Source organism: Agelaius tricolor, unplaced genomic scaffold, assembly GCF_023055355.1.
Source record: "Agelaius tricolor isolate 1412-34295 unplaced genomic scaffold, bAgeTri1.0.p SCAF_2, whole genome shotgun sequence".
NCBI lineage: Eukaryota > Metazoa > Chordata > Aves > Passeriformes > Icteridae > Agelaius > Agelaius tricolor.
The window spans coordinates 50,084,740-50,228,918 of record NW_027269262.1 but is presented as its reverse complement, the minus strand read 5'-3'; the positions used below and the strand labels follow the sequence as shown (position 1 = coordinate 50,228,918).

At 42.9% G+C, this 144,179-nt stretch overlaps 1 protein-coding gene and 1 long non-coding RNA gene across 11 annotated transcripts; one reads left to right on the top strand and one right to left on the bottom strand.

Moving 5' to 3' along the window:
- Positions 1-23,534: 23,534 nt before the first annotated feature.
- KCTD1 (potassium channel tetramerization domain containing 1) lies at positions 23,535-125,533 on the top strand. Of its 10 annotated transcripts, none has more exons than XM_071418552.1 (8): positions 55,580-55,897; positions 56,589-56,737; positions 56,978-57,190; positions 57,348-59,288; positions 91,109-91,287; positions 118,525-118,669; positions 121,521-121,826; positions 124,550-125,533. In XM_071418552.1, exons 1-8 carry the CDS (start codon positions 55,894-55,896, stop codon positions 124,706-124,708), a joined length of 3,096 nt encoding a protein of 1,031 aa, XP_071274653.1. In that variant the 5' UTR covers positions 55,580-55,893; the 3' UTR covers positions 124,709-125,533. The 10 variants fall into 10 exon arrangements, with proteins under 10 accessions (XP_071274703.1, XP_071274653.1, XP_071274643.1 ...); XM_071418547.1 differs by lacking the exon at positions 55,580-55,897 and adding an exon at positions 56,416-56,509; XM_071418542.1 differs by lacking the exon at positions 55,580-55,897 and having other exon boundaries at positions 56,126-56,737.
- On the bottom strand, positions 44,476-54,717 carry LOC139585728 (uncharacterized). Its single transcript, XR_011677263.1, has 3 exons — positions 52,215-54,717; positions 49,042-49,175; positions 44,476-46,537 (listed from the first exon to the last, which is right to left on the bottom strand). It is a non-coding gene; the product is annotated as an uncharacterized lncRNA (long non-coding RNA).
- Positions 125,534-144,179: the final 18,646 nt, after the last annotated feature.

Genomic DNA, 144,179 nt, shown 5'->3' with positions numbered 1-144,179 from the left:
CTTTTGTATAAAGCTGGAGTTTTGCTTGGAAAAATCTGTGCCACAGAATTTTAGCAATGGTCGGAGATAAATTTCAGTAACCATGAATTAGATCTTGAGAAATTATGAGATTAGTGCAAAAATTATAGAAATGTTTTTGAATAAATGCTCTTTTTTGTTTTCATATTTGTCCTTTTTTTCTCTTTAACAGCATTGAGCTATTTGCTTTGCATGATGAACTGTCAAAGCACTGTGCAAATTGCAAGGAGAAAACTCCCACCAGAAAATTCTGTACCTTTTTGTAAAAATATTTCAGCCATGCATTTATTTGTCTTTTCAGTGTGTAAAATACACTTAGTCTTCACCTTAAAATGGTAGTCTTGTCTCTGTTAATTTCCTTTCAGATGGGACTTTGTGGCTGGGAACTTTTAATTCCTCTCTTCAGCCACTTTTTTACTGTTACAATAAATCTTTTGATCAGAAGCTAGAGCACTGGAGCTGGATGAGAGTGTATGCAAATTCAGTCAAAGCCTTTGCCCAGTTGATTCAATCTTCCTTTTAATCCCCATGATGATCTGCAGTAATGGATAAAAATTATGAGCAGGAGAAAGAAGGGAAAAAAACAAACCAACCCTCAGGAAGCAATTTTGATTGCTGTGAGGAAGCACTGGAGGCTCTTAGCCCCAGGGAACTCTCCCCAGTTCACTGGAGGCTTTCAGATACCATGGTGATGGGGGACCTCATGAATAACTAGGTAGATAAATGGTAAGTGCTTTTGATCTCTGCTAGCCTGCATTTCATTCTGTCAGCTGGAGAAGAGGCTATTCAAATCTGTCGGCTGTAGGAGGTCAGCCAGGAGAGAGAAAATGTCTTCATTACAGCCTTCTGTTCAGCCAGGCCTCCCAGCTGACCTCGGTGCCCAGGCTTGTCAGTCAGATGAGGCAAATTTTCCAACCGAGGGAAGACGTTGCTGCGCCAGATTTTTATCCCTGGATAAGAGCTTGAGCTCGGAGGCAGCAGCATAAGTCCAAGGAAGAGTTAGCTTGCATTTTGACATCTCCCCCAAAACTGCCAGGGGATTCATGGGAACCTTCTCCTGGTGGAGTGTGTATGGGGAACCTGAACTCATTTTCCTCAGCACTTTTTCAGTGCCACTGGGGTAGGAGGCTCTGAAGGCAGGGGCAAACAGAACCACTATAGAAGACAGAGTAGCTCTGTCATTAGAAATGCCTCAATATTTATTACATTTTCTGCCCTGAATCTTCTCATTCAGTGAGTCTCCTCTCACAGGTCTGACATAAATCTCAGGCACAGGAGCTGGAGTTCTCTTTATCTTCCATTCCAGGCTGAAAGTGAATGTCTCATGTTTAAAGATCCCACCTATTTTTGTGGCAATACCCAGGAAGGAAACCAGGTGCAGAGCCCTGTCTAATGGAGAAGGAAGATCTCAGCTATTCAGGATGGAGAAGGAGGTCACATTTTTGCAAGATGCATAAAAATTGAAATAGGAATTCCAATCCCATTATTTGGTAATGGGATTTGTAAACCTCATGTTCACAGCTGAGATAAACAATATATGCTTCCCGAATCCCTCTTGGAAGAAGAACTCCTTGCAGCATAGCTAAATTACACAGTAAGTTATCATTTACAAAGAACAAAAATAGGAAAAGGAGCCAGTGAAATTAATTTATGTCTAAAGGATTTTTCACTTTTTGGATTGAAGGGTAGGGAAACAGTCTCCTCTAAAACCACACTTGTAATGGAGATGATTTTACTGTGTTAGATCATTTCCAGAAAACACTATAAAAAATGTTCCTTTTACTCAAGCTAGCCAGGTTTTAATAGTATCAAAGCAAAATATAGTCTGCTATTAGCATGAAATAACATTAGCATAAATAGAAAAGAGTAAGGACACTTGAAAAAAGTTCTACATAAATGGCCTGCTCATTTCACTAGACACTACTGTAGCTGAGAAACTGTGAAATTTCCATAATAATCGAGTGCAGAGAAAAACAAACAATTTTATTGATAGGGAAATTACATCCTGTTGCTGAATATAAAACTACAGCTCTGTTCAATGGCCCTTTAACAGCATTGAAAGTATATATTAATTTGTAAGTGTAAATGAAATGTAAACAAAATATTCAGTTCAGTATGGCCACAGAGACCTCCTGATAGTATTTCAGGGCAGGAACCCAGGAGACATATATTTGGATTCCATATCCTAGACTCCATATCCTAGAGCTAGTGGCATCTGATACCTTTGTGGAAAAGATTTACGCAGCTGCTGTGTGGTGACATACTTGTGACAAAAAGCACCACACCAACTGGCCTGTGAAACATTACTGGCCTTGGGGGAGAAGAGCTCCTTTGGGCTTTTTCCTTGCTTTGTTTTCAAAAGAGGATCCTTCCATACTTTGCAGCAATAATCCCAGATACTGCAGTTGGAAGTTACACTGCTGCGGTGTTAGGACTGCTGCAGAGAGCTTACCTGTGCAACAGGACTCTTCCCAAGGGAAGCAAAGTGCTTCTATTATGTGGAGAGCAGTAAGGAGAGCAGCTATGGAAAGGGAGTCCAGCTGGGAGGGACCACACCAGCTGTCACCACACAGACTCAGAGCTGGCGGCCAGGGGATGGGGCTCTGGCTGTCCCAGCAGCCCCTGGCTCCTTCAGGGCTGGACATGTGTGGTGAAGGCAGCAGAGCTGCCTGGTTTTCTTAAGGAGCACCTTCCCAGATGAACTTCAGCAGCTGTCACCACGAAGCTTGGAAAACCCACAGGGAGTCAGGGGATTGTGGCACACAAGCTTGCTGGAGCCCCAGAGCTGCTGTGATCCCAGACCCTGACTTGCTGTGGTTCCAGCCAGGAACCTGCTGCCGAGCCAGGCTGGGACAGATGGGACCCCACCACCCATCCCAAGGCAGCAGCAGATTCCTTCCTTCTGCCTGTGCATGTGCCTAGGTGTCGGAACCCAGGACATCCCTCTGGCTTTCCTGAGCAGCCAAGACCCCTGCCAGGGGTCTCAGACACCCTGGCACAGAGCCCAAAACGCCTGTGGTTTTGACTATGACCCATGGAGCAAGTTACCAACCTTATATGAAGCTCTGCAGGCCACGACAGTTAAGCAGAATAATGGTGAATTTATTATGAGGTGAAAAAGTAGATTTTTGGGTTTCTAGAATGGGAGTTCAGGGGGCAAGATGGAGGGATCTGGGCATGTCCAGCCTTTCTCCTTCTTCTTCTTCTTCTTCTTCTTCTTCTTCTTGGCCTCCATCTTCTGCTGTGATGTTGGCACTTTTAGATTGGTTTAGAGTAGAAGCTCACTGTCTAACATAGGTGATCGGTGTTAGAAAGTAATTGTAAACATTGTATATGTAATTTTTAGTATAAAGACGTAACACTTCCCTGGGGGCAGGCAGAGTGCCTGGACTGTCTTGCTGAATGGACCTCAGCTGGACAGGAGAAAATATTTTCTAGATAAGGAACAATAAACAACCTTGAAACGGAGAACTGAAGAGTTCTGACTCCTTCTTCAAGTGCCGGGCTGGGAAAAGAGACTCTCTAACATTTCTTGGGGTCACTCTGACCAGCGAGAGGCCCTGAGACACCCAGATACTGAACATCTCTCTCCCCATTGCCTCCTACACCCACAAACACTGCTGCAAAGTAGGTCTGAAGAGCTTCCCAGTCAGCACAAGGGTGCTTTACATCCTCTGCGTGCTCTGCATGGCAGTGAGTGATTTCCCCCGGGGCAGCACAATGAAAGGAAAGGCCCTAAAATGATGCCTTTAGCTGCACCCCCGCCAGGCAGCCCCCACCGAGCCCAGCCTGGATGCCTTGTCCTCAAAACAGTGTTGGGGGAGAAAGGTTTGGGGGGGATGGGAGTGATTGTGTGGCTGCACAAAGCCCGTTGAACAGTTAATGCTTTAACCTTGCGTATAATTTATACAATAAACAAAGTCACATGTTTCTCTAATAATTTAGATGTAAGCAAATGTTGATTTATTCAGGAAGGCTACTGCCAGCAGCAAAGCCTGCAGCACTGAAATTTGAATTAAACTAGGACAGAAGCAGGCTAGTCTATAATAACATTTGTATAATTTTATTTTTGCCCTTGGCTCAGTTCATTTCCTTCTACAGTAGATGCATGAAATTGGTTCTTCAGCCACCTTTAGCTGATGTTCATTGATATCGGGGGTAGGCAGAGAAGCAAGAGAATGTAACCTTTTTAGACTTTGTGTTTGCAATCATAAGGCCATGAATTCTTAGGTCATTTATGACAATCATTTTCTTCTGTGCCTTTCCTTTCCCCAGTACTCTCTTACAGCTCCACGTCATCTGAAATGATGGGGCTTTTCCCCCCATTTTTTTCCCTGCATGGAGACTTCTAGAACAGAGCTTTCTAAACAGATGCAAATGTTGTGTTGTTTTTATTCTTTCATTCAGGCCTGAGGGCATGAAATTGGAGTTCTCTTACTCTGCTTTCAACATGAAGGAAGGGGACTGTATGATACTTCAAAAATGATGGTGAAAAAAATACACACTAGTACAGATCCCTGCAATGGATCCCTTGGCTTCTTTTCCAACTTTGTGTTTGAGGAGGAGAAAATAAGCTGGATAAGAGGGAAGATGCAGACCAGCACAAGGCAGTGGTTCTGTTAGGGGTTCCTGGTGGCAGTGAAAGTCCTGCTCCCAAGCCTCAGAAGCACAAGAACACAAAGATAAAATGTTTTGCTTTTGACCAGAACACCCACAATGGGTTTCCAAGTGAAGTCAGAGGATCCCTCTCTGCAAGTGAGCTCTTGTGTTCCCTTTCTGGCCATCACTGGGCACTAAGTGGGTGCTGTCCCACTGCAGAGAGAAGCCCAGTGTTATCTGCCTGCACACCCATAAATCCTCTGCAGTGCTGGGCTGCTATGCCCTGGAGACCCTGCTTGAAATGCTTCTAAAGTCACTGTTTCCAGCTGTGCTGAGCCAGGAAGGACACTCCTAGGCTGAAAAGACTTTATGGGCAAAGGAGTGAAAGAGGAGAGACTGGAGAAAGGGGAGAGGGGAGGGAGAGAGGAGCTAAGAACAGCACTGGCAGAAGAGTGATAACTTCTCTGTCTGGCAATGGCACAAAATCATCTTTTAACTGCAGCCAGGATGAGCAAGAATGTTGCACGGGATTGACTTATTTTTTCCAGACATACACCTGGCCAGGTGTAAAAGCTCACATGCCCATCACAAACCGAGGTAGTAGTGTTCTCATGCATAACACCCATGTATATGGTGATTTCACAGCTGTGGTTTTTGATAAGGAGTGACTTTCATTTTTGCAGTCCTCTCGGTTGCAAATAAAAGCTTCTTAACAGGAGTCAAAATTAAACCAAGTCCTGTGAGTCCAGGGCAGTTTCTGGGGCTCATGACCTGTCCATGCCCCAGCACACACATACCCTGAAACCTGTCAGTGGCACTTTCAAGACCAGCCCAATAAAAGTTTGAGCAGAAACAGCCACCTGATGTGTTTTAGTAGAGGGCTGTGGCTGACTGCCAGGATGAGAAATGCCAGCCTCAAGCTCCTCCACTGTAAAAGTAATATTCTCCCTCTCCTCACCACACAGTGACCACAAAAATGGTACCAGTCCATGCCCTGCTGAGTGACCTATTGCCTCACTGAAAACTGAACCAGGACAGTTTTCCAATCCTAAATCCTAGGAGTGTGTCACCTATGGATGTCTTGGATCTTATGGCCCCACGTGATCCATCTTGCACTGTCTCACCTAAAAAATAAGGGGCATGCCACATTCCCCTTCAAGCCATTATCCCCAGCTTTGGGCCACAGTGAAGGGAGCAGAGCCACCTCTGTGTGACTGCTGTGTCCCTTCAGTTCTGTCCATGGCAATACTCACAGACCTTGGTTCCAGCCCCCAAGCCTCTTCCTCTCCCCACCCACTGGTTACTGTAAGCAAGGGAAGGGCAAGCTGGGGGTATTTCCTTTGCCAAAGCACATGGGAAGCAGCAGCAGACCACAACACCACCGGCCACAGCCTCCCAGGCTGCTCTTTAGATACCACAGCCATGTGCCCCTGACCTGGGGCAAAGTTAAGTTTGAGCCCCTACTTCCCTTATTGTTAATTAAAACATTGGAGGAGATCCTCAGCTGGAGTAAATATTCATTGCTCCTGGCTTTTGCCCACTGGTTTCTGAAAGCACCCAGAAGTAGTCACATTTATGCTGTTAACACTGATCTTGGCTCACACTTCTGCGGTCAAATAAATAAATATCACTGCATCCCATTTAGCTCTGTTAATGCCACATTAAGAATGGCATGTGTTTTGACATAACCACCCCTTCCCACATTTCTTTTAAACACCATAAATGAAGCATTAAAACTCCCAATCCATCACAGTGACATCAGATCAGTGGACTGTGACTTTTATGACATCAGAACAATTGATTATATGACTCTTTTATGTGTAGCTTGCTATGCAACGACTGCTCTTCTCTCCATATATTACATCTTAACATCTCAGAAAAATCTCAAGAGATAAAAAGGAATCACTGTGAAGCAGTGAAGTACAGTAGTTACAGAATTGCCATAAAACTGTCATAAAAATTGTAGAAACAAAAATGCCTTTAAAGATGGCAATGTTCCATTATGGGTCCCTAGCTAATGGTCTGGAGTTGCCCTATGCATACCTTACCATATTTACTGCTTCTGGATATTTCTGTGCCTTTCTCCCAGAGGATCATATTGTTATAGAGACTTGCTGGTTTCCCTGCACACTTTAAGTCTCTTTACCCCATTATATCACCTCTAACAAGTCAAGTGATATTTGTACCAGGCAAAATTCAGGGTTTCTTTTCAAATAGCCCAAAAAAATGAATGAAAAAGAAGGAGAAGAAAAAAAAATCTGACAAGGAAAGAGAGGTATAACCTGTTTGCTGTTACAAGATTGCTGAAAAAAACCAGATATTCTGTAGTGCTTATAAAGGAAAGGTATTGTTATATACCTTAAAGGAAAGGTATTGTTAAAATTAGAATCCAGGTACAGAATAAGCAGCTTTCTCCTGCTGGGAGGTGACATGGAAAGCTCTGCCCAGAAGAAAGTCCTCCAACTGGATTTTTTACTGTAAACCCACATGTGCCTGGGCCCATGTGCTGTGCCATGTAGCTGTATGTTTTCTTGTGCTCTCCAGACTACCCACACAAAGCTGCTACCAGGAGCAATGAGCAAGACAGTGCTTCTCTTTCTCAGGTACAGATGTGAGATGTGGCTTCTGTTGCTCTGCGGGACAATAAGGCCCAATGGGCAAAAGCTAAATGATTTTTTTTTTTTAATTTTATCTTTTGTTGTAATTTCAAGGCAATTCAATGTAAACAGAAAGGTGCTACAGTCATAAGGATGGTGTAGGTCATAGCAGAAATAATGCCTTGGGGTCCTGAACGATGAGCTCTGGCAAACCCATCCCTGCTGCTGCAGATGTGCATGTTCCTGTCCCTCCTCTGAGCAGGGTCACAGGGTCACATCTTGTGCCAGTGCCCTCCCTGATCCATCTCCCTGTGCTTTCCTGGGAGTCCAGAATGGATGTGCACCATTGCTCCAGCACCCACAGGAGCCACAGACACACGGACAGGCGTCTGTCTCACTCCCTCTGCTCCTGTAAGGGGGGACTTCTGGCAGAGGATATGGGCCAGTGACCTGAGCAAGAGCTGCTGTCTCTTGAGCAACTGCAGCTGTTGCTGCTCCACATGTGAGCTATGGGCACCCATAGCTCCTTCCCAGGGTGTCTGCCTCACTACAACAGTACAGCAGCTTCAAGAAGCACCTTAACATCTTGAAAATACTTTGGGATCCTTACACAGAAGGCACTAGAGAAAATATATATTTGTAAAGTCTTGATGGGTAGACAGGTGTGCCAACACCCTCTAGTCACCCTCAGAAATGATGCAGTGGAAGAAAAGCAGGGCCTCTCCAGCTGTTTTTTTCCAGCCCCTCCAGCACACACACACATACACACACACACACACACACACAGATATACACACACCTGGGAGCTCCAAACCACAGCTGGACAGGACATTTGCTACAGGGAGTGAACACAGACTGTTGGCCCTCCAGTCAAAGCTGCCAAGCAAGGAAAGCTGCAGAGTTCAGCAGCCTAAAAACCAACCTCCCGGTATGGTGGCACCTCTGGGAACACCCTGGGAACACCCTGGTACTGTTGTGGGAGGGGAGCTTCACCAGACACTCCCAGCCTTGCTTGGTACTCACATGAATCAGGGACCTGGATAAATTTACTCCTGGATAAATTATGCCTTTTTTTCTTCTTCCTCTGTCCCTCCCAAACAGGCATATTGTGGGAGGCTGAGAGAAAATCTGAGCTATCTCAGATGATGAATGATTACTACTTATCCCTCTTTCAAGGATCTGCACTCTCTTTTACTGGGGTGAGAGGGGAAGAGATGTGTGGCTGGGACCTTTACAAGTGCCCTTAGTAGACGCCAGGGTGATTTCAAGGGCAGCTTATGGCAGAGGATATTGACAACAACAGAGCCCATCTTGAACACACACCCTTAACTCATTCTTAATTTATATGCAGACCAAGCAGCAACATTATTGTTCAGCTGGGGGCATATTTAATTGCTGAATGTTCTGCAGATGTCTTGCAGGCTGTATAGATAAAGGCATTTTAAGTTGCTGACTTATAACAGCACATCTTTCTTCTTTTGACATAAAAATTCCTACCTTCTTTGATGGATGTGGAATTTTTAAGACTGAAATCCTGTGCTAGTCCTTGAGAATATTTTAGCGAATGTTAAACTCCCTGACACTGCGTGGGAGCAGCTAAACCCTGATGCCTTTTCATTGGGGAAAAAAATCAGCTTCATTACTGTAAAAGCAGTGTTTTCCCATGACATGAAATTGAGGAAGGCCCATTATTGTTTCTTAAAGCCCAGCAGTGTGACACGCCAGGCTCTAGCCAGACACTGAAGCCATGGCAGTTTATTTAAGTGCAAGCAGCCTGCTCAGGGCTGAATAAGACATCCAAGGAGTCCAGAGCCCTGCCCTAAGGTGACTGTCACCCAAGGGCAGCTCTGCAAAGCATTGCTGGTGCCAAGGGTCCAGCACAGCTTCCCTCCTCCTCTGCAACACTGTGAGGTGCAAAGCAATTCAGGGGCAGCCCCTGACAAACTTAAAGCTCCTGTCTGTTGCGAGTTCCTAGCTTATACTTAAGGACTGAATACTGCATACCCTGTCTGGGTTTTGGGGTGCTTTTAAATCTCTCCCAACCTTCAAGACTAATCAGACTTACAAATGGTTGTCCCATATAAATTTTTTAATGACACCTATGATGTCCTTTCCAGCTTGTGCTGCACCAAGACACCTCCATCCCAGTGACATAGGTGTCTGACAATTTGTCAAGGAGATAGCCATAAATTCAGCAGAAAACCGGACTCCATTTAAAAAAAAAGAAAAAAAAAAACATAAAAGCTGGGAGGAGGCAACTTGATGTGGCATGGCTCCTGGCAATGAGGAAGCATGAGTGCATACTGAAGCTTAGAAATAGAAAGTGATGTCCTCATAAAAATATGGCTCTAGGCTGGTGTGCCACTAGAAATTCTTCTGTCAGTTTAGAATATTTAGCTCTAAGGGATCTCTACTTTCAAATGGATCTTTTGATGCAAAATAGGCTGCACAGACAGAGATAGTGTTGAAGAAGGGAGAGTTGCATTTGCTCCCAGTCATGCTTGGTAAACTGGAGATTTTTAGATAGGCTTTTTGATCCCAAAGTATTGAGAGGGCAGGTGGGTTACCTTACCAGTGCGTTAGGTCTCCGGGTCCTTCTAACTGAAAACTGTTACTGATACCAGGGCAGCCAAATAATAACTGAAAGCTTCAACACTGCTGGTTATCAGGGGAACCTCTTTAGCCTAATTTGAAAGCTCAAAGCTTCAGGCAACTGATTTTTTTTCGTTACAGGCTCTTTTGTGTGATGTTCCAATGCAGTATATCCAATCAATGATGCCATATCACGCATGGTACCGTCATGTGGATGTTTATTCCCCCTGTGTTTTGTATTTGACTTGTTAAACTGCAAGAAGAGTTCAGGGAACAAACGGGGGGGGGAAAAAAATAAAAAGCAAAGTCCTTGGCTCCCCTACTGCAGAAATTTTAAACTAGTGCATACACAAGCCTCAGCGCTCCAAGAGAAATGAAAAGAAGCGGAAAGTAAAAATATATACATATGTATACACATGAACAAAACATGAGCCATAGTCATGGCAATCTGGGCTCCAACGTGCCAAACAAAAGGGGTTATTCCTTCAAGCAATCTTTGTGTCATAAAATTTAGGACACGGCAAGGCTGGTTTATGATCACACTGTAGATTCCACTATAAAACTACACAGTTTCTGTACAGTAAATTCCACTGGATAATTAGAGCAGGCTGCTTTGGAAGATTTTAATATTGCATCTTCTAAAAAAGGGATGTTAAGGATAGTCTGGCTGGAGAGAAGGGGACAAGACTAATTATCAAGATACTTGTTCTTCCCTTCTTCTGTACTTCCTTTCACGACACGCACTTCATTATTTAGGTTCATTTGGGGAAATGACAAGAACTGTAAGGATTCTTTCTACACTGAGTTTTTTAACGTAAATAATAATGGTCCAGATCTTCAGATTAAATGAATCAGACTATTTCATTTACAGTGTGTCTGTGTAAATAATGTTAAATTGATTTTATTTATTGGGATGCCAAAAGTAAAAGTAAAAGCAGGCTCCATGATGAATGATTCATTTACAGAAGGTGCTGATGCCTTCTGAGGTTTTGGCCCAGAAGAGCAGGAGCAGCTTAAGGAAACTCTGCCGTTTCATAACCCTTTTGATTGAATTTCTTGTGAACTATTTCACTTTGGAACAAAGATCTCAGATCAACTAAAACCAGTGCATATATTAACTGCATTTTTTATTGTGTTTACAAAATTTTACTTTCAATCTGGTTTTCTTGCCCCTCTGTTCTGAAGCAAGCCACAAATCTGCATATCTGGTGCTGTAGTCCGTGGTCATTGAGACAACTATGAGACAGTCATTTTCTCATTGTCTTTTCACACAATCACTCTCAATTAAGAACTAATATTTGTGTCTCAATATCAGCAGCAATGGGACAAACAGGCAATCAAAAGTGTCAGGCATCCAGCAGAGATGCACTGAGCTGTTTTCTTAGACCAGGAGAAGAATCCCTGCTTTTATTGGTTTGATGGTGCTTAGCAATAGTGCTGATGGTGCTGATAACCTTGTGCTGTCATTGACACGAGCCAGGCATGAGGCTGTTCCATCCTGCAGGGCTGTATCCTGCATTTGCCATTACCCTGAAGTATTTACTAAGTAGCTGGATCTTACTTTCTTTTTTTTTTTCCATCCTAAAATCTAAAACCATATAACCACTATTTATACATTTCCATGAAAGCAAAGTGTTTGTGGACACACACTGGCCTGGAGTTCAACCAGGGCTGCTGTCCCTTTCCTGCATTAGCTCCCTGCCATGTGAATCTTCATGGTAAGTCTAAGATGATTTTGTTGATTCCTGGAAGATGCCATCAATGCAGTTGTGACAGCAAGGGATGAAGCAACACTTACACATTCACACTGGGCATATTAATCTCATTCACAAGGGAGGTGTTACCCAAATTTAAAGGTATTTCAGCTCAGTAAATGAATCACTGCTGGAGTCAGCTGGGTGTAATCAGATGAGACCTCTTTTCTCCCTTAAAGGCTTTGGTGTCAGAATAACAAATCAAACGGCAAATTGATCAAATTCATGCAAGAAGAGCAAAATTTTCCTTCTCTCACCTACCTGTCTTACTCTGTATCCACACAGTTCAGATCTGTTTGTCCACCTTTCAGATATTTTGTGTTCCTGTCAATTTTAAGCAGGAGTTAAGAAGGTAAACCTAAGGAGTAAATGACTGCCACTCAGGATACGCAGTTAAATAGTGAAAAACAGCACTCTCCAGCTAGGAAGCACAGCAGAAAAGCAAAGAAATGCATGATTAGGAAACAAGGTGAGCCTGCTAAGCTCTCAACCCAGTGAGGCAGAAACAATGGAAAGGCCCGCCCATGCCTGCAGGGCAACTGCAGTCCCCAGGAGTCCTGGAAATTGTGCCAGCACCTGCCAAAATGTGCCTGGGGTGGCACAACATCACCTACCTTTCAGAGTCCTCTGAAATCTGAAATGAAGCTCAGCAAACCAAAACTAAATACAACTGTGGGGTTTAGGTGTTTACCCTGTGAATGCGCAGGGTATAACCAGGCATTAGGAAATTGAAAAAAAAAATTAAAACAGACTCCAAAAAAAACCAAACAAAAACAAAAACAAAAACAAAAACAAAAAAAACCAAAAAAAAAAAACCAAAAAAAAACCACCAAAAAAAAAAAAAAAAAAAAAAAAAACAAAGAAAAAAAACCAAACACCAAACATGTAGGGAGGGACTGTGTTTATTTAAACATCTTAGCTAAGAGATGTATGAATCCAGGTGTGTTACAAACATTATGCTCAAATGATGTAGCAAGTGACATTAGAAGGAATGTTTTCCATGCAGGCAAAGGCAGACTGGTACAGAATTACCTGCAGAATTCAGCATGGCAAGGACAGCAACTATTTTACCTACTGACAGCTTATTTTGTATGACTGGCTAGGAAGTAGCATTTTTCTGAGATACCATGACCCAGACATTCTGGAAGCACCAGCATCCCCACAAGCAAGGGGGTTCCCTTTTGCTGCTGTTTATTTTCACTTTGGGCTGGAGGAATAAAACATGCATTTCTGTCAAGTCATACAGTAGCAAGTATGCTCAAATTAATGTCCATCCTAACAATAATGTCAAAAAGAACTCCTTTTTCCAAACAGCAAATTTTAATTGCCACCTTAATCAGTGCAATGACCAGTGCAGTATGGAGGGTTTAGGCCCCAGCTCATCATAGCATTTAAACATGTGCTAAGTATCATTGCACTTGTGCAAAGAGTGCAAAAGAATAAGCAGGGCTGAAGGGCAAAATAAAAGTCTTAAAAAACCAGTGAATGAACTTGCTGCTATTGCAGAATCATGGAATAGAATAATTTTGGTTGGAAAAGACCTTTAAGATCATTGAGTCCAACAAATTATGCAAGTCCACCACTAAACCCTAAGTGCCACATCTACACATGTCTTAAATACCTCCAGGGATGGTGATTCAACTGCTTCCCTGGACAACCTGCTCCAGTGTTTGGCAACCCTTTTGGTGAAGAAATTTTTCCTAATATCCAATCTAATCCTCCCTTGGTGCAACTTAAGATAAGGTCTCCCTTTTCGAATCACGTTTTCTCCAGACACCCCACTTCCCTCAGCTGTTCCTCACCGGAGTGGTGCTCTAAACTCTCCACCAGCTCCATTGCCCCTCTCTGCACACACTCCAGCAGCTCAATGTCTTGTAGTCAGGAGCCCAACACTGAGCACAACATTCAGGTATTGTGAGGAGTCTCTCTAAGGAGGATCCTATTGGCATTTCCATGCTAAAAAGAATCAGTAAAAAGCAATCAATTGTCACTACTCTGCAGAATCCAGCAAGTCAAATTTAGAAAACACCCTTTGAAAAGATGAGATAATCTCCAAATAGTGATCAGGAAACATGTCACCTCCCATCACTGGTGATCCCACTGTGTGCAGGGGTGGCTGCCATCTGCAGTCACCCAGGAGCACCCAGAGGCTGAGCTGGTGATGAGCACCTGGACCCCGAGAGAGCCTCCAGGCTGTCTGTGATCCAGCTCAGACATTTAGGACCATGGTGTTTACACATCTTCCTGCAATTCTCTCCACAGTCTGCTGAGCAGTCTTTTTGATTGTCCCATCTTTCTTTAAAAATATTTTTCGAAACTCAGTTGGAGAAAGCCATTCTGAGTAAAGCATTGATTGTATAGCTCATAATTTTAAAATTAGGAAATTGAGAGGTTTGTGCATAGCTTTGACTCTGCTGCTCACAGGTAGATATGTATGTGTTTATACACACATACAGATATACACAGAAGAGTATTCAGTATTCAGTATTACTATTCCTCTAAAGGAGTTCTCATAAGCCAAGAAATTTTAAAACCTGAAAAAAAATAACACAACATATTTGTTGCCAGTACTAAAGGTAATATGAAATTGCAGTATGCTTGTTTCCACAAACTTACACTTTGGATCTGTGATATGATCCCCACAGTAAAATTAATTTGAGATCAAGATAGAAATAAGAAGTACAAACCTGGGGTATTTAAATCTATAGGAACTTGGCTATTGAGTTCAGTTTGACAAGGAGTACTGTTGCCACGAAATTTTTTTTTTCTTGGGAAATTCAAGCCCCTGAAGTACCAAGTAACTGTCAAAAAAATCCAGAAGAGTGGTATGTGGTACACATCCATTTGTAGGTTCCTCATTCCCTGAAGTGCTGTGATTGAAAGCCAAACATTCATTACAAGAAAGTTCGCAACTTATATCTTTCACTTAGTAAAGTTTTGCTACTAAGTTAGTTAAAAAGACTGAAAACACATACACAAAAACAAATCCTGCAGCTGTATAGCTTAGACCATAGAGGAAAGTTGTATTAACTTTACTTGTGAAATAGATTGTGCCTTTGTGATCTTACAACATCATTTCTCACTGAAATCCGGCAAGCACGTAAATTCCTCTCACAAACAGATGTCATCCACACCAATATAGTATAGTTAAGATGATTTATTTGGATTTCCTTCAAGCTTTTGACAAGATCCTTTACTAAAAAAATCCTGTAAAAGCTGCACAGTAGAAAAGTAGTGTTGTTCTCTGTTGTAAAAAGCAAACTGGGAGACAGGAACTCCTGAGTGTTCATTGTATTTCCTTTGATCTATATGCCCTGTTCATAATACCCCTGACACTTATTCCTTCTGTGGCTTTGGGCGAGTCATATAATCTCTCTGCCTCGTTTTCCTATCTCGAGGGGTATTGCATGGATTAGTTAGTCAATGTTTGCAAAGCAGCTGAAATAGTATTCACTGGATTCTCCCACTTAGCTTCTTGGGAAGTCATGACCAATAAATTCTAAGGCATGCTACAGAAAATGAAAACCAGAAGAAAAATGAACCCAGTTTTGACTCCACAGACTCCACTTAGTTTAGTTCAACTTGTTCCTGGAAAGTCTGCATACACAAACTGTCTTTCCACAGCTATTAAAGGACCCCAGGACCTGCCCAGGTCCTTCAGTTTTTGGGTGTGGCTGCTGTTGAGACAGAAGGACAATGAATTGCTCCCAGAGGGGACACCAAAACCTCCCTCAAGGAGTGTTTGCACTAGTGAGCTGGCAGAGGAAAATAAACAGTGGGTGAGTGACACTTGCTGATACTCATTGTCCCATGCCATTGAAGAGGACTGTGAGAAGCCTGAGAGGAACTGAAAAGCTTTGGTGTATCCTGAATTTGGAGATGACTGATGATCAAATTAAATTTATCTTGGATGACTATAAGGGAACAAACGTTGGCAGTGTTTTCTCTGTGACCTCATAGCTTTTACTTTGATTTAAGTTTGGCTTCAATTTGCTGCACAGTCACAACCAGTACATTTTCATGTCTGAAAGAGAAATAACTGAGGATCACTCCTAGGCATCAGTGTGGGTTTAACTGACCACTGAGTTTAAAAGGCAAATTGAAAACAAAAGCTAAGAGAGAAATCAAAAGAGACAATGCCACAGCCAAGCCGTTGATAAGTGGCATCAAATTACCAGGCAAAGCCAAAGGAATATTTTCTCAGCATTTGTAATCCTTCCTGATCATTTTGGGAACTACTTTTCTCTGTTGGCTGATGTCATAAGAGTGAAGGTGGCTGCTGCATTAGCAGCATTTTCTCCTGCAAAAGAGAAGTTCAGAACACAGAGGGATAAGCCACCTTTGGCACTGTGGGTGCATCTGCAGTAAGTTGTTTTTCACTTTGGAGCAGCTCTCAGTGCACACAGGTAGTGTGATTGCAGGGAGAGGAGAAGGCAATCAGCTGCTGTGGCCAAGCCCTTCTCCTTTCCTTGCACCAGCAGCTATGCCAGCTACATCAAGCCACTGACTCCTTGCCAGCACTGTTTGCTTATATCTGTTAGGGGAGTGTTCCTAGCATAGATGTCACCTTGGCAGCAATGCTTTCCTGCTAATGTGCTCTTACTTTTGAGATCCCTCTTTTGTGCCACCTTCCTTGAATTGTCTCTGGATTTATATTTGGTGATCATCACATCCTTTCTCTTCTAGGAGCTCCCCTTTCCCCTGTACTCTCCATGGTTCTGTTGCTCACCAGAACGCTGAAGACTAGAAGAAATGCCACAAAAAACCCAGAGCAGTCTAGCAGGAGGGACTTCTCTCAACATCTGTCTTCTGCTGGTCTAGATGGAGCAAGGTTGCCTGGAGGTAGGTATGGCAGTATTGCCTTTGCATGAACTAGCACAGCAATTTTCATTGACTGTGGCATCAGAGGGAGAGTTTTGCCAGATGGACATTTTTCCCTGGCAGACATTTTCAGTCTCTGCCTTAGGAGATGTGACTGTGTTTATTTTCACAGGCAGTCAACTAAAATCCTCTTTAACTTGTAGGTCTCTTCATGCCCCTTTAGCAGCTGTGATAGGACCAGCAGGGCATGGATTAAAATATCGATGAGCTTCTGGTAAAGCCACTGGTTTTGACCAAGAAATTAACAAATATGGATTGTGATGAGGCCACAAGGCTCATATCCTTGACTGCTATCATTGCCCAAAAATATACTGTTGTCTATCACCGCCTACTATATACATTTACATTTTTCTTATATAAAAATAGCTACTGAGACATTAATAAAACATGAAAATTACCTTTATAACTGCAGCTGGGATATATACACTATATATGGAACCAAGAAGGAGACACACAGTACTTAACATTTAAGCAACTTCCCTACTTTGCATAAATTCATCCATCAAATATGGCCAGAGTAGCCCAGGTCCTGTAATTCTCTGCAAACCCAGAAAATTACAGTGATATAAAATCAGTATGTGAAAAACTGTTGCTTTTCAGGAAGTGGCTGGGAGAAAAGCATTATTGATTTAAAAGTGGATTTCTCCAAATTATTCTCCACTGCTTTCTACAGATTCCTGTTTCTACAAAGAAAGGAGATGCTAGCAACACCAGTTTTTCAAAGTTCATGTATAATGTTGAAGGCATAACATAATTTCTGCCACACATAAATATAAGATGAATAAGAACAAGTTTTTTGCTTTGGAAAGGGATTGTTTCAGACACTTGCTACTTCTTTAGCAGAAGGGTAGTGAGTATCTCCTTCAAATATCCTTATCCTTTTAAGATACACTTACTCTACAATGATTCTAGAAAACTAATCTTGTAACAAAATCTGCAGGTCACTCCTTACAAGCAGTATTTCTAAGTCTAAAGACTTGGAATACACTGTTTTTGGAGAATGGAATGAAGCAACAGCCGTGTTCACATTCTGTGATCTGCCCTTTTCTTTATCCAGATCCTTGAAAATCCCGGATCATAATACCCACTCCCGGATTTTGAATAGCCTCTTTGGGCTATTCAAAACATAGACACAAATCCAGATTTCCCAGCTTGAGTTTCTCTTGCAGCTGTATTGTGTATCACTCTGAAATATTTCCTCAGTTCAGTAGGATGGTATCTTGGGTAGAAATTCATACTTCAAATAATAATCTTCATGTATTTCCATATTATGCTGAATCACACATTTTCTGGAGGAGAGTGTTTAGAAACACATCTCTGTTGAAAGATAATGCTGTAACATCAATGTCAATTTTCTTTCTGAAATTTCAAGGTACACTTGAGTAACACTTCTGAGAATGGTAGTTTTAATGCTAAAAACCCACGAGGGAAGGTTGTTGGTGTGTTTTATTATTTAACAACACCAAAGACCTCTGCTCATTGTGTCTGTGTATATAGGTGTGCTCAGGGAATCATTTTTATAGGTAGGAATGCAGAGAGATTCTGACACCCAAAGGATGCACAGAGATACACTAACATAGATTTCTATGGTGCCCTGAAGGTACTTCCATTGTATTATAGGGCTTCTCATGAGCAGATCTGGCCCAGGCAATAGGACCATGAAGTAAAACTGGGTGTTTCTGGACTAGATGAACTGAGAATGAGGCAGATTATACTACCTGTAGAAACCATGTTTTCTGTTATAGGCTATTGAAATATGAAAAAGCAAAACAAGTTAATCAAATGCTTATTTGTCTCCTTACGATTTCCCTTCTCCCCCAACCTACACACACATACCCACAAAAGCACATTTTACCCACTTTTCCTCAGTGTAGTCTTTAATTAGAATGTGTTGAGCAGTTAAATTGGAACGATCTTAGAGCAATTTGTACAATCTCATGAGATACATTATCAGTTATGCCCTGAATTCTGCAGAGTCTCTCTGAACAGTGAGACCATCTGAGGCTCCTTCCATATTCAACCCTGCTGTATTTCACATGATCCAGCCCAGATAAGCTTACAATAACTCTTAAATAAGAGTATATTAATCCTTTTGCCAAAGACTAATTGACAAATTGACTAATCTGAAAAAAAAACCATCTGGCTTGCAGTGAGGGCTAGAGGTTTCTAATGTGCATTGGGGAAATCCAGTCAAAGACAGCAGGAGCAGAGGTGAACTCTGACTTGCCTCTGCCCTCACAAGTTGTTTAGAATGGGTCCTTTCTCACCTATTTTGCAGCAGAGACAGGTTTTCTGTACAGAAAAGTCTGACGGTAGGAAACAAAGTGTGGTACTATCCTCTTGTGCCCCCCAGAAAGCCTCTGCAACCACCAAGCAAGCAGAGGAGCTGCTTCTCAAGGGAAAGAATAACTGGGGAGGGAAGAGAGACGCAGAGAACACGAGAGAAATGAAGAGAATTTCCCAAAGTTAATTATAAATGCGTATGCACAAGGGAGGCAATGACACCAGGGTAGAGTTCACATTTTCAAACCTACGTGCTCAAAGGCAACACTCTAACCTTTTTAACCTATCCACAAGTGTCGTGATTTGCTAGAGGTTTTAGCACCTCTAGCCTCCATTGCTGGCAGAGGGATTTAGAAGCACTAAAGGTTTCCAAAAGACACTCACAAAACAGCCCCCAAAACCTGAAGAGAGGCTTTCTGTGAAACTACTCTGTGATCCCTTGATTAACCATCCAGACTGTAAGATTATCCATAGCTTCACAAGGGAGCAAGAAGAGTTTTGTATACTCCTTCTGTAAAAATTTATGTTTCTGGACAAGGGAGTTCACTTTGGGAGTTTTCATGATAAAATGATAAAACCAATGATAAAATTACAAAAAATTAGCCTCATGTCCCATTCTAGTGATACTATTTCACCTTAAAACAGTGACTCAAAAAGTCTGATGTTACTCTCTGGAGCTTGCAGACAACTGAAGGAGCTTGCAGCACAAGAGATTTTGGTGCTAGGATGCAGAGAGAGCCATCACCCCCTCTTAGAGTGACTGGCAGGCAGAACTGCTGTATCTGGTCATGACATGAGGCCAGAGCTAAGGGATCCACAAGGAAATCCACCATTCCTGTTTCTGTATGGATTTGCATTGCATAACACAGGGACAACCACATAACCAGGAAGTGTAGTGGGATGTAGAAGTAGCTTTGTTCAACTTGGTCTTGTTTAACCAGCAGCCAAAGGACATTAGTGCAAGCAGTACACAAGGACTATTGTAGAAATATGGCAGAAGCACTTGCTGCTGCTCAAGTTCAGTTCTCTTCCTATAGAAGATCCAACACCCTGGAATTCTCACAAATGCAGAAGTGATGTTGTTGCTTAGGCTACTTCACTGTTTGGTAGGGTTCACACTGTTCAATCCATTTCACGGCTAAATAACAAAATCTATTTCTTCAAATACTGCATCAAAATATTGCTGGTAATAAAGAAAAAGATACATTATTTTTAGCATTCCTTGGGGAAAACCAATCTGGAAAAGTGTGTTTATAAATCTCCCCCATTCAAATGCAATGCAAAATCCTTTTTATTTTTCTCAAAGGAAAAAAGACCCACTGACAAGATATCTAGCGCAGGCAACGGTTGCTAGCTTTATATTTCCACACTAAGTTGCTCTTCTCAGTATTTTTGAAACAAGACTGCAGCATACATGAAGTCCATGAACTGCAGGATGGAACTCTTAAGAGAAGGTCAAGCTGACAAGAGGGCTTTCCTGAGAAGAGCCAAAGTGCTTGTTTCCAGACAGGATTATAGCTAAATCAGAAATAATGCCCTTTAGCAAGTGGACACATATGATCTGCAGCCGTTGGAAAACCTGCCTGTTCAAAAGCTGCAATTTTCCAAACTGTTAACATTGACAATGATATGGAAAAACTACTGTAGTTTTCCAGAGGCTAATTGTGAACAGGTGATGATTTGAGGAAAAATTCAGAAGTCAAACACTGAGCTCAGTTTGAGCTCATTAAGGTTGTTATTCAGCATCAGTAAAATATTCATAATGCACAAACATGTTGTAGTTTTTATAAACCTGTTTAAAAAAAGATAACTCCAAGTAAAATGGAACAGAATTTGGTTTAATGTGTTCTCCTTTGTATGCAAATTACCTCCCAGGAGTTAATAAAGGTAAACACTGCTATCTTATTTAGATATATGTGGCAGCCCATATGGGTTATATTAATATCTTGTGAACACTACCAATGTCAAAATACATCCCTAGATCAGAGTTTGGCCTCATCAGTAGTAAACTCAGGCCTGAGTTTAGACAGTGAAGGCTGAGGATACTGCAAACTGTGAGAAGAATAACCAGAGCCAGGGTCTCTCTCCTCTTCCGGGGACTTACTATGGAAACGATTAATTTGCATGTGAAAAGAGATGCAGATAGTACTTCAGTGGAGCAGTTAATATCGACTTTGAGTAAATCTCCATTTTACTCATGTGCTCATATTTTGTATCCCCATGTAGAGGGAAGAACCATGCTGCAGTCCCATCTTGATATGATAGTGGGCAAACTGAGGCAGCAATATCTACCCAAAAGGCTTGCAGCTGCCCCTGTGGGCATTTACCCTAACCCACTTCAGCCCATGATTTTCTGTCTTGGAGACGAAAGTTTTACCAAATGAGCCTCCTTAAGGTAAAAAATAATATGATTTTTTACTTCATGAGAAAATATACCTTTTCTTATCTAGTGCTGACATCATTTGATAAACTCCTTGCTGCAGGTAAAATAACTATACAAGGATATTTTTCATATTTTTAAAGGATGCTATATTGCTATTTTTCTTCCCCTTTCACCATAATAGCCATTTGCTAGCTTGAAATTAAAGTTTGTTCCTTTACTGATTATTTTTCTCTGTATTATGCAGGTCGCTAATGAGTGCCAGGCTGCTGGCATGGCTTTATTTATTTATTAGAAAGAGAAGTGCAGTGAAGCATTTAAAAGTCACATATACAGGCCATATTTTTTTTTGTGTGTGTGTTGACACATTGTAATACAGAAATAAAGTTGGGTCATGACACAGGTATACTGGACTTTATGTAAGGTTTTATTTCATCTGGATGGAAAACTGAAATTTTTCTTTACTGTGAACTGACAAACCATGAGAACCTTTAAATTGTTGAACCAGCTTTAAGTACTTTAAAATCACTGCGCTCAAGCTGCCTAACATTAGTAAGGGTTGCAATGATCCTGTTTCGTACAAACCCAGCTGGGGAAGGGGCATATGGCTGAGGGGAGTTTTCCCTCTCGTGCGCTGCTAGTTTTTGGAAGAATATTAAAAATAGGATTTGAAGATGAAGCCACGTTTCTTGGGGCACGTAAGCGTGCGATTACTCTAGCTTTTCCTTTTAATTTCTGTCAGCCATTCCTGGTTAATTAACCTATTTGTTCTCGTTACAACAGAATGACAAAGCATTCGCAAATGGTGCGAGATTCCTCCATGGGAAGTCCTACCATGTTATTAGGCTTATCACTTAAAGAAAAGAGGAAAACCAAAAAGAATGCATTGGGTTGGATGCGTTTTTAAGCAAGAGAATTAGTCATTCCTTAGGCTGCAGCAGCTGCCGTAGGAGAAAAGACGATTGTTATATTTTGCATTACTTTCTCTAAAATACTAAAAACTTATCATTAACAGCTAATTGCAGATATTCTCTGGACAAGTCTGGTTCCATTCAGGGGCTTTACTGGGCAGCTTTGGCCTCGTAGCCTGGTCTTTCTCCTAAGAAATGTCAGTAAAGTCCCTGAATTAATGGACTGTGAAGTGCTTAGAAACATACCGTTTCACAAAAGTATACAGCGAGGATGTGACACTAATGGGAGGTGACCCGTGGGTTTATGACAAAATAGTCCACTCCAACAGGAACAACAACAAATTAATACAGCTTCTCTGCGCAGAGGCTTTGAACAAAGCAATACACAGTGGCGTGGGAGGCGAAGAAAGGTAGAATAAGGGAAAAGTGACCAAGAATAGGATTTGTAAATTATTCGTCTATTTATGGTTTCGTTGTCTTCAGGAGAAGGCAGCGGCAAACTGCAGGGTAAAGAAAATTAAAAAGGCAAGGCTCCATTGTAATTGGGTAATTGGAGAAGGAAAGTTAGTAGCGTTTGGAAAGATGTCACATGAACCTAAGTGGTAAATTCCAGGATTTGCTTACACGGATTTGTTTTATTTTAATTTTGCGGCTTAAAAAAAATAAATATAGATAGACACATATAGAAAAATTTTAAAAATGCAGTGCAACTCCTTCAATCTTTTTGCAATTCTGCATGGTTGAACATTTGAAATGAGTTTGTGTATCACCCCCAGGCATTGATTCAGACTCGACTGGGGCAAAGCAGACTCCATGTGCTTATTTTTATACACGTCATTTGGGAAGTTACATAGCCAAGGGAACAGAAAATGTGTTGCTCCACTGCCAAATTATCCCATATCCCTCGATCAAAACGGGAGGTGATCCTAATCAACAAGTTGTGCGACCTTAGTGCAATGGCAATGTCAGGTCAACTCGAGAAAGTGAAGAGACAGAGCTAAATACAAATAAAAAGAAAGAGAGAGACAGAAAGGAAGAAAGAAACAACCAACAATCCTTATAATTATCATCATCTGCTGCTTTTCCCTCTTCTGGCAAAGAAACACTCCATCCATTTGCAGAAATCGCCCGCGGAAACGTTACATCAAAACTAATCACAACGATTAAAATCAGCTTTTCTGTGCAAGAGGAGAGTAAAAAGCAAGTTGTAGGCTGAAATGAGACTGTTTTTTCCACCAAAAAAATCCGAAAAAATATACACGCGATATATATATATATATCTTTCTATATGCACGTTTCGAAGGAGATCAATTTTATGCCCGTGTGATCAGTTAATTTAATTTAACTTTTATTTCGGAGATTGATTCAGACTGGAGGTAGAGACATGAGCTAATTGTATCCTGATCCTTGCCTTGAGGGGTTTCAAAGCCCTGGAGCAACTATTCTCTGTATTTTGCTCTGTCTACCTTAGCCAAGCTATTGCATTTCTCTCTGGTGTAGCGAGGAGAGCAGACCGCTGCCGGGAGAGAGAAATATCGGAAGTGTGAGTTGTGGGGGGAAAGGGGAGAAAGAAGGGGGGAAAGAAAAAAAAAAAAAAAAAAAAAAAAAGGAAGGGGGGAGAGGAAAAAAAAAAAAAAAAAAAGGGACACTTTGGCGGCTCCGATGTTCCAGGTAAGGGCTGCTCGGGATTGTTGTTGTTTGCAGCGGAGGGTGCGGAGGGACTCGGGCGCCTCTCGCTTCCACGCATGTGCCGGGCGCTCGCACCCCGCGCGGGGACGCGGCGCGGCCGCCTCGCCCGCCGCGCTCCCCCGCGCAACCCGCGCCCCCGCGCAGCGCCGCGGGGAGGCGGGCGGCGAGCGGCGGGAGCGGGGAAGGAGGGGAGGACGGAAGGAGGGAGGGAGGGAGGGAGGGGGCCGCGCGGGGGGCGCCTCCTTTCCCCGCCGCTGCCATGGGGGGACTCGGGCGGCGGCGGCGGTGTGTGCGGGGCGGGGGGAGGGAGGGACGGTGGGGGCATGTGCTTAATTTAAACGTGAGTAGTGTTTCCGCGCTGGGGCTGCGCGCCTGGCATTGTTCTCGCCGGGCTGCAGGAGGGGGCCGCCATTGTGTGTGTGTGTGTGTGTGTGTCTGTGCGGGAGCGGGAGGCACCTTCCCCCGTGCCCGCGCCCCCTCCGGAGCCCCCCGCGGCGCCCTTTGTTGCCGGGGCGGCGGAGGGAAGGGCGGCCCCGCGGTTCTCCCTCCGCGCCGGGACCGCGGGTGTCCCCCGGGACCGACAGCGCTGCCCCGTCCCCTGTGTGCGACGCCGGCCCGGATGAGGGAGCCGGGTCCGCCGGCTAAAAAAAAAAAAAAAAAAAAAATTAAAAAAAAAAAAGAAAAAGGAAGAAGAAAGCAAGCCGCCCGCCGCCTGTTTCCAATCAGCGCGGTACAAGTTTATGTGAGCGCGCCCCGCGGGCACCGAGCGTGCTCGGACTGTTCGGGGGAATTAAAGATGGGCGAAACGCTTCCCTCTCTGGGCGGCGGGGGCTGCTGCTCCCCGGCCGCGAAGGGAAGGGGACGGAAGGGAAGGGAAGGGGCCGCTCCGCACCGCCCGGTGCCCGCAGGCAGCGCCCGGTGCGCGGGGGGGGCGCGGTGCGGGTGGTGGCTCCCGTAATTGTTGTTCCCGGTCACGAGCCCGGAGGAAAAGCTGGGCCTGGAACGCAACTTTCCAGCTTCAGCTGCCCCCGAGCTCCCGGGGGCCGTGGAAGGAAGGGGGCTGGGCGCTGCGGGCGTGGGGATGGAGAAACTCCGGTGTGACCGGGGAAGTTGGCTCCTTGCGCACGTCGAGTGCGGCGAGCAAAAAAAAACAAAAAACAAAAAAAAAAACAAAAAAAAAAAACCAAAAAGAAAGAAAGGAAAAAAAAAAAAAGGAAAAAAGAAAAAAAAAAGTGTCAGTTTAATAGTTGCGGGTGGGGTTCGGCAGCGCCCGCGGAAGGATGCTCGGCCCGCGGAAAGATGCAGGCCCCGCGGATCGGAGGCACTTGGCGAAACTTCCCTTTGCCTATTCAAAATGACTGCGGTGATTTTGGTGTATTAATTGCGCCCGAAGCACAACACAAAATGTTCTAGCACACGCTAGAGGTCCCTCTCAGAGCTGTCAGACGTGAGGGTGTTTTCAGGTTGGGTTGTTCTTCATTATTTATTTTTCCCGGCTTTAACTGTTTGAACAAAACCGGCTGTCCCTTCAAATGCCAGCGCAGCGTGCTTTGTTCAAATAAGGGTGAAGAAAGACTTGCGACTTAGTTGTTTGTGCCCAGGTTGTTTGGGCATCAGTTAATAAACTGCGCTCTTGAAAAAACGAACGTAAACGGTATTAATTTCATGCCGTGATTTATGAGTTTTGTTTGAAATAGCCTCACTGTTTGTTGTTGGGGCCAATTCCAAATTTTGTACTCGGTTTTTTCATGTGAATCCTGCCATGGAAGTAAACAGCGTAAAACTTGAATAAGGATGCCAGGCAATGGCTTGTGGTTTTTAAGAGAAACATGCAAGCAAGCAAAAAGCCAACTATTAGGATTATAAAGAGTCAATAAAGATGATGGAGGTGACTAAAAATCATTGATCCCGAGAAATTTCCATATCCAGACCATGTTAGAGAACTAATTAGTCCCCCCAATCTCCATGTATTACAACAATATTATCACCATTTTACGGATGGAGAAACTGAGAAATAAAAAGAAGGTCACTGACTTGCCTGAAGCCATATAGCAAATAAAAGATAGATCTGGAATCAGCTAGGACAGATTTAGATCTCTTGCTGATTTGCACTGCTGTAACCATTGATTTCAGTGGAATTCTTCTGGATTTAAGTCAAGTCTGGACCTTATGTGTTCCTCTGTCCCTTAGAAACACTGACTTAATGTAAATTCCATTTTGACCATGAGTGAATTAGATGTAAGATTTTAGGGGGAGTATTTGGTGTACATCCACTTTTGAAGACAAATTGCAGTGAAACTTTAGGACTCAGTTGGCTTTTGATTATTCTTCTTTTTTTTTTTCCTCACTAGAGTTTCATTTGTCACCTCAGTATAGTTCCCTGGTTGGGTTTTGATATTGTGGGTTTTTTTAAATGAACGATTTCCTCATGTCTAGTGCAGGTTTTTTTACTCAGGATTCTGAGAAGCATTTCTTACTACATGTCTCTGAATGAAACCTTCAGTTTTATGTTGGAACACCCTAAGAACACCCTAAGATTTTGCACGAGGAAAACTTCCATTCACTGCAGATCTCACTCAGGCAGAAATGAAAAATTGCATGAACGTTGTTTGCAAAAAACAGCCAGGCTTTCCCCTGCAGAGTGGAAAGGCTGCATGTAGAAGACTTGCTCACATAGGCTCTTTATTGGATTATGGTAAGTTTATGTATGGAGAAAATGCGATGTGAAGGGAAATATTCACTGATCATAACAAATGTTTGTACATTATTCAAAGTGGGGTCTCCCACTATTAACGAAATACCAAATCTGCCAGTCACAGTCAGAAAGCATTTCACATGAGCCTAGCTGGGAAGGAATGATAATTTCTGCTTTCTGTATTCCAACTACTTTAGAAATATTTTCAGGATGCCATAAAGCAGACACAGATGTACAGATTGTGGTTGTAGTACTTTACTCTTCATTTATTAATGTGTGCTGGTATATACAAACTGTCTCCACTGAAGCACAATACAAAGTTCCTGCCTTCATGTCATCAGATGAATTTAGGAAGGTGCTGGTACTTCAGGGAGCTGACATTCCCTCAAGTGTTGCTGACATCGCTGCAGTGAGGGTCTGACCTGACATCCCCCCCGCCATGTGTGGGGAAGCAGGCATAGAATTTGGGTGTAATTAAGAGTATTCCACCCCCCCCCCTGCTCCAATTTGAGCTTATATGTCTGAAATAGAAAGCATTTAGTTGGGAATTAGCTCCACAGAGTGCATATGGTTTGTTTAAGACCTTGTACTGGCTCTGTGGCTGAGCAGAGGTTTAACTGCCAGAGCTTTAGCCTCCTTTCTCATGTTCTGTGCAGTAAACTACTGTACCTCACTTGCAGAACGTGTTCAACTCTTCTCTTGTACCAGAGGAAAAATAATGTTGATCAGAAGCAAATTTTAGCAGAGATGCCTGCTGTTACTTATTTTGGATCCTTTTACGCTGTTGCAGCGGAGCCAAGTTGGATCTCCTTCCAGGAAATAAATTTAGTTAGTTGTTGGTTTTTTTCTGACAGAAACATAATTCTTACTCTAAATGGAATCTTTTCTGTTGGTCTGTGTTGCATTTATGTTTTCTTTTTACAGCCTGGGTAAAATTCATCTCTGGTATAGTGCCATTGACTTCTGTGTTGTTTCACAAAGCATTAATTTGTTTTTCTGTGTTAAAATACAGATTTCTGTTGTCCCGCTTTCCATAAAATACATTTTTTTTTTTAAAGAAAGAAGTTTGATTTTAGAAGGAGACAAATATAAAATGTAAATCTTCATTTTTATTTTGCCCACCTTTACTACTCGTGCAGGCAGAGATTTCTTCTCTTCTTTCTCTACTTCTTTGGTAAATTAGGTTATCTATGTATGTTTAGAGAATGTCTAGGCAGGAGATGGGAGAGTAGCTACTATCTTCCTAGCTGATAACACCTTCAAAAAAAAAAGTAGAAGTGAAAGCCATTAGCACATTCCATATTGATGATGTAAGCTGTAGCTTTAATAATCTTGGGTTCTCTAATGTGCATTTTAATCATGTTCTTAATCCAGTAATCAAATGAACAACATCCCATATCCAAATGAGCCAAAGCTGATGCTGTAGAAAGTTCAGTTGTAATCCCGTGTTTATGAAGTGAATGGCTCACCTGATAACCTCTTCCTGACAGCTCCTCATCTGGCTGCCTTCCCCCACTGGCGGTGGAAGTCAGGGTTTGATGTGGTTGGCAGCTTTGTGCAGACTTTGCAGGTGGTTTGTAGGGAGCCGAAGTCTGCAGGTGAGGGATGCAAAGTTTAGGAGTGCTTGCTGGGGCAAAGGACAACTCACCCTGACAAGTTATTTAGTGGCTTTTACTCAACTAGTCTTCCTTACCTGGTGCACTTATGGACAGGGGAAAGCCTTTAAAAAAACCCAAAACTGAAAAAACCACCTCTCAACAGCAGGGTTGCTCGAAGATGGTAGGAAAAGGAATTCTGTCTCACACAGGTTAATGGCTCTTTCTGCTTCTCATTCTCAGACAAGACCTTTACATCTGTGGTTGTTCCCCCTCAGCCAGCGTTTATGACTCAGTTCTGCCTCAGACCTCAGGTTCAGGATAGGCATCTATGGGTTTTCCCTTATTTTCCCTGGCATAGTTCGGGGTGATTTGCAGGACAGAGCCACAGGCATGTGCATCCCACTTCTGACTCTGTGATTGTGGTTGCCTCTGTCTAACAGGCTGCTGCTGTGGGAACAGAACTGCTGTACTGGGCTTTGTCAGACCTCACCTGTCAGCTTTTAGTTCTCACAGGTGATCTCTGAAGCCACATCATGATTGGATCGGGTAGAAATGATGGGAGGTTGGCTCAGGCAAAATATCTCCAGCAGACATGAGGAAATGTTAGTATTTCTGCATAAATCATGGGTGAAACCTAATCTATAGCACAATGTGAATCTCCAAGCATTCATCTTTGAGAAGAGTGAGCTTGAGCTGGAACCACGGCTAGAAGGCTGACTGGGGAATGGGCAGTCTGTCTTTTGAAAGGAGATTGGAAGAGGCTTGAATGTCCTTTTAGGAATGTGTAGTCTGCAAAGTGATATGAAAATTCCCTGTCAAGTCACACAGGTAGTGAATCCCAGAGAGGAGAGAAGTAGCTGTTCAAGCTAAATAACAATAAATGTGCATATAAACTGGGCAATTGTTTAGGCAATAGTTTCCCAGAACACTTTGGGATGCACTATCTAGAAGATGTAGCATTTAAAGTGAGACCTTAAATTTGGTAACACTCTGTTTTGTGCATGGCTTTAAAACCTGGGCTACTTGGAGAATATTTCCAAAAAGGTACCTCAGTGACCTTAGTTGTGACCAATAGGCTATGACTGACTAAGCTTTTTCATCAACATTTCTGTCAATGGGCCAAATAGTTTTTTTAAAGAATATACACATTTACATGTATGTGTGTGTGTGTATATAGATATATGTGTCAACAATCAATTTCCATACCTGAAAACCACTATTTATTTTGAATGTTCCTTAGGTAGAAAATTGAAAAACACCAAGTGACAGAAACATATTTTAAACACAGAATTTTTCACAGAAAAAAAAATCAATATCTATTTTTATAATCAGTGAAATTTTAGTATAAGTTTTGTCAATGGGAGAAATTTCTGATTTGCTCTTCACATAGGATCCTTAGTTTATTTTCATTCCAGCTGCAAAACTATTTCTATAGTTATTCAATTTTTCCTCATTAGACCTTTAATGCTTGCAGTTCTCCTATTATTTCTTTAGTGGCACTCACTTTATTTTTAGCACATTCTATAAGAGAGGAGATTCAGCAAAGAAACATGAGCAAAAAGCCCATTTTTCTTCTTCTCACTCTCTTACAAACTTTACTTCAAAACATCCTCTCCATCATCCAGTCACCCAGTCAACTTTCAGCACGCTAATTTGCTTGTCTGTAAATCCTGGTGGGGCAGGACCATCTCCCCTCCTGCAGCAGAGCACTGCAGGTATTCCACAATTAATAATATCTGCTGCCATCAGTGTTGCCAGGAGAGCAGGGAGAGGAGAGGGCAGGTGTTGAATATAACTCCGAATTACTGGTGGAAGCCAAGCCGGAGCAGCTGAAAGTTTGCTTCCTAAGAGCGCTTTGCCTTAAAACAGCTTTGTTTCCCTCCGTGAACTGTACTTGGCGCCGGCATTAGGTGGAAGAGATGCTTACGAGGTGAATACAGGTCCATCAGCATGATCACAGAGATGTCAAGGGAAGGAGGGAGGAGCGCCAGGTTCGCCAGGACCTAGGGAATGGAATGGAATGGAATGGAATGGAATGGAATGGAATGGAATGGAATGGAATGTGGGTCTCTAGCTAAAATACTTATGCCGGTCTCCCCAGGATGCTTTCTAAACAAGGCAAGACTCACCAAGAGGTTTAATGAAGTTGCCCTAACAGAGGATGATGGGCCGTTCAGCACAGGGGACCGGTGCTGAATAATTCACAGATCGTTATCATTTCTGCAGCCCATTATGTACCCATTACACCCAATCCTTTCTAAACACTAAAGAGAGATAATCCATGCGCCAAGGACCACTCACACAAGGTAAACACACACTCCTGGCTTGCCACTAACAGGCAGGTGTGACACCATTTATCTACAGCAGCCTGTTCTGCTCTAAGTGGGACGGCAGGAAAGGGGGTTGACAGGCTTAACATCTGTATGGGAGAGGGCCCAGAGTGATGGACAGCAGGGCAGCTGTCCCAGCCGGAGGCTGTAGGTGAAGGCATGGAAACCCTTACAGGAGAAAATGAGAAAAGAGCTGACTAAATGGGCAGAGGACAATTTACACCCTGGTTATCAAAGGGGGCTCACAGATGCAAGGAAGTTAGGGAGAGCCTTGAAGACTGGTGCAAGTCCAAGGGAGGAATTCAAACATAGTCAAAAGGGAGAGCAGGTAGGACTCCAGCCTGTGTGGACAAACAAAAGGCCAATGTGTTTATTCTAGGCATTCAAGAGATGAGGTCCAGGTGAAATCTTGCATGGATCTGCAGCTTGGCTCTGGAGAAGGGGGAAAGAAGCAGTGGAGTTCAAGATGGCTGCAGATGTGAGCTGAGAGACAAAATGAGAAAGTGCAAGCTTCCATATCCTCCAGCTTTTCCTTACAGTGGCCTCTGTGGTACAAAAATAGCTTGGGATTCCTGGAGGCAAAATGAGGACGTGGTTTTTGCTATTAGCAGAAAACTTTATTTCTGAGGCTTGGTAATGCTTTTTCAAGGAAGAGATATCCTGAGAAACCAGTAGGCAGGAGCATTCCTCTTTGGGAAGAACTCTGGTCAGGAATAAAACTGTTAGCTCTTTCTCAGGGAGAGAGGTGGTTCTTTCAGGGAAAACTGTGGCTTTGAAGAGGCATTTTCTTTAACTCAAAAATCTGTGTTTATTACTGGCTGCATACAGTCTTTCCTTTTTTCCTTAGTCTTCCTCAAGTACTTGCATCAATGTCCTGCAACTGAGAGTTCCACAGGTTGCTGAGAGATAAGCTGTGGAGTGATATCCTTATTCATTTATAAGCTAATGCCTTTTTTAATTCCATTAGGTGCCCTCTTGTTTTATGAAGGGCATCTGATTTCTCCTTCACACCATTCATTATTTTATATACCTCAATTCCATCATCTTTTACTGTTTTCCTTTCTAAATGAAATAGTTCTGGTTTTAATCTTTTTGTTTAGAAATACCCCCACATGTCTCTAATCTTTTTTGTTGCCTTTGGCTATCTAGTGTAGCTATCTATCACTCCCATCTTGCTTCTCACTGGATCTTTTAAAGCTAGTTCCAAAGTCATCAGTGTGAAAGAGACTGAAGAATGGTATTGTGGTTAAAGTACATTACCGAGACTCCAAATTTCTTCTTCCAGATCTCCTGCCCTATGACCTTAGACTAATCACTTGGCTGCAGAGTTTCACAGTTTCCCTTTTAGTTCCAGAAAATACAACAGGGAAATCTCAAGCAAAATATGTTAAGTGTTTCTCCATGTCTAGATGGAAATTATTATATATGCATGGCCATGTTAAATGTAATGGTTTTGGTTGTTTTTCCGCAAGGCAGCTGCATGTGTGTTGAAATTTGTAACTTCTCCCTAACTCTTTGATTGTATGGTGCTTGACTGTTTCCTATTTGTTACACTCCTCTGATATTAGGTTCCAAACATATTCAATTAAGTAATTTCTTTTTTGTTATTTTATGGTGAGCTTCATATGGAAAGTATGAGTTGCTAGCAATTTGGGCCAAACAGACATATGACTTTCATGTATCCTTGGGGATTTGGAAAGTCAGCACAGTTCTGACGAAAGTGAAAAACAGGATGAAATTCTGACTTTTTACATGTAGGACACAGCCTGTTCCTGGGAGACACAAGGTACACCCAACTCCCACTCATACTTCCCACATGTGGGATCTAGACCAAGGTATTGCTGGCTTGCCTCCAGTCTACACAAACTAATTACCCACAACCTGTCAAGGCTCTTACAAGGAGCATAAGACTCACCCATCTGGTTCCCTCCTCTGACGTTTACAGCAGGGCCTGGCTGTTACATATTTTTAGCACCTCTGTCACTCTCCAAAAGCCCACATCAGGTCTGGACACCTTATTGCCTGGGTGTGTCATTTGGTGCCTCATTTCTGGCACATAGGAGCCAGGAGCACTCTGGATGGGTGTACATGGGGCTGTCACAGCCCCACACTCCAAGGAATCTCCCCAGCACACACCTTCCCAAGTGTCATCACTCACTGCAAAAAGGTCATGTGTCAAGCAGTGGGAGGAGAGATCTATGAGGTGTCTGAACTATAAAACCTTTCTTTTGAAATCTTCTTGTGCTACAAAAGATGCTGGAAAAATACACTTTGATAGGATGCTATTCCAGCAAAATGACAAAGGCAAGCTGCTTTGACATTTGTAGCATAAAACTAAGGAAAACTACATTGTTTTTTATACTGCATTTTTTGTCTGCTTGTTTCCCCCCTAGCCCCATAGCTCCTTTTTTTTTTTTTTTTTTTTTTTTTTTTTGCCTTGATGTCCCTCTTTCCCTTTGTAAACATATAGTCAGCTCCTGCTTTCATGAATCCCCCAGACAGCACTGTCTGCTCCTTCCACTGGAGCTCAAGCCTCTGTACATGTTCCTATGGAAGCCCCAGGAAATTTGGTGCTCTTGTGGTCTCTGTGAAAAGAGACCAATCCTGGAAGACTCCTGATAACCCCATTCAGGTCGATAGGTTTGTTTGTGTGATTAAGGATAACACATAAGGATGCTCAAGGGTTTGAGACATCAAGAATATTTGCAGCTTTAAAAAAAGAAAAAGGTTGGTTTGGATTTTGGTGGGGTTTGGAGTGCTTTGTTTCCCTTATGCCTTATAGCTGGCATTTTGTCATAGCCTTCTGCTCACTAGCATTCCCATGACACACGAACATGCTCAAAAAAAACTTCCTGTGAGAAGTCAGTGGGCTTCATTAAATTTTCAAAGTTTAGAGCTGTGATCCTCTTTGCCCCTCTCCACGGGCGGCTGGCCCTGCCAGATTCTGATTGCTTATGTGAACATTTGATAAATCTCACTGTGGACTACATTTGCTCTTTCACCCAAACAGTCATCACACACATTTTCCTAACACTTTAAAATTATGCCTGCCAAACATTTTCTGATGTAAAGTTAAAAGCCATCTATTACTGAAGTGATTTTTCAGCCCTTGTGGGCATGTTTTTCTTTCTTCCTTTTTTTTTTTTTTTTCCTTCTTGTGTAGTTCAGATAGTTTCAAGCTCTTTTAAACAGGCTGCCAAGGGTCAGTTTCAAAAAAAAAAAATTCTTCTTTAGTTTTCTCCTAAAAAGTATGGTGGTGCTGTTGTTTTCTTTTATGCAACTCCTTTCAAAGCTGAATTCCAGTGAATGTAATGTTGTCTTACTGCCATGGCCACAGAGGACTTAATATAAAGCTGGAGATTGCTGCTTATTCTCTGTAAAGGTGTCAGTCCTGCAATTACATCAGGAAAGAGACTTCTCCTATTCATTTCAGTCAGCCACAGCCAAATAGGGCCCACTCCACCATGCTGAAGTCGATGACACTCTCTCTGAAGCTGGTGACACTCTCTCTGAAGTGGCCTCCACCATGTGCAGTGACATTTATGCCCTGCTGTGCTCCTGAGATGCCCAAACTGGCAATGATGGGGCTTGAAGGATGCACAGCTCCCCCCTGGCTTCCATGCTCACCCACAGGGAAGGGAACTGGAATGGAACTGGATCCAACTCATCCAGACTTGGAGCACTCCCAGGTTCCCCAGTCTAAGCTTGTCCTGTGTGGATTTGGTTGCATCTTTGCAGTCCAGTCATCTGGTGTCACTCATAGCCAGGCTCTACATGCAAACCATTTGTTCATAGTCAGAGCTTTGCCTGATCCTTCCCTAATTTTTCCTCCCTGTACAGATCATATTCCTCCAGTCAGTGAGTGAGCAGAAGGCAAGATGTCACTTCTTTCCTCCCTTTCCTCCCCTTCTCAGTGCTCCGGGCATTTTCCTTTAAATGCCTCTATTTTTCCTCTGGGTTCCAGAGCTGTGCATGGTTTTTGAAACTGATTAAAGCAGTTTGTCCTACCATGGCAGAGAGATGCTAAAACAAAGCATGTGTGTCTCTTGGTCTTAAACCAGGATTTTTCTTATTCTTTTTTCCCAGCTACTTGTTTAGCAAACATGGTTAAACAGGATCATTGTGTAAAAAAAAAACAAAGCAGCTCTTACCTTTCTAGAGACCACCAGCCTGATAACACACTCAGCTTTTTTCCAAAACCCTGCTAGTGCCCTTGAACTCACTGAAGCCTGCTCCAGCATCAAATGGTCTGACCAATCTGAATTCATCATTTCCCTTCAAAGCGCCTTGGCAGGACCTTCATTTGAAATCGTATTTGTTGCTTGTTTGTGTCACAACTGCACTTCATGCAATTTCTAGAAGTGTAGAGACTTGGGTCTGGGCCAGTCCTAAATAAAGAAGCTACTACACAATTACCCCCCGCCCCAGCCTGGTGAAAGACAGGAAATACAGAACATTCTATAAAGCCTGCTCGGGTGCAGATAGAAGCCTAATAACAATATAGCACTTAAACTGCACTGGTATTAAAATATAATCCTTTAAATTTTTTGCATTTGGAGGGAGGAGAGAGTTGGACAGAAGTGCAGAGAAGGAGTCAGAAGTGGAGGCATTACAATATTTACCCTCAACATGGAACTACTTAAGCTTACCATAATTGCATCACAGAAGGTATGCATACCCTGAAACCAAAAAGGAAGCAGGAAGGCTAGAAAAAACAAACACAGCATGATGAACCAAACAGGTAACCTTCAGGAAAAGGAAATCTAGCCCTGGCTAACCCAAAAGACAGGAACGTAAACTGGCAAGGGAAAATGAAGGAGAACTGAGAGGATATTTCAAATGTAAAGAGACACACTTCTACAAACAAATGAGAAATTAAAATATCTAAAACAGAATTAGTGAATTTGCTGGATCAAAGGGGCAGTTAAAAATTACAAGATACAATTGTAGAGACTACATTACATCCTCCCATCAGTCTTTACCAATTGAAAATGCAGTCAGTCTCTAGATATTCTATTTAATTACTGTAGATGGGTGCTTGTCAAACACTGAGGTATCAGAAGAGAAACTGCAGGATTGACATGCTAAAGTAACAAACCTCCCAGAGCAGATGGCATCAATCAAGACTGATAGCTGTTCACAAAATCATGCAAGTTCCCCTTACAAATAGGCTATTCTGCTATACCAAAGCAATAGAACATTGCATGTATTTTACTTTAAAATCAAGATCATCTCAACCAAATGAAAAAGAAAGAAATGTTGAAGTATATGTTAGCAAACTAAAAAATCTGCTTAATGCTAAGTATGGCTGATCCAGTAACAGTAAAACATGCCTTTTATAATTTCCTAAAAAAATCTTGACTTTCTCGTTGATTATGCAGAACCATTTAATATAAAGTTTTAGGAAATTTCAGAAAGTCTTTGATAATTTATTTCAGAAGATGTTGTTAAGAAAATCTAAATCATGAAGTGAGATGTGAAATTCTGCCCTAGATTGGTTTTACAAAACAAAGGAACTGTTTTAGGAATGAAAAATGCAATCCTGGCAAGGAAGCCAGTAGAATACTTTGATGAATTATCAGAACAATAAGGTGGGACATATAAATATAATAACATTGGGAAAATTATCTGGCCCCTTGGTCATCCAGGGAGAGATGACTCTGAAAAACTTGGGGACCCAAATAAACTGAGATGAAGAGAAAAGTGACATTAATTTTATTGCTTTGCCAACACTGTAAGTACCAAATACGAGAGGAAATATTTTGTGTTCTCTGAAAACACTCTCAGGTTATGAAAAAGCTCTTAAATCTCTTTCTTTGTCATGTAAGAGCAGAGCAGCAGTGGAAGGGCAGACCGGTGCTCAGTTCCCTGAAGGCAAAGCTGGAGAGGCTCCAGGCAGCACCAGAACCTGGAGGGCAGCGAGAGGGATTCCCTTAACACAGGCAGGCTCCTCACCCAAGTGAGCTGGTCTGGTCACCCTGCTGAGCAAGAGTTAAACACAGAATGGACCCAAAAGAGCTTGTTTGTTAGGAGAGGAGATGGAACGTATAAAGTAAAATATATGAAAGTAAATTATATAATCAATACAGTTGGGAAAATAAATTCAGTCTTTCATTTTGCTCCACCACAATATTAGGAATTCTTTTGTGTAGCAGTGTTAGTTTGTAAAAAAAAACAAACCCCAGTGTTATTCCTTGAAGACTCAGGTTTTTTTAATTCTTGGCTAGAACTGGCTGCAGCATCACTCCTGCCTATTTCCATGTTTATTTCCATGTTTACTTCCCTGCTTTGCATACTGAACCAGCTAGGGCAATGATCTCACAAATATCAGAAATGCAAAAGGAAACATAAAGCCAGAAAGTCTAGAGCTGATAAGAGGAATTATATTTTGATACTAAATGGAAACTCCATGGTGCAGGATGGAGTAGATGACCTTTAATGGTCCCTTCCAATCCAAACTATTCTATGATTTGAAGATTCTATAACTGACAGCAAATATCATTGAGCTCAGCATGGACTGGCACAGTGAGGTTCACCTGGGGCTGGTCCTCAGGAGAGAGACAGGAGAGAAGGCTCTTCAAAAATGGGACTTAGTGCCTTACAACAAAGATGTGATCCAGTTTTAAAGAGAATTGTACTGTAGCCATCACATTGTTTTCCAATAAAAATTACTAAATTTTGTAATCCAAAGGTTCCTTTCACTGCTCTTGTGCATTTTCCTTCCCTTACTCCTGCAGTGATCATGTTCTGCTGCAAAAAGTGTTCAGTATGTTATGAGTTATTTGACATTTTGTCAGTCCTGGAGTGGGCAAGAAAGAAATGGAGAGATGCTTGAATAAAGAGAAATCCTCATTTATAGAAATGAATAGGACATGATTAAAGCAGTGAATAAGTTCCTTTCATCTCACACCAAATACAGTGTTTGTGGGATGTTAGGATTATGAATTTCTTGTGAATCACTGAAGTTCAAAATACTCCTATCTGTAATTTTGCAGCTAGTGGCACTTCAGGGTCCAGGAGTCACCAGAGGAAATTACAGAGAGGGAAATAATTTAGAGAAGAAACTTATGACACAAATCACAGCAGAGAAATGGAATTTAGTTCCAACATACAGTACATGCTTTAGTCTGCAAGCTAAGAAATAATCATATGAAACCTCTCTGCCTAACCTGATCTACAAATAAAATCCATTTAATTCCTCCACCTTTCCCTGGCAAAGAGTAACATTACAGGTAAAATGGTAGATACCTTCAGGATGATATTACCAACACTGAATTTTTTTTGTTATCTAAAACAAAAGAAAACAAAACAAAAAAGAAAAAAAGAGATTGCATTTTGTTCTTCCTAATCAGTGTCCCCAGTGGATGCTTCTGATCTTCTCTAACAGGGTATTTCAGAAGAAGCTACATTTGAAAGCCCAGGATTTGACTTTTGTTTTTTATAACAGGACTGATAATTTTAGGTGCAAAGTTGCTAAGTTCTGAGAGCACTGAGATTCCAGGCTTTAGAGGCCACCAGAAAACACAAAGCATTCAATATCCAATGCCTTCCCACAAGCTCTCCTACAGAGACTCCTGGGCTAACACCTCTTGCTGTGTGTCCAGGAGAAGGGCAAGGAGGAAAGTGAAAAGTCACATTGCACAGTTTTCTGTTCACAAGCACAGACTGTGTAATCTCCACAGCTTGGTGCACATCTTTGTGTATTCTGGGATTACTGAATGTGGCATTCATATCTGCCAGTCACAAAATAGCAATTTGCAAGCTGCTCCAAGCATCCCTGCCTGTGCCAGGGTTTTGTGGAGATGGTCAGAACCTCACAGGATTAGACATGTTGGACAATAATTGCTATATTTAGCTATGCATAGGGAGTTCCCCTATTCCCTTGGTTATCTAGTACATTTGCAACTAGATGTAACACTGAATATTTTCAAGTGTTATCAATAACTTCTTCAATCCATAAACTGATCACAGAGTAGGGTAAAACTGGTTGCTGAATACAAAGCACAGCTACAGCAGAACAGCAGGAGTCACTGTCCTAAGGCAAAGAAATGAACACCAAGGTGTGTCCAGAAGTTAAAACAGAGCAGGTGGAACCTTCCCTAGCCACTCACAGGGAAGGATGTGGCTGCTCAGTGCACCATGCATTTGTGAATGGTGGGAAGATTATGAGCAGACAGTTAAACAAGGAGATGTATTTTTGTGTTCTGTTCTGAGGGAAATGAGAGAAACAAGTTCCCAAAAGACACAGAAAGTCAGCCACAGAAGTTGTGGGTTTGTTTTCACTGTGCTCAGAACTTTCTTTTGCTATGAGCAGATGACAGCAAAGTCATCGTAAAAATTATAATTATTTGAATAGAAAAACTCCAAATTAATATAATGTTAGTAATGATATTGGCCACCTATCCTGTTGCATTTTTTAACAGCAGATTTCAAAGTTTATAAAAAATAGGTGTTTTACTTTTGAACACATTTTCCAGAGAGGGTAACTGCTGCACAAAAGATGGAGTGACCTATCCAAATTCAGCCAGGAGGCAATTGGCCGAGTCAGGAATAGAAACCAGAGTGCCAGCCCAATGAGGAAGGCATCCTAAAACAAATTGAACCAAGCAGAAATGGGAACAATGTCCCCACATTTCAGCAGTGAGAAGTGCCAGCTGCCTTATTCACCATTTCTTTAAAATATTAGCACACGCTTTTTCTTTTTTTTTTTTTTTTTTTAAGATGAGCACTTAATTAATTACTGAGCTGGCTCTGCCATTCCTCTACAGAATGAAAACAAGCACTTAAACAAGTCTCTCCTGTCAACCCCACCCAACACCTACTCAGTTACAACAGATGGATGAGTGCCACAGACCAGATGTCAAAACGATCCCAAATTTGAGGCTGCACAAGAAGCTGTAGCATGCTGCAGAAAAGAACTGCTCCCCCAGTAATATCAATGAAATGCCAGGTTGCACTGATCCCTTTTAGAGGTGGTGTGCAAAGAACACAGACAGCAAAGGCTGTAGCTGCTGCCACAGCCTCCTGAAATCTTTCCATCTCTTTTAGATGTCTTGCCTAAATTTTGTTGTCTTCTGAAAGTGGGAAAGTTTGCTGGGAAAGGAGGTAGAAATACCTGGCTGGAGTCCAAGAGGGATGAGATGAGTGTCTCCTCTCCTTGGAACAGCTTTGAATACACCTGCTTTGTAGTAAATAGGGCTGCTTAGGAGGCTCCTGGCTGCCCTTGGACATCAGCCTTGAAGGATAGGTAATCTCTCTTCTGAGACACATAAAGTCTTCTCCTTAGAGATGAAGAGATTCAGATGTGGTGTGGACAGGGATGTATGTATGTGAAGAAGGTATGAAGCTTTGACATTTACAAAGGTGCCAGCTTCATTCAAATGGTTTATGTAACGTTGTATCCATTGACCACTTTAAGCCTGAAGCAGTGTCACCTCCTGGGCAAACCTGAGGGCCTTGAGGTTGGATGGACGGCCCAGAGTTACTGGGCTTACCAAGGAAATTGGTCACCCTCTGTGTCTGTAGCTTGGCATGATGTCCTGAGCCAGGAGAGCTCCCCTGGAACTGTGGAGCATCTGTAGTTGATACAGAAGAGTTCAGATGAGCTCCGGACGTGCCTTTGCAAGCCTAGTTTGAATTCTCCCAGAGCAACAACTCTTGCAAACAAAAACTTGTTCAGTGGGACTGGCACACTCATCCCAGAGACCTGCCATCCTCTCAGCAGTTCAGACAAGAAATATGTACAAAACAGTCATCTGACAAGAAAAGGTCTGTCAAAACTGAAGTTTTTTGCAGGAATTTTTCAGTTTTGATTAAATCATGAAGGGCAAAGCCTTGGGTAAACTGAGTGGACAAATGATCTAGAAGTACCAAAAGTCTGCTGATTTGAACAACTCCATAGGAGACCCTAAACACCTGGAACCTGTATGAGACAGAGGTCCACCCTTCAGACTGGAGAATGGTTTTCCTTTTGTCCTAATGGGGATTTGAAACCTCAAAAATATAATTTCCCAGATATGTACTTGTTTCTGTCACACTGTCCCTATGTTGGAAGAAGTATTTTGGATACAGGAAAGGGAATCCAGGGAGATCATGGATAACACTATTACTAATTTTAATTTTGAACCTCTGAGTGTCTCTATTTTTCAGAGTATTTAGCATTTTGCAGCATTCTGCCCCAGTTGCATGTAATGAGCGCTTAGCTCTTTCACAAATGAGGTCTCAAGTCATTACAGTCAGACACCCACAGCAAAAAAAGTAGAGGGTTTTTGTGCCCACTTTATTTGGTTTAAGTTGCTAGACCAGTACCCTAACACAGAAACTTTGCAGCAGAGCCAGGGATATAATCAAAGGATGTATCTTCAGCTCCAGGCAAATCTGAGACAAACTGTCGGACTACAGATGCCTATTCAATGAGTCGCATCCATCCTGGGCACTGAATGAGGCAAAGGCCCTGTAGAAAAAGGAGGATGTGATTAGATCATTAAGTGCAAAAGAAAATGTGGCAGTAGGAGAAGCAACATAGCTATGCTGGCTTTAAGCTAATTAGTGGGGAAACAGATTTATTTTAGCTGTGGCTGCATGGAAGGCTCTAGTGTTGGGTAACTTGTATTAATGTCACACCTCTAGTTTGCTGAGCAGACTTACCATATTCTCTTTGGTGCCCAAAAACTCTCAGCAGCATAAGAGAGTCAGGATCCCTTTTCAGATCAAAGCTCAATCATGTTTCTGCTGCCTTATCACATTCTCTTTATTTTCAGTACACGTGTGGGATCACACAAGGCAGGCATGGCCTGAAATACCAAGGCACTACATGTAAAATGGTGGCTGATTCTTGGCAGCAGAGTCAGGAAATCAACACATTTTTAATATTCTATAAGACCTTTGTTTTCCAACTCTAAAGAATAGAATCTATTCCAAAATCCCTGCCGTGTCTCTGTGCATGTCTACATTTTTGATATTATGTCCATAACGCACAAGGAGCTAATCCATGTTATTCATTAACTGACTCCAGAACAATGACATGTGAGTGCAAGTTCTTTGTGGATATTGGGCCTCATTACCGTGTTCCTCTTGGAGCAGTGACCTCACCATTTTGGCTTGTGTTGCATCAACACCATCTAACACTGTAGCAATCGAGGTACCAGGGGGTTATATACATGGTTATTGAATTCTGTGTGCTTTAGTGGAGGTTTTATATGTTGCATAATTTTGCAAGACAAAATTTTGCAGCTCTGATTCCCAAGATGGAAATCGGTTTCTGTCATCTAACCAAAATCAAGGAGGTGATGCCCACTTGTATCTTCACATCAGTGCAACTGTGCTAACAGTGATGAGTCTCTATCAGTACAATTGTTGGTCAAAATAAAATGAAAACTTCCCCATTAATTGGTCACATTATTAAAACTGTCAACAGACAAGTCCTGATATAATAAAGGAAGCCTAGTAACAGAGGACAGAAAGGGACATGGGAGATCTTCTAGAGTTCTGTAGTTGATATTTTGTACTAGTTGATTAGCAGATCACTAGAACTTCTTGGAATAAATATTTTCTTTGTGACATTTATGTTTGATAAAGTGTTGGAGAGAACAAGGAATAGTAAAGAAGAGCACCAAGCAACGCATATTGACTCTCTAGGTAATGATGATACCTAGGGGTCAGAGAAGAAGGGATGGTCTGAAAAAGAAAGGAGGAAGAAAAGACAATGGAAATGTGAGGCATAAGACAGCAATTGAGGAAGAATTACTTGACAGATGAAAAGTGCCAAATATGTGTATTTGGACTGCCCTGAGTTCCCAATGAAGCCCCCAAGTAAGGGTGCAAATCAGAGCTTGAAATGTTTTCTATCAATGCCCTTCCCACCCATAGTCTGTTGCCAGAGCCAGTTATCTACCCCTTATCAGCCAGCAGCCCTTCAGGAGCCCTCGCTAAAGGCAAAGGGAAGGAGCATCTGAGGCCATGGTTTCTGTGGCTCAGAAGACTGATTTCCCTTCATTTAAGGATTAATGTTTTTCACAGTTCTAAGGATGACTGCTCAAATGTTCTTAATCGTGTGTGTGCTTGCCTGATGGGAAATGTGCAAGAGCATTTGGGGACTGTGGCATTGGTACATGGCAAATGGCCATTAACAGAACAAACTCTGCCTCTGGCAAATTAACTTTGCCCAGAATTCTAGAGGGGTTTTTGTATTGGTGGTGGTGGTGGTAGTGGGTTTATTTTGAAGTGAATTTTTTTGATGAAATAAAGGAAATTGAGAATATAATTTCAGAAGTTTTGTGAGGATGGAGTCCTTCTTCCCTGACGTGTGCACTTATTTTTCAGTTCTACTTTCCCACTTCTGTTTGCCTAGGCATTGGCCTGCATCCTTTCATGTGTATTGCCTCTGATGTCTGACTCATTATGGCAACAGAAATGTTGATGCCAGACCCAGAAGCAGTACTTAAAAACCTGCAATTCTCTCTCCTTCAAGCTCAAAGCTAACCCAGTTTGTGGCAAATGAATGAAATGCAATCATCTGGCACCTTGTCCATGCATCAGTTTGGAAACATAGGACCTTTCTCCTCTGCCCTTCTGTGTCTTTTTCTATTTGACCAGGCTGCCATAAAGACCAGTAACTCTGGGGTGTGGAGTTTAATGGTTGGAAAATAAATAACTGGTTTAGTGCATTCTCTCTTGTGTTGCCAAGCCTCTCCTCTCACCTCCTAGTATGTTTCCCATTGTCTCACATCTAGGATTAAAGAGATTCCTGGATTTAAAAGGGGAAGAACAATCATCCTTTATGTTTGGGATGAAGAATACTTAGCCTTTATGTTTGAAGTGGAGGATAAATGGATAAGGCAGTAAGAGAAAGGAAAGGTAGAACAGGACTTGAAAATTATTGCATCCTGAAAACTCAAACCCAGAAGTTAAGTGACTACGCCCAAACACACTGTTTAAGAAATAACCCAGGTTTCATCACTTTCTTCATGCTTTGTTTTGGAACATCATGTCGTCATGAATCCCAGAGATTAGCAAGATCTGGGCACTGTTTTACCCAAACACCAGCAAGGACACGTGGCTGGCTGAAAGCAGATGGATTCCCCCACACATGGCTAGGGACAACAGTCCTGGCAGGACTGCAGTGCTTGTTGCCACCTCGAGTAGAGCATTACAATCGTTGGGCACCATGTGCCAAAGTGAGGGGCTGGAACCTCCTGAGGAGGCAGGCAGGGTTATAGAAAAATGAAGAAATTTAGAGAAAGAGGAGTAGAATCATCCTGTCTTTCCCACAGATATTACTGCTGTTTGTTCAGCTGTTTGTGTGGGCCCATAGGAACAAGAGAGCAGCCAGGGATTCTCCCAGACAAGTGTGGGAAGTCATCTATCATGAGATGTAATCACAGCTCAGAGAGGAAGGGGTTTTTCTTTTCTCCTGCTTTGAAGGTGACAGCCATGCAGTGTTTTATTTCCTCCTGTTTTCCTCCAGGATTGCAAAGGAGAAGAGATAAAGCAGAAGGAGGAGATTGTAGAAGGCATATTCAGTGTAGCTTCACATATCAGTTCAGTGTATTTTCTGCACCACTTTTCCCTGTCTTTCATCTTTCCAATCTCTCCTAGCAGAAATGTAGGAAACAGTTAAGGCAGATGGGTATGTGATTTTGTTCATTCCCAAAGGAAGAGCAGGTGGTGAGGGAAAGGGCATGGGAGAAAGCATGACATGATTTGGAGAGAGTGGAGGATGAATGAGGAGGGGAAGCATTGTCCAAGCTGGGACTGATGTGTAGCATTTCAGTTACCTGGATATGATGCACAAGGAAAAGGGGAAAAACTGAGGACTTAATCTTAGAAGAATAAGAAAGAAGAGTCCCAGGTCAAGAATAATTATCAGCCAGATTTACCAGCTCAAGACTGGACTGTTGACAGTGGCATCAAAATTAAATTTCTAGTTTATTTCAACTGGAGTGAACAAAGAGAAACTATTACATTTTGTACCCCTTTGAGAGTTGTGAAAATGGCAAATGAGAGAACCCTTGGTGTGCCTTAAAACAGAATTTTTCTTCACTTTCAGCCACCTTTGTGGCCAGGTGGTTCTGTCTAATGAAGGTAATTGCAAGATATGTGCTGCTTGGCACATATCTTGCAATCCATACCAGGAGTCCTTACCAGGTGTCCCAGGAGAAATCCTCACTTGCCTCTGCAGATACAGCGAATTTACTTAGGCTTCACCTGTGATTGCAGGAGCTTGTCTTGAGAGAAGGTTGCTGGAAGTTTTGAACAGAGCTGACCTGAGGCTCTAGCAACACAGAAGCTGCTGAGGGCAGCAGATTGCCTTGAGGAACAAATCAGCACTGGTCCCAAGTCTATGTCATCTGTGCCAGAGCCCTAGAAGATGAGACTTGGTCTTGCTGCTACCTTCACCAAGGGAGAGTCACTGCTGGGAGGGAAAAGAGGCAAATCCCACCTCTTGTCAGCCGTGGGATGAAGGGATGAAGGAAATCTGGTTCTGCAGCATCCTTTTATGCCTCAGTTACATGTCCTCTCCCTTTTCTGTGTCAAATATGCTCTTGCTCTGAACCTTGTCCACTCCTGCCCTTTACTAGGACAAGAGTTCAAATTTAGTTTTGCTGCTGAGAATAATTCACCTGTTTTGGATATAGAGCTCATGAATATGCCTGCATGTGCCAAAGGAACATCAGTGGATCAGGGCTACAGGAATGCTCCTACAGTGACACTTTCTATCCACTGTGTCTGCTGATGGGAAGAACTGCAGGCAACCAGACCATATCTTTCACTGTTAAATGCTCCTCTCAGCAAAATTTTGGAGAATTGTAGACAGTTTGACAATAGGATGGTGTTAGAGCTCTAAAGGCTTGGCTAGCTGCCAACAAATTTAGAGGGCACACAGGGATTGTTAGAGGAAAGCACAACCTGAGTGGGAGTAATTTCAGAACTATTTAATGTCCTTTTGTGTTTCAGCTCCAGCCCTCCACCTTTTCCTGTAGTTCATTGTTGTTCCATCTTGGTTAACCCAGCCCAACCCTGATATCCCCATATCAAATGTTCTCTGATACAGCAGTAGCAGTGGTTCAAAAGAAGCAAGACAGGATGCTAATGGAGAAAAGAGACATCTGTTTGGTCTGGATTTCTGTGGGGTTTGTTTGGGGTGGTTTTTTTGGCAGGGGGAGGTCTTTACTCGAGAGGAATGTCCATGGTGAAATTTTACTTCTCTCTGTTATGACTTTTAAGTTATAATGGGTCAGACTGGTTGTCATGAGTCCAAGAAGAGTTCCCCTCAACATTGTTAATTTTACTAATGTGATGGTAGATTTTCTAGAGTTCTTGCTCTCTCCTAGAAAATCTTCATGACCCTGAGCTCTCTATCAACATTAAGGTCTCACATATATCATTAGGGCACAGCAGCGGTCTTGGCATCTTTGCAGTTTACTGAGAATGTCCTTTAAAAATATAATAGTTGAATGATGGTTGATTTCACAGAGCAAGGGGACTTTCTATTTCTTCCATGAGGAAACCAAGCCAAATCTGTGATTCAGATTATTCTACCGGAAAGTTTTTAGCTCTTGTGCCCAGATTACTAATATTTTCCCCCAAGGTGTATGCATTTTGCAGTGAGCACAGAGTGGCATGGATCACCAGAAGCTCTCAGATGACTGCAAACAGCTGAGACAGAATTCTCCTTTCCCCAGTCTATTTGCTAAGCCTTATTCTGTTGGCAGATTCAACAGAGTCAACCCAGGCAGTGTCAGCCCAGAACAGAAGGATGTTCTTCGTGGCTGGATGCAAAGAGACAGGTGCAACCAGTGGTCTTAGATTCTCTTTTCTTGCTTTTGGAGTGTTTCTTGAAGTACTTCGCAGGATTAGGTAATAGGTGCTTTATAAGCAATAGGTAATTTCCACATGATAGAAGTTTGATCTTCATTATCCAGACAAGTGTCGTCAAACTTCTTATGCCAATAGAAAATCCCTGCTCATTTCTGCATACTATTCTGTGGTTTGGCAACATGTTACACACACTTGAGAGATACACTCTTTTAGCACTGTGTAAAACAATTGTGTCATCCAAACCAGAAGTTTTATTAACTGTTTTTGATTGTTTCCTTATTTATATTAGTCGGTTTTCAGCTGAAGTGGTTTGTTCCTTTGGTTTATTTTTTTTTATTCCAGCTGAAGTTGTAGAACATTCACAACATTTCCTGTTTGTTTCATGTCCTTTCTGCAAAGCAGAAGAAATTGAGAGGAATGATTCTCTCTCTGAGGTTAAAATGAAGCATACATTTTCATACAGGCAAGTGATAGCTTGCCTATTAAAATAATCATTTATGCATAGGACTTTGAGAAACTACTATTGTAGGGCCAATATTTGCCACTTTTCATTAAAAATGTATTATTACTGATGTATTGTGTGGAGGAGTCTTGCCTAATACAAATACCACAGTGCTTACATTCAAATTATGCTGGAAAATGTTGCTTTACATTTCTGAACCTTTTAAATGGTGAAAACTTTTCTTATTTCTTAATATCGAAATTGTTCTGTTGACCAGCAGATAACACACTATAAGATTTCAGATATTACTCCACTAATTTAACCAAAAATACCGAGAAAGTATTGGACTTAGGTATATTTGTTGTTTTACCAACTGTCACCCAGCTCTAGAGAAAGCTTAAGAGATGGAGCAGTCCTTGAGAGAGCATGAACAAAACCAGAATTCAGCAGCCTATACCTCAGGTGGGCTTTTGAGCAGCACAGAGAAGGAAGGTAGTGGCATTTGTCCATGGTACTAGGGAGAAGCTTCATGAAACCTCAGAGTTCATGGACAGAAAGTATAAAGAAATGGAGATCTGGCAAAATTCCCCAACGTAGAGGCAGTTTGTAGCTTCTGTGTGTGTCTGGTACTACTGCAGGGAGCTGGAATTCTCAACATGACTTCCTAGAATAGTACCAGGCTTCTTGGACTTCATAGAGCTCAAGAGCCAGGCAGACAGGGACCCCTGCAAGGGTTGGACTCGTTCTGCTGAGCAGCCAAAAGGCCTCTGGGTTTGTGTCCTCCATACAACAGAATTTCAGCAACCCCAGTAAGTGAGAATGATTGTACAAGTCCTGGGTGGACAGGAGCTGGCCCATGAGCATCCCACCACGTGCTTCTGGCATGATATAGCTTCAGAATCATTTTCCTGTATGAGTATGGATGTGATCAAAGCCAGGAAGCAAAGCAGGCAGGTTCAAACAGATTTCCTGTGTGTGGATGCTAATTAGTGCTGCTGACCTCAGTAGGACATCAGGATTTTTCTAGTTTATTCAGCTGCATGTGGGGTTCTCTCTACCCATCCCTAATTAGTCCAGGCACCAGTGGCAAACTGGAATTCAGTAGCCAAAATCCTGTCGCTCTCGATATGGGATCTGACAAACTCATTTGAACCAATGGGTTAACAAAATTCTTCTACAACTTCCTTTGAAATACAGTGCCTGCCCAAAAAATGTTAAAAATTGTTCCAGATACTTTGATCTATTTAGCTTTACAAACAAAGCTCCTAGAATTCTGCCTCTACCCTTTAGATATGACTGACATTCCTAAGTACTTAAACTCCAGTACTTTCTGATTGAATAAAACTAGTTCTTGGAGAATATTATGAAACATTTTAGTGTAAGCCAACCCCAATATATCTTGCTGGACAAAGGAAAATGTTGAAAATTTGGGAACTCCAGTGAAAACAGAGGAACTAAATTGATTAAATGCTCTGTCTGGAGTAGTGCAGAATGATCCAAGGGTAATTGCTGAAATAGTAGGAGATTTTGGTAAAGTATCCAGAAAGTCACATCTAGCTAGTCTTAAGGAAAAGAAAAATGTTGTACAGAAAATGTAAACCATAGAAAGACTGTATTTCCCTTCTCTCTACTATGGTGTGCCAGAAAGAGCAAAGGTCAGCTGTTCAGAAGAACACTGTGTTCACTAAGTCTAATTTAATTATCTACATAAGCAGCCATGTTTGCAAATGGCTAAGGACCAAGCGGCTCCCATGGAAACCGTATCAGGTGCGAGCCTGTTTAAAAGTACAGCTGGCTTAAATACCTCTACAACCATTTTTGAGTGCAGAGACCTTCTGATAATCAGAACAAAAAAAGTTCACGGTTCTGAGAACTCAAAGAAATCTGGGTATGAGCTTCTTGAAGTAGTTCTTTGTGATTCTCTGACTCTTCTACGCATATTGCCAAAGAGGTAGCAAAAATGGCTTGTGTGTAGGATTTGGATGGTGATTTTTTGATTAAGAAATTATGTGAGGCAAAGAAGTTAGTAATTTAGAGACTTGTCCAGAAAACCAATTCAAGTTATCAGCTCAGTTCTCAGAGGCAATTTTATCTGGGAAATCCCAGGAGTTCCAACCACCAGCATTCAGAATAAAATCTTAATCATATCTTAAAATCACAGGGATTTCTTCCTAAAATTGCAAAACTGTGGCTTGCCTCCTGATTTCCAAGTATTTCCAAGTATTTACATAATTCAAGCTTTCAAAGTTGTCTGCCAAAGACTAATTTTAAACCTCTCTCGATTCCAGCATATGGAGGAGGAAACTCCAACCAAGTATCGAGAGGCTCTGAGATTTGGCAACCCTGCCATCAAGATGCTACTGTTGAGGCCAAATCCATAGGAATGGCCTTGAAAGAAAGACCCTATTATCTCTCAGCAGCTCTTCAAACTCTCCATCCCCCAAGAAACTCACAATTGGAATAGGATGATGGGCTGTTTGCAAAGAGATTAAATTGTTCACAGCTGCTTGGGAATTAACAAACCTCCTCCTCTTTACGGCGTATTTCTGAGCCAGGTGTAGGATACCGTATGAGGTTCTTGAAGGACCTGGAGTTGGCACAAAGAACAACGTTTTCAAGTCTGCACATATATCTGAGTTACCAGGGCTCAATAATAATTTTCTGGCAGATTAGTCCTGCCCTACAGCAGGTTTCTATGATCACTAAAGCCAGAATGAAAGCAAAGGGTCTGGATTTCACACTTTATATCCTTCCACACTGAAGCTTTGATTTTAAACACTGCTTTATTTTTTTTTCCTTTTAACACTGATCTGCAAGAACAAGTGTGACAATTCACAGGTAAACAGCAGAGTAAACTGAAGGAACAGGTCCGTAACAGACCAAGTGACACACTCATAACTCGAAGGAAATTACTCAGAATAACTCGATAAACCTTTGCCAAGATTGCTAAGGGAGAGATCAAGCACTGCAAATTGCAAATGTGACCTTGTTTTGTCCAAGGCAAAGGAAGAGTTTGTAATTTTTCTCTTGCTTATTTTAACAATGCTCATTTCTACTAAAAGCAGAGTCTTTACTAGCAAATAACTACCTGCTTGTAGTTGTGTAATTGATGAATATGCAAAGTCTTGGCTCTAGGATTTTTTAGACTATTTTGTTTGATGATACCTTTTGTTCTGTAAAAAGAAATTGAGTTTTTGCCTTGATCTTCAAATAAGAAAACTGATTCACACCCAGCTTAACCTTCCATAAACAGAAAAAGCAAGGCTATTCAAAGCACAGTACAATTCAGGGCTGGACAAAAAAGCTTTGCAGTTAAGCATTCTCAACAGTTGCAGAAGTGGTTTGTTGGGGTGTTTTTAATGCCAAATTCTTACAAAATACTGATGCTTACCAGATGCTAGAAGGTATTTTTAATCTGTTTTATTACCTGATGCTGGAAAAAGGAGAGGTATATCCAATACATCCAGTCTTTTTTCACTAAACTTTTATCAATTTTCTTTTTGCTTTCTCTGAATCATTTCAGGTTTTCTACTTTTCCAGGCTTTACTCTCTATAACTTAAAATGCAGCAAAATGCAGGTGCAAACTGCAAAAAGACCTATAAGGTCCTTTATGGCCTCTGGCTTTAAACCTCAAATGAAAGTCCTGACAGTATCCTGAGGCTTTACCCCCGGTTTCATTTGAAGACCGATACAGTGGGAACATTTAATTAATGCAAGTGGTTTTGCATAAAGGACTCCCCTTATTTTTAAATATTCTGCCACATTTTCTACCATTTTTTTCTTGGTATGAATTAAGCCATGCTGATAAAGGAGGTGATAGGGTCTGGCAGTAAACACTGCAATACTTTTTTTATCCCAGCACTCTTCTTTCATATGACCTATGAATTTATTCCCTTCTACTTGAATGCTGCTTTACAAGTTAGTATAACTTAAAATTCAACAGCAGTGGAAAGGTGGGTCTGGGTGACAGCCTGAGCAGGGCTCTGACACTGTTTAACAGTGTGTATACACCCTCTGTGGGCTTCCTTTGAACTCACACAATTCTAAAGTTGCTTAAATTGGGTTTGTGTCAACCCAGCTGAGATAACTCAATTGAGAAGAGAAAATCCAAGAAGACAGACCATTGGTACTGGGGTTTTTGCTACATGAATACCTGAAAGGGAATTTCCAAATTCATGATGACACAGACATAATACTGGTGGAAAAGGGGAATAATCAGTTTATTTCAGTCACTAAATCAAAACAAAAGTATATTGACAGTGAATTCATTCTATAAAGAGGCTTTAAAGCCACTAGTCGACGGTCAAAAGAAGATTCCCTTTTCCATGCTGGGCTGTAGGCCAGCTGTTGTCCTGTCCCTTGGGGACCCCATGCTCTGAGAAAAGCCTGGTATGAATAAGTTCCACGGGGTATAAAGCTCTACCTCTGGTCCTGTGCAGGAATCAGTGCTCAGCACACCTCATGGCAACACAGAAGCTTTGGGTCATGCAATGGGGATGGTGAAAGGAACCAAGATAAAATCCATATGGTTCAGAAACAAGTGGGAAAGCGCACTTCTTCAGAGTCTCATGTTATTACATTCTTGTTTGGATTCGAGGTTTTGGGGTTCTTTCCCTTTTTTCCCAAAGGAATGTTTAAGGAGTTTTCTTAGCCAGATCTTGTTATCATATAATCAGTTGTCCCTCCCTGCATTTGTAGACCTCATCCAGCCCAGGGTGACTTCCAGACAGAACTCATAGTTCAAAATAAACTTTTACTGGAAGATTATGATCAGAAAATAGGATTTCAAGAACTCCATATCCAATACAGCATAAAGTTATGCTCTATTACATAGTACTTAAAACACTGTATGAAGTGAAAACTTGTACTTAGACCTACAACACCTGTAAACTGTGGTTTCACAGGGATCCCTCTCTTTGGAGCTTCCTTTCTTGAGTTACTGGCTATGTCCTTCTAAATTTCCCTCACCTTCATGTAGAATGTATGGACTCAGTTGAGAAGGAATAAAAACTAACCAGTTATCAGCCTGGATAGAAAGAGCTCTTTCTGCCTCCATGGAGAGCAAACTTTGTGCCACTAACACACCAGGTTGCTTGGTGTCAGTAGTTCATAGAAATGATCAGACAACCACTACAGCAACTTTAACCAGCTACCACTGTGCCACACAGACCAGCCAATTTGTTTCAATTGCCTCAACACCAGAGAAGCAAAGACAAACACAAACTGAAATACAGCTAAATAAAAGCATTAATATATCTCCTGGCAACTTACCTCCAGCACATTTTAAAAGACCCTTAAAACCTTTATGCAGCACAATGCAATTTATTACCTGCCTCTCTCCAAGCTGTCTGACAACATAGCTCTTCCATATTTTTGGAAGCAAAAGTGCTCCAGCTGCTTGACACTGAAAATAAAGGTGATTTGCAAAGTCTTGCCTTTTAGTTTGCCAAGCACTGAATGTAGGCTTTTACAAAGATGATGGCTTGAGTTTTCTCTGGTTTATTTTGAAAACAAAGCAATTGGGAAACAAATCGGGATCTCAGTAGCAGAAATATTGCTTTTGCAAAAGGATAAAAACAAACAAACAAACAAACAAAAAAGCTGTGAGTGAGTAACAGCAAATACCTGCAGGGGGGAAAAAATAAAATAGGAGCATACTGGGGAAATAGGCTTTCAATTGGCATTGGGGAGCTTCACAAGGGGGCTGGCTTGATGCTGCCTTCACCTTTCACAAGGTTTGGCTGGTAGCTGATGCTTTGATATGTGCAACTACTACTAACATTTCATAATATGACAATCCAAGAGGTGAAATAGCTTTTCTATTTTAAAATCCATTAAGAACAGCTGCAACTTAGTGCTGATGGATACATCCTCACTTTACTAAATCAATGTCTCCTTTGTTGAGTTATATGAAGCTGTTTCATTGCCACGCAGATGGGAGATGCTAAAAAAAAATAAAGAAAAAGAATTTAAATAAAGGAGATTTAAAATATGTTATAGCACACTACATGTTAGCATTAGCTGTCCCTAGTATGAAGAAGTAATGAAACAACTAGAAATATCATATACAAAAATAAAAGAGTAAAATAAAAATGGAATTAGCATTTGAAGTGACAGTTCTGAAATGCTAAAAAAGCTTATCTCAAAACTGCATGTTTCTGGGTGGGAGAAGGATTTCTAGGACATGCTTTTTCCCTAAGTGAATTTTCCAAGAGTCCCATGTGTTATTTGCCTTCTAGTTCTGTAGTGTCAATATGGATTTCTCATACCAATTTCCACATAGCCTGCCCCTACAGTGAAAACATCTTGTGTTTAGAAAACGTATTACGACATTTAAAAATGTTTATTGTATTTAACAGTAAAAGTGTATGTGGACAAAAAGTTATTTTCTTTAAAAAATGCCTGGTGGCTGTTATAAAATTGACTCAAAATGAGTAATTTCCAATCAAAGAATTTATTAATTATTGAAGCAGTTATACTACGTAAGCAAAAGGCTCAGTGCTGGGCGACAGGGGAGTCTCCGCTCCACCAACTGCCACCCCAACTAGTTTCTGATTCAGTCCTTTTATCCTCTCCATCCTTCAGGAGTCCACCTCATCTCGGAGTACTCTGCGCCTGCGCTGGTTGTTGCTAGGGGGTCATCCTTCTACCTCCTGGTGGTCGGTGATGAAGGCTGCAGAGTCTTCCTCAGCTGCGTCTTCTTCACCCTATGTCCTTATTTGGTGACTTCTCCGTGGAAAATTACCAAGATCTTATGATTAACGCAATATGTGCCCTATTAAGCTTAAGCAAGCAAATATCCTGCCTTGCAAACTGTTTATCTGCCCCTGCCCCTTCCCCAGCTTTTCCCTGGTCGTTATTTCTGTGAGTTATCTGCTTGTACCATTTGTCAGCAGGAAAGGTTTCCCTGCTGGGTGTTTATCTGCCCCTGCCCTTTCCCCAGCCTTTCCCCGTCGTTATTTCTGTGAGTTATCTGCTTGTACCATTTGCTGGGTGGGACCATGTGTGGGCTCCTGCAACCCCTTCCCTGGTATCCTTGTGGCTCATATCTCATGAAGTAGTACAGAAATAGTCAGCAGACAACTCTTGTAACACACTGGTCTCTTTCTCATGACGAACAAAATGTAGTCTCTCATCTCAGTGGCCAGCATTAGGGTTAACCCACAAGCTTGTTTTAAGCAGTGTTTTTAAAATAAACTTTTCTAGATGCCTAGACAGGATCCTAAGAAGCAAACGGACCCGATGGTTTTTCTTTGCTTGTTGGGTTTTGGGGTATTCCAGTTTAGTTCCTCGTGAAGCCTCATGATGAAACACCTACCAAGACTCACCAAAGCATGAAGGTTTAGGTGGCTGTAATGAAATAACCACTTACAGAGGCTACGGGAGAAGTAGACTTTGTTAGTCTGAAGGAGAATTGGGCTGTGGAAAGCTTTAGCACAATAGCCGATTGTCAAAGAACACTCCTCTAGCAAGCTCTCTGCTTGCCAGGGGCGAGGCCAGGGGCAAGAGCAGCTTAAAAAAGAAGTGAAGAAAGACCTGAAACTATTTGCTAATGTGGTAACAAGCACTACCTTTATTATGAACCAACTGACTCATGGAGGAGGTTGTTTTGGTTTTTAAACTGGCATGCTCATTCCGTGCTATACGAACTGATCTCCAAGTACTCGTAAGGATAATCCTTAGTGAGGCCAGTCCATGATTAGTGTTCTGTGGGTATCACATCTTTACTGACAGCAGTAATAAAATGTATTCTCCAAGTGCGGACAGGACCTATTTGATAATCAGCCTCAAACCTTGAGTCCTAGGGGAGAATGTAGAATGCTGTCTCTGCCTGCACGGAGCTCTCAGCAGGATAAACCTCTGATTAGTGACGTGGAGGGTGGAGTGGATGTAAGTTTAATGTTATATGCCAGCTCACATTAGACAACCTTGTGCAACTCTGTCAGTTTTGGAATGCAGTTCGATTACCTTATCTAACTGGAGAGCTTGAACAATAGGATTTAAACTTCTGGAATACAACTGACTAGGCTAAATGCTATTTTTAGGAACATAGATAGGTAAGTTAACATATATGTATATGATTAACTTACCTATTTGCATATAGATAATACCTATATATATAGGTATAAATTATATACCTATATATAAGTATATAACTTATGCATGTGTCTTCCCAGTTATGGGCACCTGCAGCACTCTGAACACCTCACTTGCTACTCTAAATTCCCCCTGGCTGCTGAGGTGCTTCCAGTTGATGTGTGTAATACGGATGCTCCGTATACATTTTTCCCCTCCAACCTCACTGCAAGTTCTTTATGTCCTTTAAACTTACTCTTCGTATACTGGGCTGCATATTCATCTGCAAGTCTGTCAACATAGTTCACCTCCCGCAATCAGAAAATGGTGATTAAATGAACATCCAAGTACAGAAGCTGTCAACCTCATGTTCATCTTTTTTAAAGTTAAAAAAAATATTCAATTACCTTTTGCACTCATATGGCTCTGAAAAGGTCTTAAAAAAAAAAGTGTCTTCCACGATCGTAAAACAGAATCAAAGGTCAATGCCGATCACGTAGTTTTTAGCATTTACAGGAAGAATAAAGAAAAATAATGTCTGTAAAAAAAGTTTATGCTGCAAGCCCTGCAGTTCTCTGTCTTCTAGGGTGGGTTGTAATAGCTCCTAAAAGAGCTTGTCTGGGGAATTTAGCTTTTAACCACAACAAGGTACTGTTTGTTTTAGCTATCTGTTTCAGCATTTGGTCCATCTCATGGGACGGTCTTTGAGACTTTGTTTCAGGATTAGGTTACAGATAGAGCATGACAAGGAAAGGAAAAAAATCCTTATTTATATCCTCTAACGTGCATAGGGAAAAAATGCAGCATTTTATATATGTGCCATCGACCTGAGAGGGAACATAATCCGCTCTCAAACTACAGAGTGAGCACAACTTCTGTAGTGCGTGCAACAACTTTGACCTCCGTGTAATTACTCCAGGCTTACATCAATATAACAGTGCCGGGTTTCTCTTCAATTATTTCCCGGGAGTGGCAGGCTCTCTTCCCGCAGCGCTTATTTATTTCGAATTGGCCTAATTTGCTCAACAATTTGCACATCCCTTCTTTGGCATCCCACGTTTCCCGGGACGGCGGGGGCTGGGGCTGTCCGGGCCGCCCCGTCCGTGGCCGTCGGTCCCTGCCCCGGGGGAGCGGCCGCGGGGCTCGGCACCGCCCAGCACCGGCGGGCACCGAGCCCCCCCAGAGGGAACCACCACGGCTGGGGCCCGGCGCTGAGCAATTCTTACGGATGAGTAAGCAGCAAATGTGGTAACTCAGGCCAACAGCTCTGCAATTAGGGCTATAATTTCAGGTGTAGCCAGCAGTCGCAATGAATATTTATTTCATCGTACCGAATAAAAGAAATGGTCCGGCTAAATAGCACGGGGAGTTGTGTGGGGTACTTTAGTTTGGAAAGTTGGGGTGCTACCAGCGGGGACCCCTCTCGTCCCCTCCCGTCCCGAGTAGGACAGGCTCCCTCTCCCCGCGGTAGGCTCATGCCCTCGTTCCTGCCCGAGCCCAGCCCGGCCCAGGACCCTTCCCGGGCAGGAAGGGTAAGGAAGGCAGCGTGCAGCCAGCCGCCTTCCCGGGGCAGAGCCGGGCGGGGGGCGCGGGCGGCGGGGGCAGGGCTGAGCCGGGCTCCGCGCCCCCCGCCCGCGCTGCGCCGCTCCGGGGCTCCCCTCTGCGAAAACACCCGCAAAGTGTCGGGTGGTGTTGGGTCCGGCGGCTCCGCACCCCGGCGCGGTGGCGGGAGCCCCCTCGGGTTTTGGTCCGTCGCGGAAGAGGGTAGCGGAGGAAGAGCGCGGCGGGCGCGCTGGGAGGCAGCGGCGGCACGGGGGGGCCGAGGCCCCTCCGGCTGCCCTAAGGTCTGCAGCCCCCGCAGGAGCAGGAGGGCGGCCCGGAGCGCCCGTCAGCCCCCGAACCCTTATTGCTCCCTCTCCGCAGCCAACCTCGCCGGGGCTCCCGCCAGCCAAGCGAGCGCCGCGGCGACCGACTGGCTGTTCCTGGGCGGACTGCAAGCCGCACGGATGCAATGCCCCGAGCGTCCGTCTCCTCCCGAGCCCCTCGACCGAAATCCGGGCGCCCGATTAAAGGTGCGAGGTCGGCGGCAGGCGATGTCGCGGCAGCACGGCAGGCGGGGAACGGGGCCGGGTCCTCCGCCCGCTCCCCGGCAGCATCCTATCGAGGTCTGAGCCGTGCTGCGGACAGGCACAGCCCGAGCCTTTTGTGTGGGGGGGTTTGGGTTTCGTTTGGGTTTTTGTTTGGTTTTTCTTTTCTTCGCTTTGCAGGGTTTCTTTTTTTTTTTTTTTTTTCCTTTTTGGTCTGTGTTTAAGTTACTGTGGAATGAGGAGGTGCGAGGCGTCGTAGCAGCTCGGTGGCGGTCCGTCCCTACCCAAAGAGCCGCTCCACACGCGGAGTGCTTTCTTTTTCGGGGATGGGGAGGTGGGACGGGTGGCGGGGGAGCCTCCGGGCCGGGGCGCACCTGCCCGGCGGGTCCCCCCCCGCTCCCGGCGCCCGTCAGCGTTGCTCGACGGGACGGACCCGAGGTGAGCGGCGGGCGCGGTAAGTAGCGCTCCCTTCCCCGCGGTACCCCCTCAGCGCGGCTCAGCCTCCTCCCCATCCATGCCAGCCTCTCCCGCCCCTTCCCCGCCGCCGCCAGTGGGAGCGCGGCCCCTTTAAGAGCCCGGCTTTGCCTCCCGGTAGCTGAAGGTCATTAAAACACAAAAGCGCTCCAGCGCTGCGGTCCAATATAGCGCATGCGCCCTGCCCGAGGACTGGCAGGGAGACGGCAATATGGCGAGAATGCCTGGCAGCGGCGGCGGCGGCGGAGAGTGGAGCGGCGGCGGCGGAGGGGGCGGCGGACGCGGCGGAGGCGGCGGGAACAATGCGGGGGACCGGCCGTCCGGCCGCGGCGTCGCCCCCCGCCCGCACCGCTACTGCAGCGCCGGCGAGGAGGAGGAGGGCGAGGAGGAGGATGAGATCCAGGAGGTGCAGATAACGGGGGACGAGGAGGAGGAGGACGGAGCCGATGGGGGGCTGCTGCTGGACGAGGAGGAGGAGGAAGAGGAGATGGGTCTGGAGTGGGACGGCGAGGAGGAGACGGAGCCGCTGCCGCCCGCCCCGGGCCGTACGCCGGGCGGCGGCAGCAGCGGCGTCGGGGCTGCCCCGGGGGGCGCCGCGGCGGCTGCCCCGGGGGTCGGCGGCGGCGGCGGCCCCGGGGGGGCGGCGGAGGACGCGGAGCTGGAGGCGGCCCTGCTGCTGCAGCGGCCGGAGCGGGCGCGGCTGAGCGAGAACACGCGGCTGGCCACCCGCTACGCCGTGCGCATCTTTCGCGAGTACCTGAGCGAGAAGGCGCAGAGCCCCGACTTCGAGACCATGGACAAGGGGGCGCTCTGCCGGGTCCTGCGCTCCTTCTACGCCGAGGCGCGCTCCAAGAGCGGGCAGCTCTACTCCAAGTCCTCCCTCATCAGCATCCGCAGCTCCCTCAACCGCTACCTCAACGAGCCGCCCTACTGCCGCACCCTCGACCTCACCAAGGACCCCGAGCTGCGCGCCGCCAACCTCACCCTGGCCGCTGTCATCCGCAAGCTGGAGGAGCAGGGCGCCGGGCCGGTGGTGCAGAAGCAGGCCATTACCCGCGCCGACCTCCGCAAGCTCTACACGTGCAGCGTCTTCAGCACCCAGAGCCCCTTCGGGCTCCTCAACAAGGTCTGGTTTGAGACCTGCATGTACTTCTGCACCCGCGGCCGGGAGAACCAGCGGGAGCTGGAGGAGGACTCGTTTGGGCTGGCCGTGGATGAGGACGGACGCAAGTTCGTCTACTTCAAGGCGCTGGGGCCCTACCACAAGTCGCGCTCATCCTCCTGGAGCAAGAAGCGGGCGGAGAGCAGCGACGAGGAGAACCTGCCTCGCATGTATGAGACTGGCACAGAGTTCTGCCCCTACGCCAGCTTTGTCAAGTACCTCTCCAAGCGCAACCCCCTCTGCAAGGCCTTCTTCCAGCGCCCGCGGGACCACTGCAGCGAGGGCGACATCACCTGGTACGAGAACAAGGCCATCGGGAAGAACCTCCTGGGTACCCGCATGCAGATGCTTTCCAAGGCGGCCAAGCTCTCCAAGACCTACACCAACCACTGCATTGGTGCCGTCTCCATTGCCACCCTCAACAGTATCGCTGGCATTGGCACCAAGCTGGGAGGACTGCAGCCACCCCAGCACCACCACCCCCCTCCCCACCACCATCACCTCCTCCACCACCCCGCTGGCGGGGGCTGCTACACCCCTGCCGCCCTCAATGGTGGGCCTCGGCCGCGGCCGCCCGCTGCCAACCCCTATGTGCTGCCCAAAGACGGTGACGCTGCGCCGGTGAAAGCAGAAGCGGCCGCAGTGGCCCCGGCCAAGCGGGCGCTCTACGAGGCCGTGTTCCCGGCAGGGGCTGCGGCCGGCGGCGATGCCTGTGGGCCCTCTGCCTCCCCAAAAAGACTCTGCCGCCGCCCCGCCGAGCCCCTGGATGCCGCTGCGCCCGCCGTGGTGGTGGTCTCAGTGAAACATGACCCCTTGCCTCACCTCCTCCCCGAAGCAAATGGGCACAGAAGCACCACCTCACCCACAGTAGTTTCACCTGCTATTGTTACCCCCACACAGGTAACCGGAAAAAGAAAAAGGAAAAAAACCCAAAAAAATGGCAGCCCCTCACCCTGCCCCACATAGTCTGCACTGCCCCCCTCCTTTCTTGCGCCAAGGCTGGGCACTCAGGCACACTGCCAGCTTTGGGGTGGCTCTTGGGTCACGCTCACTCTTCAGGCACCCCAAGAGCCCGGACGCGAGTTATCCAACTTACTTGCCCCCCTCAGTCTCTTCATGCCCTGCCACTGGTCCAGTGGCCACTCACTGTGCCTGGGTGTTGACTTGACTGGTGCCTGGGTGCTGCCATGCTCCCCCTCAGTGGCAGCACCGACCGCTCAGCCCTATGGGCTTCCCCTTTCCTCCTTTTTAATTATTTCCCCCCTCTTTTATTTCTCTTTTTGCGGGAGATGTGACTTAGGAAAGTCGAAAGTCAGTCGGGCCAGAATAGTAGATAGGGGCATCAGGTATCGTTAGTGTGTGTGGTGTTCTTGATGTGCTAATGAACTATTTGAATAACCTCAAATGCAAGAAACAGCCGGGAGAATACTCAATTACACACTAGTAATGAGGGTGTAATTTTAAACTTCAGAAGTTAACAAGAGGGTTAATATGGCAATTGCATTCATCTTGTATTTGTTTATTTAAAATAGCTCTGTTTCCTGGCAGTGATCCTTTTTTTTTTTTTTTAAGGCAAATTGGCTTTACTTGCCTTAGTTACCATAGTGGTGAAATATACAGTAAGAGCACAATTAAACGGGTTTAGGCGCAGCTTAGCCGTGGAATGAGCCCAAATTCATTAGATGTGTTTGGTTAAGGTAAAACGGTGTTGTCGAAAACGCTGTTGAGCTGTGCCTTGATGTGTGCCTTGCAGAGCCCCCTGTGCCGTGTGCCAGCACGTGCTGGTGCCTGCCCCCCATCCCCTCCAAAAGTACTTTCCTCTCGGGTGTTTGAGCGCCGGAGCTAAATTACTTCAATTAAAGCCTCGCTGCACCTCTGCAATTGGCTTGAAGTTTGGAAGCCATTCTAAGTAAATCTGTAAAGCGTACGCAGTTACGTTGTGCCCCATAAAATACCGCGTTTCGGGCAAGAACTTTACTGCTGGCTGCCCTACATGATTACAAAACCCCTCTGACATTCTTGTGTCAAGTAATAACAGGGATCGCAGCCGTCAGCCAGGGAGCGCGGCGCTGGGCAGGCACAGGTATATGACATGCCTGAGCTGTTTCCCGAGTGGAAATACCAGTTCTGGACAGACTGACCCTTTCAAAGAGTTTGCCAACTAATCAACCAGCCTGAAGGCTAATTGGGGTGGGGAGGGGGAGGGCAGGGCTCCCAGCGAATGCCTGCATAAGCATCTATGTTCTTTAAGATACCTGTGACCTCTCCTTTCTTTCAGGGAGGCTTTTTTTGGACCACTTCAGTGGAATACTGTAGCTTGATCCCCTGCTGTGTGTATCTGGTGTCTCTGAATGGCTTAGAGGCTTGATTATGTGCAGATAATGTTTTTGTTCTAGCTCATTATTTCAGGTAAAAGCTAATGCTCCTCGCTGTATTTAACCCTGGGTTCCTCTTCCCCTTGCTTTTAACGATCTTGAAAGCAATTTCGAAACTTCGGGCACAGTTCAGCTTTTGAGGAGGAGCACTGCACGTGCGTCTGGGAAGGGGAAGAGGGAACTGAGCAGAGCAGTCAGTGGTCATGGAGTGTGTGTGTCTTTAACCTGTTACATGAGGCGTCTTGATACTTTCAGGTGTCAGACTAGAGAACTCTGTCTCTACCCTGGCCCACAAATCCCTTCACACTTGCAGAAAGCTTAGGCGAGGAGAAATCCAGCTGCTGTAGTGTTTGGTGCAAAGCTGAGCTTCCTACGGGAAGCGTTCGGAGCTGTAATTCTCATTAGCAGTGGGCTGTGGGGAGAAAGGGAGAAATAGCTAAAATAGAGTACACAGGCATCTGCTGTCTTCCTAAGTGTATCAAGAAAGAAAATGAGCAATCAGCAAGGGTAATAGAACTAGACAATGTGAGTTTTATCAGTAATTATATGGAAATGTTCACCTCCATTCATAATTTCATGAGTTAAACAAGGTGCCCACTCACTTTTGTAGCTGAATCTTGCCTTTGCTACAAACCTCATTAATGTAAATCCATAATAGAAAAAAAAATGTCTCTTTTCTTTTTTTTTTTCCCCATTTTCATCACCAATTTTTCTTGTGTCAGTTTTAACTTATGCACTTCTGGGATGTGACAAAATGAAAAAATACTGGTTGGGGAATGGATTTCCTTGGGAGACTGTTAATGCTAAACTTTTTCTCTCTAGCTACCTTTTATGATACTTACACTAATCGAGGTCCAGGGCATTTCCTGGGGAAATTAATGACTGGCTGAGGTTAATGGCCCAAGGCATTGCCTCAAGCCATTGGCTCTCCCAGCCCAGTCATTAATCCCCAGGAAATGCCCTGGCCCTCAATCGTTATTGCTTAATTATAAACAAAGAGTTTCTAGGCCTTTTTACTGAATATATCTCATCAAGTACCATGACACTAAATTCCACTGTTGACAAATATTACTGATTCCTTGAAAACATGAAGGTCATAAGTTTGTGGTTTATTGGTTGTCTTTGTAATTAGTCTTCCAGGGGACAGATTGTGGAACTCATGGATTTGTGCAATACTCTAGTGAAAAGTGGTGGCATAATGTGTGGGTATCTTAGCATATATTCCTTATTCTGTGAGTTTTGATTTTTTTTTTTTTAATAGCATTTAGCAAAGTGTGGAATATGAAAGTACTAAATGGGATGTCTTCAATTTGCATTGACTGTCTGAGCAAGAATGTTGATTTTAGGTTTTTGTGTTGTAGCTCCCATTTTTCGTTTAGCCCCAAATTGTCTTTTCAACACTGAGTTGGTAGGAGCCTCCTCCAGAGCTCAGGAAAGGTACATTAAATGTTCATCTTGATCCAACTGTTGCTTTAGGTTTTAACCATAAGAGCAGCATTTATAGTGTATTTTAAGCATACAGCACTGCCATCATGGCACAACTTTCTTTTTAGCTCTTATTTGCTCTGAAGTGTAGCAATTTTCCTGCCACTGACAGCAGTACTTCAGTTCAAGTTGATGACAGAGAGATGTAATTTGGCTGTTGTTCATCTCCCATGTTGCTGAAAGATGAACAATAGCTAAAGCTTGAACTTTTGATGCTACAATGTGGTGGTAGCTTTTGGGTTTTATAGATGTGGTACATGCTGAACTTACTACAGTAGTAATACCCAAAAATAGGTGTAGGAAAATAGTTTGGCCTCTGCCAGGGGGGAGGAGAGTTGCCTGTCACTTGCAAATGCTTTGGTTACATTTGTTCTGTGACTTGGTTGTGTTTCTCTGGCCTGTTTGTCAAGAATTTATTAGCTTTTAAGATATCTACCAAAAGCTTGGTCATTAAAACCTGAGCCATGTGCATTTGTCGTAGCTGTTTTGGGGAATCCTGAAATGCCTTTTTTTTTTCTTCTGCTTTAAATTCAGAGTTGCCCTTTTTGCTGTCTTTTGATCTGACACATGCCTTTTCATTGCCTTACATTCTCTTTGAAGGGCTTACTTTGACCTGAACCAGAAATCTAGTTCTGGCTGCAGGTTTTGCAAAAGAAGGCAGAACAATAGCACATGAGGAATATGAGTAGACAGTAGGCACAGCTGGGAGCAAATCAAAAGTAGCTAACAAGTCTAACCCCTTTTAGTTTTGGATTTTGGAGGAAGCAGATAAGAATCTGATCTGGGAACGTCCTGCACATTCCTTAAATGGCCACAAAATTGACTTGTGTTTTGTGCAAGTATCTCTAGAGCTCTGACCAGAATCGTTGGTAGGTGCTTCCCCAATGTGCAGGGCAGAAGAACTCATCAGGTAGCTTCAGGGAAGGATGCTTAGGATAGTGGTGTAAGGATGCTAGGCTTTATTTCTATCGGGGTAATAGATGCAGCAATATCCCTATCTTAAGGGCTTGAAGTACAGTGGCTATTAAGACTGATGGCTGCTAAAGACCTTGTTAGTTCTTGTGACAGTACTGCTATTGATCAGGTTTCAGAGGTTAGTGCTGTGCTGGCTGCCCTACTGCAGAGTTAGTGCTCTTCTCTTTGATTACTGGATTATCCCAGGTTGCAAGAAAATCCACAATTTTCTAATTTTCTTTTTTAAAAGAAGCATTGAGGTTAAAGTCGTAGAAGGTAAGGGTTAAAGAAAGTTTAATCTATGGTTTAAGAAATTGTATCTAACTTGAGGCTGCTGTTTGTTGTTACTTTGTTACTCACAGATTTTTTAATGAGGAAGGTTTTTGCTCTTCTGCTGAGTTACAGATCTGGAAAGTAGATCTGTGGAAGGGACTATTATACCTAATACTCATCAAAATTGCTATGAAATCCTTGGAGGGCAGGGGGATAAGGTAGTAGTGGTATCAAGTTTGGTCCCCAAAGCTTTCTTATCAATGTCCTTAGTGAAATGCAGGAATCCTGGCTATGGCTCTTTCGGGCGGAAGTCAGTGTTGTTTGTAACTGAGTGCTTCTAAAGATTGTTGAAGAGAGATAGGGTTTTTCTTTTTAAGGAAGTAGGATATCCCAGGCTACATTCCTTATAATGAAGATGAAGCTTGTTAGGCATTGAGTGTTTCCCAAGATGAGTACAAGACAAGCAGAATAGAGATTAGGCGTAGTAATCTTATATACAGCTTTGGGGGCAGTACATGCACTGAAAGGAATGAAGGGAACTGGTTTTTCTTTCCTTGGCTGAGATTGGTCCATGTTGAATGAACTGTTAGGGAGTTGATTGTAGGTGACTTGGGAGAGTATTTCAGAGCAGATCCAAGAATGGTGTTTTGATACATGCATTCAGAATGGTGGCTGTGGAACTAAAGGTCCAATACTCTCTTTGTAGGTCCTCTTGGTTGCATTGGCATATGATATGTTGGAGGTATTAAATTGTGCAACTATTTCAGCTGGTGATTTTTACTATCACTTAATTTTTCAAAATATTTTTCCTTTTTAGAAGTTACACTAATTTTATTTAGTTGCACCACATGAGCTGGTCGGAGAACTTGCTTTGTCCAACCTTCAGCGATGGCAGGAAAGCAAGAGGTGACCAGTCCCTTGTAGCTCAAATGAATATGACTTTTGTGATACAATCAGGAGAAAAGAAAACAACATCACTGAAGGTGCTGCTGTATTTTGACACTCTTTTACATCCTGTAGAATCTGAAATGACTATGTTGGTACTCTGTGCACATCAAAGATAAAAAACGCACAAGCTTAAAGGCAGCAGAGAGCTGATTTTTTTTTTTACACATAAAAAGTATTCTGTGATTATCCTGTAAAAGATTTCCCATTGCCCACTGCTCTGTTTCTAGAGAGCAAGAGATCAGAAACTGCTCAGTCTAATTGGTGAGTCTGTGTGACAGGGAGCTGCCTTATTTCATGTATGGTGTAGAAATAAATGAGTGCTTAAACCCTTTGAAACATACCACTACTGCAAAAGCCATAGGCTGTAATTAAATTGAATGTGGGGTTGTATTGTCTTGTGCCCTTGGCTATAAACTTGATAACAGGCCATGGTACCCCCACTATTGTGTTGGAAGCTGGAACCTAATTAGAGATGTTGTAGATTTTCAGTCACTTTCGAAACCCTTCTGTTCATCTTTTTCCCCGTGTCCTTTCTTATTATTTTGCTTTTCTATTTCTGAAGCAACAAATGCACCCTTCTTTTCAGAAGGAAATTGTTAAAGGCATGTAGCCAAATATGTATGTGCAAGATAATTTTTTTATCATATTTTGGATTCCAGGGACAAGTGTTGGTAACTGCATTTTATCTGATGTGGAAGAGATTTATTAGTGTTGAGACAGTAAAAATATATAATCATGTTTCCGGGGAATGCTTTCAGATTCTTCTAGGCATTAGAATGGGGAATAAGGAAGGGATTGGAACTTCTCATAATACCTTGATCTGAAAGTAACATTGGAACATGTACAATTGAATTCTGTTCTGGTTGTTTTTTGGGGATTATCAACCAGGAAAAATGGCTTTTCTGGGCTTTTAGAAATTTTACATGCTTTGCATTCAGCCAATTTTAGTTGATCTGAAAACCTTCAAACTTGCTAAGGACTTAATCCCCAATGAGAACAACTATCTTTGATGTGTTCTTAATGCAACTTCTAGTTTCAAAAATAATCAAAATTGTAGTGCACAAATGTATTATAAACATTTCCAATAAATTCTTAGTTAATTGATAAGGTCACCTATTGTGTGCACCGGTACACTTCTGTAGCTAGGACAGATCAGTTTAATGAAATGGAAATTGAATGACATTTTAAAGCCCCATTCACTTTACCAATGTATGGATTTTTTTTTTTTTTTTCACTGTATGTTTAGGACACATCTGCTCCATATAGCACAGTTCTGAGCTAGCACCTCCTTGAGACTTCTGACTTGCTTCAAATCCTAGCCTGAGTGTTCTGATGTGGTTTGCAGTGTTCTTGGTACTTAAAATAGGTCATGTAGTCTGGATATAATGCATTAGTGTGTGACTTCTGGAGAGAGGTAATCACTTCTCTTCAAACAGTGTCACCAGCTGTAGGAAACAAGTCCTTCCCCAAGTTGGACACGGGAGATGAGGACTGAGTGGAGCTTTTTTGGTAGTGGGGATAGCTCGTGGTGGAAGGGAGGTTGTTTGGTAGGTGCTGTTCAGGTAACACAGGCTGGACCATTTGTCTGTGTAAAGGGAAGAGAGCAGAAAACTCCTTACAGGAGGCAAGGTGTGAAGCTGAATTTTGGCTTTCCTTTTTCTGCTTCCTTATCCAAAAAGTCTTGTGGAGGTGCTGGGGTGATTTCTGAGCTGAGCTTAACTCTACCACAGTGCTTCACTTCTCACTCTCCTCCTCAAAGTGTCTTGGGACCAGGACCAGGTTTGATGATGCTGTTGTTCGTTTTAGTTTGGCTTTTGATATCAGGAGTGAGAGGAAGAGGAGCCTGTGTAGTTGAGACTCTTCTGCATGGTAGTGCTAATGAAGGAGCCACAGCTCTCAGGCTCCCCTGCAAATTGGCACCTGTGTGTACTCTGTTAGTACTTCTGTGTCAGCCTGTCAGAAATGTAATGCATAAATTCCTAAAACACCTTCTTTTAAGCCTTTCGTGTGTGCGTGTGTCTGCTTATGTTTATTCAAAATTAGAGATTGCTGGAAAAATTTCAAGAGTGATTTCTCAACACCCTTTAGCTGAATCCTGAGCTTTTACTCACCACAGTGATATTTTTAGCTGCTTCTTCTACTGCTGTTGATTTTTCTCTGTAGGTTCTAGGAGGCTTCAAAAGTGGCAGAGGGAGGTCAGTCTGCAGTAAGGGCAGTATCCAGTGTCTGATGCCTTGGCTTTGAGTCATTCAAGTCCAGTTTGGTCATACTGAGCCCTTACTGTGATGCAGGGTGGCAAGGATGGGGAGCTTGTCCTCACCTTGCTGGTGAGAGCTCTTGTTTCATGGGTGCTGATGTGTCTGCAGTGCACACCAAGGGACAGCATTGAAACTCTTGGGCTCAGTAGCACCAGTGGTTAATTATTGAGCATCCTCTGGTTGGAAGCTGCCCTGGAGAAATAGCAGCAGAAGCATATGGTGTGTCTGGCCAGTGCGGGGGTGGGAGCATGGGTGTGCAGGTTTAGCGTGAAAGAGAAGGGGAAATCTGCTCGTGTTGCCATCCTCGCTTCATTTCTGTTTGGGATGGCTTGAGACTCTTGTTGATCTTTTGTCTGAAATGTGGGGAAGAGGAGAAAGCAAGGGAGATGAAGTTGACTTAAATAGCTTCCTTCCTTCCTTCTTAACAAGGGCTAGCTGTTTCACCTGTGACACGCCTGATAAATTCTTTCCCTTGTATTGAAATCGCCCCATTCAGAAGAATGTGAGTCTTCTGAAGTGCTGTAATTAACCCATCTAGTTTTGATGCCAAATTGGGAGGACCTAGCTGAGAGTTGGGTTGACAAGTTGGAAAGTGTAAATGGGAGCACAGATGTCCTAACAGAATCCTATGGCTGTAGTACAAACTGTTTGAAATTCAGATAAAGAGGGAGCCTGCTTCAACTGATTGCCTTTTTGAGGGTTTCCCTGTGTTTCTAATGATTTTGTAACTAGCAGCACTGGCTAGTCACAAAAAAAGTTTGCATGCTATTCCTCCTTATCTCAGATATGACAGTGATACTGGCTGTTTGTGGTGATGCTTTTTGTAGGTTTTTATCAAGTTGATCAGTACTAGTTTCCATCTTGAGTTTAGAAAATGTCTTTCTTGCCATGATACACTAGTTTCTGCAAGCTCTCCTAGATTGTTGCCATACCGGGTTCACATTTTGCTCAAGTTCTTAAGGGATTCTTAATGCTTTTTAAGGGATGGGGGAAATAATAAGATGCTCTAAGCTTGTGCAGTTTGACTGATCAGCAGTTCAGAATGACCTGTTGAGCTTTTTGGTTTATTTTCTCTTGTCTCTTAATTTAGTAATGCTGAAGTATGTATCTTGCTGATTATCTCTTTGAAAATACAGTTTCATGGGGAAAAAAAACAAAACACTTTCTCTGAAAACACACACTATCAGTGACTGACTGACTTAGGAGGGGAAAAGTAATTGTTCTTTGAGGAAGAACAGATAAGGCAAAGCTTTGTGGTCCATGAAACCATGTGAGGAAAACTTAAGTTCTCTAGAACTGACTGGATCTGGTAAGAATATGATTATGATTTTTTTTTTCCCCAGCACAAACCCTTGAAAAAGTCATATTCCTAAGCAAGGATGGCAATGCAAAATTCCTCAGTCTTTGAATCTGCTTTTTTTCCTCCTCAAGTGCTGTTTGAAAATAAAATAGGCAGAATGGGACTAACGTGGGTTTGGTGTCAGCCTCAAATTGTTGCAAAATCGGCTTTCTGAAGCTGCTGCCAATCCAGAGCAGTATGTGTAACACAGTTACAGTTTGATTTTTGAAAAGCAAAAATAACTTCTATGTCCTTTCAGAACTTTGTAGCTTTGCCTTCCTTTTGGGGTATTTGACACACTTTCAAAGTAACCTTATTACTGGTTTTATCTCTTAGAAGTCTTTGTAAGTTACCTTTTCCGTGAGACTTTTCGTGTGTTACTTTTGAAATGCACTCGAATACAAAATTTTTTTTGTTGTTTCCACTGAAAGTACTCTAGATACAAGCTGTTCTGTTCAGGTTTAGGCATTGGAAAGTATCAAAAGTGAGGAATTTTAAAAAAGCTAAGGAAAATTATGTTTATTCAAACTAGAAAGTACAAATGTGTCAAAATGGGCACAGCATGTAGAATGTACAGTGACTCAATACTAAATATAGTATTAGTTGAGTTGCTAATGCATTGTATTGATGTATGGAAGTAGCACTACACTACTGTGTAACTGGCAAAATTATCCCCATGGTACAGAGGAGGATAATTCAAGACTTCAGAGTTTATTGTGGTAATTCATTAAGAAAAGATCTCTCCTTCTTGTGCTAAAGTAGAATTTTAACCACTCAGTTTTTCTCAGTCTCAGTATATTCACTTCCAGACTGCCAGTGGATATAATCAGGATCATGAATGTAATAGTAGGCTAGATTTGCAGTACAGGATAATGATATGGTAGTAACTGTGATTGCCATGTAAATATTCAGAAGCTTGTGTATGTTGTTTTAATCGGTGAGAGATACAAAGGCATCAGGTCAAATCTGTATCTTTCCAGGAAAAAAATATAATAGATGAGATTTTTTTTTTCTTTTTTTTTTTAAATATAGAAGGCTCATGTCCAAATTTTTGCTAAAACAGCAAAACACACTCCTCCTCTTCCTGCTTGGTAACTCAGCTGACTATTTTAACTTATTAAGGCATTTTTATTTCTGTAAAGTGCTGGACTGATTTGACTGGACACTTCTTTTGCTAGGGGCTTGTGATCTTACCAACCTAGTTGCTGTGAAATGCTCTGGTGTGGTGGCATTGTTCTGTGCAGATTACCAGCAGCAGAGCTGCCAGAGCTACCCAGCTCCCCTAACCCTGTCAGCAGCTGCCCCTGGCCTGGCACAGGGGCTGGCAGTGCCCTCCATGGCCTGTCCCTCCTGCAGGGAGCTGGTTCAGGCTCCAGCCACAGGAGCACTGCCTCTGGAGCAGTGGCTCAGGGTTCTGTAGGTCTTCTCAGGCTCTCCTCCCAAAAAGGGAACTAATGCTAGAAGGAAAAATTAAGTATCTTCCCCCTCACCCCAATCTTTATAAAAAACTCCAAAAAAGCCCCACCCTGAAAAGCTTTCATTGTCTTTAGCATTAATGATAGTGGTCTGAAAGAGCTGTTATTTATTTTATCTGAAGGGATTAGATTTTAGAAGGGAAAGGAGCCTTCCAACCTATCAGGAGGCCAGAAAGGTTAAATAACTGAGTAGCAGGATTTTGAAGGCAGAGCATGATTACTTTGTGAGAAGAAAGAGATGGAAGTAATAGGTTGAAATGGAAAATAAGGAGAGGAAAGGTAGGGTGAGATTACCTTAACAACTATCTTGCTGCAGCATATCATTTGGGGAACTAGATTAACTTCTGTATGCCAGTGTGGTTCTCCTGGATTAGTTAATGGATTCAGGGATCAAAAAATAATATCTCTGTTTGGAGAGGGGTAAAATTGGAGGAAGAAATTAGGTGGGAAAACATCCTTCTTTCCTAATGCTAAATAACAAATTTAGTAGGTGCACTGAAACAAAATCTGATCAAGGAAAAGGTGGACCCAGAGAGATGGCAAAGAAGAAATATGCATATTTTTCTTTAAAGTAGAAAAGCTAGAGGAAAATATAAAAGGGGCAATTAAGGGGCAAAGAGGGAAATCTGAGTTTTCTTCAACTTTAGAGTGAGTTAAAAAAAAGTGAGTGGGACTTAAATGAAGTGTGTTGTATTATTACCCCTTAGGGGAACTAAAATCTAAAGGTTTTTTTTCCTTAACCTTCAAAAATGTGATATTTAAATCTTGGTTTCCTGTAGAGTTTTGTATTGGAGTAAGCCTTGGTTCTTGGGTATGTATTCTGAAAGAAATCTGCTGTCAGCACGGTGGTAAAATGGCCTGTAAGCATTGTGTTTGGTTTTATGCCTAATGGACAATAAAGTAGTTTCCTCAAGCTACTTGAAATACTCCCTGTAAACTAAAGTGTCCGGATCAATTTCTCATTCACATCTTATTAAAGCTCACTGAGGAAGTTGGGAAAGCATGGTTTTGATCAGAGCACTGTTGAAGCTAGTCATAAACTCTCTTAATCCTTAAGCTACTTCATAAAATTCCTGAGAAGAACCTGGTGGGTTCCTGCTTTCAAAGACAGCTTCATCCCACCTGGATGAAGCCAAGCAGGGAGAGCAGCTCCACTCTATGGTGGGAGGGCACCCGGGAAGTGAATGGGGTCAAGGGGAGACAATTGGAGTGTCTTGTTTTTCCCATGTTTATCTGACTCACAGTTTCCTAGTGGAATACTAGGATTGTTGAATTATTTGCATGAATAGCTGTCTGCATCCAAAGTGACTTGTGCATGCTAGTCTATTCTCTGTATGTTAATGCCTGAATTTCTCTTGTGCAGTCAGTTCATGTTACATGACAACCTTTAATGCCTCGGTGGTGTGCTTGATCAAAACACTTTTTTTTTTCCCCCCTAAGGAAACACATGGTGTCACAGCTCTGAGAAGTCAGGAGTTTCTTGTTGGTAGGTAGATGGCTGGGTGCTAGCTTTCAGCATCACATTCTTGAGAAGAAGTTAAGCTGCTATCATACTGTACTCCACTTTTTTCATAAATATATTTTAAACTTTTATGATCTCTTCTATCAAGTTTCTGCCTATGCATCTGCATGAGTAGGAGGCTCAAATCAATATTTACAGGGTCTGCTTTCATGCTTTATATATGCAGCTATATCAAGATACATGATCGTGCATTTTATAAGAAACTTATTCAAGGGGAAGTGTTCATCTGATCAGCAGTATCTGCTTTTTTAACAATGATAGGAGGATGCTTTGAGCACAGTTGTATAAGGAATGTGCTTTGGAGAAACTGTCAAATATGCTGGCCATTTTGTGACTTGAAAATTGTGTTTAACTGTGGAGAAAAGTGGCCACCACAACATCACGGCTCCCTGGAGCAGCAAGTGTGCTGCCTGCATGCCAGTGGGACAGTGCCACCAAAGTAAATCGTGTTTCAAGACACAGGAAATGACAATGTTGGAGATGCTGTACCAGCAAATGGAAGGCTGTAAGCAGGATACAGGATAGATGGCAGAGATGTTATTCTGGCTGCACTAGTGAAAGAGTCAGAAAAAGGGGGCGTGGGGGAAAAGGTCCCCATCTGTAAAAATGGAAAGTATGTTAGCTGTTCCTAAAGCACATTTTTTTGTGACTTGTGAGAAAATTAGCAGTCTCAGCCTGGGTCTTAGTGGGCAAGTATCCTTGCATGTTGGTTGTCATGAGCTCATGCTGGTTGTGCCTGCTGTTGGCAGCCTGGGTGGTGAAGAGTTGCTCTTGCCCCAGAGGTGAGCTCCTGACTGGCAGGACAGGGTGACAGCCACGAGAGAAAACTTGCTCTGCCAGTGGTGCACTTTTTGCCTGGGTGGTCTGCTAGGCTGTTGATGTGTTGTTACCTCAAAGCAGCAGACTCCTGTACCAATTTCAGTGGAAAAACAAGACTAATGGCCAAATTTCTACACTCTGTCTTTCACTAATTGTGACAAATAGCAGTTTGCTTCTCCATCCTCCTGGCTTTACCATCTTTTTCATATAATTCACTGACTTTTACTTATGGCATCTTGTCTCTAATAATTTTTTAATGAAGCAGACAATTATATTTTATTTTATCCTGTGTGAGCTGCTTCTCATCATTTATTCTTGTTTCCCTCCACTCCATTTCCACTCCAGGAAAAAATTATTTCCAGTGAAGAAGGGCTGGATGTGTGTCATTCCAGCACTATTGCAAATGACCCTACAGATTTGCTTGGATACCCTGTTTTCTCACCTTGAATGCATGCAAGGAAGGTCATATGGGGCCTGTCCCCATTCCCCATCCCCACATCAGTGACCAAGAGCAGATGTCTGTAGAAGAGAACAGAAATGGAACAGATAGGTGATGCTTTTCATGTGGGTGTTATAAAGATGTTTGCCACTTCTCCCTCTGAGGTGTGACATGTCAGAAGCACATTAACCATTAAGAAGCAGATATTAACAGAGTCACATTGGGCCTGTGGGATGTATGGACTCCTTTACCTTTTCCTCTCCAACTGTTTTGATGGGAATGTTGATTACAGACAAGGTAAACTTGTTTGTACTTCATTTATTAATAACAAACTGTAAACTGCCCTGCCTCCCCTCCCCACAGGCAAGGCACTTGAGGAGATGCCAGGCAATTAAAGTACTTAAGACAGTAATTACAGTCAAATATACAACAAAAATAAAATCACTGCACATGATTTTTTTTATGCTTGGTTTTGTTCTATGCTTTTATTAAACCGCAATTCTTGCCTCACGATTGAACAGGAATCTCTCAACTGGTAATACCAAAGTGTTTGACAAGCTTTCTTTGGTTCATCTGCCTATTTAGCAAACCCTTTGATCATCTTCCTACTGAATTCATCACAGCTCAGATTCCTGCTTTTTAGATGTATCTTGCTATATAAAGCTGATGTACCTCTGAGCCTCAGTACCAATCAGTAGGGAGGTGATACCAATGCTATCTTGAAACTCTTCCTTTCTTACTTTTCTTGCTGGTTTTCTTATTGTACGAAGAGTAGCATCTCTAGTGGTAGTGATGCTTAGGAGGGGAAGACTGAATTAGGCTGGGGTGTTCATTTGGCTTCAGATATTTGAATTGAACCTGATGCATTTTAAACTCCAGAAATAAGTGTCAACAGTTTGATTTGTGAACCTATTTACTGAGTTAGCATCCTGCAGTAGAGTGTGTAGGCCAGCTCAGTATTTTTAAGTGAAATTCTAAGGGACTTCAGCATTCCAGATAAAGTACACTCTAAAAAGACAGAAACTTAGCTGTAATGAGATCCAGCTGGTGTGCATAAACCTTTCACATTGTGTTACATAGTTAAGTTGGTAAGTAATGTATGGGGAGAAGTTCTGGTGGCTTATTCTTTTGTACTGGAGTTTTACGAGGCTGTATAAATGCTGTAAGTATTTAATGGGGGAAATGCAGGATTAAAAGCAAACAGCTGATGATGTATGCTACAGAAATGTCATAGAGCAAATGTGTAGTAGTATCCTTTCAGTAAATATGAGATGACTGAAACTTGACATATGTTAAAATAGCTCTCATAAGAACATACGTTGACTTATGTTAAAATAGCTCTCATAAGAATAATTTCCAATTGATTGGTTTTATTAATGTGACTATTGCAGATTATGCTGGATGGCATCAGAGTGTAGATCTTCTCTGAGTAATGTTTTGACTGGTCTTTTTATTCAGTAAAATCTACATTGCTGTGGTATTCAAAGCAGAGGACAGGCTCATGGGCTCCTTACCTGTTCTCCTTTTAACAAACTGTAATTACAGAAACATAAACTACATCTTCATTTACTTCAATGGTAAGAGCATGGGAGAAGAATGTGGGAAGGCATTCTTTGTGCTGCCATCAATTTACTTGCCTATCCTGCAGTTGTTTCATAAACATCCTAGAAAGCTCCTGAAAATACCGAATGTGGAATGTGCCAAAAGTGGTTAAAATGCAAAACTTTGTCCTCTGACAGACAAGCCCTGGCAAATCTTAGCTTGATATTGCTGCCCTCGGCTGCCCTCCTCCTTTGTGGAAGGCTTTTGCTCCCTTGTGGAGTCAGCAAAAGGAACTGTGTGCCTGCACTTCAGCAGCTACAACAAACCTCAGTTGAGGGATTCAGGTTTTTTGGGTGCTGTCACTGTCACTGGTAACTTGAGTTGCCACGTTTATTCTGTGAACTGGAGCAGAGGAGGCAGGGTCATGTAGTCTGTTTTGCCAGCTGTGCTATGGGGGTGGTAGCCCTGGGGAGAGGAGTGGTTAAAAAAGAGTTGTCCGAAATTGCACAGCTATTTGCTGCATGATGATGTCTGAGCCCTCAGCTATCCTCATTTAAAGGCAATGGTCAGGGAGGTATCATAACATATTTAAAGCTTAGATAGCTGCTCTTAGAAGAGTATAATTTACAATAATTGCCACTTTTAATAATGAACTGATCTATTTGAGATGGCTCAATGCCCACTAAACAGTTAAAATGACAACCTAATTTTAAGATGCTGTTACCAATGTAGGTATATTGACCTCAAGCCGTTCAGAGGAATATTGTGGGGTGATTTTTCCATAGCAAAGGTATATTATGCTTAGGCACCCTTCTCCAAAAGGGAAGCTGAACTTAAAACTAGAAATAAATCTTCACTTTCTCAAGATTTATTCAATGAAAGGTGAAAGGAACATTCAGAACATGAGTGAATAATAAAAATCTTCTGGTTATGTGGGTTTGTATGTTCTTGTAAATCAGTCAGCAAGTTCCCAGTCATGACAACCACGTCCCACACTCTGACATTGCAGCCACCGCAAAACTCAAGAGAGGGATGTAATCAACCCCTAATAAAAGTGGCGAACCAAACAAGCAGCATTAAAAAAACCAAGGTGCTGTCTTCCAGATTTCTGACTTATTTTTTTGCAGGCTGTCAGCATGCCAGCAGACTCTTTAAACCCTCCCCCCTTTCCTCTGTGGGTCTCCACCTTGCCTCTTTCTGCTTGGTAAAGAAACAAGCAAAAATCCCATAATGGGACTTGATGCAGGGAAAATGGGCTGAAGACCTTTAAATAGCTTATACATAAGGATTTGACATGGCTCAATGTTTTGTGATCTTTGCCTTTAAGGAAATGCTCATGTAAAATATGGAAAAGAAATAGGTTGAAAGACAAAGCAGTGATAATGAATGCTCCTCTGTTTCTCTCACTGCCTTGGGGGCTGAGATCCCCACTGTTCCTGGTGAAGCCAGCATGAGGAGTTGGGCTGCACTGCTGGGCATTAGCCCTGCCTCAGGATTTCCAGCACGGGTGAGCTCTGGCCATGCTGCACCATGCCACCCAGATGTCCTGGGTTAAAAAATGAGGATAAAAGAAGCCTTACTGCTCAGCAGCCTTGGATCACTTGGCAGGGCTGTGCTTCTTCCAGCTTCTCACTGCGTGCAGGACCTGTGAATAGCCAGCAGACCTGCCGAAGCATTGGGAGCAGTGGCTGAAGGTGCTGCTAGGGATGACTGTGTACCCAACACCTTGTGTGCTTCTCCTGTGTGCATTGGCCTCCCTGGAAGTGAGACGTGAGCTAGCTTCAACCTCGGAATGGCTGATTCCAGTGCTCTGCCAGCCTCTGGCCAAAAGCTGGCCTGAGCCGACCCTGCCTGGCTTGAGGTCTGGTGGGATCGCAGTGCAGTGGGAATAAGAGGCACTTTGTTCTCCATCGTAGATACACTGTGATTAAACTTGGTAGTCATGAGGCCAGATTTACTGCTGTGCTCTCCCTGTTCTGCATTGCACAACAGCACAAACGCCCAGAGAGCGAGCAAATTTGATCCCTGTTTCCTAAGGATTGTGAAATTCTCCTTCTGTACAAATTTGCTGGCTGAATTTAAAGCGTGATTTATAAAAAGGGCCTTTCCTCTTAGAGTAAATGTGATTGCCCTTTCTGTAGGGCTGAAAGATAAATGTTCTTAGTCTTCAAGGGAACTTTTTTGGCATGCTATCCTTAACAAGATTTTGGCTCATCTTCCCTGCTGCACACTTTACTAACTTAAATCTGTTTAACTGAGATGCAAAAGAAAAATATTGTTTCTTCAGCATTTGGACTTGATGATGGTATACAAGAAATGCAGAGTAAGGCAGGCATTTGTTTTGGACTGTTCAGAGGCTTTTAAAAATCCTCCAGTCTGCTGTGGTCCTTAATTTTGGTCAGTTTCCTCTGACTGCCATTGCAAGTAGACTTTCTGTTGCTAATCTGCTGCCTGAAATACTCTTTGTTCAGGAAAGCAAGTCTCATTCTGTTGTAATCAGGGCTAGGAATTCAGCTTCAGGGTCACTCTTTGTGCTGTAGAGTTCACTGACCATGTTTTGCTTCTGGCAGTCCTAGCTTTGGCCCCTTTACACAGATCAATGCCAGGCTAACCCCATTTATTACTACTACTGAATCAAAACTCTGCTTCTCCTATTTAATTTAGCTCAAAATAGATGTAATGCAAACAAGCGTCAGCATGGAAAATGGGGGAGAAGAAAAAACCATACTCAGGGTTTTTTTGAATTAAATACATACTAAATGGTGTCAGGCTGAAAGTGGGAAGAATTATTTGGCATTGTATCATTAGAACCTTTCTAAAAATCAATCATCATCATTGATTCTAATTTGCATATGAGTATTAGAGTTTGTCTGCTTATCTTCCATTCCTTTGTTGTGTTTAAAACCATTTATAATGTAACTGTTACTGCTTAAGCTCAGCCATGCATTCACATTTCTCCTGGGTTTCTCAGTCCTAGATGAACCTCCTGGCTTGCTTCACTGTGCCCTCACGAGGTGAAGCTCCATCCTTATTCCTGGATTCCACAGTGTCAGCATCATAGAAACTTCCAGACTTGCTTCTGGTCGAGTGAGGCTGCTGTTGGCAGGACTGTGCTATTCTCGGTGAAGCCGCTTGATGCTGAGCACTTTGTAAGGCTCATCACTGGGAGATGGGTTAAGAGGTTTTGTTGAAGCAAGCATGTGGCTTGACTCCTGTGGCTATCAAACCCTGTGAGTCTGATATAATTTTTTTCTGTGTCTGTGGCACACCTCAGTGTGAGAAAGTGTTGGGCACCTCAGGACTTACTTGAATTTTAGATGACAAGATCTTCATGGCATGGTTGGCATCCAGCCATCTTTCCTGGCCAGGGCTGGAGTTAGGAATTCCACTTGCCACACCTCATTCCATGCTGCTTTTCAAATATGTGGAATAAGGCACACACATACCCTCACCCGTTGTTGATTTCTGGATTGAAGTTCTGTTCGTTGTGCAAGGCAGTGTGGGTGGAAATCATGAGGTCTGTTTTTAATGCTGAAAAACAAAATCTAGCCATTCATCCTTCCACTCTAGCTCCTTTCCCCACGGATAAACCTCTCCTCAAGCTATTCCCTTTTGGTTCTTCAACTCTAAGATGGTGTTCATCAGAAATCAAGTGTCTAGTTTGCTGTATTTGTAATGGGATGGAAGATAGCTGAGACAATCTACAACTTTGGGATTGTTACTGAAGTTAAGTTCTCTTATGCTCTACTGGGTGATCACCACAAGACTCCTGAAACCCTTCCTGTTTGTTTCAAATGCTCCTTTATTTCTGACATTACAAATCTTCTGTTCTTGAAGCCAGGCTTCTCAAATATTTTTTCTGGAGGAGAGACCTATGAACTGAAATGTTTGGCATTTGGGAGGAGTTTGCTTTTGGTTTTGTTTTTTTCCCCCACTCTTGGCAATTTAATGCCTTCTCCTTCTTCTGTCTGCTCTTTCCTTTTCCTTGAAGGGCTTTGTTGTTTCAAAAGGGGATTCTTTGGTTTCCCACTCCCAACATGTGCTCCTGTATCTGTTGCACTCTGTCCTTACCCTTTTCAGGAAAGCTAGTGCTTCAGCCTCTGCTTTCCTTCTTTTCCACACCAGGGAGAGAGCTGATGGTTTCCTCCACTGCTCCTGAGTGGGAGGCTAGCATGAAGTGAGACCCAAGCTGTAAGACCTTCCTGATGTTTCCCTCAAATTTACCTGGTTCCAGACAAAATCCTTTGCAGTTATCTCCCCTACTTTATCTGAGATTGGTTTTTTAAAGACTCTGGATGTGTTGCCATGCACAGTTGTCCCTTTATCTGTCAGCTTTTCCTCTTGTGAATGTTTCTTCCACTTTTCAGGTCCCTATTGGAATGTGGTTGGTTTCTTGCAAATGGTTTTAAAAAATTATTTCATCATAGTTGATGGTTTTCTGCACCTGACCCCTTTCATACTTTTGATACTCAAAACTGTTCTTTTAATTATTTTTTTTAATCTTTTTTGTCCCCAATCTTTTAGTCTTTATCCTTCTTTAAGGTTGTTTTTTCTGTATTACAGAAGATAGGTTCAAAACTCTGTTTTGTCCTAGAGAGGCCCCTGATCAGCATGGTCTTACTGGTTATTACCACTCAAAATATTCAGTGAGTTTCTTTCCTCTAGCTTTGGTTAAATGAAGTCTTCCCCTGCTTCCCTACAAACACAACAAAAGATTTCTTCACCTATTATTCTGAATGAGGGTAAGTTAATCTAAAGCTTACTGCCTCAACAGCAGTTTAAGTGAGCTGAGCTGAGCCTTTTGGCCGCTGCCAGCTTCTCTGAGAGCCCCGTAACAGGGCAGCCTGACAGAAGGGACATTTATTTCATAGACAAATGCCTGTTGCCCCTTGGTGGCTGGTCCAGCTGTGGCAAGTGACAGCCTATGTCCAGGGTTGTCTCACTTAACTTCTGTGTGTTTTGAAAATAATGTATCTTTATTATGTTTATCTTTTGTTTTCTTGATGAAGCTGCTGTTTGCTGGTTTAAGTTTGAGATGTCCCTTGGAATCATCAAAGGATGTGATTCTTCTCTGTGCAATGACATAGATAGGGGGACTATTGGTGTATGCCAATGTGTTTTTATTTTCAGTTTTATTGACATGTCTTGTACATTAGAGGCAATAAAAGCTAGTAGCTAGAGAAAACGAGACAGACTTTTATCTTTGATTGATCAGCATGGGTTTTGCTGCTTCTTTAAACATTTTCGGGTCCTTTTGCTGCCCAGCCACTGACATTTTGTGTTTTAGTAATGACCAGAGAGGTATTAGCACAGATTTAGAAGCAGACTATGCCATCCAAAGGAGTGCATATTGTATATAACATAGATTTCATCCACTCTTCTGAGGTTGTATGCATGGTCTGATTTGGTGTTGGATCAAGTAAAAGCCTTTTAATATAAAATTAAGAGTTTGCCGAGCTATTTAGCAGAGACTGTTTATTCCACAACCAAATAGTGGATTGCTGCTTCGTGAAGTTGGCAGAGGCAATGATGGTTGCTGTTAGCATATAGCACAGGGTTATATAGATTTGGGGTTAATCACCCCTGTGGGTAAAAAATGCTAAAATTAGCTGCCAAATGGATGTTTTTATCATATAAGCTACAAGGACTACTTGGGGAAATCCCTACGGGTCTGAAAACAATAACCAAAATTGTATTTCTTAGCCATGGATCTTAGAGTATCTTTTACATATAATGGAATCAAATGAACCAGATCTAAAATATGCTTTGTTCATGTGCCATATGGTCGTTGTGTTGCCAAGCACTCTTTTTGCCTGCCAGAGCAGACTCCTGTGTTCTCCTTTCCTTGAATCCTGCCCTTCACACTAAAAAAACAGAATTGCTGCTTGACCCTCATAGGGAATGGTGGGCATATGACTTTCTCTGTTCCTCCCTGAATACATTTTCAGCATTTAAGAAAACTCCAAACACCAGAAAAGAGGCAAAGTGAAATAAAAAACCTTCATGTGATACTGCATTGAAGGAGCCTTTTGAATATACTCACAGCTGTATTTAGCTTAGTTTGGGACTTCAGCATCTCCCTACCAGCCATCCAGAAACATACCTACTTCTGTAAGGGATTTAAAATCCAAAGGTGGACAGATTTTGGAGTAGGGCAGGGGTAGAGAAGTGTCTGGGTCACCAATGGGTTTGAGTGCAGGTTTCATGTGCCACGTGCATAGCCCATTCCCAGAGCTCTGGGGAGAAGCCCCCATTGCTGTGTGCTACCTCTTGCATATTTTTAGCAGGGGGCTGTTTCCTGCCCCCATACAGTGACACCCTTCTGGTGTTATGCTGCCTGTCCCAAGGTATTAAGTAACCCACAGGCATTTTGAAATAGTTAATCATAATATGATTTCTCTCACGATAATGTTTGGGGTTTTTCATTCTCCTGCTTGTTATGAAATCTGTAGGCTGATAATTTTAATGGGAGTTACAAGAGGAGAGGAAAAATTCCCAGCAAGCCCTGGAAAAGCATGGGAGAGGAGGGTAAACGCTCCCTATTGCAGTCCATCCTGACAAGAACTTCCAAAAAGCCTGTCATCTCAGTCAGTTCAACTCTCACCCTTTCCTTGCACTGTTCTCCCTCTTGGCAGTCCCTGTCCCTCTAGTGGGGTTTTGATAAATTATCATTTTAGTGAGACTGGGGCGTTGCTTTGCTAAGTTCAGCTTCAGAGACTTGTTGGAAGGGGAGTAGATGAAAAAGCAAGAAAGAAAACTGAGTGACACAGGGGTCCTGAAGGTCAGGGTTTTTTCCTCATGGTGTTTCATTGATCCCAGAGTGAGGAATGTATAATTTAATATTACAATTTCACACCTTATTTCTAATGCTCTATGAGACTGAGCTGTGATTTTCAAAATTGTGGTTCTGTTTACATCTTTATCATAAATTAAATAATTACAAATGTGTGGCTTCAAAGCACTTTCATGCCTTTTTCCTGCAGTCAGGTTATAGATGAAACTATCTGTTTTACTGGCTACTGCCATAATTACCAAATGGACTCAATGTCTTCAAAATTGCAATTCCAGCTGAGAATATTTTATTACTAGTTGCTTCAAGAAACATCTGGAGAGTGCTTAAAGCTCTTGCGTCTTACAACATTTCAAAGATGTGGTTTTATCAGATCCTTCTATTTTGTCCCTTACCTTTTCCTCCTAATATGGCCAGGAGACCTTAATAAAGACTTTCTTGTATTTTTCTTAAGCGTGGTAAAAGTAATTCTAGATACAAAATTCTTCAGATAGTACACAGGTGGAGGTGTTTTTTTGTTTTCATGTTCAGTCTGAAGTAGATATCTTCTCTAGATGGGTCAGTGCTATTTCTTTCTGCTCCTAGGCAAATTAATAAACCAAATTTAAAAGTGCAAAGGAAAGCAGGCGGCTGGCTGATTCAAAGGGAGAGGCTATGTTTTTCATCACCACCCTTTCAAAGCCTCTCTGAATCAAAAGAACCATTGGATTGCAAAGGCAAGACCTATGCCACACCAGAAGCTCCCAGTTCAGCAATTTTCCCAGGGTAAAATTATAACTCATGTTTCCTCAGCACAGGCTGTAACTGGCAGCGTTCCTTCTACTTCTAAGGGTGAAATCGCTGGGGGGAGAACAGACATCTAATGTGCCTCTGGAAGTTTTACAATGGGTGTTAGCCTCCCTTTGTGGAAAGGTAGATGTTCTTCTGGAACATACCCAAGGGCAGGTGCTATTCAAACTGGAGTGTAAACTGACTTCAAATAAGGCAGTACAGGCTTCTTTTTGTTCAGTTTGTGAGTCAAATCTAAAGAAGAAAAACCCATTTCTCAAATTCTGACAATTCATGACAATCTTCCAGTTATCCCACTGAAGTCTACATTTTTATGGGTCTTTGAAATCTTCAGATACGACTGCAATTCAAGACATTAATCTTTATTCATGTACTGCTGATAGGATCTTACCTTGCAAACAAAACAGATTTTAACAATGCTTGTTTTTTAGTGTTACTTCTCACCAGAAGATTATTGGACAGGTAGCAAATTTGGTCCAAGAAGACGTAACCACTTGGTTTCTTTCCCACTCAAATCTTAGCACCATTTGTGAGGATTTGTTTGACTTTGCATTCAAATACACCAGCATGGTTCTGGCAGAGAGAAGTCCTTTCCTTCTAAACCCAGGAGGGAGTGTTTGTTGTTGTTTCTCCCTTTTCCTGATGTGAAGACTCTTGCAAAATATGTGTAGAGTGCCTGCTAGAAGTGGATAAAAGGCAACAGTGCTTGAGTGAAAAGTCTGACTAAAAATTACATTATTAATAAATCTCAAGCTGCAAGTAGTCTACTTGGGAACAGTTGAAAGATGGATTCCAGTGTTCAGAGTTCCCCTGTTTGTTCCCATAGCTGTTCCTGGCCCAAACCCCATGTAAGTGTGGTGAAGGTGGCTGTCACATTCCTGCCTTCAGTGGTGCAGGAGATGAGCTGGCAGATGCTGCATCCCTCACAGAAGCACTGGGCGGTGTTGAGTGCTCTGTGCTGGGCTATTCCCTGGGACTGGGGAGAGCTGACTGAGTGGCTGTCTCTTGCAGGGAGGAGCTGTAGACTCTGAATGGAGCCCCAGAGCATTTATGTATGCTGCCTGCAAAGTAGCTGGCATGGCAAACCTCTTGCAGCAGGGATGAAGTGGTTCAAGATATTTGGATCTATGCTTCTCACTGGAATGAGTGAAGCCTTGTATGGTGGGGAAGTAGTCTGTCATCTCTGCCCTTTGTAAAAGGTGGAGCTCCCTTTGTGTGTGCTTGCTTTCCTATGAAGTACAAATAAATTCACGTTTTCTCTGCTACCTGAGGTTTGATAGAGGTACGAGAAGAAAAGCGACCTATTTTCCAGGTTTAAAGGAAAGTAAATGAAACTGTCCTCAGGGCAGCAGAAGCAAAGACTTTAGTATCTAGCTGTAGTGTTGTGGGCAGGGCTGCCAGGCTGCTGAAGGCTCTTCAGACCTGGAAGCCTTTCCCAGGGACTGCTCATCTTTTAATAGTGTTTCCTTTTTTTTTTTTTTTTTTTTTTTAAGTGTCCACAATGACTGCAATCATTCCGTGCTCAGACAAGGGAGCACTTCGTGCTTACTGGCTTGTTTCTGCAGTATCTGATGGGATACTTGTCCCCTCTTGCAAGTGAGAATAAAGAAGTTTGAGTTTGAAGGTGACTGAAGCACTGCATTGTGTACACTACACTGCATTGTGTACCTCATGAAATATTTTGAACTGGTCATGTCCAGCTCAGGTGTTCCAGCTCAGGAGTTACACTTTCGTTTGGTCACTCCTAACTTGGTTTCATTGCTAATTTGGGTAGATGCTGGTGCAGAACAGACAAGCCCTTGGTGGAGCAAGTGGCCTGAAATGTCAGCTGTCCAGTCTGTCTGTATCATAGGACACCCTTAGCAACATCATGGCAAGTCTGTTACCTTTGGTCCCATGTCCTCCTGCATCTAAACACTGTGTCCTCCAGCATGGTTAGGGGATGTTTTTGCCTGCTGCATCCTGGGGTGAACACCCTGTGATTAGAGTGTCAGGTGGGCAGTGGTGTGCTGTGCACTTACTGGGAGCAGCTTTCAAATCCGGTTTTACTTGTAAATTAAATGGGCGCTTTTGCTGAGTGAGAATTGAATCGGCACCTCTAAAGGCTGTAGAAGTTCTCCTTCCGTGGTGAAAGCCAAAGTGTTTGTGTTTGGAGGTAGTGAATCTGGGCTAGACCCCCAAGTTTCATTTGTTTTTTTTTTAATAATACTCTGGGTTGGATGTATTCCAAAGATCCTGCTTCTATTAGTGGCTTCAGTCAGATTCTGTGCTGGCCATGTTTGCCACTTGCTTGACCCAAGCACATCAAGTGTGCACATCAGCCACCTCCTACAGAAGGGCTGTGCTTGACCCAAGGAAGAAATGGGTAGGCAGTGCAGAAGAACAGAGATGTAATAAATTACAACATTTGGGCTGACCTCAGCACTACTCACCCAAACAAGCAAGGGGCTGAGTTAATCTTCCATAAAGAGTGCAAACTTATATTTTGAGGGAGGTATTAAACTTTTGTCTGCAGTTTCGAGGCTTAGGGAGGTTTTCTGAGAACTTCTTAAGTACTTGAGAAGATATATCCTGTCTCTGTAAACCTTGCCAGGTTTTTGAACTCGCCATTACTGTTGTACTGGTGTAGGTACAGGCCCTCATTTGACTTCTGCCATTATCCATGAATTCTTTTTCTCCACTTAAAGATTTTTCTTAAGGGCTCAATGACAAGTTTCTGATGAAAGTGTGGTTAGAGCTGTTCTGCTCAAGCTAGTTGTGTGCTATAGACTTGGCTCCTGAGCTCTGGAATTATCAAGGTGCCTCCAAGCTCTTGTCCAAGGGTGGTTTTTAACTGTCCTGCATCTCCAGGTAGGCAGCTTTCTCCACCAAGCACAAACAAATACCTCACTTCCTTCAGCCCTTTGCCTTGCATTTGGTTCTCTGCACCTGTGTCATTTATTCTAGGTCCTGGTCAGCTCTGAAATCCCAGCAAGGCTCATTTTCCCAAGGAAATGCCACCACATCTCTCCAGCGCTTGCAGCACTTAGTGTGTGTATGTGCTCTGCAGTGCCAGCATCTCCAGGAGGAGAAGGCTGAAGGCAGCCAGAATTTGGGATGTGCTGCAAGGGACCCCCATCTTGAGGGGCCAGATCAGCGCTCTACTCCAGGGACAGTGACTCTGGGACAAGGAGAATGTACCAGTTAAAATTGTCCCATCAGGTAAGTGCTCCAGTCTCCACTGCTGTGGCCACTCTGGTGTGACCAGAGGTGTGTTTATCACCTTTGTAGGCTTGATCTGCATTTGGACTATTTCAGGATACAGAGAGGACAGCCCAATACTGTTCCTGACACCTTCAGGAAAGAGTTTCAGCCTAGGTTTTTGTTTCACAATGAACTATACCCCACACTCTGGCTATGAGGGACTGACCCTTCTGGGTATCTCTGTCCCCTCTCTCAAGTGGCCTTGTGACACCCACCTTTCTAAAGTGCATTGCTGCATGTATTTCTGCAAATAATACTGAGTGCCCCAAGCATGGCACTTGTGGTGTGAGGAGTGAGCAGCTGCTTGGCATAGTAGATCTTCTGCAATTCAGTGGCTCAGCATATCCAGAAAACCTTCCTGCTCTTCAAGCTCTCCATTGTATTTGACAGTCTTGCATAGGATAATTTGACCTTCTGTTGTATATTGACAGACATTCAGGGTTTAAAATGAAGCTTTAGAGATTTAGAATAATAAATCTAGCACTACTATTGAGTCTCAGTGGACCTGGTGTCTTAGCTTACTGTGGCATTGAATTGCAGCTGATTGTGTTTTGGGCCTGTTTCTCGTGTGACGCTCAAACACAATTGTTCTGGAGCTTTGTCTTATAATTCCTAATGTTCAGAGTCAGCAATCCTAAACCTTGCAGCTGTGAGAGAAAGGGCAGTTGTATTATATTGATGAAAGGCAAAACATGACAGTGCAATCGGCATATTTTTGCTGGGGAAAACAATGGGCTGTTTCTTTGTTTTGCAGACCCAGTGGCAGCAGTAAAGCCCAACCATGTCCTCAGGGAGCTACCAACCATTGGTGTCAGGGTGAAGAAGCAGAAGCAAAGGATGGATGTGATTACATGTAAAGACTTTTTGACAAAGATCTGAGCAATTTCTTTGTGCCACTGGGCTCTTCAGAATGAAGGTGAAGAGAAAGCGCCATGATGGCATGCACACCTTGAGATCAAAATGCAGTTTGCATGCTCTGTGTGGGGCACTTGGTCATCTCTGACCACCTTGCAGGGCTCTGTCTGAGGGGTCAGCACAGTTGGTGTCATCTGTAGATGCTGAGTACCAGAGCCACAGCTAGAGAATTTGGTGTGAGGACATCACCAGCCCATAGAGGTACCCAGGATGGGATTTTCCCCTTCCAGAAACCTGGGTTTCTTGGACATGTAGCTTTGTATCTCTGCCTGCTTGCTATACCTTCCAGAAGTGCTGTTTGTACTATACTGATATTGTTTATGTTGAATAAATGCTTTCTCCAGCCTCTTTGTTGTGGCAACTCTTTTTGCTGAATTCAAAAAAAGGTGGGGGGGTACTTGTCCAAGCATTGTGGTGAGACCTGATGATGATTATTTTTTTAATCTTTAATGAAATGTTTGTTTTGAAAAAGTGCATCTTCAAAACGGGGACACTTGTGCAGGAGCCAAATCCAAGAGCGGTCCTAATGTTCCTGGTTTGGATGAAGTTCTCAAGCTGCACTTTCCCCCATCCCACAGGCACCCCAGAGCATCAGCCTGCTGTTTATTTCAGAGTGCAGGCACACAGATGTCCCTGACACTTGAGTGATTTCTGCTCTGTTCTGGAGGAGAAGGGATTTGACACCAGCTTCTGAAGTTTGTTTGCTTTTGGATTCATTCCCCATACAGTGGGATATATGTGTGCAGACTCTTCTGCTGGAGGTGGCTGATGTGGATGTGTTAACTGCTGTTTGCAGTTGTTCCTGGGCACCAAGCTTTTGTGAGGAGAAGCATCTGTCTCATGTCTCTCTGTGGTGTAAAAAGGATAATGAACACAGACTGACTTGATACTTTAGGATAAACTACTGCATGATTTTTCGCTCTAATGTCTAGAAGAGATAAGCTTGCCCTCACCTCCCTCAAAAAGTCCAAGGGAGTTAGAAATGTGTAAATTTGAGTTTTGATTTCTTTTCTTTCAGCAATAATAACTGCTGGGGCTTTGACAGGGAATATATTTGCTACTGAGTAGCATATACACTTCTGGTTGAGCTGGGCTGGCTTACAGGGAAGATACTGGTTAAATAATTCCAGCCAGCAGTGTCTTGACCTGCAAAATAAAATGATCCTCACAGTCTGGTGAGTCAAGCAGACAGTTTGTACTTGAATGTCGGTCCTTCTGTGCCTGAGCTTGGCTTGTCTTGTGGTGGCATGGTTTTTGTCAAGGTTTCTGTCTTAAGAAGGGAACCAGGATGACTTTACTCGAGACCACAGAGTGTAAATAACACTTAGGACACCAATGCTAATATTTTGAGGGGAGGAGTAAGCCTCCCATCTCTTTGATTTTTGTACACTTAGCACATTGTAGTGACTCATGTTCTTCAGATATCTCCTATTCCTTCCACTTGCTGCCAGAACATTGACACCTGTGTTATTGTCATTTGGAAGACCAGTTGCATGAGTGCACATCTCAGCCCTGCAGCTACTATGGTTTGTTTCAACCCAGGTGTAAAGGCTTACTCTTTAACAATGTTTTTGAGAGGAGCTGGGGAGAAGATGGTGTAGAAGAAAAGGCAGGGAGAGGAGAAGGGGTTTGTAAGCTCTTCTCCATGATCCTTGGCCCCCTTCAGTAGGAAGGCTTCTAAATTATACAGATTTTTGTAAATCCCAGGAGGAGCAGCTAAAGTACGGCTGCTTTTGCTTTTGTTGAGCCTACAGGAGGGCTTGCCTAGAGCAGAAAATGTGAAGCAGATTCAGATATACTCTAAAGACCTGTGCCTGTGAGCTGCTTGTTGTGGAAAGACTCCTTCAAGTATCAACAAGGAAGTAGAGGAGCCCCAAACTGTCCTAAGAGCAGTGCTTTTGTGTGCTAAACCAAAACTGAAAAGTTTTAGACAACCTAATGGCCTTTAGCCTGCCTAGCACACAGATTTTGGCATTTTTGATTACATAGTTTCACTCATTCTGAGTGAAAGTGGGAACTAATTTTTATGGAAAGTTGGAGGGGGAGGAAATTATCTGGATATTAATAATGATAAATGCTTTACAGGGTATTTGAAGCATTTTGGTCCATGGAACTCCTATAAAGCTGTATTTTCTGTTTTACTTAATTTTTTTTGTAGGATAAATAATAAAATGTTTGAGAAGGAAAGCTATGAAGGGTCAGCCTTTTGACAGGTCAGGAGGGTCACTGCCCATCCAGGCAGTGCAGGTGGTGGCCATGGTTTGTGCCCCACTCATGAACAAAGCTGATGCAGTTCCCAAGGCAGACAACAACTTCTGTGATCTCCTGTGTGGGAACAGCCGTGGCTGAGCTCTGAACCCGTTCCTGGGTTCATGTCTCACCTGCCTGACACCAGGAAAGGCTTCTGAAGGGCTTTTTGATTCTTTTCATTGTCAGCTGTTCCAGATAGCTTGCTGGAGCCCACTGAGTTTTAATTTCTCTGACTCCTTTCTCTCCACCTGTAATTCTTGCTAAGGAATTGTATTTGTAATCACATTAGGTGGTGGAAACTTAGCTTACCAGCAGTGCTTTGTTTTAATTACATTTAACCAAAGCTTGTTCATTTCCACGTTTGCAATAATCCAACCCAAGCCATGTATTTCTTCAGAGACTGTTTGCCCCTGTGTTATCCTTTCCATAGCTGAACAATACAGTGATTTAACTAATGCAGTTATATAACTCTGATCTGTTAAATGCTGTACCCATTGGATGGTGATCTTCTGTGCTCTGACAGTTCTATTGAGTTGTGCCACATTGAAAAAATGGGAATTTTTCATGGACTTGCTTCTCTGAATCCCATTTTTGCTTTAGTTTCTCTGGGGCAACTGCAGTAGAAATACAATTGTTTAATTTCAAAGTATCTCCAAAATTATACTGAATGTTTTTATGCAGGGAAATGTGCTTTGTGGGCTAAGACTGGAGCAAGGTTAGCATTATTGTGCTTAATATCAGCCACTGAGAAGAAGGACTTTGTTTCATGAGACACAATAAACACAGGTAACTTGAAGGGGAAACGTTGAAAAGGAGGAGGATGAAATAAAAGAGCAAAAGGTTTTACTATAAAGCATTTTTATTTCTTGGGAGTTTTGGTAGGTAAACTATGTAAATGGCAACGTGGTTATGACTTGGGTTTGGAAACTGGTTCCCTTTTCTTATGCTTTGTGGATACTTTTGCCTTTTAAAATGCCCACGGTCCTCCAACCTATCTCCCATCCTGGCAGTGATGTTTATACTACACATTCTTCTACTGTTTTGTGCAGCCAGTGCTATCACAGCTACACTGAATGAGGTTCCAGCCTAACTACAATATTAACCCTGCAAATCTGTTCATTTTCTCTCCAGCAGCCCCAGGCAGGGTATACAGGAGAATGTGTCCAATTGAAAAACTGTGACAGACTCGGTGGTGCTGCACTGTGCTAAATTGCAAGAGAGCTATGTTTTTTCTGCCAGAGAGGATCCTGTGAAGGGACATGCTGGTGTCCGTCTCGTACAAGTTACAGAATTTGGTTTTTGTTTTAGTCTCAACTTGCATTGATAATGTTATCTTTATTTTTGCCAAACTGTCTGCTTTTAAGCACTGGAATGTGTTCCTCAGACCTGCTGCTTTCCTCCTGCTAATCGTCCAGTGCATGCTCCCCCCACCCCTAGTTTGTATCAGTCCTTGACTTCTTACTTTCACCTTTGTAGTTGTTGTTTTTAATTTTTTCTTCATTATTTTACTAAATACCGCTCTGCAGATCAGTAGCATCTTGGGTGGTGGTTGTACCACATAGCATTTATAGCAGACATTAGTTTTGCATAGCGTGTGTACCTTATTTTGTCTGGACTTGTCTTCTTTGCGCTGCAGGCACGTCCTCCAGCAATTTTAGTGATTAAGCCTGGTATTTCTGCAGATTTATATTAACTTCTGCTTATAAAGAAAGAGAAGAAACCCAACCCTTCCCTCTCCCCCAACATCTAAACTAGATGTTTTTCTCCATTCCCTTAGTTTTTATCAGTATTAGACTGAAGCTTGCTTTTGTGTATGAAAGAAAATTAGTTAAGTACCTTGTGGTTTATAGATGCCTTTTGTTACACACTGTTCGGATTTATCGTGCAACGCTGGCCTGTAAATCATTTCAGCCAGACGATTACCTGGCTCACGTTGCCTTTGTGATTTGAGCCCTTGAGCAGCCATGAAAAATGGAGAAACGCTGGTTTTTGGGGACGGCGGACTTGGCTGGTCCGAGCGCCCCGTGACTCTCTCTGATGGCCGCGCTCCGCTTTGCTGAGGTTTGCTGCCTGGCTCCGAGGAGATGTTTACAAGGAATACATTACTCTGTGCAGCTGAAAGACGGTGTTGAAAGAACAAAGGGAGTTTTGTGATGAAGTGTATCTGACTTTTCGCTGCTTTGCTTACCTTTTAAATGTAAAACTCGGTCATTTGCAAGGGCTTTTAGTTCTCAGGGCATCCCTATAAGATTCCACCCCGCGTGGATCTGTCCTTCAGTCGAAAGCGGCGTTGTCTCAAAACCGCTCTCGAGAACGCATTTCTATTTTAATCCCAACTTTGCCTGCCGCCTGCCTTCCTGGCTCCAGCTCACCGCCCTGCCCTGCCCTGCCCTTCCCTGCCCCGCCCGCAGCGCGCAGGCGGCCGCCGCTCGCTCCGCGCCGCTGCTGCAGCGCTCCCAAAGTTGGTTCATCAGCGGAGCATCGGCTCCGCTCCGCGCTGCTGCTGCGCTCCCATTGCCGCGGCTCAAAGTTGGCTTCATCAGCGGAGCATCGGCTCCGCTCCGCGCTGCTGCAGCGCTCCCAAAGTTGGCTTCATCAGCGGAGCATCGGCTCCCGCTCCGCGCTCAGCCCGGGGAGCCGCTCAGACCTGCAGCCTATGCGCGGCACGCCGGGGCAGCTGTCGCCATACGTATAACTTTTAAATGGAAAATGTCTTTCTCAAAGGCTGTCGATGTCCAGTGGTCTGCAGTCCATGAGCAGTTGACTAGTCCAGGTGTTTCTGCTTCTGTTCCTGTGCTATGTGAATTGGGAATTCAAGAGAAGAGTGTGCAGGATGGAGGAGTTGAGGGTTTGTATTCCTGTTCTGGTGGTACGGCAGTGACGGAAGGCTTGGTTGGGAAGGAACAGAAAGTCTACCTGGGGTTGTCTCAGTTGAGAAAAATATTGTTCTCAGTCTTTTTGTCTGTACCTCTTTCTGTCAGTGCTTTCATCAGCTCTTAAAAATAAGAATGACCCTTTTTGTTGGTATGGATTGAGTGTCGCGAATAGTGTTCAGGAAAAACTTGGTTTTGAATGTGATTTCTTCTTTGTGGGTTCTATCAGTGCGTTTTGCCCCACTCATTTAAAATGTAGCCATTTCAAACTCTCGGAGCTGGATTCATTTTAAAAACTGCCGAATATTTGTCTGTGCTTTACTAAGATAAAAGTCATAATCTGAGGCTATGAGACAGTCCTATTGATTCAAGACTGGGGGTTTCTGTAAGGTTTTTAAGGAGATCATTAACCCAGGTCTATCTTTTCACAGGACAGTCGGCCCAATATGTCAAGACCTCTGATTACTAGATCCCCTGCATCTCCATTGAACAATCAAGGCATCCCCACTCCAGCACAGCTCACAAAATCCAACGCACCAGTTCACATTGATGTGGGTGGGCACATGTATACCAGCAGCTTGGCCACGCTTACAAAATATCCCGATTCCAGGTAACTTTAAAAAGCTTCTTCTGCATGTCTTTGGCAAACTCCTTTTCTTTCTTTTCGTGCTTGGACGTCCTGGGGCTGTCTCAGAATGATGAATTTAGCTGCTTTTGTTTCAAAATTAAATTAGTTTTCTTTGTTAGTAGGCAGTTAGAGACTGACTTTTGTTTCCCTGCTCCACTGTGTTCCTGACAAATGGCACTTCTGCAAATCCTGATGTGTGTGTACTAAAACAAAGCTAGGAGAAAAGAGCACTTACTTTCTACTACCTAGGATTCTGGGTTTGTGCCAGGGCACCCATGCTGTGGTTTGTTACATACAAAAACTGTAGTGATACTGCATTTAATCCCAATGGTGGGGGTGTTGGAGTATTTGTTTTGTTTCTTTTGGAACAGTAACCGCTCTCCTGTGCTGTCAACACGCCATCTCAGATGTGTCACTTGAGGCAAAGGCAAGGTTGAATGAAATAAACTCCAGGACAGTATTAACTGAATACTTTTAGGACTTTTCAAATAATTGGGCTCTTAACTCTCATATACCTTTTGAATGAAGTATTTGTGACTCTGGTAGCTCACTGGTATTAAGCAGTCAGAGAACTGCTGCATATGTGAGCAAAGGGTGCCTGTAGAGTAGCTAAAACAAGAGTGCATCTCTGAGAAATCTAGAGTGCATTTAGCAGTGTGTGTGGGCATTGCCTGGTGGTGCTGGCAGACAAGCAGTGCAGTGGTACTGTAACTCTAAGGGTTGGTCATGAGACAGCAAGAAGTCATTGTGTCCACAGTATGAATCTATACCTTGCCCTTTGCTGCCCAGTCCTGCTCCAGAGGGCAGGCAGTGCTCCCATTGTGTTCTCTCCAGTCTGAGGGGGGAGATTTTCAGTTTCTTGATCCCACAGCTCTGACCCACCTTTTCAAAGGGCACAAAGCCCACTTCATGGGATGTGACTTGGTTCAAAGCCTGGGTTTCACTTGATGCTGCTGCCTCTGCATTGCCAGCTCACAGTGTTAGGTGGGCTGAAGCAGTGCTCCTGACAGGGCTGGAGGAAGAGAGCCCTACACACAGCGAGGCACATGGCCTTTCTTGAGATAGTCTCCTCAGGGAAACCCGGCAGAGGGGAGCAAAAGAAGCCATGCCAGAGCCTGGGTCTGCCAGGAGAGATTGAAGAAATGTCTGGGAAAATTTGAGCTGTTCTTAGAAAACCAAATCTGTTCTTTTGGGGTTTTTTTTAGAAGTTTCTTGTGTTCAGCTCCTAGTAGTTGTGATGACTTCATGGGTTTTTTGGTTGTTGGAGCAGTGATGGTGTCTGACACTGTTGTGTGCGCAGAATGAGAGGCTGCTGCTTCTGTTTTCATGTCAAATTCACAGAGAGAGTGTATTACTTCAAGTGAAGAAACACTAAAATGTCATTCAAAAATGTGTCTGGTGGCAGTGGAATTTAAGCTTAATGTATTCTGTGCTCAATTGAGCCATTGTAGCACTTGAAAGTGAAAGCTATGCCTGTAGTATCAAAGCCAGTTTAATAAATTAAACATTTTAAAAGCTCTTCAAACATAATTTAAAGAAAACCCAAACTCTGAGTTATAGTCATTCTGCTTCAAGTCGTTCTGACATGTGTTTGTGTTTCAGTTCTGACAGTGTCTTTTGAACCTCTTGATGAGTGAATATTTCCAGTGTAGCTGTTAGAACCTGGAATTCCCAGCCACTTCCAGAACTTGAGAGATTTTTTTTAACATTAGCAGCTTCAAAAGAGCAATTACTATACTCGTTTGAATGTCAAGACAATGACATGAAGCAATATGCCTGTAATCATGATATAGTTGTTTGGGTTTTGTCTGAGATTTTGCCAGGAGGTTTTTTTCCAGTGGAGGGCTGGGATGTATATACGTGTGTATATATATCTGTACATACTTATATAGAGTGAGTGCTAGGTAAAAATTACCCAGTAATATTTAGACATTAATACAAATTGTTTCTTGAAGCCTGACCTGGTCAGTTCCATATCTAGCTAGACTCTAACTTCATTACTCACAAAGTTTTTGTCAACATTGCTTGTATGTTTCTTTTTCTGCCAATATAACATGTGTGAATGATATCAAAAGTAAGGAAGGTCTCATAGATATTTTTGGGCCAGTTGAAACCTCCTGAGACTTACTATTATATGAAGTATTGTCTATGAAAAATAAGGTCTTGATTATCTTGCCTGAAAGAGCACTGCTCCAGGGATGAGTCAAGGCATCAGTTACAGGCTCCAGCATGTAACAGGTTGAGACATGAAAGTCATTAGGTTTCTGACTCGTATTACATGTAGTCTAAGGGCCAGAAGCCTAAAATGAACCTTTCATCTGTGGGCCAGGTACCAGAGTCATCTTTCTTTGTGAGATTGAAAGGGTGATATTCAAACCAGCAGCTCTGGAGTCACTCTGACTTGCTGGTGTGAGGGAGACCTATTCTGATGGAGCAGTCTCTGCTTTGGAGCAAGTGCACTCTTCCTTCTCCTTTTGGAGTCAATAGCCCTCATCTTGTACCTCGCTGTTTTCTTCTTCTTGGACAGTAGAGTACGAATTGGAAAGAGTACTTTAAAAAAGAGAAAAAGAGTTTCTTAAATGATATCAGGTAAAGACTTGTAGCTTGAAGGGATCATTTTCCATAATTCTTCTGTTAGGTTCCCCAGCCTGGTTTGTGCCTTGACATGTAAAATGCCTACTGACAGATGCCTATTCATCCCTCCAAAGAAACCTTGGTGTGACTGTAAAAGTGTCTTGCTACTGTTGCTGGATCCCTGCTCTTTGCTTTGGAAAGACAATTGTGCGTTTCTCTCAAATGCTCTTGTGCTTGAAGAAGCCAAAGAATCAGAACCAATCTATGTTTTGGGCAAAAGCTGATTCGATGAAGCAATCTGACAGACAAGCAGCTTATCTAATGGATGGTTTGAATTGAGTAATCCTAGAATTATAAATTCTGAAGCTAAAATAATGCTTAAAAAAGCTCTCAATATTAATTTTAAAATCTAGTAGCATATAATTTCAAAGAGCCCAGTTATAATCTAGACTAGGGAGAACCTATTGTTTTCACAAGGAAAACTCAAATGCTTCAAACATGGTCTCATGAAGCTCAATAATACAATTTGCCAGACTTAGGCTTTGAGAAGAAGCCTAAGTTTGAATCAGCCTGTTTACCAAGAAGACCTAATGTGAGGTCTCTCTGCTGAAATAAATTGCAATTTTTTTTTTAAAGTGTGAGGAGGGAGCAGGTGTGCAGCCATCTATGTAGCTCTCTCCACTGAGACCGTAGACCTTGGTGCATTCAGCCCTGCACAGATTGTACAACCTTTGGTTTACTTGAAGTTACCAGACCTTCAGGTTGGTATCTGGCAACAGTCAGCTATCTGCTAAAGATTTGGGTGTACAAATTTTTTTAAAAATTGTTTGGTTTTTGAAAATAAAGGGGTTTTTTTCCACAGCCCAGGGAAAAAAATTATTCCAGGAAAGAAGGATCCAAGACAAGGGTCTGCTAAAGGAGCTTTTCTCCCCCCAAGAGCTCAGGCACATGCATGCAGTGCCATTGTTCCCTGTGGTCACCAAAAAGCTTGAGGAGAACAGGTTGAGGTGTTAGGTTTATGATTGTGAGGAGAGGAAGCACTGGCTGGTTAGCTCTGATACTTTAACCCAAGCAGCCTACTCTCCTTCCAGTGCATGATCATCTTGCAGCAGGATCGAGCCCTTTGCTTGGAGTCAGCATTCCTACATCTCTCAGCCTAAATGCTGTCTGCATGGCATCTACCAGAAGTTATTGTGTACCAGGCTGAGACAACCTCAACTGAATATCCGAGCTGAATGGGAAGATGTTGAACTTTGATCATACAAGCATCAGCTGTCTGATATCTCTGATATCAGCAATATCAGCAGTATTGTATATCTTGTATGTTCAAAGCATCTGAACTTTTAATTAGGTCTGTCCAAGTCATCTGGTACAAATATTTGCATAACGCCATGGCATTGGATTGCCACATCACATATTCCCACCACAGAATGGGAAAAAAATCACTTAAAACCTTGTATATCACTCTGTAGAACCTTTTGGAGTATCTGTTTGTGTTGCTACATCTCCCATCTTGAGTTGCTCCCTGCATATGAAGATGGATTCTTATACAGTATTTCACAATCCTTCCATATTTCTGCCCAGGGCAATTTCAGGTTTTCATATGAACCAATCCATTCGTGTCCCAGTTTTCTTACCCAATCTTCACTCTCAGCCCTCAGGGAAATTAAATTTCACACACTTGGATCCAGTTAGGACACTGGCTTTTTTTTTTTTTTTTATTGGTAAGGGTTTCTTTTGCATCAAGAGCACAGAATTACTTAGGAGAATGCCCAGACTGTCCTTGGCCTTTTTTTGACAGTTTGCAAGAAAGACTTATCCTTCACAAGTTGTGTAGGTAGAGTTCCAAGGCCATGCTGTGAATCAGGCAGCACTGCTTGGAAGAAGAGCACTGCTTGGCAGTTTCTGCTATCAGTCCCCAGGTCCAAAACAAACTGACATGGCCCTTAGCTCAAACTCCTGCAAACTGAATCACCATGCTGTAGGAGACCTGCTGAGGTGAGGGTGCTCTGCACTTTGCATAGGCCTCCCTCTGTAGCAGCTCCATGAAAGCAGCCCTGTCACAACTTTCGTGCTGACCTTGGAAAGTACTTCTCAAACTGCTCTAAGTTGTGCTAAATTTGAAGAAATACAAAATTTTCTAACTAATGAGCATTTGGTGATTTGGGTTTTTAAAGGAAAATTGAGAGAGTGGGTGTTACTGCATCTTTATTTTCACCTTCCTTATTTGGATTTATCTTCCTGAGAGGTACATCTCTATCTGTAGCTTTCTAGAATAGCAACATCAAGGGCAAGCTTCTGTGAAAGAGCAAGCTTCTGTGAAAGTTTTCAGTATTGCTGTAACCAGCTTTGTCTGCTGTATTACAATGAATGGTCCAGGTCACAGCTTTTTAATGTTTTGTAACATTCCTGGCAGGAGGGAAAGAGGCAGAAGAAGTTGGCAGAGGGTCAGTTCAGTCTTTGTTATCTATCCTGTCTTACTCATCTCGTTATTCACCTTTTATATTTCATCACTTGATTGCTGCATGGTCTTGTGGCAAGGAAAAGTGAGGGCTTGGGATAGGGAAATATATTGACTCTCACTGACCTGTTCTGTGACCCAAGATAACTGATTTAACTTTGAGCTTCACTTGCTTCCTACCAAGGTTAACAAAAAAGCAATTTGTAGAGTGCTTTGGGATGATGATTGAAAGTGTAAAAGATTACTATCTCTAAGCATAAATATTTATAGATCCAGTAACTGAGATAGAGGTTGATGATGTTGGTATCATCAGTAACATGTATTAATAAAAAATTAACTGTTGATTCATGAGGACCAGACTGAACACAGTCAGGCAGTACAGTTGTGTTGGTTGGTGTAACCACATACACAGACTTGGAAAGAAAATGGAAACAGAATTGTGAATGATACTGTGGTTCATGCCTATTTAAAGAAATTCAGAGAATTTGCACTACTGATATTTTAAAGAGAGCTCTCTTGCAACACACATCTGTCAATAAAGAGCTCGGAGGGGTATTTTCTGGTCCTGGCTGAACCAAGATTAATTGTAGCTCTAGGTATGTATATTGAACTTAGGGTATATATTGACCTCATTTTGCCTCAATTAATGATCACCACAGGTCAGTCATCACTGTTGCCTCAGTAGAAGTAAATATTTTTCAAATTGTAGTCCTGTAAAATGTTTAATTTGCAAGGTCAGCAAGTTGCTGCTGTTGCTTGTGGCTGGTGACTGGTGAAAGAAATGGCACCATCAGATTAGCAGGTTCTCACATCATGTGGTCAGTAACTGCTGGTGAGTCATCACTGAAAGGGGCCACAAATTGGTGTCTGTCTTCTTGTTCTAAATGTCAGTAAAAGTGAGCTTATGTGTATTTACTTGTAGGGTAAAAAGCAGTGTCCTGTACTTGTTCAATGCTTTTGCACTTAAATCTGTAAAATGACAGTAAAATCAAGATAGTGGATTGTTGGAGAGCTCTTTGCATATATGCAGAGCCAGGGAAAGTAGATGTGCAGACTTGATGCTACAGGGGTTCGTTACATGCTTGTTCTGGCTGCCTGGCTATGACAGTGAATAAGGAAATATGTTCAGAAGAATAAGTGTCTACATTCAGGAGTGTTAGAAAGCTAAAAACTTCAGCTCCTTATTTCTGAGGCTAGTAATCCTCAGAAGTAACAATCATTTTTTTCTTGAGGGGAAAGAAGAAAATCCATAGCCATATAATCAGTGTAGGCATTCTTTTGCCAGTTGGCTTGTGTGGGTTTGTAGGGATTGGATCAGCCTGTAAGTCCAGCAGAGGGGAGGTTGTCAATAACTAGTTTAAGGGCCTGTGCTTTGAGAAATCATTTGATTGCAAAGGCTGCTTAGAATCCTTGGTGGATGGAAATTTGTGGATGGGAACCTTACAACTTTTGTATTTTTCTGCCCAATAGCATGGTTTCACAAGCTAGACTGAAGGCACCCAAGCAGTATTTCTCACTCTGCCTGACCAATACCTGGGAAGATAAAACAATTTTCTGAGTCTCTGGGTCTCGCAGACCTAATAAGAAAAAATCCCATTAGAAACTGAGGTGGCACTGAAGTATTCTGCTTATTGGTCACTTCTCATAGGGCCCAGGTTTGAGCCATGATCATGAGGTTCGATGGTTTGTTTTGCCTTTTGCTGTACTTACAGCAGGTACAGGTTCCTGATGGCAAGGAGTATGTTAGCACAAGGTTTTCATTCTGCTCCACATAAACTGTTTGTACTTCATTGGTCTTTCATAAATTGCAATGTAGTTGCTAAGCAAATTGGCATCTAGTACATACATAATTGCAGAAGCAAATACATTTGGCTTCCAGTTTTGCCGTCAACACCCGGCCACCTCTTGGGTGTGTTTGAAGCTTTAGGATATAGATTCCAACTTCTGGCTTACTTCTTTCTGGTGATGATCAGCCTTCTGGCTGGGTTTCATGTATACAAGTGTGCTTGCCATTTGGGGATGTATTTGCAGAGGTTGCATAGGAAATGGTGAAAACTGCTCAGGACTGAATGGTTATCTGCAGTCATTTAAATGCAAATAAGGCACAAATGCTGTGTTGGCCAAGGGAATGTCACCAGTTCCTGTTATGTGAACTTTTCCTCTAACTCAACCAGTCTGCAATTTATTCAAATATCATAACCAGACAAGTGTCATCTGGCAAGCTTTATTCTCCTTTTGTCTTTTGTTCTCAACCTTTTTTTTTGCCTTTGTCTACACCATGCAAGATGTTGATGTCTGACTCTTGCCTTTCAGTATCTTTTTTTCTGTCCCTGTTCTGCTCTGAGCATTGGCCCTACTTCTGTCACCTGAAGTCCCTCATTGCTTTGTCTTAATTTCTTTTTTGTACACACTTTTTTATCTCTGTTGGAAGGAGTCAGAGCTCACAGAGGTCCCAAGTGATCTTTACCTGACCAGATCAAAGCACATTGCTGGCTTACTTGTCCTTTTCCCCCCACACATGTATGGTTTTCTGGCTCTTGTTAATAGTGAGCTGTCTTAGAGTAGGTATGCAGCCAGCATGTTTTAAGGATATCTCAGATACTGCTTTTGCTCTTAGTGACATCAGTTCAGGGGTGTCTCTGAGACTCATTCACATTGATTCCTTTCACTGAGTCTTTAAATCAGTAATCAAATAAATTGTTTCTAGCCCTGATGTGTGCATTACCTTGGGTCTGTAGGACTCTACCAGCACAGCTGCAGCTCTCTGCAGAAAATGTGGGCACTTTTCTAGGCATTTTCAAGGCACTTTCTGCCTGCTGAGAACCAATGGGCTTCTGTAACCGTTTGAAAGCATTATAAGCTGACCTTGTAGCTGCTACTTGTGGACTGCTTTGTAGGGACATGCCTTTAGGAGAGCAGTGGGCTCACAGTCACTTTGCTATCCAGTCCTTCCTCCGTGCAGCGCCGTGTGTGCAGACACTTGGGTAGCTCAGGTGCTCAAAGCAATATAGCGCGACGCTCCACCTGGACTCGTTTTTCCTGCTTCCAGCAAACTCAGCTGTGCCACGTCTGGTACCCAAGCTAATTACTGAAGACCTATCTTTGCAATTTCTTCACGCTGCTGCATTTTGCAGAACAGGCATTCGGTGATGGAGAGCAACACTGGCAATTCAGTTTCTGTGAATCAAAAACTTTCTGTTTGCAAAGGATTAAAAGAGGTAAAGGGGGAGAGTAACAGAAAGATGAAAGGGTGTGTTTAGAAGGTGAGACAGTTGCACAAAGCAGTGTTAAATGCAATGGGATATGCTTCTGCAGTTTAGCAATTTAGAAAGATAAATTCTACCTCCTAGACCACAATGGGGTTTTCTTGATAAAATGTGAGAAGCCTGTCAATCAAATGGTAGACATAATTGTTCTTTAAGTGAGCTATTAACATCCCATTCCTTTTAATTAAAAATTGTATTTTAAGTTCTCGTTCAGGCCATATTTGAACGGTAAAAACTCTTTCCACATGAGGCGTGTTGCAGGTGAAAGGCTGTCACAAGCTGTGTGACACATGCAAAACAGGAGTGATTGAAGTCCCAGTGCAGCAACAATGTGGCTTGCCTTTGGCTCCCTGCTGACACAGAGGGAGATGGAGGGATAAGCAGTATCTCACAGAACCACACCCAAACCCTTTGCATTCCTTGCCTAAGAAATTGCTTGTAGTTGCTTATTGTGGCATAGAAAGTTATAATATGCAGCATTTGCCATAAGTGTGTCACTTCAGAGCAAATGATGGATTATGTCCTTCCACACCCCAAAAGTTGTTCTTTGTTCTGCAATTAAAAAATAAATGTTGCAATGTTGAATTGGAAATATTTTGTGCCGTACAATAAATTTGTTTTGTTAGGTTGCCTGGGTGTAATTGCAGCAATGTCACTGCATTAAACCTGTGTCATGGGGTAATGGTTTCCTGCCCCTACACCAGTGCCAAGCACTGCTTTGCTTAGCAGCTCTATTGCTGTTTTTCTCTGTCAGCCCCTGTGATTATTTTGCTTCTGTGAAACTTTTTTTCCTATTTTGTTCCATGCACACTATAAATTATAGTTCTGTTCGAGTGCTAACCACAAATCCCAAACAGTGGGAAGCTCTGCCATGCCAGAGTGGCTCAGCTGGGAGCTGGTTTTAGGTTTGCCCAAACTTGTCAGTGATAGGAGGGGAAGAAGGTGCTCCAAACCGTGATGGTCTGCTGGGCCCCTTCTACCCATCTGAAAATTGATCCCTCTTAAACAGTTTAGAGGACCCTCGGGGTCTTGCAGCTTACATAAAAAATGAAAGCCCTTCCTGTCTTAGAGCAGTGCAAGCAGTCAATACAAAAGAGAAAAATGATCTTTTAAGTGTATCCCACTGAATCCATTATCTCGAGGGCCCGTGCTTGATGCTTCATCAAAACATCATCGTCCTGGTGATACATGGGGGAGAGGGTGAGGGGGCATTCGGGGGATTTCAGAGAAAATGCTGCAGGTACTCTCAGTGCCATAGGACAGGCTAAATGTGATACAAGCCAGAAAATGAGAGCTGCAGAAAAACTGATGTGTTCCTCCTTATAACGTACTGAATTTTGCATATTTGAAAAGCAAATCTTTCAGGAAAAGTTTTGAGTGTTTCTTTTGTGGTAAGAAAGTCCTTTTAGGCGGCTTGTATGGTAATGTCTTTGCTTTCAATGAGAACATAAATTTGCAGGTTTTTTTTTTTTTCTTTTCATTACAATGATAAAGAAAATAAAGGACCAAATAAAAACCAGTGTTTGTACCATGACTACCTTCTAGCCTTGTGGTGGGAAGTAGTGATAGGGTTGAACTGCTCTATCATTACCTCAATTGGTGTTGGATTTCTGGTTCTTGTGAGCAAGTGTCAGGACTGTTAGTTTTTAAATGCTGAAGTTTTAAAAATCTTTGCATGTCTGTACTAATGATTCATATGTTTTTCTTAGACTAGCATGAAAGGAAAATCATTGATTTCTGTTGCTCTGAGTTTGAAGTATTTATAGCAGCACAGTGGAGTTTTTTACCAGATTACAGGGGTAGGAGCCAATCTTTTGCCATCAGTGTTTGCTTACTGGAAATAGTAAGAATATTGCTCTTTTGCTGGATTATAAGCAGTAAAACAGAAGAACTGGAATTTGTTTTCAATAACCAGTAGCATCAGTAATTCAGAAATACTATTTTCAGAAATACTATATAAAGGTGTTTTTTGGAAGACAGAACAACAAAGAAGCACTATTTCTGAATGTAACTGAGCTGTCAAACACACATCCTTTGGGGTGTCCTCCATTTCCTTTGGTGAAAGGCTAGCTTAAATAAACTGAGCAGTAGGCAGTGGGTGTGTGCCTTTGCACAACAACATACACCCAGGTGCTTTGTTGGCCAGGGTGATCCCAAAGGCAGAGCGCTGTCAACATTCCTAATTGGTTATTACCCAATAACACACACCCTCCAGTGTCTTGGGACTACAAAACACTTTTTACCTAGCCTTCCTACATGAATAATGAAGCACTTCAAATATTCATCCAATTATACTCAGCCTCTCTCTTGGCTAAGGATTGCCAAATGCAATTGGACATACTTCTGACATAGAATTTCAGGCTATATCTATGTTGGAAGGGTTTAGTCTTAATTCTTGACTTCTGGGGAGAGGTTAGATATCACCAGGATGGTAATTTCTCCAGCCTCAAAAGCTATTGTTTATTCACTTTTGCTATGAAATTCTAGTTTACTAGTGGTATAATGTGGGAGTTTTAGAAATATTTTTTTCATTTTATACTTGGAGCTTGTCACATGAAACTGCTCATGTTTGTTTGAAACAATGAGATGTTTTGCTTTTTCTCCAAGTGCTGTGGCTACAGCTGCACAGGATTGAAGTTGCCATAAAGCATGTGAAAAGCAGTTAATGTTTACTTTCAAACATGTAAGCTATATTTATATTCATCTTATATTTTTTCTGAATATTTTGCTGCCCAGCACAATTGATTCCTGATGTGCCAGTGACTTTTAAATAGGTTTTTCCCATGCCTTGCTAACATTTTCAAAAACAATGTCCTTATCCTTTGCAGAATATTAAGGCTTAATTTTGCTTTACTGGCTTCTCCTGTGTATGAGCTCCCCTGAGTGATAATCTTCCCTCTGGCCTTTCAAAACCTGATGAGGGTGGTGCTCTGCTCATGGCAGCTTCCAGCCCTGCTGCAGTAATGCCATAGGGAGCCACTCTGGCTCCATCATGCTGCCACAGAGAAAAGCCCAGTGTCCATCGTTGCATGTGTAGGGAAGTGGTGACAAATGTTATTCTAGGCAGATACAAGCTGTCAAAACAGTGGCAGGAAGGATACCTGCCTGCTTATTTCCCCTTTGGAAGAGCTTATGGGAAAGGAGAAAAACTGCTGCTTTTCTGTAGCTAAAGCATATTTGGAGGCTCCACTTTTCATCAGACATTCTCATTTTCCCAGTTCTAATATTGCAGTCTCATAAAGCTGGGCCTTGGGCCATGCCTCTCATACTGGCCTTCTCTTGCTTAGTAGCTAACCTCGATAAACTCATCAGCAGAGCTACAATTGCACTTTCCCACTTCCACTTTGGATTAATGGTGTAGCTGAATGGATGCTGCTCTCCAGACCACAGAGGTCTGATTCTAGGTGAGCGTTTAATTCCCCTCTTGGGAAATAGAAATAAAAGCCCTAATCAGGTATGTTTCATGCTTCTCTCTTGGGTAGGCTCAACAAAATGAAGGATGAAAAAGATGCCATTGGAAGTTGCTGCTGTCTGCTATCATTACAAGGCATAAAGCACTGGTTTGAAAATAGAAACAACTGGTATGGGTGCAAGTTTCAATTGTGTTTAGTTTCCATGTGGGTCAGTTTATTATTTCCTATTAAAATGCAAAGTAGTTCAATCAGAGGCATAAGCCCTTCTTCCTTTTGTTTATTAATGAAATCCTGGAACCATGATAAACATGAATGGCCCCGGAAATGATGAAGAACTTATAACAGGTTTGGTACCGTGTAAAAACGTAAAGCTGGCAGTGCAGTTCCTATTCAGACAGGAAAAATGAGTCATGTTGTTCTGCAAACCTGAACCTGAGCCTGCAGAAACTCTGCTGTGCTGTGCTAGGCTGTTTCACATTGGGATAGCTCATCTGCAGCTCTTCTGGGAGTATTTCTTCAAATAATCCTTTCTGTTGCTATGAAGGACCACAGAAAGGGTTCTGTCCCTTGACCTTGCCTGCCAGAATATTTTTCTTTGCAGTGTGCTTCCACTGGGGAAGGTGATGAAAGTTTTATCAGTTGGAAATTGCAGAGGTTGTAGACAGAACAAAATAAATGGAGTGAGGTCCCAAAAAAGCAGTCAGTGAAATCTAGTCCTAATAAAGGTCAAGTTTGTTGTAGCATGTTGCTGACTAAATGCACATCCATCATAACAGAGTTTATTTTCCTCACTGATGTCCTAATATTATTCTGCCGTAGTAACAAAATATTGGCAGTGGTAGGGCAGGTAGTGTGGAGGGAGTTGATGCCCCTGCTCTGAATTGACTCCACATGCTTCAGCCAGCAAGAATGTGCTGCTGTCAGCTCTCCCTGCTTCAGAGCTGAGGTGAAGCTCCTTCTTTGTCATGTCTGAATTTCTATTTCTAATAAATAATAAGCCAGTGATGTGCTCCCAAAATTAGATGTGGAATTTAATTTTGCCTGTGTTCACAGACCATGAGGCGCAAACATGCTGTGTCTGACTTCAATCCTGCAAAGTAGCCTGAGCTGCTGTCCGCAGTCACATGCTGGCTGTTTCTGTGCCCCTCAGTATTTGTTTAGAAGAGGATTTTCCTCGAAGATCAACCAACTCTTGAAGCACAGTGGAGAAATGCCCCTTCCTTTTGTCATCTGTTGTGAGGCTCAGTTCTTTGTAAACACTTCTCAGGGCTCCCTGCAAAGCTGTTGCTGCCTTTGTGTTACCCCTGTGAGTGTGTCAGACTTGTTCTTCACTGCAGCATAAATCCCTGGGGCAGATCTCTGCCAGAGGTCTTCTGACATCAAAGCACACGGATGGTGCTTGGTGGCAATTAGAGGCAGCAGAGATGGATTATGTGCCTGCACCCACTGTGGCTGGAGCTCTGGGTGGGCTGCAGGATTCAGGGATGGAGTGGGCACAGCTGCTGAGCAGTAGGGCTTGGGGAAAGCATCTGATTTGAGGGGCAGCTGCAAGCAAATGAGCCCTGTGGTCTTGCTGCTCTTGTTGAATGTGCTGCTGCAGTATCAGTGGTGATACAAGAGCCCAGTCTGACCTCAGGTGCCTTCTCCCTCCTGTTAAAACCCATCATGGTGCTCAGCAGCAGGTTCTGCCTTCTGCTGGACAATGGGCAGCCCAGGTCCATTTTGCCTCCTTACCCTACCATTGCTTGTGGGTAGTCATCTTGTGGTATACACTGAGGGAAGAAAAGCTGTGCAAAAGTGAGGGGGCAAGAACTGCACTATCAACTTCCATCACTGGCTGTGAGGTTAAAACAAATAAATACAGACTCTTGTGCATAGGGTGGTTAGCAATATTTAATTTGATGGTCTGACTTCCTCGTCAAAGTCGGTTGTTTTAACACATTATCTTTCTCCAGACTTCTTCCTTTCATGGTGCTAATTGTCTTCTGCCTGCCACGAAAAGAGGAGGTTTTTAGGAAGGTAATGGAAAGTAATCAAAATCAAACTATAGCCCCAAACTGTTTGTTGCAACACCAGTGGCTTTTGGAGAGATGGGGCTTTGATGAAACAGTGCAGCTCTTGATTACCCTAAACTATTTTCAGTCTTCTGCAACTTTCGATAACGTGGTTCTGTAGATCTCCTGTAAAGATAGCAGAAAACAATTTATATCTATGCCTTGGGGAGAGGAAAGAGAAAAAAAAATCAGAAATCTACCAAGACACCTGGATTTCCACGAAATTAAAATTTTATTACATTCACATACAGAGCAAAAAGCATTGGTATTAACTAAGTAGTACACATGTGGAGGGAATAATGCAAGGTGGTTGTAAGGTGTTTGATTGTCAACAGAGGGGAGGAGAATTTTCTGGAACAGTTTTCTGTTCCCAAAAATGTCTGTATTGGAACTTGCATTGTTCTAAAAAACTGTAGGTTTGAAATTCAGTATTTTTCTCAGTAAATTCTTAGCTGTTTTTTCTTCTTGTTGTTAAGGAAATCCTTGTCTTTTGGTATACGCAACCCTGTTCATTCTTGATCAGTTTTTTTTTTTTCAGTATTAGTGCAAGCTGCAACTTAATTTATTGATAAGAGGGTTGTGTGGTGTTACTAGCATCTGGGGAAAAGGGCAGATGCAGTATGGAGAGACCCTTAGGAAATGGTTCTTTTTTTGCTTCCATTGTTCCAAGTGTAGCTATATTTTCCTCTTTTTAGAGAAAAGCCTCACAGTTAAGTGAATGAAATAATGAAAACCTACAAACTCAAGCAGTAGTCTGCTTCATCAGCAGCATATTTCTATTAGTTCAAAAGCAGTGCTCAGCTTAATAGGCATCTTCTTGTTTATTAGCAGCGTGGAACCACGCCAGGAAGATTTTCACTGTTGGGTTGTGCTGGTTTCCACCAGGAAGATCACAACGGATGTAGGACATACATCCTCACTGCTGTAAATCCTCCAGACTGATGGAGTTAAGCTTGTTTGAGTGTTTCTCCACAGATCATTTCCCACCTGCATTCAGCATTTGAATGACAGAGCTGTTGCAATCTTCGGGGTGCATGATCACTGCTGCGGTGGTGCACAAGGTGTGCGTGGATGAGAGCCAGCCCCGTGTGGGTGGGCTGCCCTCTGAGATGAGAGACTACATTTTGTTCATCACGAGAAAGAGACCAGTGTGTTACAAGAGTTGTCTGCTGACTATTTCTGTACTACTTCATGAGATATGAGCCACAAGGATACCAGGGAAGGGGTTACAGGAGCCCACACATGGTCCCACCCAGCAAATGGTACAAGCAGATAACTCACAGAAATAACGACCAGGGAAAGGCTGGGGAAAGGGCAGGGGCAGATAAACACCCAGCAGGGAAACCTTTCCTGCTGACAAATGGTACAAGCAGATAACTCACAGAAATAACGACCAGGGAAAGGCTGGGGAAAGGGCAGGGGCAGATAAACACCCAGCAGGGAAACCTTTCCTGCTGACAAATGGTACAAGCAGATAACTCACAGAGATAACGACCAGGGAAAAGCTGGGGAAGGGGCAGGGGCAGATAACAGTTTGCAAGGCAGGATATTTGCTTGCTTAAGCTTAATAGGGCACATATTGCGTTAATCATAAGATCTTGGTAATTTTCCACGGAGAAGTCACCAAATAAGGACATAGGGTGAAGAAGACGCAGCTGAGGAAGACTCTGCAGCCTTCATCACCGACCACCAGGAGGTAGAAGGATGACCCCCCTAGCAACAACCAGCGCAGGTGCAGAGTACTCCGAGATGATATGGACTCCTGAAGGATGGAGAGGATAAAAGGACTGAATCAGAAACTAGTTGGGGCGGCAGTTGGTGGAGCGGAAACTCCCCTGTCACCCAGCGCTGAGCCTTTTGCTTACGTAGTATAACTGCTTCAATAATTAATAAATTCTTTGATTGGAAATTACTCGTTTTGAGTCAATTTTATAACACCCTCCACGGCAGTGTCTGTCTGTCCGTCCTTGGGCTGTAGCTTGATTCTACAGTCAGCTCACTTCAACACCCTGCTGAACAGGCTGACTGCCTGCGTTTAGGAAGCAGGGCTCCTAAATTTGACTTTGGATGTCACTCCTCTGTATTCCTGTAGTGAAGCTGTAGCTCAGGAGGAAGCTAGGACCAGTCAGCTCCTCTGTGTGAGAGTAACCTGACCTGCTGGGTAAAAGAACTCTTAAATTAAAAATGTTGCAAATTCCTGTACAATTTAGGAGCACTACAGATTTTGCTCTGAATTTATTATCATATAAATTTTTAATTTTTTATTTAATAGAGCCCGACTTTTTAAGAATTGAAATGAGTGTCTAGGAAGAATGTTAGATTTTGTTTAATTTGGTACAGTTAGTTTCTGGTCATTTTTGTGAGTGGGATACACTCACTTTGACATGGGAAGCTAATGCTTGTGCAGTTTCTGCTTGGACTCTGTGGCTGCTCCAGCAGGGCACAAGCCTGCAGTAGTGTCCCTGTGCCATCACCCAGCACTTTGGGATGCCCTAGAGTATCTCAAGTGGCAATAGGCAGCTGAATCACATCCTGGATGTTGTTTATTAAAGGAACCGTGTTGTAACCTTTATTTTGTCATGTGGTATTTTTGCAGATTTTGCTTTCTACAGTTACGGCATCTGTTTTCACATCCATGGATTAATTATTCCTTGCACCACTAGTTTATGGGGCTGTATTGCTTCTGTGCTGTGTCTCACTTCTCTTCCTTTCTCCTCTTTCTGCCTCCTCCACAGGATTGCATCTGACCTACTGTTGGGTTTGGTATGGCTGCAGGGATGATTACACCATGGCAGCCTCTAATTTAATAAACAATAAAGCCACTGTTTTGTATATGTAAAGTTTGTCAATGGAAATAATGTTATCTGTGTGTTTTTTTATCACCCCACCACCAGCAAAATGTTCAGGTGTGGCTTTGGCATTTCTAACCTGTGCAATAAGCATTATTTATTGCTCAGAGCCACTGTCTAAGATGTTTTAGGTGGACTTTCCTGTCCTCTTAACTGACTAGCACACAGGTTCTGTATGAACTGATTTGGTTAATGGTGTGATTTTTCTAGTTACTGAAGTGCATAAATCACTGCAACCTCTAGCATGGAAGCGATTAAACATGGAAATGCATGGGAATGAGTTGTATGGGTATAAACACGTTTCTCTATGTAGACACTTGTATGTGTCCACATGAGGAATTACAGCTATGTAATTGTACTGGATGTGAGTTAATCAAGAAAAGAGCAGTGTATGGTCCTGTGTTTCCCATATTTAATTCTGTGTTCATAACACCCCCTTCTTCCTTGCCTCTGTTGTGTATGCTTTTATGCTATATGGATTGCCCTTCTAGAAGAATTTGTAATCTAGGATGTTAGTCTAAAAGTAATGTTTTCTGTCTAGGGAGAGGAATCTCTGAGCAGGTGGGCTAGGTAAGTAAGGGAAAACACTAATATTTGAAGTATAATAAATGTGCTATTGGTAGATGGCCTTGCAGCTTCTCTCATTGCAATTAAAGTAAGCTTTATAGGAAAAGAGCCTTATTTGGACAGCCAGGGTAACCTTTGCAGTTTTCATAGTATATGTGTATATTATATCTGCAGTATATTATATCTGCAATACATTTGCCTGCCTCTGTGCAGAGAGATGTGTTGCTTATTTACTAAACATGTCATCAGCATCTCCTGTTCCTCCTGAGTTCAGCATGTGTCCCTTGGGCTGTATTTTCTACCTGTTACTTGAGTCCTGTTCTGAAGAGTCATTCTTGTGTGCTTTCTTCACAACGTTCCTTAGTCTGGTCCCTTCTTGCTTCACTCAAAGAAGCTTAAAAATTAAGGCAGGTGTGCTTACTGGTAGCATCACAGAGGAAATCTGGCACATGCTTGGACAGAGTCCATTTTTCTAGGTCAGCCCCCATCTACTTTACCCATTTTCCCTTCCTGCAGTCCCTTCCTCATCCATTAGAGCTCCAGCAGATGAAGCAGGGGTCCCATGGGCAGCAGCCTCCTAGGCTGTAGAACCCTGGCTTCTACCTGGCTTGGGTGCCAAGTTCAGGGTGCTGTGAGAAAGACTGGATCATTAAAATCTAAAGTCTAAAATCCTTCACACAAAGGGAGGTTTGCAAATGTGACTTGCAGGAGCATCTCTAATATCTGACATACCTTAACTTGTGAAGCTTGTTTTGACTACCTTAACAGTGTTCTTTTCACATGCTTTTTTTTTCCTTTGTCTATTTGTGTAGGGATTTTAAAAAGCAGACTGAACATCTTTTCCACCTTCCCTGGCAAATTTGTCACCTGATAGTCCAAGCCCTAGCTCAGCAGCAGGGTTGGGACCTGGTAATGTGTTTTACAGGCTTCTGCTGCACAAGCTAACAGCAGCAAATTGTTGTCCTCTGTGTGAACCATGCTTCCAAAGGATGTTGCAAAGTTTGTGTGTGACTTTCATGGGTATTTATTGAAAGCAGAAGAGTGAGGATGTTTGGGAATACTTCATTCCTTCATTCTGGTCTCTGGAGGGTGGTGTTTCCTGGGGACACAGGCACAAACATAGTTAAGACACAGACATCTAAAAGTTTTAGAAGTGCTTTGTCTCTCTGAATTTTATTCATTAATGGGAAGCTTTTACTTAGGCTTTAATGCAGTAGTGGCCTCTTTCTCTCAGGAAGCAATTCCTGTAGAATCCCCCACAGAGCACACAGAGGTTAATTGTGCAGTCTCCTGCTTTTATGGGCTGCAATGAAGAAGGAGCTTGTGCAACTCTTGCAAAGGGAAAGGCAAGTGTGTTCTTGTCTTGTCTATGGAAACGCGCTGTCCTTTCTCTTAGAGAAGGCAGCAGTTAACAAAACAACATAGATGTGATTTCTGGCTAAGTAGTCAAAGTTGTGAAGATCTTGGAAAGCTTAATTCATTATGGTTTCATTGCCATGTTTGTAATTTATACAGAAAGAGGTTCCAGGCATGTGAGAGTGATGCCAGGTTCTCAAAGTAACATCCTGGAAAGGGGCAGAATTAGCAACACCTTACTGATTCTACAAAGCATATACATGCTGTAGTGGGATCTCTATTGGGTTTGGATCCAGAACTTCTTTTGCCATTACTTTTCTAAGGAATTTCATGGAGAAACTTGGAGTGTTTCCTGATTTCCAGTGATTCGTATGTGGAATTTTGATGCTGAGTCTTCTCAAGGATACAGAGGAAATACTGAGAACAAGTAGTGGTTTGAATGAAATTCATGAAAGCTGAGGGGCAAACTTGATGTACAAAGGAATACATCAAAGGATTTCCCATATTCTGAGAAGGTTTTTTGTTGGTTGTTTGGTTTTTCTTTATCATGAGTTTTGAAAGGGAAATGGCTCTGGTAGTTTTTTCCAAGCTGCTTTAATGGTGTCCTCTCTTTGTGGAGTCTGCATGAACAGGTTTATCAACAGGGATTTGAGGATGGGTATTGTTAGCCATCATTTTATTAAAAACAAAAAAACAAAAAAACCAACTTGACAGCCTCAGTTGGAGGCTGAGTTGAAACTGATATATTTTTTGCTTTTTACTTAAATGTGATCCTAAGACACAAGTTCTACTTTTTTATTTTGCTGCCTGTGAAGGAGCTCAGTGTTCTGAATATATAGATTATCATGGCCTTTGGGATGTTGTGCATCCACCAGTTTACCTACTTTCTGGCTTTTGGTATTGAATGATAAACACTCCTGTTCTGCTCCTATCCTCCATTATCTGCACCCACAGCCAACCTGACCATCTTAAACATGATTAAAATATAATTCAAAAGTTATTAGCTAATTATGACGCAAAGTACTTAATTTGCCATTGCACCCTAATAACTTAAAGGTACTCCTGATAGCTCAGTAATAACCATATCATAAGCAAAAGGACACGGTTGCTACTAACTTAATAGGCAGCTTCCCTCAAGATAAAACAAATAACATACCTCAATGAAATCGGATTCAAGCTTAGTAAAATCATCTTGGCAAGCAAAGAGAGTGTTTGTTAATTTTTCTGTGAAATGTTATCATTGCCAAGAAAAGTTGGTTACAAAAAACAGAGATGGCAAAAGTATTTGCATGAATAATTGATTTAACATTTCATTGGTTTAAGTGATTTTAGGAAAAGTGGTTTTGATATGCTCTGGAAAACTAGAAAGTTTTTAAGGACTTATTTGCAAGATACCAAACACTGTAGGAGATGTGGGGCTTAAAGGCTTGTAGACTGTTCTTCAGTATATCCAGTGCATGCACAAGCCTAAAAAGAAAGAAAAGTAGAGACGGCATTTTAAAAGGCTAAAATCCTGGTGCTGTGGCTATGGTCTCTGGGTGTGCAGGGAAGCCCATGTGTGTAGCTCCTTATTGCCTGATGTCCTCACAAATACCTCGAGCAAATTGCCCCTGTGATGAGAGGGATGATGGCAGGTATCTGCAGCCTCCTGCCCTGCTCTGAGTGTCCAAGATTTGGCAGGTGTGTCACTCAGGGTGCTGGCTGGTCCCAGAAGTGTCTCAAAGTCCTAGAGGAAGAGAAGGGCTGTGGCACCATTCTGTAGCTTGACTGAAGAAACAGCCAAGCAATCCCCCAGTTTGGGGATTGCAAGGCTTAAGATTTCTGGAGACATATCTGTATGGTAGCAAAAGGACTTGAAGGTGTGTTTGGTATCTGAAGACAAGCAAAACTGTGAGGATTAAGGATGTGTTCAGTCAGAGGATATTCTGAATTGGAATGGATCCACAAGGATCATTGAGTCCAGCTCTTAAGTGAATGGTCCATACATGTCTTGGGAAGTGTCAGCGACTTCAGTGTCTGTCAGATGGAGGAACCTCACTTTCTTAAAAGTGATGGGTTTTGTGGGGTAAAGATTCTGGTTTGGGGTGGGAGAACAACTGGTGAGCAGTGGCTAGACCCCTCTCAGCCACATCTGAAGCCTGTAAGGCAATCTAAAGATCCAGGAGGTTTGGATGACTCGGTATTGAAATTGCTTTTAAAACACTTACCTGCCCAGCCTTGTGTGAAAAAATGCAGATTAGGGTTTCAGCCTGTTCCTCTTATCAGTTCTGCATCTCCCTGGTACACCAGAGCAGAGAGAGAAGGAATATGGTAAACAGAAACTCCCTGGCTCATCCATGGTCTGGGATAGTAGTGCTTTCCTGGCCTCACCCTTGTTGCCATCTTGCAATGTGGGAGATGGTTTCCATCTGCCTGCAAATACTGTTCTCTGGTCATGAGTCAACAGCTCTCAACATCTCATCCCAACTATTTACTCCTTTTTGTTCTAAAATGTCAGCATTTCTACCAGCGCCATTTGTGTCTGGGCAGATGATGGTCCTGATTCCATGGTTTGGGAATGAGGGTTTGAACATCCCAAGGGAAGCCAGTGACAGAGACTACATTTTTGGACTGGCTTCTGTGGAACATTCAGGCACCCTACATGCACCAAGGTGACTGACTGTCAACCAGTATGTTCTGTACACCAGGGGAGTTGCTGTATTAGCCCTATTTCATGGTGTAATCATTAGTTCTGGTGTGAAACTCCTAGGTGGCTAGGTCACCTCTTTAGCAGGGAAAATACAGCTTTCAGTTTATTTTGGAAAAATTTCCTTTTCAGGCAAACAGAGGTTAGGGTACTTCTACTGACTTGTGGAGCCTTGGCCATCCATTTTTTAATGCACCCCTGTGTTTGCAGTTTGTTCTGCTGTTGTTTCAATACCTGTCTCTCATCCTCCATGCTCATCTGTGGCGTAGAAGGACGTAGTTTGCTCTCGTGTCAGTAGCATTCCTGTAACATGACTACACCATGTTGTGCAATTCATACTTTTCCAGTTAATGTGTCAGTTTGTCCATCTGGATTAGATCCAGCAGCTATTAGTTCATTTTGTAATATGTCTGATTGGTTTTCATCTCTGCTCCTGATGCTCCCTCTGATCAGGCAGGTTGTAGCAAATCCCATGTTTCTCTCTTTTTTCTTAGTTGTTTGGGGTTTTTTTGTCTCTAGTGTGTTCCCTGATGATACCATGTCACTCATCATTTCAGATCCTTCCCATCTGCTCCTCGCATGCTTTGCTCTGCCTTTAAGATTATTCACCACTTTTTATCTATCTCACTTCCTTCTAAATGCCTTATGAGCCCTCTGAGTTTGCCCCTACCTTTTCTTTTGCTGTCATGCTGAAGTAATAATCTTAAGATGTTTGAAATCTTCTTCATGTAAATGATTCAGTTCCTTAATCTTTAGCAAATATTTCTACAAAGGTCTGACATCCTTTTACTCAGTATTTGGCATTTATCTGTTGTTTAAAATGCCATGTAACTTTGTAACTTTTTTTTTTTTTTTACATCTTGTAAGAACTGGTGTTTAAATACCTCTTCCCGTACATTCTTCTCTGTAATTTTGGCTCCTATATAAATACTTTTTCTATAGAAGGTTTAATGAGCTTTAAGGTTTTAATGCATTTTTCCCGTTACCTTTGCTTTATAATTATTTGTATTAATCCATCTTCTCATAATGTAGGAACTGTATGTGCCAAGAAATTCCTGAGACTCATGGACATGAAACCTTAAATTAAATGTAAGAAGAAAAAGATAAGAACAAATTATAATAGCACTGAGAGCAAGAGATTACAACAGGGTATTTGGTTAAAGTGTGGTTTTTGTAATATATGTTTCTGAAAATTGCAAATGTATTCTGTTATGTTTATGAGCCAACTTTTGTTATGCAGAATTATAAAGGTTGCTACGTATTCAGTCTCTGTGGATACAAATTATGTGAGTTATTCAAAAAAGAAAAGCAGGTTGATACTGTCAAAGTGGTTCTCTGAAAAAAAAAAAAAGAATTGAAACCTCATAATTCTCCACTTGGGTAGGATAACATTTCTCACTGGCATGGAGACCACTTCAACTGTACTAGCTGCTAGGGGACAGTGCAAAATTATATAATTTAGACATACGAGGAAGTAAAATTAAATGGCCATGAGATGAGCATACCATTAAACAGATCTCATTTATAATGGACTCTTATGCAAATTGCCTTTGAGCACTCAGTAAAAGAAAATGAAAATAAATTAATAAGGATGGCTCAAACTAAAAAGTTGCAGGGGAAAAGAAAAGTAGAAGCTTGTTACAGCTCACTCTCCACACACTCCAGAGTGTTAAATAAGCATTCCCATTAGCCACATAAATATAATGATGTGATAATAAAACATGCACTTAACTTTTAAGGACCAAACTCCTAATCACTCTGCTGCAGTGGCTCCAACCAGATGAGTAAGATTTCAAATAAAATACATTTACTTCGTCATGTGATTCATTATTGGAGGGAAAGAGATGTGTTTTCATGAGTATTTTGCTCTTTGCTAGCTGCTGAATATCCTCCCTCAGTGAAATCCAGGCAGTTACTTGCCTTGCCATTAGTGTGGGATTGCAGGTTCCAGGGCATCACTGCTGCTCCTCCTGCTGCACAGCCCCCTCTGATGGGTTAAAAAAAGGACTTCTCACCACTTTTCCTCCCTTTTTCTTGTTCCGTGAAAGATGTGGGGAGCATGGGACTCTGGCAGCTCAGAACTGTTGAAAGTAGTGTATTGTAAAATATTTTCAGTTAGTTTGTAGTGTCTTCTGATAAAGATGTTAATATAAGAAATTATATACTGAATATATTCAATTATAAGAAACCTGTATTTTCTCAGAGAAGAAATGTTTATTTCTACCTTAGTTTGAAAGTAATGTAATATTCTGCATGTTTGTAAACATCAAGGCTTGCAGGTTTTCCATGTTCCTTGGATCCTTTTGATTACAGAAATGAAGAATTTTAGCTGTGTCCAGTGAAGCCATTAAAACACTCTGTAGAACTCTGTCTTTTTTTTTTGGCATTAAGAGAGTTTTGCAATAACTGACTTGTTTAATTACTACTGGCCATCTTGTTCCTAATTATTGCTGCTTTCCCACATATCCAGCTGACGCAGAATATACTAAAGTGAAGTCTTTTCTCTTTATGTGTATAATAATAATATATTTAAATATTTATACAATGAGAGATCAAGGCTATAAACACACTATGTATACAGTTCTGCTGCAGACAGTATATTTTTATACTTGACAAATAGGACTTTTTTCTGAAGAATTTGAGAAATCCTGCAAGCAAATCATCTTCTAATGCTAGCTTTTTGGTATAGAAATGTTGTTACAGGAGTGCTGATTTGTGGGAAGAAAGATCCATCCCGGTAATATTTTATGGAATTAAAACAATGATATTTTCCATTCCCTGTTGTTTTTTCTCCAGTAAACAAGGGCTTGTAGCTATACCTAGTTTGTGTCCTTTAAGTAAAACCAAATTCTCACATGGAGGCAGGGTTTTCCACTGGTTATATTTTCAACCCTTGAAGCATTTGATTTCTGACAGTGGAATATGATACTTAAAGCCACAGACATTAATTATTACCCATTGGAGGTCACACTTTCAACCCATGGGACGTTAATTTTCCTGATATATGGAAAATTCCAGCCTGTTAGTTTTAATTAAATATTTCAGAAGCACATTTTCTTGTAAATGGACTGCAGTTTCTTATCCTTTACCCTTGATATTTGGCTAATTCTGCATATAATTATCATCTTATTTTGCAAGCCTCCTTCAAAGTGCTCTCCTGTCTCGAAACTCCATTCAGCTGTTACATATTTGTCATTTAAAACAGAAAGGTGTCCTTGCCAGTCATCAACCAACATTGTCAAGAAGGAGATGGGGAAAAACATCTTTCAGGTTTTCTTGGGAAGTGAAATTATAATGACTTACCAGTCCCTTCTTGTGCTAGCAAGGTGGTGTCTCTTAAGCATGTATAATCCCAGTGTGAGACCCAGTAAAGCTTTGGGTGGCAGGGAGGATGGTGATCAAATTGTTTTGTACAGAGGAGGTGACAAAGTGAGGCATGAGAGAGTGCTTCCCACTGTGCCCCTGGGAACACAAGAGTTCCTGGTGAGGATGCTGGAAAGTGAGGATGCTGGTTGTTCCCCAGATCCTGGCATAGCCCACTCTCCTCTCCTGATTGGGTGTAGCAAATGCAGATTAGGAGCAGGACCATGTCACCAGATTTGGATCCCATAGTAGTACCTCAGGTTTTTCCCTGAAGGCCACATGAAGGGTGCTGGAATCTACATTTTTCCATCTGAAAAGGAAAAAAAAATTAATTTTCTTTACAGAAGTCTCTCTGCTGGGGTCTACCCTTCCAAAGCTGTTTTAATATGTGAAAATATATTGCAGATTGATCCTGGGAGGGGAGTCAGGAGAGAATTGGGACTATGCAGTTCCTGGGATTTTGCTGCTGCTGCTGCTGTTGCTGCTGCAGAGCAGCAGAGCATTGAGGCAGCACTTTCTGTTAACACTTCCAGTCCATTCCCAAAGCCATTCAGGTCCCAGGTAGCACTCCCAGTGGCTGAGCACTCTCCTCAGCATTATGGTTTTGTCTGAAGGCTCCATCCTCTGATACTATCTTGCTCTTCTCTAAACAATTAATAAAATGGAGACAAAAAGCCTAGAGGTTTAAAATATGTAATTATATAAGTAATTTAGAACTAGGAAAATGCTGCAGAAACCAATTACAATTATACATTTCAGTAATGACTGACTTGGCCAAATACATGTTTTGTGTGTGAATTCCGTGATAAATTTGAAGATGACATGCTTGAGTATAAGGGAAAATTAATTCTAAATGCTGAGTACTTCCATATTAGACATAAAATGTGGCTCATACACCACATGAACAGGAGCCTGTGTTATATGGGCTGTCACAGCTTTTGAGCAGCAGGGCAGGCAGTAACAAGTCTTTGAGGAAGAAAGCTCAAATAGTTCAAGGGATGGCTTTGAAAAAAAAAATTGTTCTGTACCTGCTCATGATGCAAAATATATTTCATTCATTATATGTTACAGATTTCATGCAACTTGAATTGATTCATGCATTTATTACAGAACTGTAAATGGCCAGCTGGGGTTAATGGAGTTTTATTTGTTTTCTGATCTCCTCCCAGCTGGTGAGAAGCTATAGATGAGATTTGTATTCGGTTCACAACTTATATATATACCTGCTCCAGGCACAGACATTGTTCCAAACTCAATTTGGGTTGCCTGTGCCATTTTCAAAGGGAGGATATTTGGCTGTTGATGCAACACAGTGTATGGTTGCCTGGAGCCCTGCCCCTCTGCAGTTCCCTGAGACCCTGCTGCAAGCCCTGCTGCCTCCCCCTCTTTGGGAGCCCACTTCTGTCTTTTGCCTCTTGAATCGCTTCTGGACATCCCCTTCTGGTGGCCACTGGATGGGGCATCTCTCAGCCTGGGGTGCTTTGTGCACCTCTGAGTATTTGGTGGCTTTTTTTTTTTTTATTGCTGGTAGTGGGGGTTTGTTGTTTATGCACTGCTTTTAAAACATAACAAAAACAGTGTGCCATGACTGTTTGTTGCCAAAAAGCATTTCCACATTGCACATACAGACATATGAACAGGCACACAAAATCAGACCTGCCAGTCACTCCTGCTCATTTCATTGGGAAACCACCAGTGACTCAGGAGTGTTTTGCAAATGCCCCAGTGCAGTAACAAAACATTTATTTGGTGTCACTTTGAGGGTTTTGTTTGGCTTTTTCAGCCCTTCCTATTGCTCTAACTAAAGCTGGTTTGGGAGGCCCACATCCAGAAATGCATGTGTACTCAGTGGTTGATGTTGCAAGACCTGTTGCCAAGCAGAGGCTCTCTAGGTGGCTGCGTGGTTCTGGTGGTTAGTGGGTGGTGTCTAAAAGCTGAGACATTTTTCTGTATTATTTGAGTGTTCTGCTTGATACCTGCCACAAGCACTTAACTTTTACATTCAAGCATTACCTCACATTGAAATGTTATCAACTTTGTACCCTCATCTTTATGTTACCACAATGTGCTGCACGTCAGCTGTGCCTGCCCTAATTAATGTTGGTTGCAGTAGATGGTATCCAAAAAGTGACCTGAGTTTAAAAACAAGTGAAAACCAAGCAAAGAACCAAACCAAACTATTCCCCAGGTACAGTTTCCAAACTAAATCCAAACTAAATCAAGTTCCCTATGCAGTGCTCTATAAAGCAGAATGAGTCAGTCCAGGGCGTTGGAGCATCTAGAGGGAATGGGCTGTGCTGAAGGGGACTATCAAAAGAGGTGTCCAAAATAATTGAGGGATTGTCATTTTATGAGATACAGACTGGGGCATTGAGGTGGGTGGGAGAGGCTGCTGGCCTGGCTTCTTCCCTTCCACCTCCTCAGCTGTGCTGCTTGGAACTTAATGAGGCTATGCTGGAAAATATGTGGCTTACACAGTGGTTTGAAATCAGCCTCTTTCTAATGAAACAAAGCCACAGAGCTGCTTCAGTGAAGTTTGCATGGGAGGGTTTTGTAGTGCTGAACTATTTGAGCAGCTCTTGAGCTGAGCTTGGTCTGACTGTGCTCCTTGTCTCTTGTTTCCTCTCCAGAATTGGCCGGCTTTTCGATGGCACGGAGCCCATTGTCCTCGACAGTCTCAAGCAGCATTATTTCATCGACAGAGATGGGCAGATGTTCAGATATATCTTGAATTTCTTAAGGACATCAAAACTCCTCATTCCTGATGATTTCAAGGTGAGATTTCAAGGGACTTGGATGTTTTGCAAGTACCTTGGTAAAGCTATCTGGTGTGTAGTCAAAACAGAGCCCTGGATAGGGAAGGTTGACTTGCAGGGCTTACTCTTCAAGTAAGAATGGGGTTGCTAAAGTGGTGTCTTCCTCTCCTAGAGTGGCATCAATATTAAACTTTCCCCTGCTGGCTATAGTGGTAATAAAGCAACCTTGCCAGATTTGACCCAGGGAAATTAAATGTTGTACCATACTCATGGAAACAGAAGCGACAATCTGCAACTGACAGCTCATGAGCTTTACTAATTATTTTCCTCTCATCCATTTTTATGCTTCCCCAGTGATCGCAGCAGTTCCAGTTTTCACTCCCACACTGAAATTCAGAAAATGGTGTGTGAATCACAATATTGACAAAATAAACTGCACACATGGTAATATTTGGGCATTAAGTCATAGACTGTTTTCTCCCTCAGACTCTTGAATGCATACTGCAAGTTTAATTTTGGAGTTTTAGAGAAGTCAGGAATGAATCGTTCTATGTTTATTATTTAAACTTTAATAAAGAGCCTGCTTTTTTTTTTTTTTTAGTTTTTAGTAACAAATTGAATTAGTGGTAGGTTCAATGTCAGACAAAGCCTACAGAGGCAGAGCTTCAGAATCCATGTGATGCTTATGTAGTAGGTATGAGGGTGTATATGGGGTGTCTTCAATCAGAACAGATCCTTACCTTCACTTAATGACCACACATCAGTGTACCTGGTTCACTGCAGGAAATGCAGCAGTTGGGATTGAACAGGAGAGGTGATGGGTGATGAGGCAGGGATGGAGCAGTTCACGCTGGTATTCACTCCTTTTCCCCTCGTAGCTGAGACAGTTTTTCAGGCATTTGGGCATAACAAGTGTGAGGCTGAGTTCAAGAGCTGTATTTCAGCAAGCTTGGAATCATCTGCTGTAGACACATCCTTGCTGCTCCCATAGTGACAAGGGCAGATCTCCCTGAATAATGTGGGAGTTTGGAGCAAACAGATAAGCATCATTTCCTTCTTTTGAAGCCTTGGTCTGGCTTTGTGCTGCTCTCGGCACTTCTCCTGCAGGTAATCAGAAATACAGAAAAAGGAAAAGCCACCTTTCATGCAATATTAAGAAATTACATATGTAGAGCTTTTTAAACACATAAATATACTGTAGCAGTGTTGAAATTAAAAATGTAATTCCTGGCAAGTTCACCCAACTGTGATGTTCAAAGGGGTGTCCTCTCCAGTTATGCTTTAAGGTGTACAAAAAAAACAGTGATTAAAATGAACAGTGTTTTTTGTTTCTTAGAAATATATGGGTTACATTACTTTTTTGTTACACAATAAATGTAAGCAGTATTTTTACCATGATTTAGGTGTCCTCATCAAGTATTTGGTTTCTAGTTCAAATTCAGGACCATATTGACTGTTAGCAGGTTTCTCTTGTCATTCTCTTTCTCTCTCATCCCTAATTCTCATGTATCTCTTTTCTCTGTATAAATATTTTCCAAATGGTTTTATGCTCTCACACCTAGAAAAACAAGATTTTTTTTAAAATGTTTTTTAGATTTAAAAAATGGCAGTAGGCAGATTCCACATCATCAGTTCTAAATTACTTCTGCAGTGGCTATGCCTAGAAATGCATTCCCTCTGCTCTGGCATTTGAGATGATGTAGTAAACAATACTAGTGGCAAAACAGAGAAGTATTAAAAAATACTTAATTTTTAAAATGCACTAATATGTGCAAACATTATGCAAATATCTGAATCATTTTACACTAACAAACATTGCAGGCTTCCTCATTTACATTCTTATACCTGTTATAATGCCTGCTAGTATTGCTGTAAGACACAATGGATCCTAATGATGAATTTTCTGAATCCTGATTGAATTCTGTTCCATCTGTTCAATGAGATCATTATTATATGACATCACTGTGGGGATGAAATATGGGGAAAAGTGGGATTTTGTTGGGTTTTTTTTTTTACAGAAGGGAGTTAAGCAAGCATAGCCTTACTTTTGCAAGTGCTGCTGTACTCATTGTGTTCTAAGTAGCTGATTGTTTGAACCCGGGAAATTTCTCTGGCTGCCCTGGAGGACTTGAGACCCTGACAGGGGGCTCGGAGACCTTGGCAAGGAGTCAAAAACACCTGTGCCTTCGATTTTAGCCCTTGGAAAAAACAATTACCAACTTTGTATGAAGATGTACAAGCCACAAGAGTTTGAATAGAATGTTAGTGAATTTATCACAGGGTGAAAATGTAGAATTTTGAGTTTTTAGAATGTGGGTTTAGAAGCCAAGATGGAGGGATTTGGGCGTGCCTTGTCCTTCTTCCTTCTTCTTCTTCTTAGCTTCCATCTTCCGGGTGATGTTGCACTTTTAGATTGGTTTAGAGTAGAAACACACTGTCTAACATAGGTGATAGGTATTGGGAAATTATTGTAAATAATGGACATGTAGTTTTTAGTATAAAAGATAGCACCGCCTCTGAAGGCGGTCAGTGTGCCTCAGCCCGACCTGCCAGACAGACCTCGGCGGGTCAGAGAAAGAATGTTATAGATAAGAAATAATAAACAACCTTGAGAACGACAACAGAAGAATCCTGACTCCTTCTTCAACTGCCGGGCTGGGAGAAGAGACTCTCTAACACATCTCGGGGTCATTGTGACCACAGAGGCCCCCGAGAGCTAATGGTTATTTTCTGCTTGCACTGTTACTTTATTGCACCTTCCTACAAAGTCTTGAGGAGCTCTGTCCAGTGGGGTTCCTAAAGCAGCCTAAATATCCATCTACCTTAAGCACCACATTAGCAATGCCTCTCTTAATGTGTGTGTCTTTCAGGACTACAGCTTGCTATATGAAGAAGCAAAGTATTTCCAGCTTCAGCCCATGCTAGGAGAGATGGAACGGTGGAAACAGGACCGGGAGAGCGGCCGCTTCTCAAAGTCCTGCGAGTGCCTGGTGGTGCGAGTGGCCCCAGATCTCGGCGAGAGGATTACACTGAGTGGAGATAAGTCATTGATAGAGGAGGTGTTCCCGGAGATCGGGGATGTGATGTGTAATTCTGTCAACGCCGGCTGGAACCACGACTCCACACACGTCATCCGCTTCCCGCTGAACGGATACTGTCACCTCAACTCAGTTCAGGTAGGACATCACAGCTGCAGTTTTTGAAAGGGAGATGCTGGCCAGGTGTCAATGGGCTGACCCTGTTCCATGTCACTGGAGTGTTTTGGTGAGCAGAATCAGCTGGAGGCTTTAAGCAAGTTACTTAACTTCTGTGCGTCAAGTTGTCTTTCTCCATTTAATTAATGTATCACCATTTAATCCATTTAATTCATGTATCTCCATTTAATTCATGTATCAATTCAAATCTCTTTGCAAACAAACTACAGTAGTGTTAGAATTTTCTCTGATCATAGGGAAAACCCTTCACTTTCAATTCCAGTGTTTTTTCCTGATTTTTTCATAGCATAGTAGAGTCCTGTTGCAATTGACAGGACAAAGGATAATGATTTAAACTAAAATAAGGTCGATTTTTACTAGATAAAAGAAGGAAAATTTTTCTGTGAGGGTGGTGAAACACTGGAACAGGTTGCCCAGAGAGGTGGTGGATGTCCCATCCATGGGAATATTCAAGGATCAGGCTGGACAGGGCTCTGAGCAGCCTGATTTAGTTAAAGATGTCCCTGCTCACTGCAGAGGGGTTGAACTTGATGATCTTTAAAGGCTCCTTTCAACCCAAAGTATTCTATGATGCAATGTAGTAATGTCTAAAATCAGTAGATGTTATGAAATGGATAAGAAAAAATCTGGGAGACAAATGCAGGTAATTCCTGGAATAATTATAATCAACTTGAGCATTAGATTTATGTTTTTATCCTTTGTTGGTTAAAAGCAACCAACCTCAGACACCTGCCTGCCCCTAGTTAGCACACCCAGCATAGCCAGCACTTCCCATGTGAAATCATCAATGGCACAATCGATGCTGTTTGGTTTAAACACACCTCCTAAATGCTGCAGGCTCATGTGTGAATTCTTTTACAGAACAGGCTTGCAAGCTGAGCTTGGCATCCTTTCATCTGCCAGGTCCCAATGTCCAGGTAGAGAATCACAGAGTCATTAAGACTGGAAAAGATCTCCAAGATCAACAAATTCAGCCTTTGATCAAACACCACCATGTCAACTAAACCACATCATTAAGTGCCATATCCAGTCATTTCTTGAATATTTCCAGGGATGGTGACTCCACCACTGCCCTGGGTAGTCCATTCCAATGCTGAACCACCCTCATAGTGAAGAAATTCTTTCTGATGTCCAACCCAACCTGAATGCCCTCTGGTGCATCTTGAGGCCATTTCCTGACACCACCTTGCTACAGCCTCCTTTCAGGTAGTTTTAGAAGGTCACCCCTGACCTTCTAGCCTCTTTTTCTCCAGATGAAGCACTGAGGCACACTGAAGGCTGGCCAGACACTGTGCTTGTGCTAGCACTTAACACAAGGGTCCAGATAGACCTATCCAGACCTATCTAACCCATGTTATGCTTGGACGGTTGTCTCTTACTGGCCTTGACTGTCATGCTGAAACATCAAAATTGTTTGTCATAGTGATTAATGCAAATTTAGAACAGCCTTAGATGTCAGATTACAGCTGAAAAGAAGTTTCAAGGATGGCTGCTTAGCTATATCATAGGATACATATCGTAGGATAGCATATCCTGTATCATAGGATAGTTATCAAGGCAGTTGTATCCTTCAACACTTTGTCACTTATTCTGATGCTTACACTTTTGTTGCACAAATAAGAATTACAAAGCATATTTACTGATGTGAAAAACCTGAGCTGGAGTGGCAAAATATATACAGGCTTCAAAATATGTACAGTCAGAGTGGCAAAATATGTACAAGCTTGTGTAATGATCCCACATTGATAATGGAAGGAATAAGTATCTCCCTGTACTAATAAAAATGAGAGACTGCCAACAGACCTGAAGGGTGAGGTACAGACCAATGGATTGTCCAGGGCTGAGCTAGTTTCCAGAGTTGTTTCCACCACAGTTTTTGTTTACATTAATTTACAAATTAATGTAAAGACATGGCATGTCTTCTTTGAAGCATTTTTAAACCTCAGCTTGCTTCTTCCCCTGCCCTAGTCCTTTGCAGTCTTCTGCCATCCTACTTGCCAGTGTTGTCCCAGCATGCATGCAAGCCAATTTGACAACTGGTGAAACAGCTGGGGAAGCCATGGTAGGCACCTGATTCCAGCACAGCCCTTGTGAGGTCTGGTCATGCTGAGTAGAGGGTCCCACATCCTCTGAGGTCCAGGAGCATCACCCCTTCCTTGGGTTTGGCAGCTGTCATGCTGACCCTGGTAAACCCCAGGAAGTTACCTTCTGGGGTGAGGCAAAGGATGCCCAGAACAGGTGAAGATGATGATAGAAGTAACTAAGAGTTGGTTTTTAAGTCTCTAGTAAATATCATGGTAGGTTTTCTGAAATTATGACCATTGTTATCTACACTGTCACCATTTCATTGTGGTATTTGCTCAGCATCTGCTGTGCAATCATGTGTTTGCCCTTTTGTGTTGTAAATTCTGTAAAGCAGAGAATGTGTTTTTCTAGTCCTGTTTCTGTGGCCAGAAGATTGGATTTGTTGACAGTACTAAAAAAATAAAATAAATTTTTCTTCATTTTTCTTTTTCACTGCTCAGTGGCCATAGTCAGCAGAAATCAATCCAGTACAGTTAAGCTATGTAACCATTTTTTTTCCCCCTAGTTGAATCCATTTGAAAACAGCAGTTATAATCATCGGACAGCAAATAGTCTGTTAATTTACTTACACATTGGTGTTTGTTTCCTCTTTTTTGCAGGTACTTGAGAGGTTACAGCAAAGAGGCTTTGAGATTGTTGGCTCATGTGGAGGTGGGGTGGACTCTTCCCAATTCAGTGAATACGTACTGAGACGAGAACTCAGAAGGACATCTCGTGCACCCTCTGTCATTCGAATAAAGCAAGAGCCTCTGGACTAAAATGGACATGTTTCTTTATGCAAAAAAAAAAAAAAAAAAAAGAAAGAAAAACAAAGAGGAAAAACAAAAAGGGGGACATTTCATGTGCAGTTTGGACTCCAAACAAGTCCTGGAACTAAAATTGAATAAAAGACACATTTATATCAAATATAGAGACCACACCTGAATTCATATGGGAACACTTGGAATAGTAGTGATAATAATAATAATAACCTCAAGGTATAAAAGAAAACACACACACACACACATAAAAAAATATGTATGTATATGTATGTCTGTACATATATATATGTATGTATATGTCAAAGGGTAGGAAATGCAATGACAGAATGTGGTAGATGAGGTTGGTGCTGTGATGGCCATTAAGTGTCCCAGGCCCTTCCGGGCCCAACTTAATGGTGTACAAGCCATTGCCAGGGGGGGATTCATGGACTGTTCTTCACCCATTTTCATTGCCAAACAGCCATCCACTTTTTAATGTGTACACACCTTGAGTCAACTTTATTTGCATATGGAGGTTTATGTCTGTCTTTTTTAGAGGTGGATGGGCAGGTGTTCAGGAGACGACCATCCATTGCATTGGAAAGCTGAAATTTTAAATGTAGTTTGTACAGAAGTCGCACACTTTTTGTCAGCCCTCACAGATGTGAAAGGTTAACTTTTCTTTTGAATGAGTTTTTTTGTTGTTTTGTTTTGTGTTTTTCAAAGGGGGCCAGAATAATTAATATTTGGTAGAGATGCTCTGGTTTGAATCTGCTGCTTTCCTACAATTTTTTCAAATTTTATAATGTATTAAATACAATAAACTCCTGTTTAAAATAACAAGGGTCTGGTTTAAGCCAACAGAAGCAGAGAGGTGGGATTACACTGCACTCCAGCGTGTAGAGGGGCAAGGCAGTGGGCAGGCAGAGCTGCCTGCGCAGGGTGGAGTGAGTTTAAGGCAGCAGAGGCTGTTGAGGGATCTTCTGGTGTGCTGCACATGGCTGCTGTTCCTTCAGCACTGTCCCAGCTGGAAGAGAAACTGTTGGTCAGACGTGAAAATAACACCAGCTCAGCCCAGGGAAACCCATGAAAAAATGACACCTGGTTCTGTAACCCTCAGTGTAACAGTGAATCATTCCCTCTTGCATCATTCCCTCTTGATTAGGGAGTTGGTGGCTTTGACTCTCCAAGCCCTTGCCTTGCTGAGTGTTAGTCAGCCTGTTGGGTTTTCAGGTTGCTCATTTCCCTCTTTTCAAGCCGTTGTTCTGTCAGAGAGTGACATGGCCAGCCCCTTGTGTTACCATCGGCTGTGTCCCTTGGTAGCAGGCAGTAATTCCACATTCTGCATTGGCAGCCCTGCCAGCTTCTCTCTTGCAGAGTCTCACTGGGGCCACCTCTGCAGGCACAGGCTCCAGGCCTGTGAGGTTTTGCAGAGGCACCACATCCCGATGCCACTGCACAGACTGCTCATGGGTTGATGCACCAGCAACCCCCGCCTTTCCTCCAAAGTCTCTTTTTATGCACTGTTACAGAATATGACTCTGTGTTCATCCTAGTGTGGAAATTTCTATCAACACTATGGTGCTGGCATTCCATTCATTTTGGTGACACTTTGCTATTTATTTAAGAAAAGAAAAAGAGAAACTGTTAGCTATATGTAACAAGGTTTTCAATATAGTCTAACTAAAAAAAAAAAAGTTACATTTTTTTCTGGGTTTTATTAAAATATGTCTGAGGACATCTTTAAATAACTGGCAGCACATATCAATGGTTTGGAATTACTGAAGTGTGAAAATGGGGAAGGGAGGGGCCTCTAAAAATTAAGGTTCATTAGTGGGTTATTAGATCTTCAATGTGATGCTGATCTGTCTATTCACAGTACTGAAACAGCTGCCTCATTGAAAATGCTTGTTTTCAATTAGCAGCAAGAAGTCCTCTTACAAAATAAACAAATGCTTGCTCTTACTGCCCACACTTTGGTTGTTAGTCTGCATAGAAGTTGGAAAGCTAAAACCCAGGGAAATAAATATTTTTAACAGATCTTCAAACCATTGGAAGTGATGAAATTTGTGATGTCCAAAAAGATGCTGGTCCCCATGGGTTTGAGAGTCCATGGGTCCCAGTGCAAGGTGATGTGATTCTTCAGAGACTGCTGTGCAGGCTGGAGCTGGGGGGAGTGCAGCTCCTTTTCGTGCTCCTTGGCAAGCAGGCTCTGCAAGCCTGCTGCATCAGCAGCCCCAAAGGTGTCCCCCCAGTGCTGGCAGGGCCCACACTGCCTGCAGCCTCTGCACAGGAGCTTTGCCTCTGATGCTCTCCAACATCTGATTCCCAAAGCCAACAAGTTGTGCTCTGCTGGTGGTTTTGCTTGCTCAGCGTGTACCTGTCCAAGTCAATGACCTTAAAGATACCACTGTGCTCCTTCCAAATCCTCAGCTGGCTGGGCATTCTTTCACCAAGCCTGCTTTTGTTGTTGATGGAGTCAAAAATCACTCTGAGACCCTGAATGTAAATGTCTCTGCAGTTACAATGTGGTCATGGAGAAAGAGGTCATGATTATTCAAAGTAATGGCTGATGAAAAATGTATGCAGGAATAAACTGGCTGTAGATTTTTAGAGAGCCAATGAGATTAGTCCTGTTTGCAAATGAGGTTTATAACCATGTGTTTTTAAAATGTTCTTTAGAAAAACTGATCAACAAACAAATGAGCAATTTCTCCAGGAATGTGGGGGGAGTAGGGGGGAACCAAGAAGGACCAGATTACTGTCAGCTTGTCTCTGGAGGTTAGTGATTTTGACATCTAAATTGATCTAATTTTTTATTAGCAAGTGTTGAGTCCATTTTATGCCATTGGTGTATTTAATAACAAGAGGCAGAACTGCAGTGAGTGGTAGCTGCCAACGTGGTACTTCAGCAAGTTGGTTAAGCAGCTGCCAGGAGAACTCCTGCAGACGTGCAGAGATTGCAGATGGCACCAACTCCCCTTCCCACTGTGAGACACAGGCAGAGGAATTTAGTCCTCACCTTTTCTTTGGGTAATGAGAATGTTGGATTTCTGCAACAGCCATTGATCCAGGGTTTAGTTCTCCCCTGAATGTACCAAACAGCTGCATAATGTAAGTATGGACCCTGGCATGCTTGGGTGAACCTTAAAACTGAGTGTCCCATTGGAGACTGAGCCAATTTACTCTGTGCTGGAGAAAGTGAAGTCCTGCTTTGTCACTGGGTTAATCTCTCTTTCCAGAAGCAGTACAGATAAATAGGTGCTGCTAATTTATTCTGTCTTCAGGTAGGTACTAGCCAAGCAGTCTGACCCAATGAAGGATTCTCCTCTCTGTTGCCATACATCTACAGAAGGAAGCTGATCATCTCAGTGATTGACTGGCACAGCAAGTCAAGTCGACACATTGTTTTATGATGCTCACTAAAATGCATAACGAAAACCAATGGGGAAAACTTAGTAAACTCCAAAAACATGAAAGTTCAGCCACCCATTCAATTATTTTCCTTTATGCTGAACAGGCACTGAATTCAATTTGAAGTCAAACATTTTGTTCATAAGCATAATTTTTTGCAGCAAGCTTTAAAAATTGATTTCTATACTAATTACAGGGTTTTTACTGACATCCAAATGACTTGTCAAATGAATTTTTCTTTAATGTTTCCATTGCATGAGTTGGGGGGGAGAAAGGTTGGATTTTAGGGGGTGAGAAAAGCATTTTTATTTACCAGTGGTCAGTTTTTCAGAGAAATAAAAACATTTATTTCCATCTGTCATTACTTCACTGCAGAATTCTATATTATGAATTATTTCTATGGACAACTGGTATTTGTACGTCGGCATTCAAGCTGCCTGAGGTTTATTTACAGTGGAAGTGAAACCAAGATATCCTTAGGGTCTGTAGACCAGTTGCTTTTTCTCAGATTTTGGTTTGAATGGTTTATTATTTCTTGAGGGTCTGGAGGGATCACCACCACCAAAAATCAATATGTTGCACCAGGTCCCAGTGTTGGCTTTGGCTGCTGCCCCATTGATCTGTTTTTTTGAAGACCCCAAAACTGACTTAGCAAAGGGGTCCTCTATTTGAGGCTGAAACTGCTAAAATCATAGCCCTAACTCCTCTTAAAAAGAAAAAATGCAGGCACATAGTACACAAGTTCATCCTCCTGTAAGCTGGGCTAGCTCAGCTATCTGGTAACGAGGATGTTAGCATTGATGCAGTGGGGAAACCCTAGTGCTAGCCTGCTGAAGCATCTTCTGTTTGCACAAGTAAGGGCTCCAGAAATGGAAATGTCATCTGACAAACGGAGAAAAGCCCACTTCTCCTTGAATCTGTTTTGGGGTTTTGTTTTGGTTTGGCTTGGTTTTTTATTGTTGTTTTTTTTGGGAGGAGTGTTTGTCTGCTTTGGTTTTTGTTTGTTTGTTTCACTTTTTTTGACTAGGGATCCAATAGGAGTCCTGTGTCCCTAAAATAATAGGGTGTAATATTTTTCAGGTGATGCTGGAGATTATGGGCCAGATCTCATCTTCTGCCCTCCATACTCATGGTGAACTTGGCTCATGCCCCAGTCAGAAGCCCAAAGGGTGCAGTGTGGCATGGGCTGTCAGTGCCATTGCATCCACAGCAATAGTGTGTCATCTCTGTTGCTTCTAAAAATACAGTATTTTCCTCTGCAGGTCAGAGGAAGTATGGGTTGATGAGACTCTTCTCTCTCAGCCTCATTAAAGCCCCATATACATGAGTTCTCTCTGGAGAGGCTGTTGCCAGAATGAGCAGGCTGGATTTGTGCTTCTTGGGGAGCATGGAGTGCTGGTGCCACGGCCCAGCCCATTGATCCCTGTCCTGTGGTCCTCAGAGCACAGCTCTAGCTTGCTGGTCTGAGGAGAGATGGAGAGAGGGACATTTGTCTCTGTGCTCTGGAGTTTGGACTGATAAATGATCTCATCTACAACCCTAAATGGTCTTGTGGCTTCTGTTATGTAGCTTGTCAGTGTTGTTATTAATTTTCCTGAGGAAAATGTGAAGCATGGGATGGCTGGCCTTGCCTCCTTACTATTAGGATGCAGTCTAAAAGACAGGGTGACATTGACTTAAAGCAAAAACTGCATATGGTGAAGTCCCCTAAATTAATGTACTGCATTCTTTCTGACTGCAGGTCAAACCAGAGGGCTCAGTGAGGCTCAGCAGTGGATGTTTGATACTTCATTTGATTAACTGCCAAGAAATTGCAAAAACAAAAGGCAAAACAAGCAGAGCACGGATGCTTGTTCTGAAGATCTGGAGCCATAATTTCACTAATCCCTGCTGCTTCTGAATAAATACTTCAGTTCTGGGTGGCTTACATTAAAACCAAAAGCAGCTGTGCATTTCTTTCCCTCACTTTCTGCAGCTCAGGAGGCTTGTTTTTCTTCTGCTGGGGGCTGTGCCTGGGCAGCTCAAGTGTAATAACTTTGGCCCTAATGCAGCTCTTGGTCTCTTCAAAGCATTGTACAGAGCTTCAATTAAGCATCTCTCTACTTCTAAGGGAAGAAGGCAGCAATAAACTCACCTTGCAGCTGGGGAGGCTGAAGAAGCTTGACTGCCACTCACTTGGGTCCCAAGCTGCACATCTGGAATCCCTCTTTTCCACAAGCCCTCTTGCAGTACAGAAAGAGTTGGAAATCAAGGAGGAACTGTGACACATTTATTTTTTTAAGCTGAGAGTTTGAAGCTATACAAGCACATAGAAGGCATTGCTGGGATGTTTGAATGAGCTTAAAATGTTAGCATTACAACCAGGTTAGGCTTGACACACCTTCTGATTTCTTTTTCTAATTCTTTCCAAAGTGAGAGAAAAATAAATAAATGAAATATAATTTCCTTTACCTTACATGTTTTAAGTGAAGTCAACTGATGGCATATTTAATTTCCTTTCTCTGCCTCAGCTCTTCAACAGGGACTATCATTTTCTGTTTATGTTTATATTCCTTAATACAGAACTCAGGCAATAAAATGGGAGAAGGAACCAGTGCAACTTGTGAAAGAGCCTTGTTTATTCATACAGTGGTCACAACAAAATCCTGCTGCATGCCAGGATGGCAGGAATGTTTTCCAGGTGTGGTTGTTGAGATGGGGCAAGGCACAGCTGGCTCCCAGCTTCAAATGCTCCACAATAAAAATTACAACAGTGGGAAACTAGGGCTCAAACCCTCATGGATTATCTTCCTCCTTAAGCATCCACTCATCTTTCTCACAGTTGAAGCCTTTAGATGAGTAAAAGCTGTGCTGTCATCTCTGCTGTAACCAGTGCAGCTATTCCAGAGAAAGCTGCTTGGATCAGGGACGGCTGTTCTGCAGAAAAATTCTCTTCTGATGCATTATTGATAGATGTAAGTTAAAGCCATAAAGCTCACAGCTTTATCGGGCAATATCTACTAAATCCTGGAAGCATGTAAGATAACCTAAATGTAATCTACTGCATACCAGCTTCTTCAGTGATGGATAGCACCACAAAAGCAGGACTAATGAAAAATTAATGAAAACAGTTACTTCCATAAGAAAAATGATCTGTTTTCTCCCACCTTTGTATTGATTTTAACTGGCCCTGTAATTGGAAGTGTATAATTTTTTCCTCAGGTAAAGAGGATTGAGGGTGAGGGAGAGCGAGTGTATAATTCTATTCATGTTTGTGACATACTTTCAGGCTACAAAAACAAAACATTTTCCTTAGGATGTTGAAGCCGCCTGTGAATGCCGACTTCAAGCATATTTTCTCAGCTCAGGCAAACTGCCATGCTGCTTTGCCTGAAACCAGATATTGCATGAGCAGAGTACTTGGCATACTTTGAAGGCTAGCAAGGAAGTACAGAGAAACAATGTTTAAGGAAAACCAAATACAGCGCATGTAACTTGGTGGGTTTAACATGTGTCATGCATTTAAGTTCATTCCTGATTGATCTGCTCCTTGGTGAAAGGGAAAAATCCTCCATTGCTCTTTGGAGAGGGAAGGAATGTCAGGCTCTGAGGAAGGACCTTCTCTGTGAGACCAAACCGAATGTACCATGATGTTCATGTGCCAGCTTGGCAGAGAATTCACAGCCACAGTGAGCCTCAGCCTCTTCTCACTAACACACTTAAACACAACTGTCTTTTTCTCTAAATTTAACAGAGCATTTCTGCCTTTTTCACCATCTCACAGCAGAATTCAGTCAGATCTGCAGCTGCTGTAAACTCTATTTTAAATTATTCCTAAGTCTTTACCTGCTTAATGTTAATATATCCACTGAGCCCGAAGGGCAATGCTGAGATAATAAATCAATCAGAACAGCATATAGTTTGTTTTTCTAGGGTAAAAAAGTGCACATTTTTAAAGTGTTTAGGAAATGCTGCTTTCCTGTTCCCTGTTGTATATGCTATGGGTCTTTTTCTAATCTCTTCCATCAAAGACATGATATGGGCTCATAGTGTTTTGAGGACCAGGATATTCTACACATTTGTAGTAAATGTTACTCTTAATCTTTGGGGATTCTTTTAGCTGATATGCCTTCATTTAAAAAGTCCTCTTTTTCTTTTTTTTTCAACTTGAGCGATTTAGCCATGTCTTTGGTTTTTGCTTTTATTCCTTGCTTTTCTTATTGGCCTGGTAACAGCTGCAGTACAAGATGAACCACCCCTTCCAATGCATGTCTTAAAAAATTAGGGCATTTACTTGTCGTCAGTGTTTGGCTTTATTTTTGTCTCAGCAGCCTGCTCTGGTCCAGCCTCAGCTGGTGCTCCACACAGCAGGTGTGGTGACTGCTTGGCACCAGTGACCACAGAGCCTTTGTGATGATGTTCTACCCATCTCACAGGGCCCTGCTGCATGAGTGAGAGCTGCAGGAGCAGCACCACTGATGGGAAACCACCCAAAAAGTGTTACAGCTGTAACCGTGCAGCAGCCAGAGGGGGGGCAGCCCAGGGCAGTGCCTGTACTCACTGCTGGGGCTGGGAGAGGTGCTGCTGCCAGCGAGGGGTTCTGGGTGCCCAGCTCCCTGTTCCACCATCAGGCAAATCCTCTGGGTCCCCTGGAGACCAAAAGGCATCTGGACACAGTCCTGAGCAATGGGCTCAAGGTGGCCCTGCTTGTGCCAGGTGAACGAGATGATCTCTAGAGAATACTTCCAACCTCAACCATTCTATGTTTTCTGTCATTTCCAAGAAGACTGGACTGACTGAGATGTGAAAGGTTCCTCAGGGAGTGTGAAATGTGGCTCTACCTCTTTACTTGGTGCCATTGTTCAGATTTTCTGGAGTTTTAATTCTGTCCTCTCTTTCTTTTCAATCAAGAGAGATCTTTTACATTTTTTTCAGTAGGGAGCAGAATGGGGATTCTGTCCTAAAAGGACTTGAAAGCCATTGGTGCAAGTGCTGGACTTAATATAATAAACTGTAAAATAATATTTAAAGTATTACTCACAGAAATTCTGTGAACACTGAAGCTGTATTTCATAACTACATATCACTGTTGCTGAAGAGCAAACAAAGAACTTCAAGAAAGGCAGATGCAGAGCTCCTTCACATCTTCTTTGTGGGGTCCTGATTTGGGGAGGAATTTCAGGCGCCCTTAGCTTTTGGTACAGTAGAAGTTTGGTCTTCACTTCATGGAACACCCACAGTACTGAAATTGTGTTTGCATTTCCATACCTCACCAACTGAAGACACAGAGGGGCAAGAACACACCAGAGAAAGCTTCCCCCCAGTTCTCTCTTCCTGATTTTTTTGTTTGTTTTACTTATTGTAGGGCTAAATATTGATTTTTCAGCTCTGAAAAACTGAAGATATAGCATCTTCTTCTGCCATGTTCTCAATATGCTTAAAATGAAAAAAGCACTCCATGATCACATTTTTCCCCTACAAAAATGTGAGCAATTAGCACAGGAGGTTCTCAGCTCAATATGTATAATTTATTGTAAAATGTATATAATTAGTTTGGCAGACAGCAAAAGCACCAACACAAGCATAAACCCTTTTATGAATCCATATGTAATACTGGATGTTGATGGATTATTACTACAGCAAGATGTCATGTTAAATAACTGATGCAGATATACAGTAGCAAATAGTTTGCCATTTTCATTAAAAAAGGAAACAAACAGAAAAAAAATTCTTCATATCTTCATTACTTATTGAAGTTGAGGGTTTTTTATACACTCACTGCTGGAGCATCTGGGTGTATTAAACAGCTGAATTCAATATCACATTAAGCTAAATTGCCCACAATGGGCAGCTGCCTCATTTCACTCTTCTTAAAAGTCCAAAATGTGTTTTCTGAACCTGAGGCATTTGTCTCCTTGCCGAAGTGGTGTGCTGGTTAGTATTTCAGCAAAGGGAGAAGCAGTGGGGGACATGTCCTTCTGCTGCTAAGACCCTGGCCAAAATATTCTCAGTGCAGGGGAGAGGACAGGCATAGGAGGAGAGGTCAAAACAGTGCTCCCAGTTTTGTCTGTGTGGATCTGGTTTAAAACCTGGTAGAAAGGGAACATCACGTGCTGTCACTGTGGGGCTGGATCTGAGGGAACAGCCACCCTTCTGAGCTTCTAGACAAGCTCAGAAGTCTCCTCAGTCCTCTGGCTCCCAAATATCTGTGTGCCACGTAGGGGTGCAGAGCAGCACAGGCTGCAGCCCTTTGGCTTCCTGCTCAGGTCTTGGGTAGCCCTGCAGTGCTGGATCACGGGCTGATGAGAGCAGCGGGGTGGTGCAAAGAGGGATGTGCGGGAGGTGTGTGTCTGGGCAGGGGGATGTTCTGGAGGAGCCACCTGAGTTTGCCCTGCTCACTGCTTGAACCACATCCCTGACCTGGGCTTCTCAGTCCTGCCAGAAACCCTGAAGCCCCTCAGGAAAAAGCAGGAACTCCTGCAGCACCTGTCCAGGCTTGATCTCTGGGGCATGTCTGACAAGGGACCCCCCTCCATTCCTTCCCTGCTCTATTTTCCCCTGTGTCTTTTTCCATAGAGACCACAAAGAGCTCAGACATTTTCCAGCCTCTCTGGAGGTGTCCACACTCCTCCAGGTGTTTCTTCCTGTCACCTGTGAGACTCAGAGCCAGATGTCAAAGCCCCCTTATCGGTGCCTGTACCCAGAACTAGCTGTATTTCACACTAACCTTCCTACACTTGTGTCCTCCTATATCTTCTTCAGCCTCTCTCTTAGCCCCAAGTGGATTTTCCAATTAATTTCCCACCTTTTACATCTTCCTCCTCCCTTAGCCCATTTTTTCATCATCTCCTTCCAGTTGTCTGTTTTCTTTCTTCTATAATCCTCTACATTTGGATAATTTTCATTTGGACTATTTAACATAACCACCGGATTTGTGTTTTAGCCTTGTTTAGCAGGTTGGAGGCTCTTTTTTCTATCTTATGTTCTGCATTTTTTTCTCCCTCTTAATATGTCAGCATTAACAGAATGGGATCCAGCTTCACTTCAGTGGGAAGTTTCACCAGTGATTTCCATAGGAGAAGAGGGAGAACATTCAAAATGTGAGAGGCTAAACCCAAGTGTCTGGGTTTGTCTATTGCTAGATTTCCCAAGCTTCTCCATGCTTCCATCATCTCCTAGCTCCAAAGGGATCTATAAGTAGAAAGAACAGTGTTTCTGAAAAGCAGGCCACATTTCCTTAAGTTACAGCGATGGAGGCAGCATCCTACCTGGAACCTTATCCCCAGCATGTCCCTGCTAGGCATGGTGCCCAGTCCCTCAGCCACATTTATACGTATCAGTAGTATATTTAAAGGGAAGGAAGGAGAAAACCTTTTTTTGCCTTCCAACTTCTTTCCAGGGGAAGCTTGTAGAGGTTCACATGTTCCAAACAAGCCAGAAATCTCTGTCCAATCCCCCAGATTACCCAGTCACACATTACCTGGCTGTGGTGCTGTCCCACACTTGCGTTCTGAGCACATGTATCCTGCAGACATGCTGTGGCCATCCCTAAATGACAACTGCTTGGGTGAAGTCACTCATCCACATAGATAATCCAACAAAACCACCAGTAATGTACATTCAGTGATAGGCTAGAAAATACAGTTTTGCTGGCAGGATTTATTCCATGACCCTGCTCTCTTCAAGTGAGCAAAGCAGTCAGAGATGTGAGGGATGCCCGCAGGAAGCCTGCCCAACCTCTGCATAGCCTGGGATGGCTGTGCTGCCAAAGCACTGCTAATACAGCCCTAGGAATGGGCAGCCCTGGTTGTTTTCTGCCTTGGTGTGTAGAAAGATTCCCACATTGTGCTCTGATCACATTCAGGTGGGTTTTATTCTGCAGCTGCAAAACACCTCAGAAAAAGAATCCAAACTGACCTCAGGAATGAAAGAAAAATGGAAGGGCAGCTGGTTTTGAGTGAGGCTCCTTTATCAAATGGTGTCAGTTCCAACCCCTTCTGTTCAGGAACAGCCCCAGTAGAAAAAGCCTCCCTTTCCAGCTTATCCTTTCTGCAGCTGTCACTGCACTGCTCTTTGTTCGTGAAGTTACCGGCACCCATGTCTCCGATGTGATCTAGAGGCTCCCACTGTTTATTTCAATGTAAATATTTTTTTTGTTGAGAAACAAAAGGGGCTGGAAAAAGGGAGGTTATGGGAATATTCAGGATGAGATAAGGAATCTGAGGCAGAAAAGAACACATCAATTACCTCAGCTCACATGCTCATCTGCCAGATGAAACCAGTTTTACCGGCTGTTGCCCAAAGGCAAAACACCACAGGGCTTCTGATGTCATGTTGGCCTTTGGTTATGAGCCCGGGTAAATGGGTACCTGGCAGAGAGAGAAAAAGGGCTGTGCTGCTTAATGCCAGCTTCATCTATTTATGTTCCTCTAGCATCAATTAAAAATATCTCTGTCTCATTCTGCCTGCCTGCCTGCCTGCCTGCCTGCCTGCTACTGTGGTATTTGTTTTCTTTCCATAGCACTGCAGATTGCCTTGCCTTACAGTTTACAACAGTGAGAGCTGGCACTTGCCTCTGGCAGGGCAGAGGATGAGAAACCATTTCACTTTTCCTCCACTCTGTCTTCGTGTGGAGCCACAAAGGTGTTTGATGGGCTGGTTGTTGTGAAGGGGTGATGTACAAGGCCAGGGCTGTTGTTAATGTGCAGTGCTTCAATAGCATTAGCTTTTTCCTTAGGATTTAAATTGAATTGGTGGCATTGGACAATATAGTGCTGTAGATCTGAAGTGTGTTCTGTGTACTCATCTGTCTTTTTTTCTTTATTATATTACCCTTCTTTTTCTTCCTCTTTTTTTTTTTTTTTTTGCTTTTTTGTATCACCAAGACCCAGTGAAGCAGATTTTATGCTGCAATAATTCTGCGTGTTTTGGTTATAAATATCCAAAAGCAAAGTTAAGGGTTTTTTCATATAACTATCAAAGCAAGTGTCTGCTTCAGCCCAAATTGAAAGAGACGTTTTACACATAAAAGTTCATCAGTGGATGGTAAACAGCTTCCGTCCTAATACAACTGCAAATACTCTGCTGCAGCACAGACCTACAGACCAAGTCACAGACCTTTGGTGAAACTGGTGGTATCTGACCTACACACAATAGTTCCCTGTGCTAGTTGTTGTCCCTGGAACTTAACCAGGGTCTGAGCATCCAAGAAATCCCAGGAAAATCAAGTCTTTTGCCCACAGCAATATAAAACATGCTTCCAGTCTCCAGTTTCTCCTTGCATTCCTAGCTGTCTCTTTGAGAGCAAATAATGCCGCAAAGTAATTTAAAAACAGAGGAGGTAAAAATCAGTAACTTCAGCAATAGCAGCACAGACAGTTTCCTCCATCACAATCTCCCATCTAGATTTTCAGAGCAGACTTGCAATTTCAGTGGTTGCCTTGGCATGTGCCCAGCGTGACACACCTGAAAGCAGCCAGGCTGTCTGAGAGCAAATGCACGATGATTTTGAAAAATCAGGGTTCTTCAACAGTTCTCAAGTTGATCATCAAATACTACGAAATATTTCTCTTTTTTTTTCTTCCTCAGAGTTGCACACCCTCAGAATGGCAAATGCTTCATGATCTGAAGCCAACACAACAGCACTGGTATCACTGGCTTGCAACAACATCTATTTGAAGGGATGTTTTAAAGCAGTCTGCAGTGCTGGAAGGCGGCTTTTTCTGTACTGCTTCTAGCTAGGATGTGCTGATCTGAGCACTTGGCAGCATAATTTATTTATTAGGACTTCTTACAATTTTTTTCCCCATTGACATAGGATTAAAATTAAACATTCCTAACTGCACTAGATGAAAGTATAGCTTAGCTCATTCAGGTACGTCCACATTAGACATGTGTGTAAGTGACTGCTCTCCACTAGCTTCATCCTGCTTTCGTGTACAGGCAAAACTCCCCCAAGATGACTCGCCTGAGTCGGATGTTCAGCTGAACCCTGACTGTGCCCAGAGGTGGCAGTGACTGGAACAGACCAGAGCAAACCTTTACAGCCTTTGATTCTCCAAAGACTCCATCAATAGCTGCCATTGATACTAAGGGGGGGTGTGATGAAAGCTGAGATCCTTGAGAATGCATCAATTACTCGGCCCCATCATTTCACTTGCCAAGCACAGTGCTGCACCCACATGCAGTGAAGCTCAATAAGTCACCTCTTCACGAGCTGCTGGAGAGGAGATACATTCCCAAGCCATGCAGCTGCCTGGCTGCCAAGCACTGGAGGCACAAGACAGCCACCCCTCTGGTCACTTGGGCTGACTCCACTTCACTTGAATACTTTGCTCATACCAGTTACCAAGTCTGAGGCTAAGGGAAATGGTTGTACCTTGCCATGGTCTCATCCCTGGATGCTGCCTCTCCCAGAGGCAGTCCAGGCAGACAGAAAATGTCTGGCTTAGTGTCCGGCTGCTAGTGCACAGCAACATCTCACAGGGTGGCACTGTGGGGGGCCAAAATCCTAAGAGCAGCCCTTGAGACCCCCAGGACCCAGGAAAGGGAAAGCATCCCCCACCAAAGATCCATTGTCAGGGAGGCAGCACTAGCTGCTGTGGGTGCTGGGAAAAGGTTAGATGCCTGCAAAAACTCAGCTGGCAGGGAAGGCATCAGATGCAGAATAAAAGGTTTCTCTGCATCCAGCCACTGCCATGGGGACCTGGCTGACCCAGGCCTGAAAAACCCTGCTGGGCCAGACCCTGCTTCTGCAAGCAGATTGCATTCTGCCTCTCAGTCAATAAAGTTTCTCCTGCTCCATCAAGCACTTTTATCCCAGTGTCTGGGCTGACAAGCATGAGTTTGGGCTTCCAACATGACAGATGGGGAAGAAGGACTCCAGAAGATACCTCCAGCTTTTCAGGGAAGGGGTTTGACTACACATCTTCTTCACCTGGGGTCTTTGCTGCCCTTGCACCTGGGAGAAGGGTGGTGGGAAGAAGTCACCCATCCTGGCCATAGGGCATGGGACCTGCTGGTCCTTTGCTGGTGGATATGGTAAAGAAAAATCCGAGTCAGGCAGCTGATTTGGTAGTTTGTGGCATACTAGGAGCATGCATGGTGCAGACTTGCTTGAACTGAGTGGACTATGTAAAGGCCTTGTCAGGGATGGAAAGGGTTTTTCCAGGAGAAAATTGTTGCCTATGAAGGTTCCTGTGCTTTGCAAAGCCTGGAAAGGAGTAGGATGGACTGTGGTGGTCTACTATGCCAGAGCAGATGTGGGTTTCCAGGGAAAACAACTTCTAGTGTTATCTAAAAGCTGAATGTTTCCCTGGGGAAAGATAATGAAGGAGAGATGAAATATACCTGGAATATCATTGACGGAAATATCATTGAATGCAGAACTTGTTGCCTTTGCCTACCTACTTTGAAACACATCTTCATCCTGCAAAGTCTGTTCTGCCCTTCAGACTCCCTCCTTTTGTGATAAGCAACACATGTATTACTTTGTCCATTGCTCCCTCTGCATACATTATGTGGTGACATATGATGTGGTGATGACACTGAAACCAACTGTTGATTGCCCAAGGTTTGAAAAGGTGGCCTGGAATGGAAACTATTGTCACAAAGACCTTCACACATGGGTTGGTTGGTGGGTTGGTTGGTTGGTTGGTTGGTGATTTCAGACTACAAAGGGATGAGTGAGTAGAGCCTGGGCAGTTTTGCTGCAAACACTGTGGTCCAAAGTTATGCTGTAGATGTTGGGGTGTCCTCATTCATGGAGATTAAAGCACTCAATAGGAGAAGCCACCATATTACTAATGCTTGCAGAAGCATAACGTATATGAAAGTACTTCCAGTGCTTCCATCTCCCCAGAAGTAAACAGAAATTAAAATGTACTCTAAGTTTGCACACACAGAATCATTAACTTTGTATAGTTAGGGACTAGAAAGAGGGAGGGAAGGGGGATTTTTGGTAGAATTTTTTTTTTTTTTTTTTTGCCCTGGGCAAAATTTTCAACATTAACTAATTAATGTTTATAAAGCACTTTGCATATATAGTGCCTTTCATCAGGGGATCTCCAAGTATTAGATTATATTATCTTGAAGGCCCCAGGCCTGTGCATACTAGCCCTATAAAGTATTAGCCTTATAAACTTTAGTAATTCACTTTGGGTTTTTTCCTAGGGTTTTTTTTTTTTTGGTGGTTTGTTTTTTGGGGTTTTTTTTCGATTGGGTTTTTTTTTTTCAGTTGGGTTTTTAATCTTCCCTCTTCTGAAAATGTGCCGAGTATTTTGGCTATGTATGTAAAAAGGTGGTAAAAAGTGTGGTGTCAGCCAGAATGACCATATGAAAACTTAGGGCTCCATAATGAACTTCTCAAATACTCTAATTGCCAGGGTTGGGGAGTAGCAACTGTGCCAAACTAAAATTCAAGTATAAACCCCACTCATCAAGTAGAGTTGAGGGCAAAGCATCATCACTGGTGAGGGAAGCAGCTCTGACATTTGTTCTGGTAATGACAGTGGGGATAGGGAGAAAAGGGGAAGAAAGGGATACCTCTGAAATCCAGCAGCATCACAAGAAAAACCCCTTGCTCCAGCTTGGATGCAAGATGGTGGCTCTTATGTATTGCATTAAGTTTCTGTTACTGGTGGCTGGAGGCTGGGAAAGCAAGGATGGGCATGAAATGGCACATCTGGAGTGTGTTCATTGCTGCCATCCTCCTGGGCAGAGGCAGGAGGTAGGGTACCCCAAAGCCATGCCAACAGCAGTGAATCTCCCATGTTCTAAATCTGAAAAGCCTGCTTGGGTGTGGGCTCAGTGGATGACTCAAACAATTACTTAACAATAGCTGCTTGCATGAGCTGGCAGGGATGAAGCCAGGTTCACAATGGAAAAAATGTGTGGGCATCTTGGCTTTAGCGAAACACGCGGGGAGCAGACTTGCTGCTGCATGCAGGAACTACCAACAGAGAAAGCAAGGCCTTGGGGAGCAGAAACTTGACAGGGACAAGGCAAAGGATGTCTTTGCCCTTACTTGCACATCTTACAGGTGGAATTCCCCCAGCTGAATTTAGCTGGATAAGGGCTGCTACTCTGAGGGAAAGGCTGAGCAGCAAATCCAGTCTTTTGAAGTGTCAGCAGTATTCAGAACTCCAGAACGAAGCCATCACTTGTGAGGCCATCTTGTCCACATTGAAGTGCTCTTTCATGAGGGAAAGTTCACAGCAAGGATGGGAAATCCCTCCCTGCTCAAAGGAGAGGAGAATTCAGCAGAGTGATGGCACATGTAGCTACAACCAGACAGGTACTCTGGCATAGAAACAACCTGATAGCTCTTTAGAGTCTGCATACACTCAAGAACCTAATGGGGAGCTTGGAACTGGTAAAAGTGCTCACTTGCTGCTTGCGGACTAACATTCCAAATCTCAAAATATCCACTCTGCACGCGACTCCCAAGAGAGAGACAACTGAGAGAAGTGTACAAGGTGGCTGTGGGGAATGGCTCTCCAGATAGGTTGTGGGCAGCATCTGGACATGGAAAAACATATGAGGAAACCTAGCAAGTAGGGATCACTCACCAGGCTTGCAATGTGGATAAGAGCTTGGTACACTAAGCCCAGCACCCTGCACTGTGCACTCCTGGTCCCAAGGAAGAGTGGGAACTCCACAGAGATCTGGAGGGTGCTCACTGTGCAGACCTAGAGCAGCACTCAGATGAAGATCCAACTGTAGCGGAGCTCCTGCTGGGAGGGAACAGGCAGAGACATCTTTGTCATGTCCACATGCTTTATCCCTGGAGCCAGCACTGTGGGAGAGCAGGAAGCTCAAGTCTTGTGTTGGCAGATGCCCTAGGAAGCAGGGCCCGTATAGGTTGCTCTGTTGTTGCAAACAAGAGAGGATTGTGAGGGCCAGCTGTACATTGAGAGTGAAAGAGAGAGTGTGAACTTTCCTGCTCTGGAGACACCACAATGCAGAGAACTGGACTGAGAGCAGCTAAAGGTCCCACCACCTTGCTCCAACCAACAGTGTGGGCTGTTGTGATTGCACATCACTGTGTGATTGCAGTGAGCACTGAGAGGACTTCTGTTCTTTTTTTCTCCCCTTCAGGCAGCTGTGGCTATAGAGAGACTTGGGGAAGAGCAATCAAAGCAATCCAACTACGCTGTGATATGGCTGGGTCTGCTCTCCTGGGCTCCAACGGTGCCCTTCTCCTGGCATTGCTGTGTATGCTGGAAACATTTTGCTCTTCCAGTTTCTCCAGCGCTTTATGCACTGTGTTCAACCCCTGCTGGCAAGTGTGTATTTATATTGGCAAATGAGTCCATCTACCAGATAAAGGGCCTGTAACAAGGCAAGCAGGCATAGTTACAAAAGGTCACTGCCACAAGCTGTCCATGTACATGTTAATCCTCCGTCCTCTTTGATGCAGATGCTTCACTTATGGGTCAGGTCTGGTCTTTCAGGCCAGGATACTCCCAAACTTGATATGCAGCAGGAGGGAGTGTGCTTTGTGCTATTGGTATTACCGCCAACCTAGGGCAAGCATGGATTAATCCACACTCATCAACAGGGAGCAAGGCACCTTTTCCCTTTCACTGAACTCAGGAAGCAGACATTGCTGCACCAGGCCCTAGGGAGCTGGGAGCCGGGCATGTGGACTCACAGGTAATCATAGATGGGCTGTGAGTCATTCCTGCCCTGGAAACCAACCAGCTTCTGCTCATCAGCTACCATTACAAGAGCTGCAGCTCCTGTTATATGTGAGTGGTTTCGCTGCCTGCTGGTTGCTGTCCATCCAGTTGGAAGTCACCGGTACTCCTCTTTCACAGGTGGGTGGTACAAGTGCTTTGGAGCAAAATATGATGCTTGGCTTTGAAGGAGAAAGGCTGTGAAGTTTACCCATTCCAGAGCCACAGCTCCACCCCTCACCAAAGCAGGTGCACTGCCAACTGCAGTCTTTAGCTTCAGCAGATCTGGGAGAATTGGGGCTCTTTGGTTGCTCTTCCCATTTGCATGCAATTCCCTCTAACTCCTGAATCCTCTCCCTGTGACAGGTGATTTGCCTAGCCAACAGGAGCTCAGGAAGAGCCATGCAGCCTGGAATTTCCCCACATTTCACACCAATGAGTCCTGACTGGTACGAGTTGAGATGTAAGAGCAACAAGGAGGCAACACACAAAGATGAGAGTGGCTTCTGCTGAAACAGAAGAGACATTGGTCCAGCGCAGGGAAGCAACACTACCATGCTGGGCTTGGGTAGACCATCTCATGGTGCTGTGTAGCAAATCACTTAGGAAGGGAGTCCTCTCCCATGGAGGTCATGCTGCTCCTTTGGTGGGGACAGCTGTAGCTGAACAGCTGTAGCATGACCAAAGAGCTTGCAAGGACCGACATTGTGGCGCAGATGGTAACTGAGGGACTCCAGAGGGAAACAAGAAAGGACTTGCAGCAAAGCTGACTCTGCAAGGCCGAGTTGGGCAATTGCAGTTTAGATCAGTTATAGATCTAGAGGCCCTCAAGTGAGGCAGGAGACAGAGGAAGCTTCTCTCTCTTGCCAGCACATTCATATTTGGAGGTGTGGGTGAAGGCTGCTCCCTGCTCCCTGGGGGCTCAGGCACCAACAAATTGGGCCACTTGGTCTAGTACAGAGGAAGTTTGCCACAGCAAACTTCAAGTTTTTGGGGGTTTTGAGTAACTTTGGGGGAGGAGGTATTAATTTGTACCCCCAGATAAAAAAGTTTCAGCTTTGTCCTAAAGCAAGCTCCTGCATAGTACGGAAAAACAATTGATGTCCCTCCAGAACAGGTGTTGCAGGCAGCTCTCCCTACCTCGGGCAGTGCTGAGCTGGCTTTATGGCCCTGGCTAAGTACATCTTTGGACTATTCAAAGCTGCGTCTCTCTCCTATTAAAGTCTGAGGACTAAATAAAGATGCCTCTTCCTCACCACCTATTCACAGAGAGGAGAATAATCCTGGTACAAGCAGCTGGCGTTCCCCACTGTGGCAAGGTGGGCACTGGGGCTTGGCTGTGCTTCCAGGCAGCGCATCAGGGATAAGAGGGAGCAGCAGCAATGCCCCACAGTGGGGAGAGCACTGCAACAAGGCAG

Excerpts from the sequence above, each read along its gene's own strand:
- KCTD1 (XM_071418542.1), top strand. The coding sequence starts at position 56,141 with ATGCCCTCGTTCCTGCCCGAGCCCAGCCCGGCCCAGGACCCTTCCCGG. Across the intron at positions 91,288-118,524 it reads ACAAAATATCCCGATTCCAG|AATTGGCCGGCTTTTCGATG; the intron begins GTAACTTTAAAA and ends TTTCCTCTCCAG. Across the intron at positions 121,827-124,549 it reads GTCACCTCAACTCAGTTCAG|GTACTTGAGAGGTTACAGCA; the intron begins GTAGGACATCAC and ends TCTTTTTTGCAG.